The 144,179-nt window shown below is 38.2% G+C and overlaps 1 protein-coding gene across 5 annotated transcripts; it reads left to right on the forward strand.

Moving 5' to 3' along the window:
* Positions 1–21,133: 21,133 nt before the first annotated feature.
* Positions 21,134–116,839, forward strand: SMC5 (structural maintenance of chromosomes 5). Of its 5 annotated transcripts, XM_024252589.3 has the most exons (25): positions 21,134–21,486; positions 26,533–26,674; positions 30,141–30,193; positions 39,466–39,628; positions 40,635–40,769; positions 42,901–43,041; positions 44,716–44,877; positions 48,516–48,587; positions 60,255–60,510; positions 62,320–62,474; positions 67,509–67,622; positions 77,008–77,102; positions 77,718–77,850; positions 80,821–80,994; positions 81,099–81,268; positions 86,151–86,274; positions 86,689–86,811; positions 106,101–106,226; positions 108,540–108,584; positions 109,003–109,098; positions 109,550–109,654; positions 109,856–109,975; positions 112,055–112,234; positions 112,317–112,412; positions 114,133–116,839. In XM_024252589.3, the coding sequence occupies exons 1-25, from the start codon at positions 21,146–21,148 to the stop codon at positions 114,271–114,273; spliced, it is 3,462 nt and encodes a 1,153-aa protein (XP_024108357.2). In that variant the 5' UTR covers positions 21,134–21,145; the 3' UTR covers positions 114,274–116,839. The 5 variants fall into 5 exon arrangements, with proteins under 5 accessions (XP_024108357.2, XP_024108359.2, XP_024108358.2 ...); XM_024252591.3 differs by lacking the exon at positions 112,055–112,234; XM_024252590.3 differs by lacking the exon at positions 108,540–108,584.
* The last annotated feature ends 27,340 nt before the right edge of the window (positions 116,840–144,179 follow it).

Below are 144,179 nucleotides of genomic sequence, written 5' to 3' on the forward strand. Positions count from 1 at the left end.
GAGGCAATAATTAATAGCCTACCAATCAAAAAAAGTCTAGGACCAAACGGATTCACAGCCGAATTCTACCAGAGGTACAAAGAGGAGCTGGTACCATTCCTTCTGAAACTATTCCAATCAATAGAAAAAGAGGGAATCCTCCCTAACTCATTTTATGAGGCCAACATCATCTTGATACCAAAGCCTGGCAGAGACACAACAAAAAAAGAGAATTTTAGGCCAATATCCCTGATGAACATCAATGCAAAAATCCTCAATAAAATACTGGCTAACCGAATCCAGCAGCATGTCAAAAAGCTTATTCACCACGATCAAGTCGGCTTCATCACTGGGATGCAAGGCTGGGTCAACATATGCAAATCAATAAATGTAATCCATCACATAAACAGAAACAACAACAAAAACCACATGATTATCTCAACAGATGTAGAAAAGGCCTTCAATAAAATTCAACACCCCTTTATGCTAAAAACTCTCAATGAACTAGGTATTCATGTGACATACCTCAAAATAATAAGAGCTATTTACTACAAACCCACAGCCAGTATCATACTGAATGGACAAAAATTGGAAGCATTCCCTTTGAAATCCAGCACAAGCCAAGGATGCCTTCTCTCACCATTCCTATTCAACATAGTGTTGGAAGTTCTGGCCAGGGTAATCAGGCAAGAGAAAGAAATAAAGGGTATTCAATTAGGAAATGAGGGAGTCAAATTGTCCCTGTTTGCAGATAACATGATCATATATTTAGAAAACCCCATTGTCTCAGCCCAAAATCTCCTTAAGCTGATAAGCAACTTCAGCAAAGTCTCAGGATACAAAATCAATGTCCAAAAACCGCAAGCATTCCTATACACCATTTCACAAGCATTCCTATACACCATTAACAGACAGAGAGCCAAATCATGAGTGAACTCCCATTCACAATTGCTTCAAAGAGAATAAAATACCTAGGAATCCAACTTACAAGGGATGTGAAGGACCTCTTCCAGAACTACAAACCACTGCTCAACGAAATAAAAGAGGACACAAACAAATGGAAGAATATTCCATGCTCATGGATAGGAAGAATCAATATTGTGAAAATGGCCATACTGCCCAAAGTAATATATAGATTCAATGCCAACCCCATCAAGCTACCAATGACTTTCTTCACAGAATTGGAAAAAACTACTTTAAAGTTCATATGGAACCAAAAAAAGAGCCCGCATTGCCAAGACAATCCTAAGCCAAAAGAACGAAGCTGGAGGCATCACGCTACCTGACCTCAAACTATACTACAAGCTACAGTAACCGAAACAGCATGGTACTGGTACCAAAACAGAGATATAGACCAATGGAACAGAACAGAGGCCTCAGAAATAACAGCACACATCTACAACCATCCGAACTTTGACAAACCTGACAAAAACAAGAAATGGGGAAAGGATTCCCTATTCAATAAATGGTGTTGGGAAAACTGGCTAGCCATATGTAGAAAGCTGAAACTGGATCCCTTCCTTACACCTTGTACAAAAATTAATTCAAGAGGGATTAAAGACTTACATGTTAGACCTAAAACCATAAAAACCCTACAAGAAAATCTAGGCAGTACCATTCAGGACATAGGCATGGGCAAGGATTCCATGTCTAAAACACCAAAAGCAACGGCAACAAAAGCCAAAACTGACAAATGGGTTCTAATTAAACTAAAGAGCTTCTGCACAGCAAAAGAAACTACCATCAGAGTGAACAGGCAACCTGCAGAACGGGAGAAAATTTTTGCAATCTACCCATCTGACAAAGGGCTAATATCTAGAATCTACAAAGAACTTAAACGAATTTAGAAGAAAAAAACAACCCCATCAAAAAGTGGGCAAAGGATATAAACACACACTTCTCAAAAGAAGACATCTGTGCAGCCAGCAGCCACATGAAAAAATGCTCATCATCACTGGTCATCAGAGAAATGCAAATCAAAACCACAATGAGATACCATCTCAAGCCAGTTAGAATGGCAATCATTAAAAAGTCAGGAAACAACAGATGCTGGAGAGGATGTGGAGAAATAGGAACGCTTTTGCACTGTTGGTGGGAGTGTAAATTAGTTCAACCATTGTGGAAGGCAGTGTGGTGATTCCTCAAGGAGCTAGAACTAGAATTACCATTTGACCCAGCAATCCTATTATTAGGTATATACCTAAAGGATTATAAATCATGCTACTATAAAGACACATGCATACATGTGTTTATTGTGGCACTGTTCACAATAGCAAAGACTTGGAACCAACCCAAATGTCTTTCAATGACAGACTGGATAAAGAAAATGTGGCACATATACACCATAGAATACTATGCAGCCATAAAAAAGGATGAGTTCATGTCCTTTGCAGGGACATGGATGATGCTGGAAACTATCATTCTCAGCAAGTACACAAGAACAGAAAACCAAACACCATATGTTCTCACTCATAGGTGGGAACTGAACAATGACATCACTTGGACACAGGGCGGGGAACATCACATACCGGGGCCTGCCAGGGGGTGGGGGGCTGGGGAGGGATAGCATTAGGAGAAATACCTAATGTAAATGATGAGTTGATGGGTGCAGCAAACCAATATGGCACATGTATACCTATGTATCAAACCTGCACGTTGTGCACATGTACCCAGGACTTAAAGTATAATAAAAAAAATTAACTTAAAACAGAAAAAAGAAAATTATTCAGACAAGCATCCAACTCAAAACATTAGAAAAAGAACACAAAATCTAAAGAAAATAAAAAGGAAGGAAAATATAAAGAACATTAATTAAATTAAAAAAATCTAAAAGGGAAAGAATTAATAATTTGTGCAAGCATCTCAGGCATTAGATAGTATGCAAAGGAGACCCCTACCCTAAAAGCCTATTATTGGGGCTTCAAACATTCCATGAGCGTTCTCAGTTTCTGACATGAGTTGAGAATACCAGGCTATTCTCATGTCTTGTTTTTTATTTGCATTTTATGTGGCAGTTAGAAGGTAGCCCTGAAGAGTCAAGGAAGTTGTTACCAAGTCCAGGAAGAGTTGTAGCCATGGAAAAAGTGTTGTGTAATGGGGACTGTGGCCATAGGAGGTGGAACTCAGCCACTACCAAAATGCAACCACCCTCTAAGTCTCCTGCTAGTCTCCCACCGGCCAGTCAGAGGGGCAAGCAAGCCTAGATGTGACTGGCCAGAGAAATCAGGCTCCCAGGGCATAGAGCAGGTTGAGGGACGAACAAGAGATATATAAGTGTGAGCAGGGAAAAACCAGCAAAGAATCTTTAAATCTCTTAATGATTTTTCTCATGTTAGAGCATTATCTAGGATCTTCAGTACTGAGGATTGTGATACCTTTCTTTTGATCTTAATTAGAATGAATGCAAAGTAACTTCATTAATTATAATGCATGCTCTAGGTTTTTGATATATAGCAGTTATCAAGTTAAGAAACTTCAGTCTCATTCCTAGTTTTCTAAGAGTTTATTACAAATAGACATTCAACTTTATCAGATGTTTATTTGCATATATTGAGATAATTATTTCTTCCCTTTGATCCATTAATATGGTAAATTACACAGATACATTAAAGATTTTCTCTTTTTTTCCCCATTGAAAATGTTTTACCTTTTACGTGAAACGTAACTGTAAAAGTGTGTAGGTAAAATGTATATATATTTTAAGGAATAGTAATCAAATGAGCACTCATGTAACATTGATACAGCATGAGAAACAGAACATTACCAACAATTTAGAAGCTGTGTACTACTCCCCAATCACATATCCTTTCCTCTGCCAGAGAGGTAAGCACGTTCTTAAAATTCATGTTAATCTTTTTTTTTAAACTTCTTCTTATGTAGTCCTAATTCTTATATATGCACCCTAACATTACATTGTTTAGTTTTGGTTTTTAAAAAATGTTCAGATAAAATCATTGTATATGTATTCATCTATAACTCATCTTTTTTGCTTAAGATTATGTTTTTGAGATTCAGTTATGTTAAATTTCTAGCTGTAGTTAATTAATTTTCACTATGATATGGCATTTTATCAAATGATTATACCACAGTTTATGAATCCTTTCTACTGTTGATAAATATTTGAGTTGTTTCTAGATTTTTCCTACTGTGAATCATTGTGCTAAAATACTCTTTTATAGGTACCCAGGTACCCATGTGAAAGAATTTCTTTAGGTTATGTATCTAGTATATACATTGCTGATTTGTAGGATATGTACACCTTACCAAATGATAAAAAACTGTTTCCCACTGGCTGTACTAATCCACGCTACCCTTACCAATATACTTAAGTGCCAAAACTTGCTATTGTCCAACTTTGTAATTTTTGCCTATCTCATAATTGTGAAAATGTATTTCATGGAGGTTTTAATTTGCATTTATCTAAGTATTAATGAAATTGAGTATATTTCCATATATTCCATGACCATTCACATTTCACCTTGGGTAAAAATGCTTATTTTGTCTATTTGCCTACTATGTTGAGTTTTTTTGTTTTTTGTTTTGTGTGTGTGTGCGTGTTTTTTTTTTACAGATTCATAGGAATTATCTAATATTCCATATACTACGCTTCTGTTTGTTTTAAATGATGCAGATCAATCTGAAAATTCTTAAGTTTAGAGGATTAGGATGTGGACAACTTTGCGGGGAGCATTATTCTGCTTACCACAATTTTCTTTTGCTATTAGGTCAAACGTCTTAGCAAGACAAGTTTTGGGTTTTCCTTTTTTTTCTTTTTTTGAGACAGAGTCTCGCTCTGTCGTCCAGGCTGGAGTGCAGTGGCGAGATCTTAGCTTACTGCAACCTCCACCTCCCAGGTTCAAGCAGTTCTCCTGACTCAGCCTCCCAAGTAGCTGAGATTACAGGCGCATGTCACTGCACCCGGCTAATTAATGTATTTTTAGTAGAGACAGGGGTCTGCCATGTTGGCCAGGCTGGTCTCAAACTCCTAACCTCAGGTGATCCGCCCACCTTGGCCTCCCAAAGTGTAAGGTTACAGGTGTGAGCCACCGCGCCAGGCCTGGGTTTTCCTTTCAACTCTTCTATCCTATGTTCTTCATTTATTTGGCAGGCTAAGATATTCAATGCAGTGCTCAACAGAAGTAGTGATAGTATCATCCTTAATGTTCTTAAACTAAAGAGAATATTTCTAAAAAATTCATCACTGAATATGAATTTACTGAATGTTTTTGAAGTTGCCTTTTATTGGTTAAAGGAAGTTTTCTTCTATGCATAGTTTCCAAGAAATATTAACCATGAATGTGTGTTGAAAATGATTGAATGTTCACAATTGCAAAGATATGAAACCAACCTAAGTGTCCATCAATCAATGAGTGGAAAAATAAAATGTGGTATATATACACCACGGAATACTATTCAGCAAAAGAACAAAATAATGTCTTTTGCAGCAACTTGGATGAAGCTGGAGGCCATTATTCTAAGTGAAGTAACTCAGGAATGGAAAATCAAATACAAAGCGTTCTCACTTATAAGTGGGAACTAAGCTATGGGTATGCAAAAGCATGCAAAGTGGTAAAATGAACTTTGGAGATTCAGAAAGAGGAGAGTGGGAGGGGGTGAGGGATAAAAAGCTGCCTGTAGGCTGGGCACAGTGGCTCATGCCTGTAATCCTAGCATTTTGGGAGGCTGAGGCAGGCAGATTGCTTGAGCTTAGGAACTGGAGACCAGCCTGGGCAACATGGCAAAACCCCGTCTCTACAAAAAACACAAAAAAATTAGCTGGGTGTGGTGGCGCAAGCCTGTAGTCCCAGCTACTTGGGGGGCTGAGGTGGAGGATTGCTTAAACCCAGAAGGTTGAGGCTACAGTGAGCTGAGATCTTGCCACTGCACTACAGCCTGCTGACAAACTGCATATTGGATACAATGTACACTACTCAGGTGATGAGTGCACTAAAATCTCAGATGTCACCACTGTACAATACTTGCATGTAACAAAAAGCTACTTGTATCTCAAAGACTATTGAAATAATATATATTTATAGTATGTATAATGCGTGTTATTATATATTATATAATATACATAATATATATATTTTTGCCATGTTGCCCAGGCTGGACTCCAACTCCTTCTCTCATTCTGAATATACATATTATGTATATAATAGACTTGCCTTAAAAAAAAGAAAATTATTGAATGCTTTTTCTCCTTTAATCTTTCTCCTTTAATCTTTTCATATGAAGAATTACATTAATTGACTTACTTGTATTTAATCAACCTTGAATTCCTTCAGTGAACTCAAGTCATGTTATATTTACTTTTTTTGGACATTGCTGGATATTTTCACATATGTTCATAAAGTAAGATTAACAGAACATTTTCATGTATTTTAATTTCCTTATCTGATTTTAGACAAAGTTAGACTCATAAGAGGAACTGGAGAGTGTTCTTTTTCTATACGCCAAAAGAATGGGTAGAATTAGAGCAATGGTTCTCAACTGAGGGCAATTTTGCCCCTTAAGGGACATTTGGAAATATCTGGGACATTTTGGGTTGTCAAAATAAGGGAGGTGCTACTGACATCTAGTGAGTAGAGGTCAGGGATGCTGTTGAACATCCTCCAATGCACAGGACAGTGCCTCACCTCCCCCAACAAAGAACTCTAGCTAACCCCAAATGTCAACAGTGCTGAGACTGTGAGCTTTTCTCCCATTCTGAATAATCAGAATTTGTACTTGTAATTTTGTATTTTTTCAGAGGATACTTCAAAAATTATATAAGCTTCAGTCCCCATAGAATGAAAATATGGTGGAGGAAAGAGATGACACTGTGTGAAGGAGATATGTGTGTCTGTAGGTGTATGTGCAGGTGCATGGGAGGGAAAGAGAGACAGAGGCACACACATACACGCAGAGAGAGAGAGAGACCAACTAAATACAATGGTAGAGAGAGGAAGCGAGAGAGATGGGGAGAGAGAGAGATGAACTAAAGACAATGGTAGAGAGAGGAAATGAGAGAGATTTTGTTCTAATTTTTTTTTTGTTTGAAACCAGGTATTGCTGTGTCACCCAGGCTGGAGCGTAGTGGTGCCATCACGGCCCACTGCAGCCTCAACCTCCCCAGGCTCAGGTGATCCTCCCCCCTCAGTTTTTGGTTTTTTCCTTTTTGTGGAGAATGGGTCTTGTTGTATTGCCCAGGCAGGTCTCAAACTCCTGGGCTTAGGCTATCCTCCTGCCTCTGCCTCCCTAAGAGCTGGGATTACAGGTGTGAGCCACCGTGCCCAGCCACAGTTTTTGCATTTTTAGCAGAGACGAGGTTTTGCCATGTTGCCCAGGCTGGACTCCAAATCCTGGGCTCAAGCGATTCACCCTCCTTGAATTCCCAAAGTGCTAAGATTACAGGCATGGGCCACTGAGTCAAGCCTGTACTGATATAATTCTCAAATTATCAGTTACCAAGAAATTTGCCACAAGCAATAATATCCACAATACCAAGAAACTGAAGGAGAGTAATAAGTATGGTACACAGTCTAGCAATTCTAAACTTTTGGTATCTATCCTAGAGAAATGCTTGCACATGTACATAAAGACATATCCCTGAAACACTGTAAAAATGAAAAACTGGAAGCAATCTATATGTCAAATCAGTAGAGTAATGGATAAAGTGTCATATACGCATATAAAAACTCTACAGCAATAAAAGGGAACTAGATTTATATGTATCAACATGGACACATTTCAAAATATATACTTTTTAATATAAAATCAAATTGCATAACTATTCTTAGCTTATTTTTATATTAATACATTTATGTATTTAATATATTGTATTTATGTAATACATTTGCACTCAAAATATTATTACATATTCTCTATAGAAAAAAATGCATGTAAAATACAAAAATGGCCTGAAAGGGCATTATACACTGCACAAGCACATATGAGTAGTTAACTCTGGAGGATAAAGGATAAAGCAACAAGACTGAGAGAGATAAACGTCAAATGCACACTAATTTTATCTATTATTCTCGCTTTTAAAAAGGGAATGTAATCATATGTTTCACAAGTAATTTATTTTTTATTTTGAAGCAGAGTCTCGCTCTGTTGCCCAGGATGGAGTGCAGCGGCACCGTCTCGGCTCACTGCAACCTCCACCTCCGGGGTTCAAGCAATTCTCATGCCTCGGCCTCCTGAGTAGCTGGGACCACAGGCACACACCACCACACCCAGCTAATCTTTTTGTAATTTTAGTAGAGACAGGGTTTCGCCATGTTGGCCAGGCTGGTCTTGAACTCCTGGCCTCAAGTGATCCGCCTGCCTCCCAAAGTGCTGGGATTACAAGCATGAGCCACTGTGCCCAGCCCCACATGTAATTTTTTAAAAAGTAGATAACAGGAAAAATAAGAGGGGGAGGAGCCAAGATGGCCGAATAGGAACAGCTCTGGTCTAGAGCTCCCAGCGCGAGCGACACAGAAGACGGGTGATTTCTGCATTTCCATCTGAGGTACCGTGTTCATCTCACTAGGGAGTGCCAGACAGTGGGCGCAGGTCAGTCAGTGAGCGCACCGTGCGCCAGCCGAAGCAGGGGCGAGGCATTGCCTCACTCGGGAAGCGCAAGGGGTCAGGGAGTTCCCCTTCCAGGGGTGACAGACGGCACCTGGAAAATCGGGCCACTCCCACCCGAATACTGTGCTTTTCCGACGGGCTTAGGAAACGGTGCCCCAGGAGAGTATAGCCCGCACCTGGCTCAGAGGGTCCTACGCCCACGGAGTCTCGCTGATTGCTAGCACAGCAGTCTGAGATCAAACAGCAAGTCGGCAGCGAGGCTGGGGGAGGGGCGCCCGCCATTGCCCGGGCTCACTTAGGTAAACAAAGCAGCCTGGAAGCTTGAACTGGGTGGAGCCCACCACAGCTCAAGGAGGCCTGCCTGCCTCTGTAGGCTCCACCTCTGGGGGCAGGACACAGACAAACAAAAAGACAGCAGTAACCTCTGCAGACTTAAATGTCCCTGTCTGACAGCTGTGAGGAGAGCAGTGGTTCTCCCAGCACGCAGCTGGAGATCTGAGAACGGGCTGACTGCCTCCTCAAGTGGGTCCCTGACCCCTGACCCCCGAGCAGCCTAACTGGGAGGCACCCCCCAGCAGGGGCAGACTGACACCTCACACGGCCGGCCAGGTACTCCAACAGACCTGCAGCTGAGGGTTCTGTCTGTTAGAAGGAAAACTAACAGAAAGGACATCCACACCAAAAACCCATCTGTACATCACCATCATCAAAGACCAAAAGTAGATAAAACCACAAAGATGGGGAAAAAAACAGAGCAGAAACACTGGAAACTCTAAAAACCAGAGTACCTCTCCTCCTCCAAAGGAACGCAGTTCCTCACCAGCAACGGAACAAAGCTGGACGGAGAATGACTTTGACGAGCTGAGAGAAGAAGGCTTCAGACGATCAAATTACTCCGAGCTACGGGAGGATATTCAAACCAAAGGCAAAGAAGTTGAAAACTTTGAAAAAAATTTAGAAGAATGTATAACTAGAATAACCAATACAGAGAAGTGCTTAAAGGAGCTGATGGAGCTGAAAACCAAGGCTGGAGAACTACGTGAAGAATGCAGAAGCCTCAGGAGCCGATGCGATCAAATGGAAGAAAGGGTATCAGCCCTGGAAGATGAAATGAATGAAATGAAGCGAGAAGGGAAGTTTAGAGAAAAAAGAATAAAAAGAAACGAGCAAAGCCTCCAAGAAATGTGGGACTATGTGAAAAGACCAAATCTACGTCTGATTGGTGTACCTGAAAGTGACGGGGAGAATGGAAACAAGTTGGAAAACACTCTGCAGGATATTATCCAGGAGAACTTCCCCAATCTAGCAAGGCAGGCCAACATTCAGATTCAGGAAATACAGAGAACGCCACAAAGATACTCCTCGAGAAGAGCAACTCCAAGACACATAATTGTCAGATTCACCAAAGTTGAAATGAAGGAAAAAATGTTAAGGGCAGCCAGAGAGAAAGGTCGGGTTACCATCAAAGGGAAGCCCATCAGACTAACAGCGGATCTCTCGGCAGAAACCCTACAAGCCAGAAGAGAGTGGGGGCCAATATTCAACATTCTTAAAGAAAAGAATTTTCAACCCAGAATTTCATATCCTGCCAAACTAAGCTTCATAAGTGAAGGAGAAATAAAATACTTTACAGACAAGCAAATGCTGAGAGATTTTGTCACCACCAGGCCTGCCCTAAAAGAGCTCCTGAAGGAAGCGCTAAACATGGAAAGGCACAACCGGTACCAGCCACTGCAAAATCATACCGAAATGTAAAGAACATCGAGACTAGGAAGAGACTGCATCAACTAACGAGCAAAATATCCAGCTAACATCATAATGACAGGATCAAATTCACACATAACAATATTAACTTTAAATGTAAATGGACTAAATGCTCCAATTAAAAGACACAGACTGGCAAACTGGATAAAGACTCAAGACCCATCAGTGTGCTGTATTCAGGAAACCCATCTCACGTGCAGAGACACACATAGGCTCAAAATAAAAGGATGGAGGAAGATCTACCAAGCAAATGGAAAACAAAAAAAGGCAGGGGTTGCAATCCTAGTCTCTGATAAAACAGACTTTAAACCAACAAAGATCAAAAGAGACAAAGAAGGCCATTACATAATGGTAAAGGGATTAATTCAACAAGAAGAGCTAACTATCCTAAATATATATGCACCCAATACAGGAGCACCCAGATTCATAAAGCAAGTCCTGAGTGACCTACAAAGAGACTTAGACTCCCACACATTAATAATGGGAGACTTTAACACCCCACTATCAACATTAGACAGATCAACGAGACAGAAAGTCAACAAGGATACCCAGGAATTGAACTCAGCTCTGCAACAAGCAGACCTAATAGACATCTACAGAACTCTCCACCCCAAATCAACAGACTATACATTTTTTTCAGCACCACACCACACCTATTCCAAAATTGACCATATACTTGGAAGTAAAGCTCTCCTCAATAAATGTAAAAGAACAGAAATTGTAACAAACTGTCTCTCAGATCACAGTGCAATCAAGCTAGAACTCAGGATTAAGAATCTCACTCAAAACCGCTCAACTACGTGGAAACTGAACAACCTGCTCCTGAATGACTACTGGGTACATAACGAAATGAAGGCAGAAATAAAGATGTTCTTTGAAACCAACGAGAACCAAGACACAACATACCAGAATCTCTGGGATGCATTCAAAGCAGTGTGTAGAGGGAAATTTATAGCACTAAATGCCCACAAGAGAAAGCAGGAAAGATCCAAAATTGACACCCTAACATCACAATTAAAAGAACTAGAAAAGCAAGAGCAAACACATTCAAAAGCTAGCAGAAGGCAAGAAATAACTAAAATCAGAGCAGAACTGAAGGAAATAGAGACACAAAAAACCCTTCAAAAAATTAATGAATCCAGGAGCTGGTTTTTTTAAAGGATCAACAAAATTGATAGACCGCTAGCAAGATTAATAAAGAAAAAAAGAGAGAAGAATCAAATAGATGCAATAAAAAATGATAAAGGGGATATCACCACCGATCCCACAGAAATACAAACTACCATCAGAGAATATTACAAACACCTCTATGCAAATAAACTAGAAAATCTAGAAGAAATGGATAAATTCCTCAACACATACACCCTCCCAAGACTAAACCAGGAAGAAGTTGAATCTCTGAATAGACCAATAACAGGAGCTGAAATTGTGGCAATAATCAATAGCTTACCAACCAAAAAAAGTCCAGGTCCAGATGGATTCACAGCCGAATTCTACCAGAGGTACAAGGAGGAGCTGGTACCATTCCTTCTGAAACTATTCCAATCAATAGAAAAAGAGGGAATCCTCCCTAACTCATTTTATGAGGCCAGCATCATCCTGATACCAAAGCCTGGCAGAGACACAACAAAAAAAGAGAATTTTAGACCAATATCCTTGATGAACATTGATGCAAAAATCCTCAATAAAATACTGGCAAACAGAATCCAGCAGCACATCAAAAAGCTTATCCACCATGATCAAGTGGGCTTCATCCCTGGGATGCAAGGCTGCTTCAATATACGCAAATCAATAAATGTAATCCAGCATATAAACAGAACGAAAGACAAAAACCACATGATTATCTCAATAGATGCAGAAAAGGCCTTTGACAAAATTCAACAACCCTTCATGCTAAAAACTCTCAATAAATTAGGAATTGATGGGACGTATCTCAAAATAATAAGAGCTATTTATGACAAACCCACAGCCAATATCATACTGAATGGGCAAAAACTGGAAGCATTCCCTTTGAAAACTGGCACAAGACAGGGATGCCCTCTCTCACCACTTCTATTCAACATAGTGTTGGAAGTTCTGGCCAGGGCAATTAGGCAGGAGAAGGAAATCAAGGGTATTCAATTAGGAAAAGAGGAAATCAAATTGTCCCTGTTTGCAGATGACATGATAGTATATCTAGAAAACCCCATTGTCTCAGCCCAAAATCTCCTTAAGCTGATAAGCAACTTCAGCAAAGTCTCAGGATACAAAATCAACGTGCAAAAATCACAAGCATTCTTATACATCAATAACAGACAAACAGAGAGCCAAATCATGAGTGAACTCCCATTCACAATTGCTTCAAAGAGAATAAAATACCTAGGAATCCAACTTACAAGGGATGTGAAAGACCTCTTCAAGAACTACAAACCACTGCTCAAGGAAATAAAAGAGGATACAAACAAATGGAAGAACATTCCATGCTCATGGGTAGGAAGAATCAATATCATGAAAATGCCCATCCTTCCCAAGGTAATTTACAGATTCAATGCCATCCCCATCAAGCTACCAATGACTTTCTTCTCAGAATTGGAAAAAACTACTTTAAAGTTCATATGGAACCAAAAAAGAGCCCGCATCGCCAAGTCAATCCTAAGCCAAAAGAACAAAGCTGGAGGCATCACACTACCTGACTTCAAACTATACTACAAGGCTACAGTAACCAAAACAGCATGGTACTGGTACCAAAACAGAGATATAGATCAATGGAACAGAACAGAGCCGTCAGAAATAATGCCACATATCTACAAGTATCTGATCTTTGACAAACCTGACAAAAACAAGAAATGGGGAAAGGATTCCCTATTTAATAAATGGTGCTGGGAAAACTGGCTAGCCATATGTAGAAAGCTGAAACTGGATCCCTTCCTTACACCTTATACAAAAATCAATTCAAGATGGATTAAAGACTTAAATGTTAGACCTAAAACCATAAAAACCCTAGAAGAAAACCTAGGCATTACCATTCAGGACATAGGCATGGGCAAGGACTTCATGTCTAAAACACCAAAAGCAATGGCAACAAAAGCCAAAATTGACAAATGGGATCTAATTAAACTCAAGAGCTTCTGCACAGCAAAAGAAACCACCATCAGAGTGAACAGGCAACCTACAAAATGGGAGAAAATTTTCGCAACCTACTCATCTGACAAAGGGCTAATATCCAGAATCTACAATGAACTCCAACAAATTTACAAGAAAAAAACAAACAACCCCATCAAAAAGTGGGCGAAGGACATGAACAGACACTTCTCAAAAGAAGACATTTATGCAGCCAAAAAACACATGAAAAAATGCTCACCATCACTGGCCATCAGAGAAATGCAAATCAAAACCACAATGAGATACCATCTCACACCAGTTAGAATGGCAATCATTAAAAAGTCAGGAAACAACAGGTGCTGGAGAGGATGTGGAGAAATAGGAACACTTTTACACTGTTGGTGGGACTGTAAACTAGTTCAACCCTTGTGGAAGTCAGTGTGGCGATTCCTCAGGGATCTAGAACTAGAAATTCCATTCGACCCAGCCATCCCATTACTGGGTATATACCCAAAGGACTATAAATCATGCTGCTATAAAGACACATGCACACGTATGTTTATTGCGGCATTATTCACAATAGCAAAGACTTGGAACCAACCCAAATGTCCAACAATGATAGACTGGATTAAGAAAATGTGGCACATATACACCATGGAATACTATGCAGCCATAAAAAATGATGAGTTCACGTCCTTTGTAGGGACATGGATGAAATTGGAAATCATCATTCTCAGTAAACTATCACAAGAACAAAAAACCAAACACCGCATATTCTCACTCATAGGTGGGAATTGAACAATGAGAACACATGGACACAGGAAGGGGAACATCACACTCTGGGGACTGTTGTGGGGTGGGGGGGGGGAGGGATAGCATTGGGAGATATACCTAATGCTAGATGACGAGTTGATGGGTGCAGCGCACCAGCATGGCACATGTATACATATGTAACTTACCTGCACATTGCGCACATGTACCATAAAACCTAAAGTATAATAATAATAATAATAATAATAATAAAAGAAAAAAAAAAGTAGATAATAGGAAAGAAAAAAAACTAGAAGATATGTCAAATTGCCATGTGTTAATTTTTTTTGATTGTAGGAATGTGGATGAATGGTGACTGGTTTCTGCTCTGTGCTTTTTGGATATTCAAATTTCCTAAAATAATAACAAAAATACAAAAATAATTTTAATTCTAAAAAAAAAAAGTATATCTACTAATGAAAGCAGTGGAAATGAGAACTTAAAACCAGCCCATTTCTGGGGGAGCTCGGCAGCATCCCAGCTTGTTAGAACAATGCTAGGATGAAAGTGCCACTCTAGCAGACTGATACCAAAAGACTCGTTTTATAATTTAGGTAGCTGGTTTCTGAAGTTTTACCACAGTTCTGACAACTACCAATTTTCTTTCCTTTGGGAAGTAATGGGGTAGGAGAAGAAACACTCGCCCACTCCCGAAGTCCTCCCAGGGCTCTGCTTATGTTCCTGGCCTTCCCTGGGCAAGAAGGACTGCGAGTTCAATAAGCACAGACTTCCAGGAAAGGAGATTACAGTGCTTTAGCAACTCATTCATGATCTTTCTGAAACTGAAGGTCAGTTCTTCTGGAACAATTTAATACTGTTTTCTCATTTTACATCCTTGAAAGAGATGAAGGCCCATTCATCTTTAGGCTCTCTATTGTAACACATCACAAAGAACACTTGAAATGTTACATTAATTCTGACTTTTTTTTTGAATCTTTCCGTCAGTTTTTGCACCCAATAAATAGAAATTTTAGAAAGAGGCCAGTCTGTCGAGACACTGATCCAGCATATAGAAATGAAATAATTAAAGGTGCTTAGAACTATAGCTGGTGTGTGCTAAATGCTGTTGTATTAGCTATTACTACCAATTCTACAGCTACTACCATGCAGTTCCAACGTTAATACTACTACAGTAAGAAGCAGCAGACATTTTGATCATTTTAAACTTTTGTATGATGTTTGAAACAAATGTTTAAAAATGAAAAACTTTAGAAGGTATTCATTATCTCCAGCAGAAGGCTGCTGTATGGGGTTTTAGTTCCTCCGTGGGAGGGGCACTGGTTTTCCTCAGACCCCTAATCCCTGCCTAGATCTGTTCCACCAATTCTTTAACAAGATTGATTATAAAGTGTGTGGTTTTGCTCAGCGTTTGGGGGGATGGAATGGGACTTGGTCTTGGGTACCAAGGACTTGAGTTTTAGCATCTGCCTTCTTCCCTCCCTTTCAGGCCATGAAGGTTCACTTATTTACTTTATAAATTTGCCAAAAGCAAAAGTAATATGCCCTCAGTTAGAGACGGTCTCACAGGGTTCTATTCCATGCACCTTGTTGCAATTTCTTGTGGCACTATTATCAAAAGCTTGGAGTGAAGCCAAAAAAGAGAACATAGAAGATAGTTGTTATGGTCTAAATGTTTGCATCCCTTCAAAATTTATATGTTGAAACTTAACCCCCATTATGATGGTATTAGGAGGTGGGGGCTTTGGGAAGTGATTAGCTCATGAGGGCAGAGCCCACATAAATAGATTCAGTGCCCTTACAAGAGGCTACAGAGACGAGAGTTCTTCCTCTCCACCATGGGAGGTCACAGTGAGAAGGCACTGTCTATGAGGATGTAAGCCCTCACCAGACACCAGATCTGCTGGTTCCTTGATCTCCGACATCTCAAGCTCTAGAACTGCTAGAAATAAATTTCTATTTTTATAAGCTACACAGTCTATGGTATTTTCTTAGAGCAGCCCAACCCAAATGTATTAAAACAGTGTATTGTGATAGTGAGGTGAAATACATGTATAATCCTTGACCCTGCCCATTTCTGTCAACTTTTTATCTGTGTCAGTTTTTAAAGTTCCTGCAGAATTGGAAGGCTGTCACTCAAAATGGGCCTGGTTACTTACTCCTTGGTCAGTAGAAAGTTAAATACAATTGCTTTGCCATGTCTATTAGCTGATGTCTGACTTTAAGCCCTGATAAGTAGCATTGGCTCTGTTGTGGCTCACTCGTTAATTAGCATCAAATTCAGGTTGATATCCTATTTCCAAAAATCTCTCTCTGCCTTTTTAAAATCACCTCTTTCAAGATGGTTTGCAAAAGTGGAATTAAATAATCGAGATGTGGCAAGATAATGTGTATACTCTGACAGGTGCATGAAATTTTCAAAGTGTTAAAAAGCACTGAGCTAGTATAGTTTGCCAGAGTATCTTTGGTTATGCTAACTTCTAGTCATACAGAATCCAACAAATGAGAACTGTTTAAATCAAGAATGGTACATTTGTTTAATGGAATACTAAGTGATTACTTAAAACTATATCACAGAAAAATAGTTAATGGCATGGGAAGTTATTCATAATATATTAAGTGGGGGAGAGGGGTAAATATGGTATATATAGTACAATTTGTGCAGAATCATCCTTTTTTAAAACAAAAGGCACAGACCATATGTACAAGTATACAAGAAAAAAAGATGCCAAAACATACACCAAAATTTTAACAATGATTAGTCTGGGTGGAGGAATTATAAGTTTTTCCTTTGCATGTGTTTGTTTTTCTGTGTGTTTTCCCAAATTTTCTGCATTTAACATGTGTTGCTATGGTAATCACAGCTAAAACCAATAACATTTCCTTTTTAAAAGGATGGTGTTACAGCATGACTGAGTAGCTGTTTAAAACTTGTAGAGTGCCTACATTTGTGAAGTCATCACAAGTTCAGGGACTCATTCTAAAATTTCAAGTTTAGAAACACAATTTAATTAGTTCACTAAAGACTAATCACATAGAAGGAATACATTCTAATGTTTGATAGCACAGTAGAGTGACTATAGTTAACAATTATCTATCGTATTTTTCAAAATAGCTGGAAGACTTGAAAGGGACCCATCACATAGACATTATAAATACCCTGACTTTATCATTACATATCATACGCATGTAACAAAATTGCACTTGTACCCCATTAATATGTACAAATATATATATTCAAAAAATAATTTTTAAAAAGCTGAGGGGGAAAGAACAAATTTTAAAAAGCTGGAAGGGAAAGAACAAATTAAACTTTAACAGAGAGTTAATTACAAAGATAAGTAGAAATTATGAAATCAAAAGCCAACAATAGCAAAAATCAACAAGTTGTTCCTTTAAAAAGATTAATAATACATAACCTCTACTAGATTAATAAAGAAATGAGAGGAAGAAATGAACAATTTACCAGTATCAGGTGTGAAAGAGGAAGCATCACTACAGATGCTGCAAACGTTAATGGATATTAACACGTAACTTCATGTAATAAGTTTGACAACTTAGATGAAAAGGACAAATTACTTGAAAAGCACAACCTATTAAAACTGACTCAAGAAGACACAGAAAATCTGAAATTATTTAATCATGCTATTCACATAGCTACTTCAGAGGCTGCAAGTCTTATAAAGCGGGGTTTCTTGGCTCCTCGCCCCTCTCCGGGGGATCTAGGAAATAAATGTTGCTATTGATTGCCAAAAAAGGGAAGAAAAAAAAAGGACTGATCATTGTACAAAAATGATGACTAGCTCCCTGCCCTCAGCTCCCATTACTAATGTCTATAATTCTTATTTGTTCATCAGGGTAGATTCCCCTAAATGTAGTAACTTCATCAAACAATCTGACTTTTCTACAGCTCTTGAAGCAGAGCCTTTACTTTTCAAAAAATTCATGCTAGCAACTCAGGGAAGGACAGTATTGTGCCCTCCTTAGCACTGAGTTTTTTCGTTACTGACTGCCATTTGAACAGTTTAAAAATTATTCTTTATTTTTGTTGCAGTCTCACCAATGCACCTTAACGTAGCAGTTTCTCATTGTCTGAACTAGTACCCTGGGTTCTTTGTCCTTACGTCCAAGAAAATTAAGGAACGTGGACACAAAGGTGGGGTTGGAGCAAAAGTTTAATAAGTGAAAGAAAGAAAAGAAGCTCTCTGCATTAGAGAGGGGAGTCTGAGTGGACTGCCAAGTTGTAGTAAAAACGTCAGGGTTTTTATAAATGGACTAGTGAGGACGGGGTGTCTTATCTTCCCAGGGCCTGAAGATTTAGTTGGGACCAGGTGTGCTATCGGCATAGAGCAGAGTTCCTAACAGCCTTTACCCAATTCCTTGATCACATAAGCAGGCTTTTAGTTTGTGCTGCTCTGTGCTGCTTTGTGTCGCTTAAGTTTCTGTGTCTGTTCCCAGACATTTTCTTGCAGCTGCAGGCATCCCCTCACCCTCCCTGCATAAGCTTCTAGCTTCCCTATCTTAGTGTGCCTAAACGGAAAGGAATGTACTCATTAAGTCTCAGCTTTTACTGGGGCCCATTGTATGAGTATGAAGTCGAGACTCTCCCACTCCTGTGCTTAAAGCTGTCTATGTGTCCAGGTGCAACCTGCGGTTTTCCCAAGTTTGTTTTATTTTTTGCCTGTTGCTGTGACTTTTCAGGTAGGCTGCTTCTGCAGTCTGAAATTTTTCAATGATTTTTCCTTCCCGTCTTTCTCATTTTCATTTGCATTTAAGAAAATTTCCAGTAACTACGACAAGTTCACATGCTTTTTACTTACTCTATTTTCTCTGGAGCGGAGTCCTTGTGTGAGAGGAAGCAGCAGAGACCTGGGAAAGGAGCTTTGGTCTAGGAGTCAGGAATCAGGGATCTACTGTAATAGCTTTCTAAGTGGCCTTCCACTCCACATTTGGTCCCCTCTAATCCATTTTCCACACAGCAACCAGAATGATTATTTAAAAACTTTAAGGCCAGGCACAGTGGCTCATGCCTGTAGTGCCAGCACTTCGGGACGCCAAGGTGGGCGGATCACTTGAGGTCAGGAGTTACAGACCAGCCTGGCCAAAATGGTGAAACCTCGTCTCTACTAAAAATACAAAAATTAGCCAGGTGTGGTGGCGTGCACCTGTAATCCCAGCTACTCTGGAGGCTGAGGCAGAAGAACCGCTTGAACCAGGGAGGCAGAGGTTGCAGTGAGCTGAGGTGGCACTACTGCACTTCAGCCTGGGCGACTGGGTGAGACTCTGTCTCAAAAAAATCAAATAAAAAAATTTTTAAAATTAAAAGCTTTAGTCAGAACATGGCCCTCTCCTGCTTAAAACTTTGCAATGGCTTCCCATTGCTTTAAAAATAAAATTCAGGCTTTTTCACGATGGACAAGGTTCTGCTCTGCAACCTTATTCACTGCTCTGCAGCCACACTGGCCTTCCCACCTCAGAGCTTTTGTCGTTACTGGTAAGTTCCAGCAAAATTCTTTTGCCTGGGGTGCTCTTTTCTCAGATCGTCACACAGTTTCTTCTTGTCCTTCAGAGTTTATCTTAAACAACACCACCTCTAAGAGGCCTTCCGTACCTCCCACCCATCAGGTTCATTTTGTTTTCTTCCTAACACCTGTCACAGTCTGAAATTATCCTAATCATTTGTTGTGTCAGCCTTAAGTAGTGAAATTCAGAAAATATCATTAAGTATAGAGTTTATTCTAACGCAAAGCTTGAGGACAGCCACCTGGAAACACCAACTCCAAACAAATAGGGTCAATGTTCCAAAGTGAAGTTAAGGTTTCATTTACACAGGCAGAAACAGAGAAGGTTCAGCAGGAGTACATTTTCAATACAAGAGCAGTGCATAAATTACAGCGATTAGATTAGTTATAGATAGCTACATTCCAAGGAAGATAACTATATTAATTTATGAAGAGGGGTAGTGATCTGAGGGGGGTCTTACCTCTGTCTCTGTTTGGTCTTCCTGATGATAGGAAAAAACAAGGCAGACATTGCAGCTGTATGCCATGGGACTCAGGCCCCATAGCCACATTCTTCGCAAGGCTCAGAATAATTTAAAGTTCTAACAGCTTTAAGTTTGAATTATTTAATTTCACAGTTGATTCACTTGTTCTTTTCCTGTCTCCCACAAAAGAAAATAAGCTCCCAGGGATGCAACCTTGGCAGGCTCCTAAACTGCCACGGCTCCAGTTTCTTGTAGATTAGACATTCACTATTGGTTGAATGAAAGATCTAGACAGGCCTCGGTGCGCTGCCTCCTCTTTAACGAGAGGGCTTACTAGATGAATGTGAGCAGACGGAAGCAGAACACCCTCTTAATGAAGGCAGCGCATTCTAGCTCAAGGATTTCTAGAAACCTCGGGGGCGGAAGTTTAACCAGAGAATTAGGAGGCAAGGGGAAGAGAAGCAATGAGGTTAACCTGTGCAGTGTAGTCGTTTCACGAGTTTGAGAACACCTAGCACGATGCCTTAACGGAGCGTCGGGCACAGAGTCATTTGGGAGGATTTCTTTTTCGGATTTTTGAGACAGGAACCTGATTTGAAGCAACAGGGAAGAAAACCAAGAGGACGAAGAGCCAAGGACGGGCGTGCCCGGGAGCTCTCAAACAGGCACCTGGAAGGGGTGGGACCAAGCAGGGCCTGACGTACCCCCGCCTTGGCGGCCGTGGACGCCCCAGGTGCCACCCGCAGCAGCCTCCCACCACACATGACTGAGGCTCGGGAAGCAATAAAGTGGCTTTCAAAATACTAAACGCAATTGACATTTTTTCCTGAGTTAAAAAAAAAAAAAAGGAACTGAATGCCGAAATATACGGAGAAGAAACTCCAGTTGCCACATCCCCGAACGTCTCCACCCAGTCCTGCCTGCTGTTTCGCCCTCAGTCTGGGGCCTCGCACGGCGCGGCGGAGCGCGGGAGGGGCGGGGCGAGCCTGCTGACGCGGCCGGACCTGAATGCGCAGGCGCGGCGCGAGATCGCGGGAGCGAGCGCGCGGTAGCAGTTCGCGGCAGTTCGCGCCGGAGCGGGGCGCGTGGGCTCTTGGGCGCTTGGGAGTCTGGGCTGCAGGACGGTGGGAACGGAAGTCGTTGTGGGTCGCTGAGGAAGCCAGGATGGCGACTCCGAGCAAGAAGACGTCAACTCCAAGTCCCCAGGCTTCCAAGAGAGCTCTCCCGAGAGACCCTTCGTCGGAGGTCCCGAGCAAGAGGAAGAATTCGGCCCCGCAGCTGCCGCTATTGCAGTCGTCCGGGCCTTTCGTGGAAGGCTCTATCGTCCGCATCTCGATGGAGAACTTCCTGTAAGTGGCCCGGAGGCCGCGCCGCGGGTGTGGAGGTGTGCTGGCCAGCAGGCCCCGGGGCGCCGGCAGCGCGCGGGCGTGGGCCTGTGGGTGTGTACCTGGCTTGTGGGTCTGGCCTTGAATTCGTGCCGGCGTTCCCTTGAGGATTTTTCTACGTAGGCTGTGGAGATTGACGTGTATGATGTAGGAGATGTGTGCCTTGTGTGATGTGGTTTTTAAATTTAGTTAGCCAAGGTTTTCCAAAGGTGTCATGTGCAGGTAGTTGTACGAGGGAGTAGCTCTCTGCCCGCTGGGAGTCGCGATCCATAGCGGCCCTGGTCTGGAATTCACAGAAGTATTGTCCCCGGGAACTTAGGAGGCAACAGTTAATTCGGCGTGGTAGTGATGCTGTGGCGGATTCTTAGGGTAGGCATTTGCCAGAGAGGAGTAGATAAGACGGTGAAGGTTGTTCGGGATGGGAGGTTACAGGTACAAAAAAATTAAACCCTTACTGGCAATTTTTGGACCTCCCTACAAACCCTTGACCCCTCTAAACCCAGCTTTCTTCCCTGGTTCCTCCCTCTCCTCTTCAGACAACTAGTTATCGCTTTAGAATTTAGTAAGTTTTAAATACATCATGTATTTGCCTAGCACCTCCCAGTTCGTTTGTTCCAGGTCGTTTTTTTTTCTTTCTTTCTTTTTTTTTTTTTTTTTTTGAGACGGAGTTTCCCTCTTGTAGCCCACGCTGGATGGAGTGCTGTGGCGCGATGTCGGCCCACTGCAGCTTCCTACTCTCGGTTTCAAGCGATTCTTCTGGGTCAGCCTCCCGAGTAGCTGGGACTACAGGCGCGCGCCACCACGCCCGGCCAATTTTTGTTTTTGAGACGGAGTGTCATACTGTCGTCCGGGCTGGAGGGTAGTGGTGCAATCTCGGCTCACTGCAACCTCCGCCTCCCAGTTTCAATCGACTCTCCTGCCTCAGCCTCCCGAGTAGCTGGGATTACAGGCACCCGCCACCACGCCCAGCTTTTTTTTTGTATTTTTAGTAGACACGCGGTTTCGCCGTGTTGACCAGGCTGATCTGGAACTTTTGACCTCAGGTGATCTGCCCGCCTCGGCCTCCCGTAGTGCTGGGATTACAGGAGTGAGCCACCGTGTCCGGCCGGAAGTCTTTTTTAAGCTTGCACATAGTGGCATAAGGATAACAGAATTGTAATAACAATACTACCTTTTTTTTTTCAAGCACCTATTGTGTGCCGGGTACACAGTGCACTCATTCTTTCTTCATAACAACTCTATCTTGGTAATTTCCATTGCTGAAAGAAGCTCAGTAGGTTATTTTGCCGAGTTTTACGCAGCTGTTACGTAGTTGCATTGCTATTTGAATCCAGATCAGGAAAGATAAATGTAATCAAATGAGTTAGATACCATAACAACATATATATCAGGATCCTTCACAAAGGATGAAGTGGTTAGTTTTGTCTACGAGTATGAGAAAGGGCTTTGTAAAGAAGATATGAAAGTCTTTGGTCTTGCTCTCTTGCCCACGCTGGAGCTCAGTGGCATGATCAGGGCTCAGTGAAGCCTGGACCTCCCCTTCTCAAGTGATCCTCCTACCTCAGCCTGTCAAGTAGCTCGGACTATAGGCGCGTACCATACCTGGCTAATGTTTTAAAATTTTTTTGTAGAGATGGGGTTTCACCATGTTGCCCAGGCTAGTCTCGAGCTTCTGGGCTCAAGAAACTCACGTCGGCCTCCCAAAGTGCTGGGATTACAGGCATGAGCCACTGCACCCGCCTAAGAAGATAGGAGAGTCTTAAAAGAAATGAAAAGCATTGAAGACAGAAGGAACTGTCTGAAATAGTTTGGTATATTTAGAAAGCGTCAAGTATTTTAGTAAGGCAAGAATATAGGATGTGAGTGAGTATTTGGACAAAGGGTAAGCAACCATTGAGGGGCCTGTATGTTTACTATGCTAAGAAGTTCCGGCATCATCCTTTAGGCAGCTACGGTGTGTTTTCAACAGGGAATGACATGTGTTCTATGTTATTCTGGAAGCACTGTGGAGGATGATTTAGAAAAGGTGCAAGATTGGAAGCAAAAAGACAATACGAAGGCAAGAGATGATCAGAGTGTGAAGGAATGAGATTTGACAGGATCCAGCTACAGAATAATTGTGAGGCATGGGGGAAAAGGAGGAATGCAGCATTTTTCCCAAGTGTAAGAGCCTTAGCTAATTGATCAGGTGCTATTCAGAAGAGGGAGCAGTTTGAGGAGAATAATAAATGCCTCTTAGATCCTGTGACTTAAAATTTCCTTTGGGGCATCTAAGAGAGATGTTCTATAGGCAGAATGTAAGAGTCTGGAACTTAGAGGAAAATATGAACAGATGAGAGTTTTGGGAATCATGCATACAGGTGATTAATGAAGTTGCAGAACTGGTTATGATTGCCCAATAGGAATTATGAATTGAAGGACTAGAAGACCATGTACAGAGTCTTGGGAGAATGCCTACATTTAAGGGTGAACTGAAGAAGGACTCAAAGTCAGAAGGAACTATTCAGGGAGGTAAGATGAAAACAGTGGGAGACAATTATCAAAGAAGCCAAGGAAAAAGAATGTTTCAAAAATATCACCTGCTACATTGAAGTCAGATAGCAGGACTGAAAAGAGTCCACTGCATGTACCAATTGGGAAATCTTTGACCTTTTAATGAAGCAGTGGAAGCAGAAAAATTTTGCAGGCCGGATGCAAAGAGAAGAAAGAGGAGGTAGCTGGAAGTGCAGAGGTTGGTGAAATAACTATTTATTTTAATGAGGGGACTTTGAGTTTTAGGCATGAGGTAGAGAAAGATGGGCTTAGAGAATTAGCAAGGAAATAAGATGGGTAGTCAGAGAATGTAAATGGCCTGGAAGAGAGTAGGAGTGAACCAAGTCAAATGGAGTTGGGAGTGGAGGAAGACACTTGGAGGCTGAAGGAATAACATGTGCAAATACTTCAGAGAAATAAGGAATTATTGTCACAAAACTGAAAGAAGTACATTATAGGTAGAATTTAGAGGTCTGAGGAGAGAATAGGGAAAGGAGATAAAAAGTAGAAAAAGATGAAACTCGGCTGTGATGGGTTTTTCCTTAATTTTTCTTGTTTAACAAGTGACATCAGATTTACAATTCTACCGGCATTACTTGGTGATTGATTGGATGATGGAGTGGTGGTTTGGGTGGAGTCAAAAGAGATGAAAGAACCAAAGATGATGCAAAACTAATGCCTAGGTTTCTGATTTGGGCAATGGCATGAATGATAATACCATTCACTAAGAGACCACAAGAGTGGTTTTGGATGGGAAAGATGGTGGATTTCGTTTTAAATGTGTTGTTTAAGTTGACTGTTGTGGGACATTCAAATAGCATAATTGAGGTGACCATTGCATATAGAGGTCATCTGGACTGCTTTCAGCATGTAGATAGTATGCAAAGACTTGGAGAAAAAAAGGAATCATTGAGGCCATAGAGAATATAGATGAGATACCTCATGAAGTATATGGAATGATAAGAGGGTGGGTCTTTACCAATAGCTCTTTCAGAGGGAGCTCAGAGGAAAGGAAACTCATGATAAGGGAATTCCCAATAAATACATCGTAGAGTCAGAAGATTGATTTTAAACAGTGCAGAGACTTTATCTGGGTAGCTGAAGGCAAGAAAAATCCCCCCCCAACCCCCGCCAAAAAAAAAAAAATGCAGAGGCTTTGTTTTTGGCAACTGTCCCTATTTGTAATATCGATGCATATTTTATAGGCCGGAAAGTCTCATGCTTTTCCCTGTTCTGTTTTCTTAAATACCAGTTTCATCGTTGTTTTAGTATAACATTTACACAGAGATTTCACAACAGGAAATCCAAGTGGGGCTTCATGTGTTGAGAGTAAAAGTTCCATGTCAGGTAATTTCCTACATGTCTGAAGTTCCCAAACTAGTTTTATTGTAACCATCATAAAGGGCTCTTTTGAGACCCAGCTGCTAGCAGAACAAAACAGCTAAAAAGATAAAGTAGTAGATGCTGTGTAGAGGTGTGGGATTAGCAAACCTGCCAGAAAATGTGTCTTTGCCACCTGTATTTTTATTACCACCTGACATTCCAAAATCATTAATTTCTTAAAACATTAATGTGTGTGCTTGGTTATTTGTATACTTAGCAGATGAATAGCAGGCTAAGCATTTATTTATGGGGAATTAGTTGGCAGCTACCTGAGAGCTAACTGAAATGCTGTGGACAAAGGACACTTTTTATGGGTTCAAATTCAGAGTATTCAAAAGCGAGTTAAAAGAATGTCTGAGTCAGAGTTCGCTTCACATTTTGTCATAACTGTCCCTAGCAACTAATAAAGATTAGATGCTAACTGTAATTAGAGTGCTAGACAGCTTTCAACTTTTGTTTTGTAGGGCAGTGTCTCTCTATGATGCCTAGGCTAGCCTTGACCTCCTAGGCTCAAGTGGTCCTCTGGCCTCAGCCTCCCTCATAGCTGGGACTATAGGCACATACCGTGGTGCCTGGCTTGGAAAATAATTTTTAGAAGTTAATAAATGAAACCTTTGGGTTGAGATATATCTTCAGTTTAGTAGTTAAAAATCTGCTTAGATTGTTTGAAATATTAAAATATGAATAACCATTAAGCATTAAAATTTAAAAGAAATATGAATGTAAAATTGACAGATTCAAGGTAAGCCATGGCCTCTCCTATAAAATTTGTTTTAAAGTTATTTTGTGTAGTATCTTTGATATAGTGTCCAGTGTTTTGTAATTATTAAAAAAGAACAAGGTATCAAACTTCACTTTCTTCAGTTTTGAAAAAAGTATACGAAATTATATTCTTTAGTTATGCATTACTGCCTTTTCATTTCTTCTATTGGTAGATTTTCTTTCTAAAGTTGTTTATTAAAAACCTATTAAAAAACATTAAATTTGTAAGGTTAGCTAGTTTTTAAAGGAATTTGAGGAAGCTCATAGATAATGTAAAGCAAGGAAAAGTGGTTTTGTATCTCTCCTTAATAATTTCATCTATTTATAATTCAGAACATATGATATTTGTGAAGTATCTCCTGGACCCCACTTGAATATGATCGTTGGAGCCAATGGAACAGGGAAGTCAAGCATTGTATGTGCCATTTGCCTTGGTTTAGCTGGGAAACCTGCTTTCATGGGACGAGCGGATAAGGTGAGTTAATATAATTACTTTTTAAGAAAATTCAAACCTATTAATTGCTTTTAGTAACATCAGTTTCTACACCTCAGTTCCTTGGGTATAGCAAACTTAATAGTGCATGAATATAAGGAATAAATTTGGCAGGTAGAGAAGCTGGAAGGAGATTTTCATTTCTAGAAGTATTTTGGACCATAATACTAGAGGATTCTCCAAGTCTTTACACCTAAAATGCTAGAAATAATGTAATATGTCTTTTTTTTTAAATGCATCACTTGGCTTGTGGAACAGTGAAGTAAACTTAAAAAGGGCAGAAACAAAATCCAGTCATATGTTGCTTAATGATGGGGATATATTCTGAGAAAATGCATCATTAGACAATTTTGTCATTGTGTGAACATAATAGAGAGTACTTACACCTAGATGGTATAGCCTACTATCCACTTAGGCTATATGGTGTAGCCTGTTGCTCCTAGACTACACTCCTGTAGAGCATGTTACTGTACTGAATACTGTGGACAGTTGTAATGCAATGGCTTACATTGTACTTATGTAAACATCTCTAAATATAGAAAAGGTTCAGTAAAAATACAGTATAAAAGATTAAAATGGTACACCTGCGTTAAGGCACTTAACCATATTCATGAGAGTAGGGGGCGGAAAAATACTGCCCGAACAATCCAGAGGGGGTCTTGAGAAAGGAGGAGGAGATAAGAAACAGATACAAAAAATGAGATCATTAAAAGTGACAAAATATTGGCTGGGTGCGTTAGCTCATGCCTGTAATCCCAGCACTTTGGGAGGCCATGGTCAGGAGTTCCAGACCAGCTTGGCCAACATGGTGAAACCTCGTCTCTACTAAAACTGCAAAAATTAGCCAGGCATGGTGGTGGGTGCCTGTAATCCCAGCTACTCGGGAGGCTGAAGCAGGAGAATTGCTTGAACCCAGGAGGCGGAGGTTATAGTGAGCCAAGATCGTGCCATTGCACTCCAGCCTGGGCAGCAAGAGTGAGACTGTGTCTCAAGAAAAATAAATAAAAATCACAAAATAAGGTGGTAGAAATATGTGCAGATATAATCACAATGATTATAAATGATCTAAACTCTAAACTCATTAAATTATAAAGTCTGTTAGAATGGAGAAATGAAACAATGTTTAGTTCTCTTTTGTTTTTAATAAGCATATCTAAAAGTGCCACAGAAAAGTTGAGAGTGAAAGGATGAAAAAAAATACATGCCAGGCAATTATACAAAAGAAAGTAGATGTAGCTGGATTAATACTAGGAAAAACAGACTTTAGAGCAAAAAGTATTTTTAGAGATAATAGTGGTCATTAAACACTGACAAAAGTTTTAATTCACTAGAAGATAATTCAATTCCCAACTCGAATTCACATTATAATCTAGCTCCAAAATATATAGGCAAAATCTGCAGAATGCTAACAAGCAGTTAACATATCCATAATCATACTGGGATAGCTATCAATAATAGTAGATCAGTCAGATAAAAAAATTAGACTACAAAAGATTTGAACGATGAAGTTAAGCTTGAACTAATGGACATATTATAAAAAGTGCACTCAACAATTGGAAAGTATGCATTCTTTTCAAGCACAAGTTAACATTTCTAAAAGTTAATTGTATATTGAGTCATAAAGCAAGTATCAAAAAATTTCAAAAAATGGACACCACGTAGACCATATCCTGACCACAATGCTATTAAGATAGAAATAATAAAAAAAATTAAAGTTTGATGGACGGTTACAAAATGGAAGCAAATTCCCCTTAAGATTATAAATTATTTAAAATGTGTGTGTGTATGTTTAGTGCTATGTGGAAGACATTTATCAGGTAGAATATACTTTTCGCTGTTAATAACTAGCCTTGTGACCTTGAGCAATTATTTGGACTTCAGTTTTTCTTCATTTCAAAGATGAGAGAATTGGAACAGATAGCATCCAAGGACCAACTCAGATATTTATGAATATTGATATATAGTTTTTTAATTGTCAGATCATTTAATCCCTATCTCTTTGTAATCGTCTGTTGGATTGTACTCCAGGGGCTGTACAGTAGGAATGAATTGGCTATAACAATTTTTACTAACTTTCTCATGTTGATTTTTGTCGTGAAAACATGTCTCTTCTCATCCTTGAGTGATAGGATTTTTAAGGGAGGCTGTGGAGTGCAGTGTTTCCTAGATGACAGATTGCAGCCCTTTGGGTACACAGATGTATTTATGGGATGCCCAAGTTCTCAGCAAGAATATTTAATGTATTTTTGTTTAAGTGCTAATATAAAAATTTAACAAAAACATACTCTATACCATCTGTATGGATACTTTATAATAAGAACTGCCTCCTGATTTTTTTTTCCTCCTCATTGGTACCAAGTATTTTAATTCTTGCAAGCTAATGAGCAGATATCATTCCTACATGGATGTCCTTGGTTTTCCTGTGAGGAAACAGAGAGGTTAAGTAACTGTCCAATGTCTAACAACTTCTATGTGGTAGCGTTGAGATTTTAACCTAGATAGTAGATGTTAAAACCTGTACTTTTAAGCATTAGGCTGTACTTGGTGGTTACAAGATAAGGCTTTTTTTTTTTTTTTTTTTTCCATCTTTCTGGGACTCAACTTTATTGTCTATAAAATGAATGTATACTTCAAGGTTGCTTATGAGTATTAAATGAGAAAATACATGTTTAGTGCTTAGCGCAACAGTATATAGTAAATGCTTGATAAATGTTAGCTGTTATCACTGTCATTATCACTATTAAAAAGATTACTATTTGTGAGATATATTTTCTACATTTCTTAATATTTATCACTTACTTATAGCCTGATTTAAGATCCAGTCTGATTTTTTTAGGCTCAGACTTTGTTTTCGGGCTTAGACTCATAAGCATATAGAAACTAGCACAGATATGTCTGCTTTATCATGTAAATTTCAATTATATTGCTCCTTTTAAAACGATGCTTGGTGGCAATTATATCATTAACAGGATAGGTAATATTAGCGTGGTTGTTAATATTTAACCTGCACTACTGTAGGAAGTCTTCAATGGTAATAAGAAGGTTTGAGTGCTTAGTGGTTATACTATAGGACCTGTTTTCCCACAGGCATTTTCTCTTCTCTCTGGGTGTTTAATATAGTGGACAGGTACACAGGCTCTGGAGCCAGATTTCCTGGGTTCAGATCCTTTTTCTGGCACTTACTGGCTTTGTCACGAGGTTGGTAAGAGGCTATGGAGTGCATAGGAGTTCAATAAATTTTACCTAATATTATTATTGTTGTTATTTGCTGGAGGGAACAAGGAAGAACCCAGATCTGGGAGGGATACCTTAGAAAGTGACAAGAGCGAACATACAAGTGGTACCTGAAAAAAATCTTGATTTGACAAATAATAATGACTGCTAAATCTCTGATTGTTAACCTGGGAATGTCATTACACAGCTCACTTTTTTTTTTTTTATGTCTTAGGTTGGGTTTTTTGTGAAGAGAGGATGTTCTAGAGGCATGGTTGAAATTGAATTGTAAGTGTTAAAAGTGCTAAAACTCCTGTTTCCTATAAAATTCTTAGTTTATATTCATGTTTTCCTGATGATTAGAAGAGTATTAATAATAGTATTATGGCATAAATATTGGAAATAATATTTAAAGAATACTTAATCCAGATAAGTAAGGGGTTTAAAAAATATATTTTAAAAATTTAAATTGAAGGCCAGCCATGGTGGCTCATGCCTGTAATCCGAGCACTTTGGGGAGGCCGAGGCGGGCAGATCACCTGAGATCAGGAGTTGGAGACCAGCCCGGCCAACATGAGGAAGTCCCGTCTCTACTAAAAATAGAAAAATTATCCAGGCATGGTGGCACATGCCTGTAATCCCAGCTACTGGGGAGTCTGAGGCAGGAGAATTGCTGGAACCTGGGAGGCAAAGGTTGCAGTGAGCCGAGATGGCACCACTGCACTCTAGCCTGGGAGACAGAGCTAGACTCCGCCCCCCGCCAAAAAAAAAAAAAAAAAAAAAATTTGTGAGAATTTTATTTTAAAAAATTATCAAGGAAATGATAAGTTTATAGCAGGTAATGAAATAGAACTATACTACTATTAAGTAGTCATGATGAAGTTGCAATATTTTTCACAAATTTAAAGTATCTGGGTTTTTTTTTTTTTGCTAATCTTGAAAGTAATACTTGCTTGTCTTTAAAAAACACAAACAATGTAGAAGTGTATAATGTTGAAAATAAAAGCCTTCTTGCTATCATTCCTAATTCTATAAATAACTACTGCTAATAGTTTGGTGAATCTCATGTATGATAAGGACTTGGTACTTCTGTCACCATTTTTTATTTTCTCCTTTATGACACCAATAATTCATCATGGTATTCTTTTCCCTTGAGCTTGGATATTCTCAATTGGCCATTCTTGGCAGCTATTTTTGATAGACTAGAGTTGATGTTTATGATGAAACCAGTTGACCATCCTTAGTATATATAATTTTAATCCTTTACACATAAATATGCACATTATTTAGGTGATTTTTAGAGACTGTTGCTTTTGGAATATGAGTGGAAAGTTGTGGCATTTTTGAGCTGAAAAGCCTTTAAAGATTATCTGATAGCCCTACTATTTGATATGAGATGAGGAAACGATCTTTTATAAAAAATTACTCAAAGTTTTTGTTTATATAGAGATGAGAAAGATACACATGGAAGTAAAAAGAAAATAAATTTTGAAATACCCAACTTATTAAAATATGATAGAATTTTATTGAAGAATATAAAATCAAGACCTGAAGAAATGGAGACACGTGATATGTTCCTAGAAACATAAAGTTAATGTCATTATTAACATGTCAGACCAGGTGCAGTGGCTCATGCATGTAATCCCAGCACTATGGGAGGCCAAGGCAAGTGATTGCTTGAGTCCAGCAGTTGGAGACCAGCCTAAGCAACATGGCAAAACCCCATCTCTACAAAAAATACAAAAATTAGCCAGGCCTGGCTGCGCACCTGTAGTCCTAGCTACTCAGGAAACTGAGGTGAGAGGATCACCTGAGCCTGGGGAGGTAGAGGATGTAGTGAGCCATGATTGTGCCACCGCACTCCAGCCTGGGTGACAGAGTGAGACTCTGTCTGCAAAAAAAACAAAAACAAAAAAAGTCAATCCTTTGTAAATTAATACATACATTTGATACAATTACAATGAGAGTCCCAACAGGTAAGTTTACAAGTTGATTCTAAACTTCATCTTGAAGAATAAATGTGCCAGAAAACCCAAGGAGATTTTGAAAAAGCAAAGTTGTAAATAAGATTTTTGTCTACCACATGTTGAAGTATACTGTAAAGTTGTTGATTTAAAAATAAGTGTGATACTGGTATAGAAGATGAGCAGAATGCAGAAACCAGGAACAGATCGAAATGTACATGAGAGCTTATTGTAAAAGTGGCAGTTTAATTAAGAGTGGGATATTTTAAGAGTTAGGAAAAACCAAACTTGTTTTTGCTATTCTCAAACTCAACACAGCACAGAACACTTCTACACCAGATGTGTGGGGTTTTTTCCCCACACCCTGCAATTCAGTTCAATTCTGACACTAACCAAAAATTAGTGCAGGACCCATAGTTTAGGGGCTCAGTCACACAGGACTGCCCTCCACTTTATATGCCATTTGTAAGTCTTAGGTTGTGCCCTGTACTTCTGACCAACCAGCTGTAAATTGAGGTTCTCAAGACCCCTTTCTTGGTTCAGTTATTTGCTAGGGTGGGAAACACTTAGGTTTACCCATGTATTATAAAGGATACTACAGAAGGTGCAGATGATTAGCAAAATACAGGGCGAGGTCTGGAAGGGTCCGGAGTGCAGGAGCTTCTTTCCCCACTTTCCCAGCATATGGATGTGTTCCTCTATCTGGGAGCTCTCTGAAACCCATGGTTCAGGGAATTTTATGGAGCCTTCATCACATGGGTATAAGAAACTCAATCTCTAGCCCTGCTTCCCTTCCCAGAGGATGGGGGATAGGTTGGTGGGGCTGAAGGTTCTAAGTTTCTGTTCATGGCTTTATCTTTCTGGTGACCAGCCCACATCCAGGAGCCCACCAAGAGTTGCCTCATTAGAAAAAGACACACTTGTCACCTAGGAAATTCCAAGGGATTAGGAGTTCTGTGTCAGGAATTGAGGACAGAGACTAAATAAAATTTTTTTTTTTTTTTTGAGATGGAGTGTCACTGTCGCCCAAGCTGGAATGCAGTGGCGCCATCTCGGCTCACTGCAACCTCTGTCTCCCGAGCTCAAGTGATTCTTCCACCTCAGCCTTCCAAGTAGCTGGGATTACAAGCACCCACCACCACACCTGGCTAATTTTTGTACTTTTAGTAGAGACGGGGTTTCGCCATGTTGGCCAGGCTGGTCTTGAACTCCTGACCTCAAGTGATCCGCCCGCCTTGGCCTCCCACAGTGCTGGGATTACAGGCGTGAGCCACCATATCCAGCCTACATATTTCTTAATACAGGTTGAGTATCCCTTATCTGCAATGCTTGGGACCAGAAGTGTTTTGGATTTTGGATTTGTTTTGAGTTTAGAATATTTGCATTATACTTATCGGTTCAACATCCCCAATCTGAAAATCTGAAATATGAAACACCCCAATGACAATTACCGTTGAATGTCATGTTGGCACACAAGAAGTTTTGGATTTTGGAGCATTTCAGATTTTTGGACTAGGGATACTCAACCTGTATATCACAGTATCATAGTGTAAATTATTCAAATTGAGCTGTGATAATTATCTTATCTTATATAACTTTAAAAAAGTTAATTTTTTAAAGATAAATTTAGAGCTTTACCTAACACCCTACACATAAATAAAATTTAAGTATATAAACGTCAAGCACATTTTCCACGAAGATTCACATGGCCTTGAGAGTACCAAATGTAAAACAGCTCATCATTAGTTGTTGAAATTATTGCCATTAAACAAGTGTACTAACTGGCCATGTATTCCTTGAGTAGAATGGTGGGTAGAATAATCTCTGGCATGTATGTATATAGTCATTTTCCAAATATTAATTGAGTACCTACATATTGGGGATACTCTTCCCTCATGGAATTTATAGTTAGGGGCATAAGGAGGGACAGTTAGATAAGTAAAATATATATTATGTTAGGTGGTGATAAGTGCTACATAGAAAAATAAAGCAGAAAAGGAGGATAGGAGTGACAGAGTGGAGTTCTACAGTTTTAAATAGCCTGATCAGGAAAGATCTCACTGAGAAGATAGGATTTAAGCAAAGACCTGAAGGAGGGAAGGTAATGAGCATGGAGATAATTGGGGAAATAATATTTCAGGTATAGAGATTTGCGAATGCTAAGGCTCTAAGGTGGTACCCACAGTGACTGGATCACATTGAGTGAGGAGAATAGTAAAAGATAAGCTGTGAAAATATCAGGAAGTCAAGCCTGTATTCATTGTAAGGACTTGGCATTTATTTTGTATAAGCTGTGAAGCTGCCTGGTTTTTAGCAGAGGAATGATGTGATGTAACTTAAAAAGTTTAACCAGATTGGGTTGCTGTGTGGAAAGTAAACTTTAAGAGAGCAAAGGCAAAAGCAAGAGTATCAGTTAAGTGACTAATAGAACAACCCTATGAGAGATGATAGTAGCTTATGATTTGCTTATGAATTATATACAGAGTATGGGAGAAGGAGCAAGATATCAGGGAGGACTCCAAGATGTCTGGCATGATTAAGGGTAGAGTTTCCATTAACTGAGGTAGACAGACCTACTGCGGAAGGTTTTGGGAGTAGATCATACATCATTGAACTAAGATGCCACCACGTGTAGCTTCCAATTAAAATTAAACTAGCACAGATAGTTTGAAATGTGCATCCCAGTTTCCGAGATGTTAAAATGTTTTTTTAAAAAAGGAACTTTTCAGAATCAAACATGGTAAAGTTTGAGATGCCTAGTAGATAGGCAGAGCTGGGCACGGTGGCTCATACCTGTAATCCCAGCACTTAGGGAGGCAGAGGCGGGAGGATTGCTTGAACTCAGGAATTCGACCAACCTGGGCGACATAGCAAGACTCCATCTGCACACACACACAAAAAGGTCTGAGATACAGGTAGAAATGTTTTTAGTGGGCAGTTAGATATATAAACCTGTCATTCCTGGAGAAGTCTGGGCTGAAGATAAAACACATTTGGAAAATCATTAGTATTATGATGGATTAAATCACCAATGAAGCAGGGATAGATAAAGGAAAGAAGAGTTCTAAGAACGTATCTGCTACAGTGCACCGTTTAGAGATTGAACATAGGGAAAACTAGGAAGGGAAACTGAGAGTTGGCTAGTGAGTCAGAAGAATACAGTACTTGGAAACCAGCACTTGGAACAACTTCAAGAGGAGTCAGTTGTCTATCACCTGTGTCTGATACTGCTGATAGGTCAAGTAAATTGAGAACAAAGAGTTTATTATCAGCATTTATTGAGTTGGTCATATCATTTAAGTTGAAGAATTAATTAATTCCCTGATGTTTGCTCAATTTTGCGTTCTTAGAATAACCCAGTTTGGTCATAGTTTTTTTGATGCGTTGCTAGATTGGTTTTCTAGTATTTTATTTAGAATTTTTACATCGGTATTTTGTGAAAGATATTTGTAGTTTGAATGTTTGGTTAAGCTTACTGTTAAAAATAATCTGATGTGTATTATAGGGTGTCTTGGAAAAAAAATCATCTGGCTTTTTTTTTTCTAACTATACTGATTTAATTTTTTTCTAACTACTTATTTCATTTATTTATAGTAATCGGTTGCTTAGATTTTTCTGTTTATTCTTGGATTACTGTGGTTATTTATACTTCGTAAAGGATTTTCCCATTTTTCTTAGTTTTAAATTTTATTGACATGAATAACATCCTCTTATATGGGTTTACTATATAGTGTTATTTTATATAAAACAGTATGTCTTCTAAAAATTGACTTGTCAATTTTAGTAGTTTTTTTCAATGAACTAACTTTTGCATTTGTCATATATCATGGTTTTCTATTTCATTAATTTCTATTCTTTACTGATTCTCATTTTTTGAAATGGATATTTATTGCACTAATTTTTAGTCTTGTTTACCCTAATATGAACAGTTAACGTTAAAAATGTCCCACTTACTACTTTAGCTCCATCTCTCAAATTTTAGTATATAGTATTTACTGTTTTTCAGTTCTGAATATTTTCTTTATGAGTTCATAATTAGAAGTTGTTTCTAATTCTAATGTAGTGATTTTCTTATTTTTTAGTATTGGTTTCTACTTTGCTTGTAGTGCAGTTAAATATATAGAGATACTGGTTTTATTTTACTCATCCTTTGAAATGTCTTTCTTTTTGTAGTGAACTTTTGTAATTGTTCTTTGGCTAAAAGAATAAGTTTTCTTTTGTAGATACCTGCAGTGTTCTGTATTTGTGCATTAGTGCAAGTTTATTAGTTATATTGTCAAATCTTCTATATTTTTGCTGATTTCTGTTGTCAGATTGATACCTTAATTACTGACAAAGGTGTATTACACTATTCCTCTATGCAGATTTGTGAATTTTCCTTGTCCTGTCAATTTTCGCCTTATGTATTTCTAGGACATTATTAGTTGCATCTAAGATTAAAATTGTTTATCTTCTCGCTTAGTCGCCCAGGCTGGAGTGCAGTGGCGCGATCTCGGCTCACTGCAGGCTCCACCTCCTGGGTTCACGCCATTTTCCTGCCTCAGCCTCCCGAGTAGCTGGGATTACAGGCGCCCGACACTACACCTGGCTGATTTTTTGTATTTTTAGTAGAGACGGGGTTTCACTGTGTTAGCCAGGACGATCTCGATCTCCTGACCTCATGATCCACCCACCTCGGCCTCCCAAAGTGCTGGGATTACAGGCGTGAGCCACTGCGCCCGGCCGTGAATTCAACTTTGTATTGTTAGGTACTGACCTCTATCTTTCTTTTGCCTTGAAGTCCATGTAGTTTGCCATTAATGTAGTTAGCAGCTTTTTTTTTTCCCAGTATTTTTCTAGTTGTCTTTTTTCATTCATTTCATGTTTTTAATATCTTTTGTTATCTCATTTAAACTAGTATAGCTGTGTTATTTTTTCTGGAGTCTTTTAAGTAAAGCATATAATCAATTTACAAATATATGTTTGAACTTACTTTTCCTTATTCTCTGCTTTTTATTTTTCACACTCTTCAGCATTTCTTTTCTTTCTCGTTTTTGTTGGATATTTGTTTCATTTTTCCTTCTCTTTTGTCTTGGAAATTATGCACTCTTTTGTTTTAGTGGTTACTGGAATTTTAGCAGGAATACTTGTTGGAGTCCAGACTTAGTATCTGTCTTCCTGCTAAACAAAGATTTTACAGTACTTTGTTCTTAATAACTTCTCTGAACTTACATGCTTTTAAATTTCTATCTTTTTAAAACTCCTCAAAACATTATTATTAATATAATATAGTTATATTAATTATGCTGTCAATGTTTGTTTAGAATTACCTAAGATATTTCTGTTTTGCTTTTCATTCCTTCTTCCATTTCTGATTTTCTCTCTGGGATCACTTTCTGCCAAAAGGATATTCTTTAAAGTTTTCTTTTATGAGAGTTTTCTGTTGGAACACTCAGTTTTTAATCTGAAAATCATATTATTTAGCTCTAAATCTTGAAAGATGTGTTTCATGGTTATAACATTCTATATTGACAGGTCTCTTTTCTCATATTCAGAGTATGGTATAATATCATTGTTGTATTCCTTTTTTTTGTTTTGTTTTTGTTTTTGTTTCGGTGGCAGGGTCTCACCCTGTCATGATCAAGACTCACTGCATCCTTGACCTCCTTGGTTCAAGTGATCCTCCTGCCTCAGCCTACAGGCACTCACCACCATGCCCAGCTTTTTAAATTTTTTTTATTTTTTGTAGAGAATGGGGTCTCACTATGTTGCTCAGACAGGTCTTGAACTCCTAGGCTCAAGTGATCCTCCCACCTTTGCCTTCCAAAATACTGAGATTACAGGCGTGAGCCACCACATCTGGCCTGATTGTTGTCTTCTAATGTGAATCTGATCTTAGTTTATTTGATAGTAATCATTCTGTTTTTCTCATTGTTGTCTTCTGATGTGAATCTGATCTTAGTTTATTTGATAGTAATCATTCTGTTTTTCTGAAGGTGCTTATAAACTCATTTCTTTTCTTAAGTATGTTAGTTTCATATATATTTAGGTGTGGATTTATTTTTTATTCAGTTTTCTTGGTTTTAATGACACTCTTAAACCTATGGTTTGTCTTTCATCAGTTTTGGAAAGTTCTTTTTTATTATCTCTTTAAATATTGCCATTGACCCATTCTCTGTCTCCTATCCTAGAATTCTTATTAGACATATGAGGCTTTCTTAGTCATCCAAATGTCTTTCATATTTTTCATTTATGATTCTGCATTATGTTATTTCCGCTAGTGTTCTTGATGCTTTGTCTTGTGTGTGTGTTTGTAGTGAACTACTCTTCTTAGAACTTTATCTGTGTTAATTCTTTTAAGATAACATAGATTCTGGCAGAGGAAATTATTAACTTGTGCCAGAGACCATTGAATACTTTCAATTCAGAATCACAATGTACAGAATTCTCAGCTTGTGGTGGTAGCAGTGAAGTATTTCTAGTTTACCCTTACAGTGAGGGTATATCGCTTAGATATGGCTTTCTATTGGACTCTCCACCTTGGATAGCTGTGGGCTTTGTCTGTTTTTGTCCTATACCAGCAGATCATCAAAATGAATCCTCAAGATCACTTGATGGGGGCGAATGCCTTCAAGATGAAAGCCAATTTTGTTTTTCCACTCTGGGTTTTCACCTATACTAGGATGTTAGCCAGAATTCCTTACTTTCATGCTAACTGATAAATTCATTTATGAAGATGCTTTAATATTTTATTATTTTTAGTTGTTTACAGCAGGAGGATCAGTAAGGGTACTTTATTAGTCATTCTACTGGAAATGAAAGTTTAAAACTACTTCCTTTAAAGTCGTAAAATCTTACTGTTTCAAGTGGTCTGATTACAATATAATCTATATATACAACATTCATAAGTTATTGTTGTCATTTAGCGATTGGATACCAATAATTTATCTTTCTGCCACATGCTGCTGAATCCCAGTGAAGAAGATGGATGAATAGATGGGAGGTGTGGAGCAGTAGTACTTCTAAAAGCGAGAAATAAGTAAATACCCTTCTTTCAGATTCTGGATTGCTAAATGTTCCTTTATATCCATGTGATGTAATCCTCTCTGAATTTAGAGTGGAGTACATGGTGAGGAATCCATGGGCTACCTGTATGGGTAGTTTTGATTTCTGGAAATGCCAAGAGTCAGTTTTCATTCATATGTTTTCTGAGCAGGGGGAGTTTCAAGGTTTAACTGCTCTACCCTTTAATATACGAATACATTTTGAATTGCAGTCAATGCATGTGATTGAAGAATAGCATAATAATTAAAGGATAAACAACTCCAGTTATGTGACTCCTCTAGTAGTGTTTATAAATTAGTATTCACATTTGCTTTAATTTTAACAGTTTAAAAAATTTTGAATGTTGAGTAAGTAACTGATGTGGTCAATTATGGCATTATGACTAATAAAATGCCAAAGTTTTCTTCTTGAGGGGCCAAAATATCAAAAGGAGTAAAAATCATAATAATAATTCTATCTGGCACCTTTTGTGCAAGAGAATTTTGGGAATTTTATCTCTAAACTAATGTATATATTTTGAATATAAAGATTCTTAAATTATTTTTTAATTAGGTTCAGGGCTTCTGGAAATCTTGTAATCACCCGTGAGATTGATGTGGCAAAAAATCAGTCGTTTTGGTTCATCAACAAAAAAGCTACAAGCCAGAAAATAGTGGAAGAGAAAGTTGCAGCCTTAAATATTCAAGTGGGGAATCTTTGCCAGTTTCTCCCTCAGGTATGAGAGAAATAAATGTGAAGATGGGAAAATTTTGTATATAGTGTTTCTTTTTATGCCGTAGAAGGGATATCATAATGACTGCTATTTAAATTGAACATAGCACTCTTACAGTTCTTTGTAAAGGTAGCATTTCATCACTTAGAGTATAATGTTATTAATTTGTAGTAATTTGGAAAATTTCAATTAGTTAAAAAGTCTAAATTAGAGTATTTTGAAATAAAGTATTATTTTTGAAGTTCAGAGAGTAGCCCAGATAGCTATGTGCTTCTATTTGTAGACCCTTAAAATGTTAATGAACAACTTTTTAGTCAGTTTTTGTTTGTATACATTATACATATATTTGAGTCTACAAAATATTTGATATAAAACTCCTATATTTATAAGTATACCTTCTAAAATCTTGTTATAGTTTATTAAACGTAAAAAATGCTAATAACGTATGTTAAATGTTAAAGTCATATTACCTCTTAAATTTGACTTTGAATGCTGTCTAGTGACAGCATTAACTAATATTAATTTCTTTTTTGTTCAGAAACACAATGATGATTTCATAATGTGCAAATTAAATAAAACTTAAACATTTTTAAAAGCTTTTTATTTAACACTTATCAGCTGATGTCAGATTATCTCCAGAAGTAGATGTTTGAAATTGCGTTTTTTTTTTGTTTTTAAACCCTCTAACATTTCAACTGATATGTAATAGACAGTGATCATTTTCATCTTGGGACTATGTGTTCTTTTATTCCCAAACTTTTATTATACATATATAAACATTTCAGCCTTGAAATATTGGCACAGAAAATTTTTAAAGATGATCAAAAGGATAACAGTTTATACCCTAAGTTTATCTTCATTATTCTAAAGAATAATGCGCAAAAGGTTTATATCCCAAAGGTTTTTTTTGATGAGTTTCACCTTGACAAGTGTAAGCATTGAGTGGAATACATTTTGAAGATATATGTAAATGAATGATAGTTCATGATATTTAATTTTTGTGCTCTAGGACAAAGTTGGAGAATTTGCTAAACTCAGCAAAATTGAACTCCTCGAAGCCACTGAAAAGTCAGTTGGTCCCCCAGAAATGCACAGATATCACTGTGAACTCAAAAACTTCAGGGAGAATGAAAAACAGCTCGAGGTACTTTAAAATAGACAACTCATTTGTATTGTTTCTTATTGATTTCTGTATCTCAAAACATGGGAGAGAGAGTAGTAGTATTGATTCATTGAGTGAATTCGTATTTGTGATTTTTTTTCACGTAGGATTGTACTGCTAATATCAGTTAAAGTGACAGAGTGAGAATGGATCTAATAATGTGAAGTTTAAAAAGGTTGACTATTTCAGCAAATACGTATTACTAATTGAATTTTTAAGGAACCAATAACAGTATTATAAAAAAAAATTATCTCAGGAAGTTATTCTTTCATTCAGTATCTATTAAACACCTACTATGTGCCAGGCACTGTGTAAGGCTTTGAGTAATAGAAGAGATACCACGTGCCATTTAATATAGCACTTGTTGAACTAGTTCTCTCATGTATTTTTTTCAGTCATGTGAGGGTAGACTTTGGAAGAGAATTACACATTTAGTTGGAATGTTGGTTATTTTCACCATTAATAAACATAAAAATGTACTTTTATAGCATATCCTTTGTAAAGGTGTTTTATTTAATGGATCTTTTTTCTACATCCCAGCAACTAAAATAAATACAGTAAATTTTCATAATAAGAAATCTTTTAGCCTGGGTGTGGTAGCTCAGACCTGCAATCCCAATACTTTGGGAGACTGATTCGGGAGAATCACTTGAGTTCAGGAGTTTGAGACCAGCCTGGGCAACAGGGAGACCCTGTCTCTACATGAAAAGAAATGAGAAAAGTTAGCCAGGCATGGTGGCGCACACCTGTACTTCCAGTACTTGGGAGGCTAAGGTGGGAGGATTGCTTGAGCCAAGGAGGTCAAGGTTGCAGTGAGCTGTGATTGCACCACTGCATTCCAGCCTGGGTGACAGAGCGAGACCCTCTCTCAAAAAAAAGGAAATCTGGCTGGGTGTGGTGGCTCACGCCTGTAATCCCAGCACTTTAGGAGGCCAAGGCGGGTGGATCACCTGAGGTCAGGAGTTTGAGACCAACCTGGCCAACATGGTGAAACCCTGTCTCTACTAAAAATACAAAAATTAGCCGGGTGTGATGGTGGGCGCCTGTAATCCCAGCTACTTGGGAGGCTGAGGCAGGAGAATTGTTTGAACCTAGGAGGCGGAGGTTGGAGTGAGCTGAGAACATACCATTGCACTCCAGCCTGGGCAACAAGAGCGAAACTCCATCTCAAAAAAAAAAAAAAAAAAGGAAATCTGTTTTTAATTTTAGGTTCAGGGGTACATGTGCAGGTTTGTTATATAGGCACATTGTGTCACAGGGGTTTGGTGTGTCACCCAGGAAATAAGCATAGAAATCTTGTAACCAATTGCTTTCTCTTAAAGTGTAACTTTATGTACTTAATAATATGTATTTTACTGTAATTAAATGTTATTTTTTACCTTTGTCCACCAGACAGGGAAAAAAATGTTTTTATTATACTTATTCAAAGTGAATAATCAAAGGAGTTGTTCTGAGCTTTTTATAGTTATTTTAGCTTCAGATATTCTGTTCTTTTACCTTTCTGTATGTCAAACAATCAAATACTTTCACTTGAAACACTCACCTACACTCTCGACCATCCACTGAAAGAAAACAAGCATACAAGCATATATTCTACTAGTTTCTGAGTTCATCTTTGTATTTATTAATTGACAACATAAAGGCTAATTCTTAGCTTTCTTTCATCTTGTTTCTAAGACCTTTCAGTCATGAGTGTTCATTTAACATCCTAATCCTAGTATTACTGTTTTTCATTTGTATATCACTTTTACAGCTTTTGTTTAGCTTTCATTTATATTAAGTGAATTGCTTCTACCCTTCAAGTGGATGCAGCAGATATTTGGGCAAGAAGAGCCTGGGCTCAGATGTGACAGGGCTTCTTTACAGTTAGGACTAATAAATTGTAGACCCTAGACCAGAACTTGGGTATGAATGTTGCTTTTACACAGGTTTTAGGTGTTTTGTTGAGACAGGGTCTCACTGTTGCCCAGGCTGGAGTCTACATAGTTCTTAAGAACTCCTGTGAATTCTTTATTGTGAAATTTTGCTATCATTGTTTATTTTTCATTGTTAAAAGATGTGACCGGTTGTCATTTTTCTGTCAAACTGATTGTTCAACATATATTTATTGTAGACCTCATGCAAAGAGAAAACTGAGTATCTACAGAAAATGGTTCAGAGGAATGAAAGATATAAACAAGATGTGGAGAGGTTCTACGAACGGAAGCGACATTTAGATTTAATTGAGATGCTTGAAGCAAAAAGGCCATGGGTGGTAAGTCATAATTTTTAGAGGCAAAGTAGGTGTTTCTTAAAGTAGCAGAGTAATTATGATGAAAGTATTAGTTACTGTGTATTCAAGTTAGGTGCTTCTTTTTCATTTTTGGCATTATATGTTATACATAATAAAATTCATGTCCTTTTTTTTTGAGACGGAGTCTTGCTGTGTCTCCCATGCTGGAGTTCAGTGGTACGATCTCGGCTCACTGCAACCTCTGCCTCCTGGGTTCAAGCGATTCTCCTGCCTCAGCCTCCCAGTACTTGGGATTATAGGCGTGTGCCACCACACCTGGCTAACTTTTTTTTTGTATTTTTAGTAGAGACAGGGTTTCACCATGTTGGCCAGGCTGGTCTTGAACTCCTGACCTCAGGTGATCCGCCCCCCTCGGCCTCCCAAAATACTGATTACGGGCGTGAGCCACCACACCAGGCTTTCTTTTACTAGTTTATTACCTTAGCTGTGTGCTAGTTATTACTGTTTAATAAATAATAATTAACAGTGCTCTTAATTCTTCCACATTTTAGTCCTCAACAGATAGTTTTTGATTGTTTTTTTAAAGATGTTAATGATCAGAAAATTAAATCTTTGGGTGTCCTCAGTCAGGTCACTGAGAATTTACTTGGGGTTTGCCACTGATATCAGCCTCAGCTACAGATGTAGCTGATGTGTCTTAACTGTAATCTTCTACTCGTATGTTTTATAATTTTCCTGAAGCTAATCTGTTTTTTCTAATAACTGTGTGATGTGTATTTTGTTATTTAAGACTACAGTTTGGGTTAAAGATTCAATTCCCTCATTGCATTACTTTATAATTGGTAGAACAAAATAGGTAAGAAAGTTTTGTAGCGTTTGTTCCAAGGTTAGAATGGAAATAATTGTTACTTGCTTGAAAAAGAGTATTTGTGGCATTCTTGTTCTGTCTTCCCCCTTCTCCCTACCCTATTCCATCATTTCATGATTCTTAAATTTTCCCTTCTTTGGCTTTTCTAAATTTTATTTTTCCTGTGTCCATTATTACTGCTTCACTCACTTTGTCTTTTGATTTTCCTTATTTTTTCTAAGATTGATTTGCCTTTTTTCATTTTTCTTCTTTTTTGATTTACTCATGTTTATTTTTCCTTTTCTTACCATCATCCCATTCATTCTTATATAATGTTGTCTTAGTGTGCCACTTAATTTTTTTTTAGCAAATACTCCTATGACATGACAGGCATCACTTTCACCTACATGCTGCTTTTTATTTTTCTTTTGACCCATTTTCATTTTGTTCTGTTTTTTATTTTTTTATTTTTTTTTTCATTTTTACCCTTTATACTTGAGTTTCTTTTGCTCCTTTATACATCCCTGTATCTCTTCTTTCTTGACAGATTAGAGGTAAGTCACATTTTCGTAGCCATTAGGATGTGTTTCAGAGAACAGGGTGGAAGTCTGAGAATCTGAACTGGTGATAGAAATAAACGCTCAGTGATTATCAGGACTGTTATTAAATCATTACACTGGTATTTACTATTTCTGAAGTTGTCCCAGAGGAGAAATTTACATTAATAAACCTGTTTTGATATCAAAACAATCTTTTCTTAGATTTGGTTTCTGCCTGTATCTTGATTTTTAGTATATGTGTTAGTTTAAGGTAGGGCATTAACTTCTGTTTGTTGAATTATTTGCAAGGAATATGAAAATGTTCGTCAGGAATATGAAGAAGTAAAACTAGTTCGTGACCGAGTGAAGGAAGAGGTCAGAAAACTTAAAGAAGGGCAGGTTCCTATAACACGTCGAATTGAAGAAATGGAAAACGAGCGTCGCAATTTGGAGGCTCGAATCAAAGAAAAGGTACTTTTTGGGTTCAATTTTGGATTATCTGAATTTTATTTTAGCAAATATAAAAAATATTTTGCAGTTGTTTGAAAATATTTTCAAGGGTTTTCTTCTATCTTTCATTTCTTAAGTTTTTTAACCAGGAATTCTGCCACCATAGGATTTTCAAGGACATACTTATTACTGTTGAAGTGTTGCTACTTTATAGGACTTACAAAATATAAAGAGAGAAAAGTGAAATATGATTTTTTTTAGGTACAAGAGGATTCACAGTGGTATTCCTGGAAACACTGAGCTCTTTTTGTGAATATATTATATATCTGCTTTGTAATTATACACCCTTTTGAAGGAGGGCAATATAGGAAATCTGATGTTTTTGGAATAGATAATAGAATAATATTCCCTGTATTTTAAAAGTATAACTAGATATTTTTTATGACTATGGCTTCTAACCTTTGGTGGATTTTGAAGTTAGAGATTATTTGAGAATTGTTTAAATTTCTGCTTCTAAAATAACGCAGTATAGGCAGATCCAAAATTGTGCATGAGATTTTGGAGATTCATGGATGCACTGAAGTCAAGGTATTGACCCCTACTTAAGAACCTCTGATATGGCTGGGCACAGTGGCTCATGCCTGTAATCCCAGCACTTTGGGAGGCTGAGGCGGGCGGATCAATTGAGCTCAGGAGTTCAAGACCAGCTTGGCCAACATGGTGAAACCCTGTCTCTATGAAAAATACAAAAAAGTTAGCCAGGCATGGTGGTGCGTGCCTATAGGTAGGTCCCTGCCACTCATGAGGCTGAGGCAGGAGGATCACTTGTGCCTACGAGGCAGAGGTTGCAGTGAGCTGAGATCGTGCCACTGCTCTCCAGCGTGGGTGACAGAGCGAGGCCCTATCTCAAAAAAATGTATATAATAATAAAAATTTAAAAATCAAAAAAATAAAGAATTTCTGATATAAATTGTCAGTTGGCTCAAATATGTAGAATTATTTATAATTAGACCAGTGGAATTTATGCTATATATAGGTTAATTTTATGAAACCAGAGAACCATTCACAATCTTTGTGTACTGTATACCCCTGATGTTGGCCACTGTGCTTGAAGATGGGTGTCAGTGATCGTAAAGGGTGGATCTTAGCCTGGCACTGCTGTTGGGAAAAAATTGTGTGAAACATGATTTCTGCTATTGAAAGATCATTTAGGAGATAGTGTGTTATGAACTTAGCAGTATTTTTTTTTTATAGGCATCTTCTCTCTTTTTAAAGATTTTAAAGATTGTGTTTTATTCTCATGTGAATATGCTACTCCAGGTTTTTTGTTACTGAATTTAAGATTGCCATTTATACAGGTTTGACTAATATAAGTTTCATCTTTTGTTTGTAACAAAGAAGTTATGTGGAGCTCTTTGATTTCCAGATGTGATTGTACTTTCTCTTTTTAGGCACCTGAAAGTCAGAAAAATGACTTCTTGAGCTAGATTGTACCAGATACTATGTTGAGCAATGTCTACTGAGTGAGAAAGGCCATATCTAGGAATATAAAGTAAACTTTGTAACAGAGGAAATGAATCAACAGTTTTGACTTTGCTACTATCATGTGGGAAAAGCTCCACTATATCTTAATTCTAATACAGGTTAAAGTGAGTTAAAATTATTGCACTCAAGTCCAGAAAATAAAACAGTTACTAAGATCAGATAAAGGTTTTAGGACTTGATTAGATCTGATTCTGAAAAAGCATTGCCATTGGTCATTTTAAATGTTACGGGGAAAAGGAATTGCAGATATTATCTAGACAAGTCCCCTCATTTTATTGTTAAAGATACTGAATACCAGTGATAATACAACTTCCTCAAGGATATGAAACTAATAGTTGGCAGTCATTGTTATGTTAATGATGGTTGGTTGTAGTTAAGTTGTGGATTTGTAATTGCTTTTTTTTGGTTCTTGAATTTTCTGTTATTGTAAAACTACTTTGGTAGTGGAAAATATGTACATAATAAATTTCAGATCTCTTAATTAAGGAAACATATTTAACCCTTTGTTTTGTCTATTTATAACAGAAGCCCAGCTATTGTTATATTAGGCTCATTGTCAAACATCCATGAGCCTAATTTATTTATGTGAAAATCTGCATGGCCTAAGATGTTTTAGAATTATTTTCCTAAAGAAGTGATCCTGGATTCTGAAGTGGTACCTTATGTCATTCTATAGTAAAAGTAGTTTTTAGCACCCATAGCCTTGCAACAGTAACACAATGGTTAATTTTGTTTAATATTCATGCTGTTCTTCTTCCTGCTCGTTCTGTTCCAGCAGAAAACTTTTTCCAACACTTGTAATTTTTTTTTTTTTTTAATTCCAGGCAGGTGATAAAGTGTTAGGGACAGGGCATAGCTTTTGAGTCACACAGACCTGTATTTTAAATCCTCACTCAGCTGTCTGACCTTCAGCAAATCGTTTAGTCTCTCTGAGTTTTGTTCTCCTCTGTCAGGTGAAGACAGTAATAGTAATCTTAATCTTACATGATTAGTATGTATGATTTAAGCATACATACATCAGTGTTACTAGCATCAGAAAATTCGTTTTCCTCTATCAGAAGAAACTATTGTCTCTTGGCATCAGAGATCCACCAGATATGTGATTTCCTAGGAGGGCTCGCAGCTAAGATTTATTACAGTAAAAGGATGCAAAACAGTCAGGAAAGGGAAAATGCCCTGAGGACAAAGTCTAGAAGAAACCAGGCACAAGCTTCCAAGGGTCCTCCCCCAGAGAAGTCACACAGAATGTGCTTAATTCTTCCATCATCAAATTATGACAACATTTTTAAAGTCCTGTCTACAGGGGAAGTGCATTACAGACTCAGCACCCAAGGTTTTTATGGGCTTTGGGCAACTAGGCCTTCTAGCAGCATGTTCTCAACTTCCAGAATGCAAGAAGAAAAGCAGATGTTCTGTATCAGCCACATTGTTTATACAAAGATGCACAGTGAGCCACTCTTATCAGTTAGGAAATGGTAGAAACACTCCCAAAATCCAAATTTCCAGACAACAACCAAGGACCGACCTTGCAAACAATCCTTTCCAAGAATAGTAGTCTTAGTCTATAATGTTAATTGTTTTCTGTATAGCCCTGTTTTCTACAATGTTTGAATTACATATTGTAGGTGTTAATGATGTGTAATATGTGTCTATAATATGTCATGTATGTATTTTATGTGTTAATGAAAAATATCAAGGAGGTAACATACTTGGTATGATAGAACTCTGCATTTGAAATCAGACCTGATTTTTTATAATTAGTTTCCATTTTTTAGCTATGTATACAGGTTACTTGGCCTCTTTTGAGCCCTACCAGTCAGTAATATTTGTCCTGATTATCCTGTAGGGTTGTTTTTAGGATCAGATGAAATAAGACAGGAAGATAAATGTAAAGAGAAAAAACATGCATGTGTATTACTGCAACTGCTTATTAATATTATTAGGAATAACCTTTTATAGACTTGCAAATAACTGTTGGTATTTTGTTGATAATTATGGATTTTGCTTGAAATAAATTGTTGTGGGTTAACTCAATATTTGAATGGGCAGGGCCATATAATTTGCTTGCATGAGTTTTTAACTAGCTGTCCCCCCCCTCTGGTTTAATTTTACAGGCAACAGATATTAAGGAGGCAACTCAAAAATGCAAACAGAAGCAAGATGTTATAGAAAGGAAAGATAAACATGTAAGGTTTCATACTAAAATTTTTTATTACATTAAAGTTTGCTCTAACTTTTGTTTTCAAATACAGATTATGGGACAGATTCTTGTTGGGGAATGGCCAAGATCCTCTGCATTCTCTATTTCTTAATCCGAGGGAAAATAAGACTTGGAAGTATAGTAGTTGCTCAAAGGACAATTGTGAAAAATTTCTCAAAACTACTAGCAGCTGTGCCTTGCGATCTTTGTAGCTGAGTGGCTGTAGTTTTTTAATAGGATAATGGTGGATTTGGTTACCTTAACAGCAAAAACTAAGCTCTAAGGGATTTATTCTGTTGTTTTTTAAAACACAGAAATAGACCTTTTATTTTGAAAAATCAGTGATGACACTTATGTAGAAAATGCATATGTACCTTTATGCATGATTGAAATTAATGAGACAAAGTATATTTAAACTATGGAACTTTTCGTCTTTTTTTTTTTTTTTTTTTGAGACAGGGTCTCTGTTACCCAGGTTGGAGTATAGTGGTGTGATCTTGGCTCACTGCAGCCTCCGCCTCCCAGGCTCAAATAATCCTCCCACCTCAGCCTCTTGAGTAGCTGGGACCACAGGTGCATGCCACCACACCCAGGTACTTTTTTGAATTTTTGTAGAAATGGGTTTTTGCCGTGTTGCCCAGGCTGGCCTCGAACGCCTGAGCTCAAGCTATCCACCTGCCTCGGCTTCCCAAAGTGCTGGGATTACAGGCATGAGCCACTGCCCCTGGCTGGAACTTTTTATCTTTATTATATTTTTATTGTTGAGTTTTACGCTGTTTCTAGAAATGAAGACACTTACATTTTGAAACTTTAGCCTACTGCAGGTAATTTATTGCCAAGGAAAAATCTTGTTTCAATTTGTAGTATCCTGTTGTTTTTGATATGTGCAGCTTCTTCTCAGTCTGAGACTATAAAAGTTTTTAAAGTTTTTTTTCCTTTATAATATTGTTTTTCCTTAGTAGATTTTGTTTCTTTTCTTACTTTGGTTTCTTGCTTTCTTCCTGGAGTCTTTCCTTGTTTATCTGGGAATCTTTGGTTCTCTTTATGGTTAAAAGTAAGGCATTAAAAGGCTGATGACAAATTTTTTGTGCGTGGGTGGGCCTGATGACAAAATTATGTTAAGATGATTAGGTAAGAAAGTGGGCTCTTTTGCTAACAGATGCCCAAATATATGTGTGTTTCTATTCTTCAGGACCATTCTGAGACTAAGTTTTGAAATTAGCTGCCTTGGGGGTAGACATGTAACTTCAAGCATTTCTGGTGGTTGAAGCATTATGTTAATCTCCTAGTTCTCAGCCTCACCCCTTTTTCTATCCCTTTATTTTAAGTCCCAGGCAGCTCATTTAATTTCTCCAAAGAATTAACCACAAATGTTCACAGAAGCAGCTTGGTTGTCAGTGTTACGTGCTTAGGGTTGTGTATGTTGGGGGAAGGGGATTGGGATAAAAAGGAGGATATGAATAATTGCATTTTATGTGATGTTGTTTGTACTTGGCATTTCCTAGTCCTAAGAATTTCTGGAGTTTTTATTTGTTTTTATTTTTTAGAAGGAATAATCAGTTCTTCACATCCCTTTCTTTTTCACTCACCCTTTACGCTATGGTTCCTATAATATACTGCTAAATTTGTTATTTGTTTTTCCATCTTCTAAGTATTTATTAAACTTTCCATTTAGTCATCTCTCTTCCCTTTCTTTTGTCCTCATGGGATGGATCCCTTTTTACTCTATTCCTATTATTTTATTAGGGTTAGGCAGAAAAAGACATAAAACTCATCGTGTATCCCCAGACACAAATACAAAGTTGGTAGATTGCCTCATGTTGAACTTCCCTTGTATTCCTGTCATAAATTTTAATTGATGTTTTAATATATTGCTGTATTCAACTATAAAATTTTGTATTTAGGATTTTTTGAACTGTGTGAGATTGGCCCATAATTTTATTTTTTGTTCTGTTCTTAACTGGTTTTGTTTTCAGGCTTATGCAGACCTGGTAAATAATTTAATACTCTTGGATCAGTTTCAATCATTTATATTTCTTCTCTTCCTATCACTGATATTTGTGTATCCATTTTTTCCCCCTTATATTTGCCAGGGCTTGTCACTTCGTAAGTCTTTTCAACTAATTTTTTTAAAAAATCAACTTTATTTTTTGTTGACTATTTAATAATTTCCTCTTTCTTAATTCATTTTTCTGCTTTGAGTATTTTTTAATGTTCTTGAATTGTAGAAAGTGTGTTTCTTTTATTTTTCGTCTTTCCTAATTTTTAATAAATGCATTGTAGGATATAAATTTTTGTCTGGGCATCATTTGGCTACATCTCACGTGTGTTGATTAGTAGGCTCTTTGTTTCAGTTTAAGATATTATAATGTTTATTTAAATGTTTTCATTCATTTGAGGTTACCTAGCAGTTCTTATTGTTTTAATTTCTATGGATATGGAATTTTTTAGGCTTTTAAAAAATGTCGAGTTCTACTTACACTGCTTTATGGTCAATAAATGTGGCCTTATGACTTTTTTAAAGAATTTTTTGAGACTTTTTTTTGGCTTTTATTGTATGTTTGATTTTTGTACCTATTCTTCATGTATTTGAAAAGAATGTGCATTCTGTCTTCAGGTGTGGACATATGTGTACACACACACACATACATACATACGTTAGAATGGGCTTACTATAATTATGTATACTCATATGTTGTACTTTTTTGTTAACCTACTTGATTTAGTTTTTTTTGTTATTGTTGTTATTGTTATGAGACAGAGTCTTGCTCTGTCTCCGAGGCTGGAGTGCGGTGGAGCAGTCTTGGCTCACTGCAGCTTCTGCCTCCCGGGTTCAAGTGATTCTCCTGCCTGAGTCTCCCAAGTAGCTGGGACTACAGGCATGCACCACCACGCCTGGCTAATTTTTGTATTTTTTAATAGCGACAGAGTTTCACCACGTTGGCCAGGCTGGTCTCAAACACCTGACCTCAAGTGATCCACCTGCCTTGGCCTCCCAAAGTGCTAGAATTACAAGTGTGAGCCACCGCACCTGGCTTGATTTAGTTATTTTTAAGGTGTCAGTATCTCATTCTATGAATATAGGTTTGTCTATTTTTCCTTGTAATTATATCAGTTTTTGCTTCCTAGATTTTAAAGCTCTCTTATTTTGTTTTTATTTCTGTACCATGTTTCAGTTTATGTGCTGTATATAATACTGGGTTTTGTTTTGAAATTTTTTTCAATTTGATGGGAAATAAAGGAGTTTAAACAAATGAAGAAGTTTAAACAGTTCATATTTACTGTTGTTTTCTACTCATTATACTTTTTACTTGATTCCTCCTCTCTTTCTATTTTCTGTTGCTGTTAACCAAGGTTTTCTCATTCTATTTTTATTCTATAGGTTGAAAGTTATATTTAGTCCTATTCTAGTGATTATCTTACAATTTTAAGTGATACATATCTAACAAGAGTTCATCAGTATCTTTATTCTCCCATCTAACTAAGAAAAAAAAAATTAGGAAGCTTATACTTTCTCTTCCTGTACTCCCATGTCAGTATCATCAGAAATTTGACTTGTGGTTATTTAAAATATTATTATTATTATTATTTTATTGCCAGTATTGACATGTTGGGTATCTCTAATATGAAATCTAAAACTGCTCCAGAACCCAAAACTGTTTTGAGTGTGTTGACCTGATGCTCAAAGGAAATGCACTTTAGAGCATTTTGGATTTCTGGATTAGGGAAGCTGAACCTGTAAGTATAATGCAGATATTCAAAGGTCTTAAAAAATTTGAAATCCAAAACACTTCTGGTCCCAAGCATTTTGGATAAAGGATAATCAGCCTGTGTTTAGATTTAATGATATGTTTTGTTGGTTTATTTGATTGTGTTGCTTTTGTATTATACTTCCTCTGGCTTGCTAGGAAAGGAGAAATAAAGAGTTCTCTTTTGACTAAAGCTCCATCCTTTTACTTTAAGCCTATTTGTGTCTTTGAATCTAAAATGTGCCTCTTGTAAACAGTAGATAGTTGGACCATGATTTTTTTTGTCCTCATTAGCATAAAACCAGATATTGCAGAAAGGGGCTTGTTATGAATAATAAAAGACACTCCTGTCACTCAGAAAATTCCAAGGGTTTTAAGAACTCTGTGCCAAGAACCTAGGACAAAGACTAAATATATATGTTTATACCACAATAGTTCTTTTATATTGGATAGGAAGAAAAAAGTTATAAACAACAAAATACATTTATGTTATATTTTACATTTAACTATTTAATTACCTTTATGGGTTCTCTTGATTTATTTGTGTAGATTCAGAGTGTATTGTCTAGGGTCCTTTCATTTCAGCCTTAAAGATGCCTTTTAGTATGTCTCGTAGGGGAGGTTTCTTTTAGTTCATTGAACATATTTAAAATAGCTGTTTTAATCTTTTCCTATTTAGAAAAAAAGTACGTGCAGCTCACTGCCAGCACTCATTTAATTTTACATAAACACACTCTGAGGCTTAACCAAATCTGACTGATTTTCAATGTGAAAGTAAGCACTGCCGGCAAGTATTCTCAGGGCAAACAGAAAAAGAGTTAAAGCCCCTTTGTCTTATAAGTCCATTTCTGTACTTCCTCAGGGACTTTTTCTGTTGACTGCTTTTTTCCTGAGTATGGGCCATACTTTTTCCTTTATTTGAAAGTGTTACAAGTTTTTGTTGAAACTGAACAGTTTAAGTAACATACTCTAGCAACTCTGGAAGTCAGTCCCATTCCCCTCCCCAGGGCTTGATGTTGTTGCTGTTTCATTGAATATGTTGTTGGTGTTTGTTTGTTTAGTGACTTCCCTAGTTCTGTAAAGTTCTTATTCTTGGTCATATGTGGCTACTGAAGTCACTACTAGGTTAGTTTGGTGGTTAGCTAATGACTGAATCTGTATTTCGTAAAATGCCTGGAACCCATATGTTTCCCAGTCTTTGTTGAGGATCTCTGTGTGTATATTGGGTCATGCCTCCATCATTCAGCCAGGCAGTATTCACACTTTACTGAGATTCAGTCATTTTTCTTCAATAAATGCTCCTAAGATTGTTGAAAACTTTGGTTAACTCTGTCTCAGCCTTCGCTTCCTATTTGCACACAACCTCAAAGTGAAACAGAGATGAGAACTTAGGGTCTTCTCAGGTCTTTATGGATCATGTACATAGCCCTGGGCATGCACACAGTCCTGCTAATGCACATGACCTTCTAGAATCCCAGGAATTTCCAAAACCTCATACGAGAAGCTCATTCCCCAGCCTTTTCTTTTAAGATTTTTGGTTAGCTTATTGTTTGCTGTAACTGTTACCTGCTTCAGGCAGTTGTGATGCTAAACAATTGCTTCTGATTGTTTTTGACAAATGCATCCAAGGAAAAGGCTGTTTTGCAGTGGTGAGCTGTGAGTCAGGTCAAATACAAACAAGCCTTATACAAGTAAGTTTTCCCGGGAAACTGCCGGGTAGATCAGATAATGACATTTCTCTGAGAATGAGGATTTATTAGGTTGGTGCAAAAGTAATTGCATTTTTTTTTTGCCATTATAAAAGAGCTCCAAACCTGTTCATATCTCTCCAGTGGCTGCTAGACTGCAGGTTTTCGCTATGATTGTGGGCTGTTGCTTTTCAAGGATACCACATGAATGGAACAAGGGGTTTAGGAATGAAGCAAGTTCAAAATTCTACAGAGCTTGCTGTTTTTATGGAGATTCAGCCATTTTTCTTGAATAAGAGTTTCCCAGATTGTTACAAGCGTTTGGTTAAATTCCAGAGTCCTGAAAGTGTTAATTTTGACAATTTTTGTCAGTGTTCTCATCACTTTTATGGAGGAGAAGATTTCTGGAGTTCCTTACTTCACCATTCCTGATGACATCCAAATCTTTTCTATATCTACAGAAAAATGTTGCTGGGATTTTAATAGGAATTTCATTAAACATTTGGGGAGAATTGAAATCTTTACTATGTTGAATCTTCTGATCTATGAACATGGTCTGTCTCTATTTATTTAGATTTTTTATTTCTTTCGTTAGCGTTATGTAGTTTTAGCAACAAGTCCTCTTTGTGTTTTGTTAGATTCATACCTCTAACTTAATTTCTTTTTTTTCTTCTTTGGTAGATATTTTGGGAGTTTCTACCTAGGCAGTCATGTCAACTACAAATGGGGACAGCTATCTTTCTTTCTGATTTGTATGCACTTACCTTATTGCATTGGCTACAACTTCAGCACTTTGTTGAATAAGAGCGGTGAACACTGAAATCTTCACCTTATTCTTGATCTTAGGAGGAAAGCATTCAGTTTTTCATTATTCAGTATGTAATGATAGCAGGTTTTTTAAAAAATATATATGCGCTGTCAGATTCAGGAAATTCTTATATGTATTCCTATGTTTCTAGGAATTTTTATATTGAGTACATACTCAATTTTGTCAAATGCTTTTCTGCATCTATTGATATTATTGTGTAAGTTTTTAGGTGGTTAATAAGTGATGGATTATATTGATTGATTTTTGACTACCAAATCAATTTTGCATCCCTCAAATAAACCCCACTCAGTTGTGGTGTATAAGTGTATAATTCTTTTTGCATATTGCTGAATTCTGTGTTAAAGGATTTTTGCGTCTGTATTCATGAGTGATACTGTTTTGTAGCTTTTTGTATTCTCTGCCTAGTTTTGGTATTAGGATAATAACTAGTTTCATAAAATGAATTGGGAAGTGATCCCTCCTCTTCTACTTTCTGAAAGAGATTGTATAGAATTGATGTTTATATACTTTAAACATTTTGTGTAATTCTCAAGTGAAACTCTCTGGGTGTAGAGATTTCTTCTTGGAGGGAGTTTTAAAATTATGTTTTCAACTTCCTTAATAGCTATTAGACTAGTCAAATAATCTATTTCATATTAGGTGAATTGGTCCTTTTGTCCAAGTTGTCAAATTTTTTGTATGCATAAATTCTCTTATCCTTTGATATGTATAGAATCTGTAGTGATAACCCTATTTCATTCCTGATACTGGCAATTCCCCCTCTCCTCCACCCCCCTACTCTTTTTTTAGTTAATCTTGCCAAAGGTTTGCTAATTTTATTGATTTTTTTCAAGGAGGCAGCTGTTTGTTTTATTGATTTTTCTCTCTGTTTTCCGTTTCATTGATGTCTGTTCTTATCTTTATGATTCCCCTTCTGCCTGATGTAGATGGGCTCATTTTTTATAGGTTCTTGAGGTGGAAGCATAGATTATTGATTTGATGCTTTTCCTCTTATGTATACACTTAGTGTTATACATTTTCCTGTTATCACTGCATTAGCTGTGCCCCACAAATTTTGATATGTGCTATTTTTATTTTCATTCAGTTTATTGTATTTTTCTTTTCATTTTTCTTGAGATCACACAATTTGTTTATTCACTAACCTGGTATTAGACATTTAGACTATTTCTAGTTTTGGGCTACTGCCAGTAGATCTGCCATAGATATTTTTCTACCATTTTTTGTATGGAAGTATGCTTTTATTTCTCTGGGATAATTTCCTAGGAGTAGAATATCATAGGTGTGCGTTCAGTTTTTTAAGGAATTGCCAAACTTTTCCAGAATTTTGGTAAATTAATTGTAATTAATAAAAGTTGACTTGTGATGGCTTGGAATTTTTGTTTTTAAGGGTCCTTCGTGAAAAATTACACCTTCTTAAGGTGTAATTTGAGAAACATTTCTCTGGAGTAGCCTTGGAGGGGTTAGATTTAGGTAGCTAGAGGGAGTCTCCTTACATTGTACAAAGTAAAGCAGAATGAGTAAGGATGTAGGTAAAGTGATAGATTTAAAAGCAAGAGAAGGAGGGACTACTCTAATTATAACTTCTCTTAATGGAATGAATATGAGGCAAGGTCATTAGCTGAGTGAGTAGAAGGAAGGCAGCAATAAAGGATTGAATGAACAAAAGGTATGAACTCATCTCAGAAAGAGAGCACAAGTTTATTAAAGAAGTGTAATGGGTTTATCTGGTAGTTTTGAGTGCCTGTTTTTTTGTGGCCATAGATTTAAAGTGAGACCAGTTTTTGAGGATTTCTTTCATTAGCTCGGTTGCTTAGATATAGATAGTTAGAAGGTATATAGATAGGTTTAGTTAGAACTGGGCTTTTTCCTGGCCAGTGTGACATAAGAAGAAAGTCAAGGGATCTTTCCAAGGGAGTGGTTATAGCGCTGCATTGTGGAGCCTCAGCTGATTAAGGAAAGAAATGTAAAAAGGTAGTGGGGTCAATGGATTGCACAACCTTGTGGGGGTCAAAAGATAAAGTAGGAATACCAGAGTAAGTAAAATGGAAGAAAAGAAAATAGTGACCAAAGAATAGAATTATGGAAATATGTTTTTCAGAAGTGGTATGATTTGGGGGGCTTTATGATCTAGAACATAACCCTCCTCGGCTACCTTCCTCTGTTCAGTAGACAGGTGGCTGAGGAAAGGTTAAGGAAAAGATGATTGAAGTTGAAGAAGTAGGGGAACACAGAGGCCAAAGAGTTAGATTGATTTTCTGTAGATATGTTTAAGTCACATGATGACAGATATAATGATGGAGAGAGGAAGACAGTGAATCAGATGCCAAAGTCATCCCTGAATGGATAAGGTTGGGGAGGATTTTCAGGGAGGTAGTTAACATAGCAACAAGGGTAATGGGTGACAAAGTCTGACCCCATAATCTTCAGAGGAACCAAAGTGGGGCCAATTAAAGGAGGAAGGAGTACAGTGGGGATTAATGAGAACACCCTCCCCACCTCTGTGTCCTGAAATAATGGTTTATGGCAGGAAAAGGTCACCACTTGAGAGGGCTCTGGGGAGAACAGGTGTCTTCCAGAAATAGCCAAGTTTCCATTAGAACAAGAAGAGGGAACATTCAGGCAGGGCATGGTGGCTCACGCCTGTAATCCCAGCACTTTGGGAGGCCGAGGCGGGCGGATCACGAGGTCAGGAGATCGAGACCATCCTGGCCAACACGGTGAAACCCTGTCTCTACTAAAAAAAAAAATACAAAAAATTAGCTGGGCGTGGTGGCGGGCGCCTGTAGTCCCAGCTACTCAGGAGGCTGAGGCAGGAGAATGGCTTGAACCCAAGAGGCGGAGCTTGCAGTGAGCTGAGATTGTGCCACTGCACTCGAGCCTGGGTGACAGAGCAAGACTCTGTCTCAAAAAAAAAAAAAAAAGAAGAAGAGGGAACATTCAGAGAAATTGCAGATATAGAGCAGTATGGAGACAGTATCCTAGTGAAGGTAGGTGATTTAGGAGGTTTAGACTTACTATACCTGAGCTAAACATGGATATTAGTCAGAGTAGGACTAATGTGATTAGTCATGGTAGTTTCTTGGATGAAGGTGACAAATGAGTTAGTGTTCAGAAAACTTAATTGAAAGGTAAGGGATCATTGGGCTGCTTTTCAGTTTTTCAGGTCAATATCAGACAAAGACCTTCTCTTGGTACAACTTTATATGGTAGGCCAGTGATTTTCAGTAGTTTGGTGGTCCCTATTTTGCTGGGATTGCAGAGGTTCTGTTAGTGAATCTTAATTCTGTATCGTCTTTAGTGTTTAGTGATTCTTAATTATATATTGTCATCTGTGACATGCTCATTTATTTTCCTGAATCTCTTGAATTTCCTATTATCTGCTTTTAGGCCCATTGAACATTGTTAATGTTCAGTGACATGTATGTATCTTAATTTTTTCAGATATATTTTCTCTTGCTTCTGTATGTTTGGTTATAGGAGAGAGGATTTGGGGATATGTGCATTTTGTTACTGCCAAAGCTAAATTTTTAGAAAGGAAAAATCAATACCCACATTTCAACAGGAGATGGGATAAAATGTGGTATATCCATATCAGAGAACATTATGCACAAGATGTTAAAATTTTATTTTGCAAGGACATGAGGGATAATGAGAAACTGCTCTCAATGCATTTTTAGTGATGCCATTTAGTAAAAAGAATATATATTCTACAGGCAGATATAAGTAGACATTAAAATGTAAAAGTTTACCGAGGCAGGCAGATCACTTGAGGCCGGGAATTTGAGACCAGCCTGGCCAACATGGTGAAAACCCAGTTCTACTAAATATACAAAAATTAACCGGGCATGGTGGCACACGCCTGTGGTCCCAGCTACTCGGAAGGCTGAGGCACAAGAATCACTTGAACCCAGGTTGCAGTGAACCAAGATCGCACCACTGCACTCCAGCCTGGGCGATAAAATGAGACTCTGTCTCAAAAAAAAAAAAGTAAAAGTTTAAGGACCTTAAGATTATAAGTTATTTTTATTTGTTATAAGTCTCTGTATTTTCAGTAATGAATGCGTTATAACTTTTATAATGAGGAAGGAGAGGGAGTAAATCTGACTTGGAAATAAAGCTGGCTAAAACAGATATGTGATGTGTTAAATTTATCTATTTTAATGCAAAAGTCTAGTTGTAAAATGTAAATTGGGCATATAAGTGTATATTTGTTTATATGTGTGTGTCCTAAAGAAAATCTTTACTCTGTCTTAGGTAGACCATAGTTTTGATAAAAATTTCACTGACATCAAGTGGCAACTTACATAGCTGGTTATAAAAATGTAATTTACCCTGAATATAAGTGAAGGAATCTAAGCATATAAACTGATGATTAAAATCTCACAATATTAGTCTGAAGTATTGGTAGAAAATATTTCCATTGGAAGAAAATAGTTTATTTCTTTTTCAAATTACAGGTTGAGTATCTCTTATCCAAAATACTTGGGACCAGAAGTGTTTGGATTTCAGAGTTTTTCAGATTTTTGGAATGTTTGCATATACATAATGAGGTATCTTGAGAATACAACCCAAGTCCAAACACAAAATTCATTTATATTTCACATACACCTTATACACATAGCCTGAATGTAATTTTAAATGATGTTTTTAATAATTTTGTGTATGAACCAAAGTTCGTGTATGTTGAACCATCAGGAAATAAAGGTGTCGCTGTCTCAGCCACCCATGTGGATGATCCGTGTTTGATGGCATCACCATCATTCCTGACTCTCTATTATATGCTACTCCTAAACAATCATTTTTAAATACTTATTCACACATAAATACCTAACAGTAAAAACTGACATACAACTAATATAGTGAAAAAATAATGTGTTCTGGGTAATTTGTGGTGTCATGTCAGCACTAAAAAAATTTCGGATTTTGGAGAATTTTGGATTTGGGATTTTTGGATTGGGGATATTCAGCCTGTAATAGAGTGACTTGTGATCTTTATTATCATATTTATTATTTATGGAAACTGTATCACATATGCCACATGACTTTTAATTTTGGTCTTACGGCATATAGTATGTACTTCCTGTAAATATTTAGAAATCCGTTGGGCTTTTAAAATATTTTGTTTATTCAGGAAATATTTAATGAGTGCTAATTATATACTGAGCACCACTTGAAGTATTTTTGAGATATATTAGTGAATGTGTAAAATAAAGTTACAGGTAGTCTGGTAGAACTGGTAATGTGCTAGTCTAATTCTCACAGGACACCTTTTAGTGAGGAAAACACCTATGTTAGATTGTTTGCATGTTAAAAATTATATTACTACAGAAGTCTTATAAACCAAGAGGAAAACAATCTCAAGTACTAACCTACTTTTGTTTTATTAGATTGAGGAACTTCAGCAGGCTTTAATAGTAAAGCAAAATGAAGAGCTTGACCGACAGAAGAGAATAGGTAATACCCGCAAAATGATAGAGGATTTGCAAAATGAACTAAAGACCACAGAAAACTGCGAGAATCTTCAGCCCCAGATTGATGCCATTACAAATGATCTGAAACGGATTCAGGATGAAAAGGCATTATGTGAAGGCGAGATAATTGATAAGCGAAGAGAGAGGGAAACTCTAGAGAAGGAGAAAAAGAGTAAGTTTCATAAAGTTAGAATGAAATGTTTATAAAATGTAGATATATCTCTGTTGATGGACTTTCTTCTGCTTCTGGTAATTATTTCTATAAAATGTTCAAGTTGCCTTCTTGAGGAAGCTCAACTCAGTTCTTCCAACTTCATACCTTAATTATCTATATCTGTCGTGTACTGTAATTTGCCATGATAGCTGACCACTGTCTTCTATCAGATTATGGCACTTGATTTAATTCTCTATAAATGCCTAGCTTTATTTTCTTTACAAAGTCATTCACTATTACTCATATCAAATTTAAGCTCTTTATTCTAGCCTTCGTAACCTTCTGTTAGCTTAGTTCCTTGAAACCTGTCCAATTTCATCTTTGGTTTTCTTTTTTTGTAGACCATGTGAATAGATCTGTGGTATTATTTGGATAGGGATTTTATATTCTGTCTTCTCAATATGTATGACTAAGATCAGTTTAAAAAAATTTTATATGTTTATCAAAGTATTAGATGTGTATGGCTAACAAAAAAAAAAAAGAAGAACTAGAAGGATAGAAGGGTGGCACAACTCCTTTTTTACCTCCAAAGCCAATCAAGAGTAAGCACTTTTAACTCTTTAAGAAGATTTTTTCTAGTAATCCTTCCATATATATCATATTCTTATTTCACTATTGCTTGATTAATCAACTTTAGACATTATCTTTTTGTATTTACTCTAGATGTAGATTTTACCTTATAAAACGTCTCTATTATAAATTCTTCAAATGGGATTATTAATAATGATTTTTATTATTATAAATAATATACATATCCTTTTTTGGTCATTTAACAATTGTCAGTATTGCTTCAATCCACACTTCATAAGCTACAAATAGTACTCCCTCCCACCCTTGCTTTTTACTTTCCTCCCTTCTCACATTCTAAATTCTCTCATTTATACTCCAGTTTTTATATTTTCAAGGCCGAAAACATTTAGTGTTTTATGTGCTTTATTTATGGGTTAATTCTAGAAGTTTAGAAATACTAAGTATTGTTTATTAAACTTACTCATAGCTGAACCAAGTTGTGCATTATAATTAAATTTCCCTTCATTGATAGCTTTTAAAAAGCTTTTAATTTTTTTTTTTTAATTTGCTTAAGCATTTTCTTAAATTGAAGAGGAAAAAAAAAAAAGCTGTCTTATCAGGTATTCTCTTGAGTCCCATAGCCTTCTGTCCTTCTCCTTCCATCTAAACTGGTTGTTCTTGAGGCCTGCATGGTTATCATTTGTAATTTCTCTCGTGCCTTTTCTGTGTTAAAAACCTATTTCTGTATTCCATGTCTCATTTTCTTGCATCATGCCCTTATTTTGTTGGAGTACATTTTCAGGTAACCTTCTAAGAAGAGATATTTGGGAATTAACTTCAGAGTCTTTGCACCCTTTAAAATATTCTTATTTCATCATCCCCCCCCCCTTTTTAGTTTTGTTGTATATACAATTCTAGAATGAAAATATTAATTTTTCTTCCAGAATTTTGAGGGCCTATTGCTGTTTGTCTTTTGATAGGAAATCTAGTGTTTTCCTTGTGGGTTTTTTTGTTTGTTTGTTTGTTTTTGTAGGTTACCTGTTTTTTATATTTGATAGTGTCAGGATCTTATGTTTTCCCAGGTTTTTGGACATTTTAGAAAGATTTGTTCAGGTCACATATTTTCCACTATGGGAGTACTTGCTGAGTGGTGTTTGTAACCTTTAGAACTAGGGTATTCTTTTGTATTATTATTAGATTATTTCACTAATTAAAATTTTCAGAGAAACAAGACTTTGTTTTGTTTTACAATTTTAGGTGTGGATGATCATATTGTACGTTTTGACAATCTTATGAATCAGAAGGAAGATAAGCTAAGACAGAGATTCCGTGACACGTATGATGCTGTTTTATGGCTAAGAAATAACAGAGACAAATTTAAACAAAGAGTCTGTGAGCCCATAATGCTCACGGTAAGAAACTTTGTTCATCTTGGTAGTATTGGTTTTATTATTGTAATCATAGATTTTTGTTTTAAGACATTTTAGTCCCAATATTACCCTGGTTTTACATTATCAGACTTGTGGCATCTGGCATGCTGCTGAATCTATACATGAGCTTTTTAAAGGTCCTTGATCAATGAGAGTAATAACTGTCATAAAACCTGTGCTTTTTTCTAGAAAGAGGTATAAAACTGGCAACTTATTGACCTAGAATCATGTAGAAAATTAGTTTGGTTAGCTGGTTCCTTTTGGCGCTTGTTACTAGATTGTAGCGGGGATTAGATTAAAACCTGATGAAGAGGTAGAATGCTGCTGTAAATATGTTGATTAAAGGAAAAAAACTAAGAGGATAGGCAAGAAAATCACCTGTTACAAAGAACGGGCATTCTTAGGATTTTGAAAATGAAACCAACACTTTATTGACATCATAAAATTTTGATAGCTTTTGTTGATGATTGTGGGTCATCAAGATTAGGTGAAGATATATTTAATAAATCATCTAGTGAAGTATGGCCATGGATTTACTAAGATGTTTGCCATCCAGACTGTTTAAAATAGTACGTTTTGGGCACATGAACGGATGAAAGAGTAAAAAACTAACATTCTTTGGTCATGATATGTTAGAGCAAACTTAAAGTTATCCTAAGATTACATAAGGATTATTTTTGCTAGATAATTTTTTTCTTTAGAAAAGAAGACATCCTTTCAGGATTCGTGAAAAATTCTATTCTCTGTAACTCATGTTTGTGTTATACTTTATTAAAAATCATTTTATATAGTTTTCAATTTTTTACCATATCTTAAATTAGCAAAGTTAATATTCATAACATTCTCTTATTCACATATGTGTTATTAGAATATTTTTGCTAGATCAAGAAGAGAATTTCTATTTTAGATGCATTGTTTTGATTAGTCTGATGAGGATTGAAAGAAAGTATAAGAAAAAATATTGTGACCCTTATAAAAGTTATAATGCAGGTATAATTGTTAACATTTTTACTAAAATGCCAGTGTCAAAATAATACTTCAGAACTGTATTAGATTTGTCTCCTCTTGTTATTTGGTTTTCTAATAGTAGCATATATCACCAAGTCAGATTAATAGCTGGCATATATTTCCATTTTAAATTGCATTCGAATCTTTGAGATAAAGAGAGATATTCTGCTTTTTTACCCTTTTCAGACTAACCTTTCACCTTTCCTGCCACCTTCCTACATTCACATCTTCCACGCAGTTTACTCACCTTTCTAGGTCTAGTTGAAATGCCACTACCGTCATACACAAGTGAGCAATATGCAAACTTAAAATTTTAGTGATATAAATGGTCATTTAGTAGTCTGTTTCTATGATTTATTTTTAACAATTCCAATCTAGAATTGGAGAAGTGTACAAAGATTTACATATGAACTCCTCACAGTAGTGTTTATGATAGCAAAATGATGGAGCAAAGAAAGAAAATTTATGAAGATGCTGATTGGTTAAATAAGTTACTTTATATCCTTATAATGGAATATTATGCAGCCCTTAAAATGTTGCTGTAGGTCTCTATTTACTAATATAAAAGTAAATTTATGACATGTTAGTAAATCATAAAATAGGTTGTGGAATAGGATGTATGGAAAAATTTTGTTTAAAAAATCATAAAGCAGAAAGCTGCCATCAACCACCAGATCATCACAGAGTGCTGCGTCTCCTGTATCTACCTATCTCTGTCTTGCTGCTTTGATTGTGATGATATGACTGTGAAGTTCTTGGAGGACTTTGACAAATACTTTATTCACTGAACTCACGAACAGAGGGAACATCCCAAGAAACTGGAACCTGCATAGCCAACAAGGTGTCTAAATCTTCCTTAAGGGCTGAGCACGATGGCTCACGCCTGTAATCCAGCACTTGGGAGGCCAAGGTGGGCGGATCACCTAACATCAAGAGTTCAAGACCAGCCTGGCTAACATGGTGAAACCTCGTCTCTACTGAAAATATAAAAATAGGTCGGGCACGGTGGCTCATGCCTGTAATTAGCACTTTGAGAGACTGAGCGGGGCGGATCACGAGGTCAGAAGATCGAGACCATCCTGGCCAACATGGTGAAACCCCATCTCTACTAAAAATACAAAAATTAGCTAGGCATGGTGGCACGTGCCTGTAGTCCCAGCTACTCGGAGGCTGAGGCAGGAGAATTGCTTGAGCCAAGGAGTTGCAGGTTGCAGTGAGCTGAGATCACACCGCTACAATCCAGCCTGGCGACTCCGTCTCAAGAAAAAAAAAAAGAAAATATAAAAGTTAGCTGAGCATGGTGGCATGTGCCTCTAGTCCCAGCTACTGGGAGGCTGAGGCTGGAGAATTGCTTGAACCGGGAGGCAGAGGTTGCAGTTACCCAAGATTGTGCCACTGCACACCAGCCTGGGTGACAGGATGAGACTCCATCTTATAAAGATAAATAAACAAACAAACAAATAAATAAATCTTCCTTAAGGACATCAGGGAAACCTCCAAACTGTGAATGTGTGTTACACTTGGGAAAAAAGTGTAAATAAGTCACTACTGGAACCACACAAACTGGCCAGTGACCCTACTTGTGTGACTTCCTTGTCTTCCTGAGCAGGTGAAATCTGTCAAAGAATTGAATTGCCATGTAAACCAGTTTATATACGCTGGGGGCCTTGGAATCTGACGTGGCAGAATATTTCTAACAAATACGCTTTGGGGCCAGGCATGTTGGCTCATGCCTATAATTCCAGCATTTTGGGAGGCTGATGCGGGAGGACCACTTGAGTCCAAGAGTTTGATACCAGCCTAGGCAACATAGTGAGATCCTGTCGCTACAAAAATAAAAATTAGCTGGGCATGGTGGCATGCACCTGTAGTCCTGGCAACTCACGAGGCTGAGGTGAGAGGATTACTTGAGCCTGGGAGGTCAAGGCTGCAGTGAGCCGTGATCACACCACTGCACTCAGCCTGGGCAATACAGAGTGAGACCCTGTCTCAAAAAATAGAAAAAAAAAACAATACAGTCTGGGAGAATGTGATCATGAGAGCTAAGTCCTAGACTGGCTTATCTCTAACTATATTTTTTTTTAAAAGATGACTTTCTGTGGTCATTTTGGGGTTACTTTTACCCTTTCTATAAGTTATCGTAAACATCCACCTATGTTTTCTTTTATTTGTATCATTTCTTCCAGTAAAGTAATTTAGTACCTCCCCCCTCAAATTGCGAAACAATAGTGTCATTGTTCATAGCGTTTATGCCCGGATGATGATTTTCATGTGGTTTTAATTTTTGTGTGTGACTGTTTTCTCATTTTTCTATACTGAATGGTATTCTGTAATTTAAAGTAGCACTATTGGCCAACATTTATGTGACAAGCACTGTACTATTATTTTAATTATATTATCTCTTAATCCACATTTAGTTCTATGAGGTATAAACTGTTTTACTATGTCCATCTTACAGATGAAAGTAATGAAAGCTTTTGAGATTTAGGTAGTACTTGAGCAAGATCAAGCATATGATTTGAAAGGATGTCTGTCTGACCTCAGAGCCCAAGCTCTAAGCTAGTTTGCTTTGTAATAGATTATAGTACATAAATACCTCCCCTTTTATTATTTTTTCAAGAAAGCTGATTTCCATGTTTTGGAAATAATCAATCTCTAAAATTCCCTAGATAGTACTTTTTATATTTATACGCTTCTCTTAATGGGAGTTTTATCATGCTCTACTTTCAACATAGTTATTCATCTGCAATAAATAACAGATTATGTACTTCCAGAAGTAGCTTTTTCCTAACCTGTCTTAGTATCTTCCATAGCATTGAGCCTCACTTGCAGAATTGTCTAATTCATATTTTTACTTTATTTTACTTTTTAGAGACAGTTTCACTCTGTCACCCAGGATGGAGTGCAGTGTCACCATCATACCTCACTGTAACCTCAAACTCCTGGGCTTCAGCGATATTCCCACCTCAGCATCCCAGGTAGAGCCATCACACCTGGCTAATTTTTTATTATTATTATTATTTTAGAGACAGGGGCTCACTTTGTTTCCTGGGCTGGTCTCAAACTTCTGGCTTCCAGTGTTATCCTCCCATCTTGGCCTCCCAAAGTGTTGGGGTTATCAGTGCTACCACGCCTGGCACAGTGTTTTTAAAATAGATCAATAGGTTGGGCGCGGTGGCTCATGCTTGTAATCCTAGCACTTTGGGAGGCCAAGGCAAGCCGATCACTTGAGGTCAGGAGTTCAAGACCAGCCTGGCTAACATGATTAAACCCTGTCTCTACTAAAAATACAAAAATTAGCTGGGCATGGTGACAGATGCCTGTAGTCCCAGCTACTCAGGAGGCTGAGGCGCGGGAATTGCTTGAACCCGGGAGGCAGAGGTTGCAGTGAGCTGAGATAGTGCCATTTGCACTCCAGCCTCAGTAACAGAGAGAGACTCTGTCTCAAAAAAAGAAAAAAGAAAAAAGTAAAATAGATCAATAAGATTATGTTCTGATGTTGTAAACTTCAAGTTTCTCTTGAGGGCTGTAATAGTTACAAATAAGCCATAGCAAGGTTTTTTTTTTTTCCCCATTAGTTTTACAAAGTTTAAAGTTCTTTGTGTTTTTGTGCCTATTAGTTATTCCATCTATGAAGTTCTCTTGAAGATTAAGAAAATATGAAAAGTGTGGGGAAAGATAAGAAATGTTTACACTCAAGTCACAATCTAAGACTGTTTGAAATATTTTCAATGAGTTGACTAGAAAGGAACTAAAGTTATTTCTTAGATAGTATCAAAATCAATATGCATTGTTCAAATCTTGGCCTTTGTTTAACCATGTACTGTATTGATTGTTTCTGGGTAATGTATTAGATGTTTTACATAACTCTTTGATACCAAGTTCTTTTTTTTTAATCTTCTCTTTTCTCAAGTATTACAATCTAATTAAATCCAATTTTAATATAAACATGTTTTAATAATCAGTTGGGTTTCATGAAATTCGACCTTTTTTTGTTTGTTTGTTTAGATCAATATGAAAGATAATAAAAATGCCAAATATATTGAAAATCATATTCCATCAAATGACTTAAGAGCCTTTGTATTTGAAAGTCAAGAAGATATGGAGGTTTTCCTCAAAGAGGCAAGTACTAACCAACACAACACTTTGATTCACTTGACACTTACCTTTCAGCACTTGAAGTTTTAACTTCACTAGAGCAAAATGTGATAGCTAATTTTACCACCAGTTCACTCTCATGCAAAATCACTCTGTTTTGCTAATTTGTTTCCTATTTATGGCATTGTGGGTCAGTTGATTTGTTTTATAAAAGGAAACCAGCCCATAATATTCCATCTGTAACATTCTGAAATTATCATTTGAAATTAATGTGAAGAGTAAGTAATTCTATCATGTTTTAAGAAAACAAAACATAATGATGGACCTTTGGTCTTGGACATCCTTTTTTTGAAAATATATTGGAATGAACTCAGTTTTACTTTGAAAGGAAAATCAGTACAATGTTGCTTATTAATATAAATAAACCTTCTTTAAAAAGAATGAGAACCCTATATCTGGCTAGAGAAAGGCCACTGACCAAGAATCTAAGCCACTGAAAGACAGTAAAGCTTAGTAGTTAAGAATGTATACTTTGTAGCTGGGCTGCCAGGATGTGAATTCTGGCATTGCTTCTAACTTGGGCAAGTTGCCTAAATTTAGTTTTATGCTTCAGTTTTCTTGTCTATAAAATGAAGGATAACATTATCTACTTCAAAAGATGGTTGTAAGGATTAAGTCAGTTAATAAATGTAAAGGTACTTATAGCAGTACTTATTAACTCATCATTATTGTAATACATTGTTATATAACCTACATAATATGTGGTATAATGTGTTAGCTATATATGACATTCTTATATATATACAGTTAGCTATATGTTGTATTGTTTGTAAGACTTCTTATTCCTTTTGCTTATAAAGAAAGGTTAGGTTTAGATTTTTTTTGTATGCCTTGTTTAAAGAATTTTATTAATTGGTCTAAGTGAGGAGAGATTCTGAATCAGCTCAAGTGGTCCTCTGTTTCTCTGGTACACAAGTGCTTGGAAAGAATCTTGACCTTGCTTTGGCTTTTATTATATTGCCCTACTTCTGGTTTGGGAGTTGGCAAGGTATGTGAACGTAAAGGTGACTGGATGAAAAGGTTGGATGTATAAAATTATACAATGGACTCCAAAAAGTTAAAAATTTGTGTTTGTTAGAGCTGTTTAAGCCTAATCAGTGATTTATTGATCTGATGAAAGAGCTCAGTGGAGAAGTCAAGTTGCTTGGGTTGCACGTCTTTTAAGACATGATACATTGTAAAGGGCATGCAGTCAGGTGTAATTAAATCATTTCTATTTTGCAAATGGCCAGCTTAGCCTGTTACTTTTCCTGGTGTCAAAAACTCATTCTGCCTCTGCACTAAGGATTTAAACCATATGTTGATGATACAATATAGATTCCTGATCATTTGACCTGTATTCTTTTTTCTTGTGTTGTAACAATTAATTTTTCATAGCTGCTCATCAGATAGAACCAGAACTTTCTCCTATATCTATGACTTTTTGTGTGTATACTTTAAATTGTGAAATTTATTCTATATAACCTTCTCCTGTAATTGTATCTACTAGAGTACCATTTCTCATCCTTCAGTAAATTACAAATCATCTTCACAATTTTTGCCATTTCTACATACTATTATGTGCAACATCATAATTTTTGCCAAACCTGAGTACTACCTATAGTAGTATTTCTTGTTTTTCTTTCAATCACCTCACTTTTTGTTACTCAAACAAAATCTTCTAAAAGGAAATACATCATTACAAAGTTAAAAACAAATAATAGGCCAGGCATGGTGGTTCATGCCTCTAATCCCAGCACTTTAGGAGGCCAAGGCAGACGGATCACTTGAGATCAGAAGTTCGAGACCAGCCTGGCCAATGTGGTGAAACCCTGTCTCTGCTACAAATACAAAAATTAACCAGGTGGGGTGGTGTGCACTACTTTTTCTCTTTGTAATTGTTTGTGTGGAGATACTTTGAGATTGCAGATATTCCGTTCCTCATGAAACCCAATCTAATAGGTTTAAGAGCCATTAATGATTCTAGCTCTGTCATTCCTTCTGTGTTTATTAGTTAGCATTCTACCTATAAGAAAGAGCTTTTTCTTCTCCTCCATTTATTTGTTTGTTGTATCAGTATAGATTCATAGAATTGTTTTATGTATTTTAATTCATTACTTTTTTTTTTTTTTGAGACAGAGTTTTGCTCTTGTTGCCCAGGCTGGAGTGCAATGGCACACTCTTGGCTCACTGCAGCCTCCGCTTCCCGGGTTCAAGCAATTCCCCTGCCTCAGCTTCTCGAGTAGCTGGGATTACAGGCGTCCACCACCATGCCCGGCTAATTTTTTGTATTTTTAGTAGAGATGGGGTTTCACCATATTGACCACGCTGGTCTCGAACTCCTGACCTCAAGTGATCCACCCGCCTTGGCCTCCCAAAGTGCTGGGATTACAGACGTGAACCACCACGCCTGGCCAATTCATTACTATTTTAATGCTCAGATTGCCTCATATTTGGCCAGTGAGACCATTTTCAGGTTGACTCCTGTGTCATTTTGATATGTTGCCATTGTATTTTGAGCACTTCTTTCTTTTTGCCATAGTAAGATGTTACAGGCACATCTTGAGTGTATCTTTTTGGGCCTTACAATCAGTCCTTTAACCAAAAATCCTATTTTCTTTTAGACACTGAGCTCTGGATACTAGGTGTGTTCATTGCTGCTGGTATCTCATTGCTTCTAAGTCCTAACATGCAAACCCTTATGTCTATATTTATTTCCATATTTATCTAGAGACCAGATAATATGTGCACCATGAATTCACAGTACTACATACAATTGCAGTCCAACTTTGGAGTACCTTCTAGTCTTTCTCCTTTGCATATTTGTAATTCTCTTCTGTATTAGTGAAACACATAGCTCCCCTTACCATCAGTATATTTAGTAATTTGTTCAAGCCTAGAATCCTCTGAAAATAGTTTAAGAATTACTAATCTGTGGCCGGGCAAGGTGGCTCACGCTTGTAATCCCAGCACTTTGGGAGGCCGAGGCGGGCAGATCACGAGGTCAGGAGATTGAGACCACAGTGAAACCCTGTGTCTACTAAAAATACAAAAAATTAGTTGGGCGTGGTGGCGGGCACCTGTAGTTCCAGCTGCACGGAGAGGCTGAGGCAGGAGAATGGCGTGAACCCGGGAGGCGGAGCTTGCAGTGAGCTGAGATCACGCCACTGCACTCCAGCCTGGGCGACAGAGACTCTGTCTCAAAAAAAAAAAGAATTTGTGCTACCGTGAAATTTCTCCATCCCACCATGCCTCTATTAATGTCTCTCAACATTTTTTCTTTTTCATTGTATTAAGTTTTACACATCTCTTGTTAAATGTGTATTTCACTGTCTAATTTTAAAATATATTTTTTACACTATCATAAATGGATTTCTAAAACGCATTGTCTAATTGTACATTGCTAGTACGTAGACATATCGATTTTTTTAAACATTGACCTTATATCCTGTGACACTATTGAATTTACATTGAATTCTAGTACAGACATACAAGAAATGTAACAGATTTATAAAGCAAATATTGCCGTAAAGCAAGTCATACAAACTTTTTGGCTTCCCAGTATATATAAAAGTTAGGTTTATACTATTTATGTCTATTAAGTGTGAATAGCATTATGTCTAAAAAATGTACATACTTTAAAAACACTTTCTTGCTAAAAAATACTAACAATCATGTGAGCCTTCAGTGAGTTCAATCTTGTTGGTAGTGGAGGATTTTGCTTCCATATTGATAGCTGCTGACTGATCAAGGTGGTGGTTGCTGAAGGTTGGGGTGGCAGTGGCAATTTCTTAAAGAAGACAACAATAAAGTTTACCACATTGATCAACTCTTCCTTTCACAAAAGATTTCTCTGTAGCATATGATAGCGTTTTACCCATAGCAGAATTTCTTTTTCTTTTCTTTTTTTTTTTTTTTTTTTTGAGACAGGGTCTTCCTCTGTCTCGCAGACTAGAGTGGAATGGCCTCCCAAAAGTGCTGGAATTATAGGCATGAGCCACCGCGCCCAGCCTAGAATTTCTTTCAGAATTGGAGTTGGTCCTTTCCAACCCTGCCTCTACTTTATCACCTAAATTTATGTCATATTCTAAATCATTTATTGTAATTTCAACAGTGTTCCCAGCATCTTCACCAGGTGTAGGGTCCATCTCAAGAAACCATTTTCTTTGCTCATCCATAAGAAGCTACTCCTCCACCATTCAAGTTTTATCATGAGATTGCAGCAATTCAGCTACATCTTTGGGCTCCACTTCTAATTCTAGTTCTCTTGCTGTTTCCACCACATCTGCCATTACTTCTTCCGCAGAAATCGAACCTCTCAGAGTCTTCCCTGAAGGCTGGAATTCTTTCAAACTTCTGTTAATGTTGATATCTTGAGACCTCCTCCCATGAATCAAAAATGTTCTTAATGACATGTAGAATGATGAATCTTTTTTTTGGGGAGACAGGGTCTTGCTCTGTCGCCCAGGCTGGAGTGCAGTGGCACAATCTTGGCTCACTGCAACCTCCACCTCCTGGGTGTAAGCAATTCTCCTGCCTCAGCCTCCTGAGTAGCTGGGATTACAGGTATGCGCCACCACGCCCAGCTGATTTTTGCATTTTTTGTTAGAGATGAGGTTTCACCATGTTGGCCAGGCTGGTCTCAAACTCCTGACCTCAGGTGATCTGCCCACCTCAGCCTCCCAAAGTGCTGGGATTACAGGTGTGAGCCACCACACCTGGCCGATGAATCTTTTTTAGAAGGCTTTTTGTTTACTTTGCCCAGATCCATCAGAGGAGTCATTATCTGTGGCAGCCATACCTAGCCTTATGAAATGTGTTTCTTAATAAGACTTGAAAGTCAAAATTACTCCTTGATCCATGGGGTGCAGATTGGATGTTGTGTTTGCAGGCATGAAAACAACACTAATCTGCATGTACATCTCCATCAGAGCTCTTGGGTGACTAGGTACATTGTCAGTAAGCAGTAATATTTGGACAGGCGTCTTTTTTTTTCTGAGGAGTGGGTCTCAACAGTGGGCTTAAAATACTCAGTAAACCATGCTGTAAATAGATGTGCTGTCATCCAGGCTTTGTTGTTCAACTTATAGAGCACAGGCAGAGTAGATTTAGCATAATTCTAAAGAGCCCTAGGATTTTTTGGAATGGTTAAATAAACATTGGCTTCAACTTAAAAGTCAGTAGGTACATTCATCCCTAATAAGAGTCAGCTTTCCTTTGAAGTTTTGAATCCAGTCATTGATTTCTTTTCTCTAGTTATAAAAGTCCTAGATGGCATTCCTTTCCAATAGAAGGCTGTTGGTTCTGCATTGAAAATCTGTCATTTAGCGTAGCCACCTTCATCAGTGATCTTAGCTAGATCTTCTGGATAACTTGCTGCAGCTTCTACATCAGCATTTGCTGTTTCACCTTGCACTTTTATGTTATGGGAATGGCTTCTTCCCTTAAACGTCATGAACCAACCTCTGCTAGCTTCAAGCTTTTCTTCTCTCACCTCTTTCGGCCATCAAATAATTGAAAAGAGTTAGGGCTTGCTCTAGATTAGGATTTGGCTTAAAGGGATGTTGTGGCTGCTTTCATCATCTATTCAGACCACTAAAACTTTCTTCAGATCAGCAATAAGGCAATTTTGCTTTCTTATTTGTGTGTACACTGGAGTAGCACTTCTAATTTCCTTCAAGAACTCTTCCTTTGCATTCACATCTTGGCTAGCTTTCAGCCTAGCTCAACTTTTGTCATGCCTTCCTCACTAAGCTTTATTGTTAGCTTTTGATTTAAAGTGAGAAACCTGTGACTCTTCTTTTCACCTGAACACTTAGAGGCCATTGTAGGGTTATTAATTGTTCTGATTTCAATATTGTCGTGTGTCAGGGAATAGGGACACCCAAGGAGAGGGAGAGTGACTGGAGGACAGATGGTCAGTGGAGCAGTCAGAACATATACAGCATTTATCGATTAAGTTCACTGTCTTACCTAGGTGTGGTATGTGGCACTCCAATGACAATGGTAGTATCAAAGATCATAGATCACTAACATATACAACAATAATAAAAAAGTTGGGAGAATTACCAAAATATGACACAGAGACACAACGAGATGAGCACGTGCTGTTGGAAAAATGGCATTTTAGACTTTTTTTGACATAGGGTTGCTGCAAACCTTGAATGTGTTAAAAAAAATTGTTTTTAAACCAGTCAAATTTAGCAGTGGGGGGTTGTATACCAACTTTAATGACACTATGTTAGTAACTTCTGATTACCCACTACCATTGGACCAGCCAAAAAATATATATTTTTTTTTAACGCAGTATCTTTGAAGGTCAGTAAAGCAAAGCACAATAAAATGAGGTATGCCTATAGTTGCTTTATAGAGTCCATAGGACTTTCTGTGTAGAAAGTCCTGTCTACATAGAAAGTCCTTTCTACATAGAAAGTCCTATCTTTTGCAGATAGGTTGTTTTACTTTCTTTTTTTTTCCCAACCTTTTCTTTCTTTCTTGTGCATTATTACATTTACTCATACCTCCAGGACAGTGTTGAAGAGAAATGATGTGTTAGTCCATTTTCACACTGCTATAAAGAACTGCCTGTATTAGCCGAGCATGGTGGCGGACACCTGTAATCCCAGCTATGCAAGAGGCTGAGACAGGAGAATCACTTGAACCTGGGAGGCGGAGGTTGCAACGAGCTGAGATCGCACCACTGCACTCCAGCCTGGGTGACAGAGTGAGACACTGTCTCAAAAAAAAAAAAAAAAAAAGAACTTCCTGAGACTGGGTAATTTATAAACAAAAGAGATTTAATTGATTCACAGTTCTGCATGGCTGAGGCCTCAGGAAGCTTACAATCATGGCAGAAGGCGAAGAAGAAGTAAGGCACATCTTACATGGCAGCAGGAGAGAGAGTAGGCAGGAAACTGCAACAGACTTTTAAACCATCAGATTGTGTGAGAACGCACTATCACGAAACAGCATGGGGGAAACTGCCCCCATGATCCAGTCACCTCCCACCAGGTCCCTCCCTCAGCATGTGGGGATTGTACTTTGGAATGAGATTTGGGTGGGAACACAGAGCCAAACTATATCAAATGACAAGATTGGACACCCTTACTTGTTTCTAGCCTTAGGAGGAAAGCACTTAATGTTTCATCATTAGGTATGAGGTTTGCTGTGGATTTTCCACAAATGCTCTTTATTAGGTTGAGGAAGTTCCCTCGTCTACCTATTTTACTGAGAATTTTTATCGTAAATGGATGTCAAGTTTTCTCAGATGGTTTCCTGCATCTACTAAGATGATAATATGGCTTTTGCACTTTATTCTGTTAATATGATAAGTTAGATCAGTTGATTTTTGACTGTTACATTAGTCTGGCATTCCTGGCACAAACTCCGCTTGGTCATGTATACTGTTCATACATTGCTGGATTCTGTTTACCAATGTTTTACAAAGGATTTTTGCTTTTGTATTCCTGAGGGATATTGGTTTATAGACTTCTTTGTAATGTTTTTGTCAAGAGTTTGGCATAAGAGTTATGTTGGTATCATAAAAGGACTTGGGAAGTGTTTCATCCTTCTGTTTATTGCTTCCTTAACTGTTTTATCAAATTTATCAGTGAAAACATCTTAGTATAGACTTTTCTTCATTAGAATTTTTATAGCAAATTGAGTTTCTCTACTACATGTAAAGGCTATTTCAGCTTCTTTTTCATCTTGTTTTAAATTTGGCAAATTGTGTTTTTTAAGGAATTTTTCCAATTCATCTAAGTTACTCATGTTTTTGGCATGAAGTTTTTCGTGATATTATCTTTTTAATGTTTTGGGATCTTTCATCAGTAAGCCCATCAGTGAATTTTTCATTTCAGATAAATGCATATTTTAGTTCTAGAATTTTCATTTAATTCTCTTTATTCTGTCTGCTGAGATTCTCCACCTGTTGATAGTAATAAACCCTAGTTTTCTTGAATGTGTGTATATATATAATAGCTACGTTAAACTTCTTTGCTAATTCTAACATCTAGGTCTTTGTGGAATCAGTTCCTCTTAGTTGCTTTTTCTCTTGACTATGGTGGCATTTTATTCTTATGCTTAGTAGTTGTTTTTTTGTTTTGTTTTGTTTTTTTGTTTTGAGACAGAGTTTCGCTCTTGTCACCCAGGCTGGAGTGCAATGGCATGATCTTGGCTAACTGCAACCGCTGCCTCCTGGGTTCAAGCAATTCTCCTGCCTCAACCTCCCAAGTAGCTGAGATTACAGGTGCCCCACACCATACCCAGCTAATTTTTTTGTATTTTTAGTAGAGACGGGCTTTCACCATGTTGGTCGGGCTGGTCTTGAACTCCTGACCTCAGTTGATCCGCCCGTCTTGGCCTCCCAAAGTGCTGCGATAACAGGTGTAAGCCACAGTGCCCGGCCAGTAATTTTTTATTATATTCTGGAATCGTGGGTAATAACATTGTAGAGACTGGATTCAATTATCAATTATTTTCTTCCAAAGAGACTAGAAGGCAGTTAACTTAGCTGGATTTAAACTCCAAACTCTGTCTCTCAAGCAATGGACAGCAACTGAAATCTCCATTCAGTGGGGATTGTTGTTGTTGTTGTTGTTGTTGTTGTTGTTGTTGTTTTAGTTTTAGCCTTCCACTTGTTGCTTTCCTCCAGTCCCTTGGAATTTTCCTGTGCACTCATAGTTCATGGGGCAGCCAAGGATTTAGATGGCGTTTATATGCAGATTTTGAGGCTTCTCACTTCGCAGCTCCCTTCTTCCAAGAATTTACCCTCTCAGTTTACAGTCATTCTAGTCACCCCAAACTCCATCCTTCCATCCTATGATTCCTCCAGCCAGAAAGACTGCAGCTTTCTATCAGAATTCTTTCCCCACTCCTGATGCTCCAGATTGGGGAATGCCCCCAAGCCACAAGACACATAAACACAAGTCTCACCTAGTGCTGTTCTTTCAGATGTCGGCTCCCTTCCAACTTCTTTCTTTTGTCCATCTCCAGTGCCTTAAGATAATTGTTTTTAAAATTTTGGTCAGAGTTTCAATCATTGTTTGTAGAAAAGTTAGTCCAATACAAGATAATCTGCCAATAATGTAAGCATAACTATCTCCCTTCTATATCATTTTGAAGTAATTCCCAGACATTCTATTTCACCTGAAAATATTTTGGTATGTATCTCTAAAAGAAGTGGACTCTTTTTATAAAAACTCGTAACTACAGTATTATCACAGTAAAAAAATTTATACTAAGTAACATCTAATATGCCGTGTTCGAGTTTCTTATCCATCCCACGAATGCCAGTAGGAGTATGGTAACTATAAATCATTTCAGTAGAGAATATATGGTAATTAAAATAATTTTTTTCCCCTATATTCAGGTTCGTGACAATAAAAAATTAAGAGTAAATGCTGTTATTGCTCCCAAGAGTTCATATGCAGACAAAGCACCTTCAAGATCTTTGAATGAACTTAAGTAAGTCTTGAAAATATTATTAAGATTTATTTAAATATTGAATTATTCAACATTTATTGTTACATAAATAAGCTATTACAAGCTGTATTATTTCCTTTTAAGATCTCTTAAGTCGAATATAAGGAAAAATTTAGGCACAGGACCATGATATATTAGCACACAGTGAGTGTGATGCGATGTGATGTTTCAAGTCTGCAGAATAATACTGAACTATTTAATAAAAGATGCTAAAGTAGTTGGTTAGTTATTGGGAAAATGAAATGATAAATTATCCCTTCATAATGCAGAAACAATTTCCAAAAGGACTAAATGTAAAAAATTTTAATTATAAAATAATTACAAGTAAATAGCTTAACTTGGAATATAAGTAAGCATTCTAAACATAATAGAAGAAATTTAAAAAGAGTAGTTTGTAATCATAAAAAGCTTAAGCTTTTCTGGTAAGTGAATAAGTCATACGTGATTTTAAAATATAAAAAAAAGAAAAAAGACTTGTCCTGTGTCATTGTTGAAATAATGTGTGTTTTACTTATTGTTTATTGGTGGCTTATCAACTCCCAGATTTTTTTAACGATATTTTAAGAAGAAAAATCTAATCAATACTTTTCCTTTCAGACAATACGGATTTTTCTCTTATTTGAGAGAATTATTTGATGCACCTGATCCTGTAATGAGTTACCTTTGCTGTCAGTATCATATTCATGAAGTTCCTGTAGGAACTGAAAAGACCAGAGAAAGAATTGAACGGGTAGGAAAGTAGTGAATCATGTACTGAATCATGTACCAAAAACGTAGTTTTGTTAAAACTACTTAGCTAAAGGCAAGCAAAATTTGTCAGAATTTAAGTAAGTCTGTTGTTTTTAACCGTGCAGAAATTATATTTGTATTAATTATTTTCCATATGACATGAAACATTGATTGTTAACTAATACATTATGAGAGGAGTGATGTGGAATTAACTAGAATAAATTCTTAATACATTTAGGGTAATTCCGTAAAGTTAAAACCTGAAAAGAGATACCTAGTACACTAACCTGATTCTGCCTTGCTTGGTAAACCTATGTTCAAACATTGTATTAATAGTTTAGTCTTTTAAATTATTATATTTGAGATTATTTTTAAGACAAATTATACTTTAGAATGGTAGGCTGGGGTATGAAACTGTTTTTGGTCAGCCCTTTTCTTAAAACTTGTACTTAAGACTATCTCAGATATGAATGACCACTCCTCATAGGATTTGTTTGGCTAGTACATACAGTCACAGAAACTCCTAGTTTCTGTATTCTGCTAGTGCTGTTTGGAATTTTATTCTTTGAAGCAGTCTCCGTGACTCCAAACCATATGCACTTTTATCACAGGCAGAAACAGAGAGGAAATCTCTCCTGGAACAGGTTTTTCCAGTATTAATACCAAGTTGCTGTATTACTGCTTATAAGCATCTGGTAACCAATTATAGACCTACCTGCTACTTAGAATATTTATTAAAAAATATGTTTTACATTTCTAACCAGTATATAAATATTCCTAAGATGATTCATTTGGGGGCCCACTATACTTCATTAACAGAAGATAGAAAAATGAGAGCTCATTACCAACTCATTTTGCAAAAACAAGTTACTTACAGTAAGTTGCCTGCCTTTGATTAGAATTATATCATATTATGGTAATCATTTGGGAAAACCAAAAGTAGAAGTCTCTATGTGGGTATACTACTCTTTTTTCTTAATTCACTGAGGTTTAGAAAAGAGGACAAGACCATATGCATAGACCAAACCAATTTTTGTCAAAGCTTTAGGGGTAGGTAAGGTTCTCTCTGAGAGTAAGATTAGTGGGACTTCTTTACTAATGCAGAAAGACAATAGAAAGGTTGATAAGGACTTTTTAAACTTCACTTTGGGGCAGAAAGCAGCAATTACTTCATTTGGAAATTTCTTTTATTTTTTGAACATTGCTTCAAGTTGAGTTATTTTCATGTACTTTTACTTTTAACATTTTGTTTAAGTCACCTAGGGAGCTTTGACACTGCTGTTTGTACTAGAGAAATAGCTTTGGAATTCATATAATTTATATTAAAAGTGAAATTCTTTTCTTCCCATTTCTTTTTCAGGTGTTTTCATTAATTTTAATCTCTTTGGTTTTATATACTGTATTTTTTAAATTCTCAAACATATCAAATACCTTATTGTCCCAATGCCTAACTCAGTTCTATGTTGTATATAAATAATTTATGAAGATATACTTTTCAGACATCTGTATGTGCAAGAAAACCAAGTTAGAAAGTATTTCAGGTACCTAGTAAAGATTATCTTAGCTATCTTTCAGAAGATATAAACCTTTATTGAGGAAATTTACTGCCTTTATATCCTCAATCCTTCTGTTTGAGACAATAATGGCTAGATAATGGCAATAATGGCTGTATCTCTTCCTCAGAATAAAAATATATTCTTTATGTTTTCCTTTATTATTAACTCTTAAGATTTTAGGTTCTCTAACAGTATACCCTATTTATGGAATTGTTCTCTCATTAATTTCTAAGATTCTCCCTTTGGTTAAATTGTCTGCTGACTTCTTTAGCTTGAGATGTCACTTTTATGGGAAGTGCTCTTCCTTCACTCTGTCAGTTCAAATCCAGTTTAAAACTCATTTTTAGGAAACTTGGATAGACTAAAGTCATCCAGTCTATCCCTTTTTTTCAGATTAGTTGAGATTTAGGATTTATGCCCTGTTGACCTAGTGTGCTTAAATATGTCTTACTTCTTCACTTAGACTATAAACTTCTGGAAGGAAACAAGCCACAGTAGTATTACAATAGTATCTGAAGGTTTTTAGAGATTGGAAACAACCTCTAAAAATGCTCTGCATTGCAGCAGCCTACTCTATAAATATACAGAAATAGATCAAATAATGGTATGGTTATGGTATTTATAATATATTTTAGTTTATGAAATCCATGTATAAATTCTTGAGAGAAAAGTTCTAAAAAACTTTAAAAATAAGAAAAGGCTTTGAAATCTATGAAAAATGTTTCATTTGATTATTCTTCCCAAATATACAGGAACTAAATATAAGATTATGTATCTTTGAACAGTATAACTGAGAGGAGGGGAGAGTAAATGACTTACCCAAGATAACATAGTTCAGTGTACTGAGCACCCTTCTCTCCTGGTATCTCTTCTTTAGATGTAACAAAGCTCCAAAACTACTTGGGAGAGTTGTATAGTAGCGTAGAAGTATAGCTGACTTTGCTAGTTGTATGGGCCACCTTTTTTGAAATTTTGTTGGATAGGTTAAAAAAAAAATTGCTAGACACAGTGGCTCACACCTGTAATCCCAGCACTTTGGAAGACCCAGGCTGGAGAATCTCAGAGGCAGGAATTCGAGACCAGCGCCCCCATAGGAAGCATGGAAAAACTCCATCTCTACAAAAATTTTTTTAATTATCCAGGCATGGTGGCACATGCCTGTAGTCCCAGCTACTCAGGAGGCTGAAGTGGAAGGATCACTTGAGCCTGGGAGGTTGAGGCTGGAGTAAGCTGAGTTTGTGCCACTGCATTCCAGCCTGGGTGACAGAGCAAGACCCTGTCTAAAAAAAAAAAAAAATGTATATCTAGTATATTTTGATCTTCCAAAATTCACTTGGTCTGTATTTCTAATTATTTAGTACTTTAAAACATATAATTTATATTAGATGTGCACTAATAGTTGTTTTACATTATAGGTAATACAAGAAACCCGATTAAAACAGATTTATACAGCAGAAGAAAAGTATGTGGTGAAAACTTCTTTTTATTCAAACAAAGTTATTTCTAGTAACACATCTCTAAAAGGAGCGCAGTTTCTCACTGTCACTGTGGACCTAGAGCAGAGAAGACACTTAGAAGAACAGCTAAAGGTTGGTTAATTTGATCTGAATGTTAGAAAAGAATATTAACTGTATTTCTAATACTTTCACGAACAGTTTTTTAAATATGTTAACAATTTTTAAATATTTTATAGGAAATTTATAGAAAATTGCAAGCAGTGGATTCAGTGTTGATTGCCTTACGTGAAACAAGCAAACATCTGGAGCACAAAGACAATGAACTTAGACAAAAGAAGAAGGAGCTTCTTGAGAGAAAAACCAAGAAAAGACAACTGGAACAAAAAATCAGTTCCAAACTAGGAAGGTATCTTTTAGCCTGTTCAGGGGGGAGAGCACAAATTACTGTGTGGGAGAATATTAATTATATACTGTAATAACACCACCATTTCCACAAGCGCGCTTTGTAGTAATTTCTCTTTAATCTTTAATCTTACTACATAAAACACAATTTTATTCCACAGGGCAAAAGGAGATAAATCTTGAGTGTTGAGAAGACTGTTGAGAACAGTCTTCTGTTCTTCCAGCCTCTGGACTCCTTTATATGCTTAAAAATTAATGAGGACCTTGAAGAGGTTTTGTTTACGTGGATTGTATTTATTGATATTTACCATATTAGAAATTAAAACTGAAAATGTTTAAAATATTCATTAATTTATTTTATATTTTTTAGGTAGAGATGGGGCAGTAATTTATTTTAAAAATAAACCCATTATATGTTAACATAAAAATGTATTAAAAATAGCTATTTTCCAGACAAAATACATTTAGTGAGAAGAGTGGCATTGTTTTACATTTTTGCAGATTTCTTTAGTTGAAGTCAGTAGGTTTTTCCCTACTTAATTCTGTATATTGAGTTTGTAGTGAGATGTTTGAGTTGAAGTATATGAAGGAAATCCAGCTTCTCATAAATATGCAGTTGGAAAAGGAGGAATATTTTAGACTTTTCAGATAATTGTGGATATTATTCTTTAATACTACATCAAAACTTGCCAAAGTGTAGTTTATTAAAGTTTAATTGCAGTGTGGAATCTGATACCATATCAGTGAACTTGTGTACTCTGTTACATTAAAATCCATTGCACTTTAGATGGTACTTTTACTTATAAATGATTTAGTTACAGCATGCATTGGTCATTGGGAAAATACTGGTTCATCAAGTCACATAGATATTTCAAACGTTGACATATTTTATTATGTAATATTTTTAAAAGATCACATTGATCACTGATTCCATTCAGAAAAGCTGTTAAGAATTGGGAAGCTGTCAAGCTTACCAGTGGATACAGATTTTCTAAAATTCGAATTTTCATTTGAAAGTTTAAACTTTATCATTGGCAACAAATATTGTCAGTTATTTTCCTTGAAATGACAAGCTCACTTTATTCCTGTTTGGAAAAAGAAAAATGACCAAATAGCCAAGTCCAGATAATTATAGTTTGTCATTTTTAAAATAAAAATGGTATTCCATGAAAAAAATGTCTAGTATAACTCCAAACTTAAACAGTCACACAAGTGCTTTTCCTTGAAACAACATTTATACTTTTGAATATACTACAAACGTTTAATAAGCACAGCCTGCCCTCCATATTCGTGGGTTCCACATCCATGGATTCAACCAACCACAGATCAAAAATATTCAAGAGGCCAGGTGCAGTGTCTCATACTTGTAACCCCAACACTTTGTGAGGCCAAGGCAGAAGGATCGCTTGAGTCCAGGGGTTTGAGACCAGCCTGGGCAACATGGCAAGACCTCATCTCTTTAGGCAGGGCAGGGAGGAGGGAAGAAAGAAAAATATTCGGGGGAACAAAAATGGATGGTTATGTCTGCATGGAACACATACAGACTTTTTTCTTGTCATTATTCCTTAAGCAATACAATATAACAACTATTTACATAGCATTTATGTTGTATTAGGTATTATAACTAATCTAGAGACAATATAAAATATATGGGAGGATGTGCATAGGCCATATGCAAATACTACATCATTTTATATAAGGGACTTAAGCATCCGTGGATTTTGGAATCCTTAGGGAGTCCTGAAACCAATCTCTGATGGATACTGGGGGACAACTATATTATGTACTTCCTATGTCATGACATTGAATATTAAAAATATATATACTTAAGATTTTGAGGTTTAATAAAATTTATGAATTTTACTGCTTCATCAAGGATATTCTTAAGGGAATTTGGCGTTTTTAAAAATTTCAATTGCATGGCAGTGAAGAATCTAAGGACTAGTATACTTTGGTGCACTAGTTTTGGTACACTACCTTGATTTATTCTAAAGCACTAGCATTTTTACTTTCCATTGCTTTTACACCATCAGTGCAAATGACAGCATGGTGAGAAAGGCAAATGATGTCCTGTTACTACCATGAAAATAGTTTTTAACTCACGGACCCCTGAAATAGTTTCGGGTATCCCCAGGAGTCTGTGGACCAGACTTTGAGAACCACTGCCCTACATGATTATCCAAAACAATATGTCCCTTGAGTTCTGAATGATAGGAGAGGGGAGGGGAAGGCAGAAAAATTGTCAAACTGGGCTGTTTTCTCTCTACTTCTGAAAGAGAGTAATAGGGAAGGAGGAGGTTATATTGAGTTTTACAGAATAGATTGGGCACCTGAGGGTTTATCTCACTCATTTAGTTGCAGTCTTCCTTGTGACAGTTGAATTATGTCTGCTTGGCCTTAATGGGTCGTATATTCCACAGAATTCTGTACAAAATGTAAATATAATATTGTCAAATGTCTTTTTTTTTTTTTTTTTTTTTCGAGACAGGGTCTTGCTCTTTTACCCAGGCTGGAGTGCAGTGGCATGATCACAGCTCACTGCAGCTTTGAACTCTTGGGCTCAAGTGATCCTCACACCTCAGCCTCCTGAGTGGCTGGGACCACAGGTGTGCACCACTATGCCCAGCTTTTTTGTAGAGATGGGGTCTTGCTATGTTGCTGGGGCTGGTCTCGAACACCAGACCTCAATCTGTCCTCCCGCCTCAGCCTCCCAAAGTGCTAGGATTACAGGCAGGAGCCACCACACCCAGCCAAAAGTCTTTTCTAAACAGAAAACTACTGACTTATTATGAAAACCCAGTCACCCATTCTCAGAACGATTGTAACTTTTATTTTGAATTTAGATCTTTTGTAGAAACCAGAATATGTAAGGTAGGATAAAAGCTATTAGGGTATCAAGTCTGGGGAAAAGGCACACGGTTTCCAGTTTCAAGGTTTTTTCCATATTCTACCATAACACAGCCCACAGCTTTTTGTTGTTGTTGTTCTGACTTCTCGTCTATCGACTAAAGATAGATATTAGTGACATAATCTTTAATAATAACTAACAGCTCATTGTCTTGAATAAGGTATATCTACCTTGACTTAATATAGTTTGTATTCCTAAACACATTTATAAATTGAATCATATTTGAAATGTATTAGGAAGATTTGTTCTTTGTTGTTTATGTTTTTTTAAAGCAAACAATTGCATTAACTTCTATTTTTAAAATTGGTAATGTGCCTTGGTTGTTTAAAGCAAGATATATCTATTTAGTCTAGCTTCCTAGAATTTGTTTCAACTTTAAACCTTTTTTTAAACTTTTAACCCTTTCCTTCATTCCTAGTCAGTCTTCTGCAAAACGCTCAACCTTTATTGCACAATTGCTGTATTGAACCCATTGTCTAAAACTAAACTTTCTCCTCATAAAGTAATGTTGATTTTTCACAGTGAGATGACTTTTCATACGTGTTACTAGCCCACTATCTCCTACTTCTATTCACTTTGGACTACTGCAGTGGTGACCTAGTTAGTGGTCTCTGCCTGACTAGTCACGTCTGTATTTAATTCATCCAAAAGACTGTTGCAAAATTTATTTTCTTTGCATATTCCTACCCCATTCAAGAATATTCATTATGAGGCCGGGTGCGGTGGCTCACGCCTGTAATCCCAGCACTTTGGGAGGCCGAGGCGGGTGGATCACTTGAGGTCAGGAGTTTGAGACCAGCCTGGCCAACATGGTGAAACCCTGTCTCTACTAAAACTACAAAAATTATCCGGGCATGGTGATGGGCGCCTGTAATCCCAGCTACTCGGGAGGCTGAGGCAGGAGAATTGCTTGAGCTGGGAAGCAGAAGTTGCAGTGAGCTGAGATTGTGCTGCTGCACTCCAGCCTAGGCAAAAGAATAAGGCTCCTATCTCAAAAAAAAAAAAAAATTATGGCTTTCTACAGTTACTACATGAAATTTAATTAAACACTACTCTCCTTTAGGCAAGCTTTTATGAATATTCAAAATGTTGTTTCGCTCTACCCATTCCAACTTATCTCCCTCCCCTCCCCAACATACCCTTCCTTGTACCATTCTGGCCACTCTCTACAGCACCCGCTGAATTTGTTTATTGTTGCTTCCATCCTTTCTTCTTTTCTCTTGGAGACAACATGGTGTAGTGGAAAGAACATGGACTTTGGTACCAAACACATCTTAACACTCAATATCTGTGATTTTAGGCAATTTACTTCACTTACCTGAGCCTTAGTTTCTTCATCTTTAAAATTGAGAACATACTATTAACTTTTAGGATTATTGTATTGTGTTTTTTGTTTGTTTGTTTCTGTTTTTTGCTATTAACTCTCCCCACTTAAGCTCCTTAAGGGAAGCGACTGTTTTATAAACAATAGCAACAGAAACAACTTATATTGATTGATCGGTTATGGGCCAGGCACTATATTTAGCATGTTAACATGTGTTACCCCTGCTCCATACATAAGGAAACAATGTATTACCTTTTTTAAGCTTCACCACAGCCCTATGGAGGAAGTATTGTTATTATCTATAATTTATATATGAGGAAACCGAGGCTCAGAAGAGTAACTTGGCCAGAGTTAAACTGCTCATTAGTGAATGGCAAAGAGGAAACAAAGCCATTTTTCTGATTCGAGATCCTAAACTATTAACACAGGCATTACCTGGACTATGCTGGAGCACATAATATATATCAACAAATATTTTTCAATCCTGACTGATCACACAAAATGATTGTTTAATCTAGGAGCTAGCAGTTTATATATAGCAATATATATAGTATTGCTAAATATATCCCAGAAAACTGGGCGGGGAAACCTAAGAATTTGGGCTCAATTCTTGTGTTTAACCCTGATTTCTTCATTATTATATGTGTCATACAGTTTAAAGCTGATGGAACAAGATACTTGCAACCTTGAAGAGGAAGAGCGAAAAGCAAGTACCAAAATCAAAGAAATAAATGTTCAAAAAGCAAAACTTGTTACCGAATTAACAAACCTAATAAAGGTAAGGTATTGTTTTAATTTTAGTCATTTTTTAAAGAAAATAGCGGGTAGATAAGATAGTAAAATCTTTAGAGGGAGGGAAGGTTTTGATTAAGGTTTTTGACATTTTAGTTATATAAGCAAGAGATCTTTATCATCAGTTTCAGCTTGCTTAGTTGCTTGACATTTTCTTTATAGAGGTAATAAAGAGGATAAAAGCACTCATTAAGCTAAATGTGTTTATTCCAGATAACTCTCTTAAAAACAAAGGAAAACACTTTCTAAAAAATTGTTACAAGAACTGTTTGAGAGAGATGTCAGGCACAATAGGAAAATTATTTTTTCATGGTTTATACTTCTGTTTTAAAAAACTATACATTTTTTAGTTCTAAAACAGGTAACATAAAAATTAACTCTTAGGGGTTTTTGTTCCTAGATTTGTACTTCTTTGCATATACAAAAAGTAGATTTAATTCTCCAAAATACTACAGTGATCTCTGAGAAGAACAAATTAGAATCAGATTATATGGCCGCATCTTCACAACTCCGTCTTACAGAGGTAAAATTTTTGCCTTTACTTTTTATTTTGAGGTTCTAACCTCAGACTGGTTTGAAAATATATATCATTTGTCATCACTAGCAATATATAGTTTGTTGTTTTATGCTATTTAACTTACAAATTTAATGCATCATGTTGATGAGGAAGCAATACTTAAAATACTTAAGACTGGTTGAGTAACTTCAGCAATTTAATCTTTTGTTAATATCTGACTGTGAAATGATAAACACAGAAATACTGGGTGGAGGGGAGAACATGTGATATACCATATTAACTTAAAACCTGAAGGAGAGCTGGCAATAAGATGGTAGTGGCAGTGGCATAGTTTTTGAATCTCCAAAATCTCTTCCCAAAAATAGAAGAGCAGCTAGAATAATATAACAACAAACCTATAGACAACACGTATAACAAAACTAAGTTTCAAGGTATCCATGTGGGCGTACTGCAGTACTATTCTGACGCTAACCATCCTGAGTCACTGTCAAACTGTATACCATAGGGGCTCGGTTCCCAAAAAGACCACCCTTACTTCAGACACCGTTTTCAAGTTTAGGGATCTCCAGGTCACTTGTATTTCTGACCAACTAGCTACAAATTCAAGAGTTCCTATGACCCCCACTCAGGTTCAATAATTTGATAAAACAACTCAGAATTCGAGAAAGCACTATTCTTAGCGATTATAATTTTATTATAAAAGATACAATCAGGACTAGCAAAATTAAGAGACACAGGACAACCGACATCTTGGAGGGTCCTAAACTCAAAAGTTTCTTTACTCTTTTCTTGTGCAATTAGGGTACATCACCCTCCTCACACATCTCCTGGTTCACCAACCAGTAGGCCCTACCAAGCTTCAGTACTCAGGTTTCTTATTGGGGTTTCATTATATAGACATGGTTGATTGAATCATTGGCCATGTGGTTGAGCTTGATCATCACCCCTCTTCCCTGGAGTTTGGGAAGTTGGGCTGAAATCATGTGGCTCAAAGACATGTGTATTGCTCAAATCATACAGTTGATCTTTGTGGCATTTTCTATCCCCATCCTGAGTCATATTCTTAGCATTAACTCAGGAGTGATCTAAGGGGCTCATGAGTAATACAGACTTTCCTATTGCTCAATTCCAAGAACTTTGGAGGAACCAGCAACAAAGCCCAGTCAAATTCTTTATTATACAACACCTGTGAACTCCAGAATACAAGTGGGTAAAATAAATCAGCAGCAGCATCAAGACTAGCATGGTATCAGCAAGGGAGGGCTCAGAGAATCCAAATATCAGACTGCCAGCATCCTGATCATTTCTAAAGGTCTCATGAGTTGTAGAACGCTTAGAGATCAATTTGAGAGCAGCTAAAACTGGGAGGCAACTTTATAGACTTCAGAAAGGTTGGATAGTGCTGGGGTTATCTAGCCCTGTGAACTCTCAAACTAACTGAAACTCCTTTGCAGAACAAAACTTCTTACTGAAGAGAACTAGAGCTACATGATAAAGGAGATCATAAAATATATATTCTATGGTTATAAGTCTGACAATGTAACTAAAGCACATTTCTCTGAAAATGCAAGAAGGGAGATAATGCAAGTAAAATAGAATATATTAACTGATTGTCCTATAGGTATTTTCAGGAAATAAAAAGTTATTACTTCATATTAGATGTTTTGGGAGAGGAAAATAAGGGAGATATTCAAAATTATTTATATATAGTAGGGAGCCAATAGATAGTATCCCCCAAAACTATTAAGGACATAAGGATATTATATATTTGCATAATAATAAGCTTCAGAATAAAAATAAAAGCCTTCCTAAATACCAAAAAGATACACAAAGACAAGAGACTGGCAGGGCAAGAAAATCACATAACTAAAGACTAGATATTTTATTTACAGATATAAGAGACATAAAAACAAATATGACATAAAACAGGGGCAGAGCTAAGGTCAAACATCAGTCATATTATTAAATGCAAATCGATATAATTCACCTATTAAAATATTTTTTGGAAGTAAATTCCAACACTGTGCAGAATGTGAGAGGTACATCTAAAAGAAAGAGATTGAGAAAGCTTTAAAATAAAAGGATGGATGGCTGCAAGGGATCTTTTTGGGTGATGGAAATGTAAAATTGGACTGTGGTGATGTTTACATAGCTGTGTAAATTTACTAACAGTCATTGAATTGTATACTTCAAATGAGCGAATTTTATGGTATGTAAATTATACCTCATGAAAACTTACGTAAATGGATGAGCAAAGGTGTACCAGGCAAATGGAAATACAAATTTTTAAAAGCTTAAATATCTCAATATGTTTCTATGCAGTGATATATATATTCTTAGGTCAAAAAAGAAAGGAGAGGAAACTTTATAGTATGTTATTATCAAAGAAAGGATCAGGGAAAGTGATTACTATGCCCTTATGTTGGCTTATTTAAAAATTACAATGATAAACCAGAATCTTTTTTTTTTTTTTTTTCCAGCCGGGGGTAGGAAAAGACAAGGTTAAAAGCTACATTCATCTAAATAGATCTTATATTTTTTCCACTTTGGAACCATCTGCCAGCAAAACTAAATGAAATTTTCCAAAAATACAAGCTTAGTAAAAGCACAATGAAACAAATGCATCTAACTTTGTTTTGAGTTAGCAACATAGCCTAACAGAGAAAAATTATTCCAAATGACTATAAAACACTGTAATGATTCTAAGGGCAAAAAAAAATTGCAAAAAAAATCATGTACTGTTTTCAGTAATCATAATGTTAATATTTGTAATGTTATTCTGAAAATATTATAGAGTAAAGCAAACAAGTAGTTACGTTAATGTAATTACAGTTTTTCAGCATAAGAGAAAAGGGATTTAGATATAAAAGAAGATAAGTAATAAAGCCTTAAAGCATTTAATTTGAATGTAAATATCAGAATGAACTCACAATGTATTTTCTCAAAAAAACAAACATTTCCTAGCTTTGTCTACTAAAAAGACCTAGATTATGACTTCTAAATACTATTTTCCACTAAAGTGGCCCATTGGAGAAATGGCTGATTTCAGGTCCAGGAAAGGAAATGTTTATATAAGATTAGCCATGATCATCTTGTCGTAACAAAAGTCAAAGAAATTATCAGAGATGACTTGGTTATCAACAGGACCCAGGAGCCTACATGAAGAATCATTTACCCGCCATACATGAAGAGATAATAGATGAAAACTTATCAAAAATGTCTAAATGCACAAGTTTATAATGATGTTAAAATAAAATAATATTGGTCACTTTGGAGGATACTGGGGAACTGGCTTGTGACTTTGAAAAATGGTTAGAAAATTTTGCATTTATCCTAAAAATATGTCTAAATGCACGAGTTTATAATGATGCTAAAATAAAATAATATTGGTCACTTTGGAGGATACTGGGGAAATGGCTTGTGACTTTGAAAAATGGTTAAATAGAGAATTTTGCATTTATCCTGAAAATAACAAATACATGATGAAGAGAAGTTTATCTTTAAAGAAGTAATTTATAAACAATAAAGGAATTAGGCTGTTACTACTTTGCAGCTGCTAATGAATCGGATTACATTGGTTTCCAGCATCACAAAAAGATAGCCAGATATTTACATGTATCCTAATGAAAGGACACACCACCACTGTGGAATAGGGTATCTCTTCTCACACTGCTAAAAAGAACTACCTGAGACTGGGTAGTTTATGAAGAGGTTTAGTTGACTCTGTTCCACAGGCTGTATAGGAAGCGTGGCTGGAAGACCTTAGGAAAGTTAACAATTACGGTGTAAGGTGAAGGGGAAGCAAGCACGTCTTACCATGGCAGAGTAGGAGAGAGGATGAGGGGGAAATGCTACACACTTTTAAACAACCGGATCTTGTGAGAACTCACTATCACAAGAACTACAAGGGGAATCCGCCCCCATTATCCAGTCACCTCCCACCAAGATCCTCCCTCCACATTGGGAATTACAATTCAGCATTTGATTTGGCCGGGGACACAGAGCTAACCATATCATTCTGCCCCTGGCCCTTCCGAAATCTTGTGTCCTTTTCATATTTCAGAACACAATCATGCCCTCCCAGCAGTCCCCCAAAGTCTTAACTCATTCTAGCATTAACTCAAGTCTAAGTACAAGTTGAACCTGAGACAAGGCAAGCCCTTTCCACCTACGAACTTGTAAAATCAAAAACAAGCTAGTTACTTCCAAGATATAATGGGGGCGCAGGCATTGGGTAAATACCCCCTTTCAAAAAGGGAGAAATAAGCCAAAACGAAGGAACTACAGGCCCCACACATGTCTGAAACCCTGCAGGGCAAACATTTAAGTCTTAATGCCCCAAAGAAGTCTTTGACTCCATGTCTCACATCAAGGCCACACTGATACAAGGAGTGGGCTCCCAAGGCTTTGGGCAGCTGCACCCCTGTGGCTGTGCAGGGTACAGCCCCCACAGCTGCTTTCATGGGCTGACATTGAATGCCTGCAGCTTTTCTTGGCATACGGTGCAAGCTGTCAGTGGATCTACCATTCTGGAGTCTGGAGGACAGTGGCCCTCTTCTCACAGCTCCACTAGGCAGTGCCCCAGTGGGGACTCTGTGTGGGGGCTGCAACCCCACATTTCCCTTCCATACTGCCCTAGTAGAGGTTCTCCATGAGGGCTTAGCCCCTGCAGCAGACTTCTGCCTAGACATCCAGGCATTTCCATACATCCTTTGAAACCTAAGCAGAGTCTCCCCCAAACCTCAACTCTTGCCTTCTGCACACCCACAGGACCAGTACCTTGTGGAAACTACCAAGGCTTGGGACTTGCACCCCCTGAAGTAATGGCCTGAGCCATATCTTGGCCCCTTTTAGCCACACCTGGAGTGACTAGGATGTAGGGCACCATGCCCTAAGGCTGCACAGAGCAGCAGGGCCCTGGACCTGGCCCAAGAAACAAGTTTTCCCTCCTAGACCGCCAGGCCTGTGATGGGAGGGGCTGCTTCTGACATGCCCTGGAGGCATTTTCCCCATTGTCTTGGCTGTTAACATTTGGCTCTTCTTTACTTCTGCAAGTTTCTGCAGCCTTGAATTCCTTCTCCGGGAAATGGGTTTTTCTTTTCTACTGCATGGTTGGGCTGCAAGTTTTCCAGACTTTCATGCTCTGCTTTCCTTTGAAAGTTATAGTTTCAGGTCATTTTTGTTTATGCAAATGAGCATAGGCTGTTAGAAGCAGCCAGGCCCCATCTTGAATGCTTTGCTGCTTAGAAATTTCTTCCACTGGATGCCCTAAATCGTCTCTCTCAAGTTCAGAGTTCCACAGATCTCTTGAGCAGAGGCACAGTGCTGCCAGTCTCTGCTAAAACATAGCAAGAGTGACCTTTACTTGAGTTTCCAATAAGTTCCTCATCTCCATCTGAGACCACCTCAACCTGGACTTCACTGTCCATATCCTTGTCAGCATTTTGGTCACAACCGCTCAACAAGTCTTGAAGTTCCAAACTTTCCCTCATCTTCCTGTCTTCTTCTGAGCCCTCCAAACTGTTCCAACCTCTGCTTATTACCCAGTTCCAAAGTTGTTTCCACATTTTCAGGTATCTTTATAGCAATGCCCCCACTTCTCTTGTATCAATTTTCTGTATTAGTACATTCTCACACTTCTATAAAGAACTACCTGAGACTGGGTAATTTATAAAGAAAGGGTTTAATTGAATCACAGTTCTTCAGGCTGTACAAGGTGCATGGCTGGGAGGCCTCAGGAAACTTAAAATCATAGGCAAGGTAAGAGGAATCAGGCATGTCTTACCATGGCGGCGAGAGAGAGAGAAGGGGGGAAGTGCTGCACACTTTTAAACGACCAGATCTTGTGAGAACTCAATATCATGAGATCAGCAAGGAGGAAATCCACCCTCATGAGCCAATCACCTCCCACTAGATTCTTTCCCCAACGTTGGGGATTACGGTTCAACATGAGATTTGGGTTGAGACAAAGAGCCAAACCATATCAAATGGTCTTATTTAAAAAATCAAATTGCAATCTAAGTCGCTAAAACAGGGTTTCTCACCTCAGCATTATTGACATTTTAGAGTGGATAAATTTTTTTGTGCTTTTTAGAATGTTTAGCAGTATTCCTAGCCTCTGCCTGTTAGATGTCAATAGTGCACACACACATACTTCACCCCAGTTGTTACAATCAAAAATGTCTCCAGACATTTGCCCCCTGGGGAGCAAAAGTACCCCCAGTTGAGAACCAGTGGTCTAAAACTACCAGGTTACAATGAATTCAGGACAGGAAGAAATATATTAAATGGCACTGAGGAATACAGTCAGCAAAACCTAGAATATAAGGAACTCTGTAGGATAAATAATTTACTCCAGCACTGTCCAGTAGAAATACAGTGTAAGCTCTACATGTAACTTTCTTTTTTTTTTTTTTTTTTCCGAGACAGAGTCTTCCACTCTGTCACCCTGGCTGGAGTGCAGTCTCAGCTCACTGCAACCTCCGCCTTCTGGGTTCAGGCGATTTTCCTGCCTCAGTCTCCCAAGTAGCTGGGACTACAGGCATAGCACCATGCCCTGCTAATTTTTTTGTATTTTTGGTAGAGATGGGGTTTCACTTTGTTGGCCAGGCTGGTCTCAAACTCCTGACCTCAGGTTATCCACCCACCTCAGCCTCCCAAAGGCTGGGTTTATAGGTGTGAGCCACTACACCCAGCCTACATGTAACTTTGTAGTAGCCAGATTTTAAAAAGCAAAAAGAAATGGGTTAAATGAATTACAATAATATATTTTACCCAGTATATCCAAAATATTATCATTTCAACTTATAAGCAATATTGAAAATTTACTAATAAGCTATTTTGTATCTCATAGTCTTCAAAATACTTTATACTTAAAACACATCTCAGGTCAGATAGTAAATTTTCATCAGAAATACTTGATCTGTATTTTGATTTTCTAAAACTGATAGTTGAAAAAGTTAGGTTCACATACCCAAGCTGTTCCATTTTCCAATAGCTAGGAACAAGTATCAGTTTTTAATTTTAAATTTAAATTCAAATTTAAAATTCAGTTTCTTAGTCACTTTAGCCACATTTTAGTGCTTTATAGCCACACGTGACTGGTTTCTATTTTATTAGACAGTACAGTTTCTAAAATACTTTCAAGGAAGAGTGGAAGGGGAAACCTAAAAGTTTAAAAGGACTTAAGAAATGTATTAACCACATATAATGTGTACACCTTATTTTGATTCTGATTTAAGCAAATCAACTACTTTTAAAAGGTAGAAAAAAACAGGGAGATTTGAATACTGACTCAGTACTTGATAATAGAATTTATTGATAATATTTTTAGGTTTGATAGTGGTATTATGGTTATGGGTTTTTTTTTTTAAGTCTTTGTCTTTTAAAGATACATTGCCACAATATTTATGAAGGAAATGATAGGCTGTCTGGGACTGCTTCAAAATATTCCAGAGAGAGGGCCATTTAGGAAGGGAGTATACATGAAACAATATTGGTTATAAGTTGATAATTGTTGAAGCTGGATAATAGGTATGTGAAAGTTTATACCATTCTCTCTATTTTTGTATATGTTTGAAATTTTTCATTATAAAAAGTAAAGCTTCCATTCTTGGCGATGATGAAGTAACAGGAACCGTATTTACTGTCTCACTGGAAACCACTAAAAGATGTGAGTATGTCAAATAGAGGTTTTCAGACATTGGACAACACGCAGCACGGGACAGTGATCCTTGAGAGAAGGGGTAGAAAACAAAGTGAGCCCTATGATTGCCTCATCTTACTGCTTGGGAAGAGTTTTCACATCACAATGCAGGTAGCATGACAGAATAACACTACAGATCCTATAGACATTAAAGGACATTAAGAGAATATGATTAAAAACCTCCTGCCAATAAATTTGACAACTTTGATGAAATGGACACATTTCTTAAAAAACACAAAACTACCAAAGGTCACTCGAGAAGATAATAGGTAACTAGACTAACCTTATATTTATTTTAAAAATTGAATTTCTCATTAAAAACTTTACCACTAAGAGAACTTCAGTCCCAAAATCTTCACTGGTTAATTCTACCAAGCATTTATAAAATAATTAATCCCGGCTGAGTGTAGTGGCTCACACTGTAATCCCAGCACTTTGGGAGGCAGAGGCAGGTGGAGCCCTTGAGTCAGGAGTTCAAGACCAGTCTGGGCAACGTGGCAAAACCCTGTCTCTACAAAAAATATAAAAATTATCCAGGCATGAAGGAATGCACCTGTAATCTCAGCTAGCTACTCAGGAGGCTGAGGTGGAAGGCTCACTTGAGCCTGGGAGGTCCAGGCCACACTAAGGTGTGATTGGACTACTGTACTTCAGCCTGGGTGACAGAGTGAGACCCTGTCTCAAAAAAAAAAAAAAGAATTAATACCAGTTCTATTTAAGATTTTCCAGAAGGTGAAGAGGAGGGAATACTTCTTGAAGCATTATATGAGGCCAGCATTACCTGATACTAAAGAGAACTACAGACTAATACCTATCATGAACATAGACCCAAAAATTCTTCATATAATGTTAGCAGGTCAAATCCAAAAATATATAAAAAGTAATACATTGTAACCAATTAAGTTTTATCTCAGATATATAAGGTTGGTTTAATATTTGGATATTCATCAATATAATTTACCATATTAACAGACTGAAACTGAAAAACTAGATGATCTTTTCAATATATACAGAAAAAATGTCAAAATTCAGCATCCCTTCATTATAAAAACTTTTTGCAACTGGGAATCGAAGGAGACTTCATCATTCTGATAAAGGATATCTGAAAACCAACAGCTTATATCAATCTTGGTGGAAAACTGTAAACTGTCCCCTTACGATTGGGGACGAGGAAAATGCCCACCCTCACCACTTCTAGTCCACATTGTACTGGAAGTGTTCTAGTCAGTGCAGTAAGGCTAGAAAAATTAAATGTATTAAATGTAAAAAAAAACCTCCAAACACGATCATCTCTCTGGAAAGTCTTAAGGAATCTACCAAAATGCTACTAGAACCATCAGTGAAAATTTAGCAAGGTTGTAGGAGATAAGTTCAATATATAGAAATTCATTGCGGCCCCACCTACAAACAATGAACAATTGGCAATTGCCATTTTAAAACAGTACTATTTACAATAGCATCAAAAATGAAATACCTGGCTGGGCATGGTGGCTCATACCTATAATCCTAGCACTTTGGGAGGCCAAGGCTGGAGGATGGCTTGAGCTCGGAAGGTCAAGGCTGCCACGAGCTGTGATTTCACCCCTGCGCTTCAGCCTCCTGGATGAGGGGATAAAACCCTGTCATTAAAAAGAAAGGCTTTGGGAGGCCGAGGTGGCCAGATAATCAGAGGTCAGGAGTTTGAGATCAGCCTGGCCAACATGGCAAAACCCTGTCTCTACTAAAAATACAAAAATTAGCTGGGCATGGTGGCACGTGCCTGTAATCCCAGCTACTCAGGCTGAGACAAGAGGATCACTTGAACCCAGAAGGCAGAGGTTGCAGTGAGCCGAGATCATGTCACTGCACTCCAGCCTGGGTGACAGAGTAAGACTGTCCCAAAAAAAGAAAGGAAAAAAATATTAGGGATATATTTAAAAGACTTGTATCCTGAAAACTACAAAACTTTGATGAGAGAAAACTTTGCTGAGAGAAATTAAATACTTTGTGTTCATGGATCAAAAATTCAGGATTTCTTAAAATGTCATTTCTCTTCCAAATCTATAAATTCAATAAAATTCCCAGCCAGATTATAGACATTGACTTATTCTAAAATGCAATGGACTTAGAAGGGCAAAAACAACTTTGAAAAATGAGTTGCAGGACTCCCACTAATTTTAAAATGTATTATGACGTTGCAACAATCAAGACATTGTATCTGTATAAAAGTAGATATATATGGATCAATGGAACAGAATACTCTAGAAATACATCCACATATTTATGGTCAGTTGGTTTTTTTTTTTTTTTTTTTTGACAAAGATGCCCAGGGATTTCAATGGGGAAAGAGTAATCTTTGTAACAAATAGTGCTGGAACAATTGCATAGTCATATGTAAAAAATGAACTATACCCTTACCTCGTATCATATACAAATAAGTCACAGACTTTAAGAGCTAAAATTATAAAACTTCTTGAAGAAAATGTAAGAGAAAATCTTAGTTACCTTGGTTTTGGCAAGGATTTCTTAGATAAAATAGAAAAAGCACAAATTATAAGAGAAAAAGAATCATTGCATTCATCAAAATGAACAACTTTTGTTTTCGGTAGATGTCGTTACAAAAAGGCGAGCTACAAACTGGGAGAATATATTTGCAGTACACCTCAGAGAGGACTTGTATCTAGACCAAGAGGATTATGCCTGTGGGCCAAATCTAGCCCAAGCTCTTGTTTTTGTAAAGTCCCTGTGAGCTAAGAATAGTTTTCATATTTTTTAAAGAGAGAAGAGTGTGTGTGTGTATGTGTGTGTGTGTATAATGTGACAGACTTTATATGACCCTCAAAGCTTAATTTCCTTATTGGCCTTTAAAGTTTGCTGACCCCTGATGGATGCTGTAAAAATAATTTCAACTATCAATACAAAGAAGACCAACCCAGTGAAAAAATGGGCAAAGAACTTCACCATACTAAAGGAAGTATATGAATAGTAAATAAGCACGTGAAAAGATGCCAAACCTGACTTTACTGGTCTTGGGTAGAAAAGAAAAAGTACATATATAAAAAAGAAAGATGTCCAACCTTATTAGTCAGTAGGGAAGTTTATATTAAAGGCATGAGTTAAACCATAGACTCACTAGAATTGCTAAAATTTTAAAAGACTGATCATACTAAATTGCTGAGAATTTGGAGCAACTGGAACTGTCATACGCCGCTGGGGGGAATTTAAAATGTATGTAATCACTGTGGAAAATCATTTGGGAGTTTAAGAGCTAAACATATACCTGACATATGAAATGAAAGGATATGTCTATGAAAGACTAGTACACAAATGTGTAACAGCTGTCTTTGTAATAGCTAAAAACTGGAAATAAGGCCGAGAGCAGTGGCTCATGCCTATAATCCCAGCACTTTAGGAGGCCAAGGCAGGAGAATCATGCCCAGGAGTTTGAGACCAGCCTAGGCAACATAGCAAGACTCTGTTTCTACAAAAAATTAAAAATTTGCCAGGCATGATGGTGAATGCCTGTAGTCCCAGCTACTCGAGAGGCTGAGGTTGGAGAATCACTGGAGCCTGGGAGGTTGAGGCTTCGGTGAACAGTGATCATGTCACTGCACTCTAGCCTAGGCAGTAGAGCAAGACCCTGTCTTAAAAAAAAAAGACAGCAACAACAAAAATGGAGGTTAATGCCCAGCAACACCTGAATGATTAAACAAATTATGGTATGTGGAATATTACTCTGCCACAATAAGAAATGAATTACTGATGCACACATAAATGAATCTCAGTGAAGCTGAGTGGAAGAAACCAGACCAAAAGAGAGCATACACTATATAATTTCAGAGCTTTTGAAGGTGATAGATATGTTTATTTTCTTGATGGTACTAGCGTTACAGGTGTGTATATTTGTCAGAATTCATCAAGTTTGTCTCCTTTAAATATTGCAGTTTATGATTCCTTGGTTACTCCCCAAAAGTTAGGGAAGAAAACTGAAATGAGTTACAAAAAAAAAATTAAGTTAGAGTTTTATCATTTATTTCACTTGTCTTTTTACTAGTATTTTTATTACGTCATTTTAAACATATACAAGAATATGAAGAGTAACAACATCCATGTGTCCAGTACCCCTCTTTGACAAATGTTAATTAACCCTTGCCGTATTTGTTGTAGATTTTTAAACCTGTTCATGTATTCAGAGTCTCTTTTTACCCTTCCTCATCTATTCTTCTACTTCACCAGAGTCTGTCACTCTCCGGCAGGGTTATGTACATGATTCACTGTAACTTAACTGCATAAATGTATTTGTTACATAAATGTGAGCTATATAGGGGTGCCTTTTTGTGGAAAGCATCCACAGAGGGTAGATTTTAGGAAATGTAGACATAAGACTGCACAGGTGAATGGAAAGATTAAATCAGAGTAAAGTAGCAGCTTTATTATTCTGAAGCCAACCTCTTCAAACCCTTTGACTTAAGAAAAGAAAAACAGTTTTGCTAGCAGATAAGCAACTAGGAGCATGCAGGCACAAACACACATAGCCAAACGAAGCTGAAGATTAGGTTTGATATGCCAGGGCTGGGCAAAATCCAGAGATGTGGAAGACAGGAAAGTCCTCTCCCCCACTCCCCACCTTCACCAAGAACAAAGGAAGGAAAGGAGGGCAGAATGAATAGCAATAGTATTCTAAATAGGTAGTCGGTGTCCAGCAAAAAGCAATCAAAGGTAAGTTCCAAATGGGAGTGGGGAGTGAAGAAACTGAACTAGCTACCAGAGGAGAGCCTCATCAGGGCTTATTTCCTGGGCATGTGGGGAATGTCATCTGCTACTTTTTCATCTGTTCTATTGGTAAGTAATTGTAGAGTCCATGCTGAAGTTACTTCATTGATTGAGCTTATGAATGTGGTTGTTCCATATAGGAAATGTTGTTATAAAAGAGGTTTCATGAAGCAGTTGACCCATCAGGCAGATACTATTAATATGTGTAGCTTTAAATCCAATAACACAATTGTATCAGTCCATTTTCATGCTGCTGATAAAGACATACCCGAGACTGGGCAGTTTACAAAAGAAAGAGGTTTAATGGACTTACAGTTCCATATGGCTGGGGAGGTCTCACAATCATGGCGGAAGACAAGGAGGAGCAAGTCACATCTTACATGAATGGTGGCAGGCAAAGAGAGAGCTTGTACGGGGACCCTTATAGAACCATCAGGTCTCGTGAGACTTACTATGGTGAGAACAGCACAGGAAGGACCTGCCCCCATGATTCAGTTGCCTCCCACCAGGTCCCTGCCACAACAGGTGGGAATTCAAGATGAGATTTGGGTGGGGACACAGCCAAACTATATCAACAATACAATATTTGATTCTGGTGCCTGAAGTTTTACTTTTACATCAGTATTAATGAGAAGAAAACGATTTGTTTGTGTCATGTTTACAGAAGTATGAAATCAATGGCTTTGGAGTAAGTATACTCTTAAACTGTAACCCACACTTGACACAGTGAGAGAGACTCTTCCAATAGCCCTTATAGATGGACTGAGATTAGTACAGATTGGCAGGGTGTTCTCTTCTGATCCATTTTATTAGTAAATAGGATAAATACTGTGTTTTGGGTTTTTTTTTTTTTTTTTTTTTGGAGACAGTCTTGCTCTGTCACCCAGGCTGGAGTGCGGTGGCACGATCTCAGCTCACTGCAACCTCGGTCTCCTGGGTTCAAGCGATTCTCCTGCCTCAGCCTCCCAAGTAGCTGGGACGACAGGCGAGTGCCACCACACCCTGCTAATCGGCTAATTTTTGCATTTTTAGTAGAGATGGTGTTTCACCATGCCTGGCCTCAAACTCCTGACATAAAATGATCCACCCGCCTCAGCCTCCCAAAGTGCTAGGATTACAGGTGTGAGCCACTACACCTGGCCAAGAAATACTGTTTTGAGTAGAGCTGACTGCTGTGTTTCTGGAAAGTAGGAAAGTTTTTGGGGAGGGGGTTTTTTTTTTAATCAGTGAATTGCTAATTTTTTTTTTTTACCAAGGCAGCCACTTTCAAATTTAAAGTTAAAATTCCTGTAGTTGAATGCATTTTGGTTATTCAGAAAGCACAAATAGCCAACATAACTCATTATGTATTATTTTGATTATATTTTAATAGTGCATAATTTCTCAACACATTTGCTGTTTTGTTTTGTTTTGTTTCCTTGAGAACGGGATCTTACTCTCTCACCCAGGCTGAAGTGTGGTGGCATGGTCAACAGCTTGCTGCAGCCTGGAAATCCTGGGCTCAAGCAATCCACCTGCCTCAGCCTTTCCAGGTATCTAGGACTACAGGTGCATGCCACACACCTGGCTAATTTTTTATTTGTAGGGATAGTTCTCACTAGGTTGCCCTGGCTGGTCTCAAACTCCTAACCTCAAGCAATCTTCCCACCTTGGCCTCCCAAAGTACTGGGATTATAGGTATGTGCCACCATGCCCAGCCATTTGCATAATTTCAAAGTTAACTGGAGAAACTTTACTTAGCACATTTTGATTCTCTTTTTGTTCTTGTTCCTTTTCCTTGCCCTTTGCCCAATTTAGCCATTACCACATTATTAGTTCACCTCTTTCTAACTATCACGGCTACCACCCTGTCTAGTCATTAAGTCCTAATAGCTGTGGCCTCACTTTTTACGAATTTTGCACTCATTTAGCTGCTAGAAAAAAAAATTGTGCTAATTTTTATGTTCTGCTGCAGAAATCTACAGCTTTATAATATTATACATCATCCAAAGCTTTACAGTAGTCTTCTAATGTCTATTTCCAACTTCTAGCCTTTTTTTACCTTGGTTGGCTGTTCCAGTGTTCCTACCATTGTTCATAACCTCTGTATCTTTCCCATATCGTTCTTTCACCTTTTTCATTCTGAGTCCATTGCTGCTTTTAAGACTAGAACTCTTCCTTGACACACATAAGTAACCTTACTTAATACTACCTCTGACTTTATTTTGCATTTCCTCAGCAATATTTTACATCACTCTGTTTTTCTTATTCATATGTTGATTTGAAAGTTCTTAAATGATCTGAGTGTACCTATAGTCCCAATTACTTTGGAGGCTGAGATAGGAGGATCACTTGGGTCCAGGAGTTCAAGTCCATCCTGGGCAACACTGTAAGACCTTATCTCTTAAAAAATAAAATAAAATTTTTAAATGCTTTTCATTTATAAATGCTTTACCAGCCCTTTTGTAAGGTTCTTTCATTTCTTGTTGTGCATACTTAATAAATGTTTGTTGCTGTCTGATCGTAGTCATTAGCTACACATTTGAAAGAGTCAAGAATGGTCCGGGCACAGTGGCTCACGCCTGTAATCCCAGCACTTTGGGAGGCCGAGGTGGGCGGATCACGAGGGCAGGAGATCAAGACCATCCTGGCTAACGTGGTGAAACTCCATCTCTACTAAAAATACAAAAAATTAGCGGGGCGTGGTGGTGGGCGCCTGTAGTCCCAGCTACGCGGGAGGCTGAGGCAGGAGAATGACGTGAACCTGGGAGGCGGAGCTTACAGTGAGCCGAGATCACGCCACTGCACTCCAGCCTGGGCGACAGAGCGAGACTCCATCTCAAAAAAAAAAAAAAAGAGTCAAGAATGATGACTAAAAGTATGTAGTAGGTGTATGGTAGTTCACTTTCTCTTTTACCTACTCTTGTTTTCTTCTCATGTTTGCTGCCATTTACCTGCACATGATTTTATCTATCTCATCTGTTCCTGCTATGCAGCTTCATTTGAACCAAAGAGAAATTTTTTTTTTCCTACTTGTCCCTTTGAGCACATGGCAGGTTGCTCTGAGGAACTATTGCTACCACTTGGTTTTGTCCTTTTTTCTTTCGTGAAAATAAATTCACAAAAGATTGACACAAAATTTCATGGAGATTGTATTTATGAGGGGACTTAGAGGTAACTAACCACCATGGAGTTTGATACTTTCTCAGATTTTTGGAAGGTAAATAGGGCAACAGACCTATAAAACATCCCCTGAGAAAGGTAGATGGTGGGAAGCCTCTCTTTGGTAATGTCACTAACTTATGGACTATTTTTAGGACAAGTTAGTAAGCTGTGTGTGAATCCAAATACAGAGGTCGATAAAAATTTCTGTTATTTTGTTTTTGACCATGGGCAGGTTTCCTAACCACTCCAAGCTTAATCATTCTCTGCAGCCATAAGTATGATACCTACCTAATTTGGAGGGATATTATGATATTCAGTTTAATAATATATATCAAGATGCCTAGTGTGCTGCTTAGCATGAAGCCAGTGTTTCCTTTAAAAGTATAGATTTACATCAGAATTAATATTAGTTATAAAAATGGAAAGTTGTTACATTTATTTGCTTATTCTAATACCAAATTTAGGAGTTCTGTGCTTTTCATCTGACCTCTCTTCTGCCCACCTGCTTGCCACTCCCTCAAGAAAGAACTGTTTCAGAGGAGGCTTTTTTTTACTTAGATGAGATGAAATTTTGAAGAAAACATTTTACAAGGAAATAGTATTATTCCCATTATTTTATTGTTTATGATTAAATTAGTTTAAGTAGAATTTATGGTCTTGTGTATTAAAAGTTAAGATTATTGTTCTAAATTTCTAGTATTACATTAAGATTTAAAGTTGACTTTCTAAAAAAATGAATGATTTTTATATTTTTAAGTGTGTATTCTGTCTGGTAACTAAAACAAATGTTTAACATTTGAATTTGAAATCAACTAAATTGGAATGACATTTTATTAAAGGAAAATTGAGGGAGAAATGTGTTAATTTACAGCTAATGTTTTAGTAAAAGTTGATGATACCTAAGACTTAATTTTATTCATATAGAAAATGGTTTTCATTTTATTTGATTCTTATTTTAATGAACTGTTACTAAAATAAGTTTTAATATATACAGTTTTCATAAGAAATTCTGTGAATAATTCTTACTTCTTCCACAAGAGGGCTGCCTTAGAAAACCTTTTTCTTGTTTAATGTCGAGGTATTTCTGTACAATTTCCGTAACAAGTGAACTTTCCACAAAAAGAATTTTAGAAAAAAAGATAATACTTACAAATTTTTTCTAGGGTATATAACTACAAAGTAATCTTTTTTGAGATGTTAGTGGGGGATATTTTGTACATTTCACTCATTGCTTATCTTATATCTTAAACAGATGGAGTATTTTCTATTCTCTATTAACTATTAAAGGCTGGACTCTAAGCAGAAATGTAGATAAAGCCTTTTCACTAGTCTGACTTTACAGCATTATCTGATATAATTATATATGCCTTCCCACTTCCACCCTTAAAAAGCTCAGCAAGAATTGTGGTTTTAAAAACAAAAAGCAAAACAAGTGCTATGTGAAGATCTGTATCACAAACACATATGTATAGAATATTTTCTCAGATAAATGTTTTATTACACATATGCCACCAAACAAACTATTAAATGAGATTTTGTCTTTCTAAGTCCAGAGCTTCAAATTATCAACTCATTGATACTTCTTTTCCATAATGTTCTAGTACTTTATTTTAGCAAAGTCCAGAGGAACAAGAATCAGGAATAGAAGAAATTAGGAGTATTTAGTTTCTATCCAGCTGTTCCTTGTTTTGCATTTGCCTGAGTACAATGGTCCTTAGCAGAGTAGGGGTGATTGGGAGTCTTTGACATTTTCTTTTATTTCTCTCAAGCTATAGGGACTGAGGAATTTATTCAAGGAAACCATAGTACTAAGTGGTTAGTATAAAGGATTGCTTGTATTTTCAGTTTGGTCCAGTATATATCCTTTCACTTTTCGTAACTATTGTCTTGGTTTAGTTTATTTGCTATCAAACCCGTGTGCATAAAAGTCACCTGAGGGCCCCCTTAATAATACAGGTGTCCAGACCTCAGCCCCAGAGATATTAATCAAATAGATCTGGAATGTGCTTAGGCCATTCCAGATCCCCCACCCCCAGCTGTTTTTTGTGCCAACCAGAGTTTGAGAGTTAGTGAAAAGAGCAAACCAGACCTGTTTTATTTCTCAGAAATCTGCTAGTTCCATAACCTTGGGCAAGTTTCTTCATGTGTCTGAGCCACATCTACAAATAGAGATAACCCTTTTCTTTAAGATCATAATTGGGATTAGAACAATTAACAGGATAGTGGTTGTAACAGTGCTTGACCTACAGAAGACATTTAGTAGATGAGATACCTTGCCTGTTACGTGTGAAATTTTTGCAGTCTGGCCCTTGTCCATTTTACCAACTCTGATCTTTTACATCCTTACAAATTCCTCTCCTCCAACCACATTAGATTACTTGTTTCTTAAATAAGCAGGTCTTTGAGGCTCATATGCCTTAAAATTCATAATCACCTGTCCTTGGAATGTCATCTGCTGTATATGTTCCTTATTTCTTGTCATTTAAGGCTGTTAAGTTGTCATAGCTTCTGTGACCACTCTGACCTTCCCTACATACATACTCTGTCCAATCTGCTCCTGCTGAGAGGTGCCATGGTGTAATGAAAAGAGCATGTGTCCTGTAAGCAGACAGGGATGTGAATCATAACAGTCTCTAACTAAATGTGTGGGCTTGGGCAAGTTACTTAATTCCTTTCAGTCTCTTTTTTTTTTTTTTTTAAATGCACTAAATGAGGATAATATTACTGTGCAGTGTTTGTGAGAAATAAAGGGAATAATGTATGTGAAGCACCTAGCCAAGGGCCTAGCACATAAGCATTTAGTAAAGAGTACCTGTTTCTGTTATGATAATGATCCTGTGTCTCTTTGTCCTTATTCGCCTTTCTGTGACCAATGCAGATTATAATACTGGCATTTAATAGGTTCTCAGTGATTGTTTGGTGAAGGAATGAATAGGTCCATGAATAAATAACTACATGGAAGGTACTTGGAAAACTATCAAGCATGATTTAAAGGTTCTAACTACATTTGAGTGCTGAGTTTTCTGATATGAAGCCTGTGTACTGTGTATCTCAAATCTGATTATAATATAATTACATGACCGGGCCTGGTGGCTCACGCCTGTAATCCCAGCACTTTTGAGAGCCCAAGGCGGATGGATCACTTGAGGCCAGGAGTTGGAGACCAGCCTGGCCGACATGGTGAAACCTTGTCTCTACTAAAAACACAAAAATTAGCCAGGCTTGGTGGTACACATCTGTAATCTCAGCTACTCGGGAGGCTGAGGCGTGATAATCCCTTGAATCTGGGAGGCGGAGGTTGCAGTGAGCTGAGATCACGTCACGTCACTGCACTCCAGCCTGGGTGACAGGGCAAGACTGTCTCAAAAAAATAAATAAATAAGTAAGTAAGTAAATAAATAAATATAATTACATGGAGCTAAGCTAGACTTTCAGAAAAAGGCAGTAAAATTTAAATTTTACACCTCTTATGGATTAGAGAAATGCCAGGTTATTGATGTGCTGATGTATTTTAAAGTTTAAGTTCAAGTTTAACCTTTATAATAAAAAGAGTCATTATTTAAGGTACAGTTTCAGATAATTTGATTATCATTATAATCAGAATTCAACAATGTATTTAATATGTGGTAGTTTAATAAAACATCCCTCTGCATTAATATTAACATTCAAATTTTCAAAATAAATTTTTTAATAGCAACATTTCATTGAATTGGATGAAAATAGACAGAGATTATTGCAGAAATGCAAGGAACTTATGAAGAGAGCTAGGCAAGTATGTAACCTGGGTGCAGAGCAGACTCTTCCTCAAGAATACCAGACAGTAAGTATAAAAAGTATATAATGCTACAGTTGCCATATTTAACATATTTTTAAGATTATGGGATCTTAGGCATTGTAACAGGCCGTGAAAAACATGATGTGTCGTAAAAAATAGGGAGTTTTTCCACATTTTTAAACTGAATATATATATAAAATGTTGCTTAACAGATCAATGGTATTGGTACTATAACATTTATTCTTCCAATACAAATGCCTTTTAATGGGTACAGTTGGAACATACATAGTTTTTCATGGAAACATTGTACCAGTAATTGGTATATCAGAAATAATAAATAGGATATTTTAAAAATAAAGGGAAAATGAAAATGTTTCCCTGGAAATTGGGGTGTTTAATTAGGGTTCAATGAGAGCTGAATATTTAGGGCTAACATCTGCCAATAAGCAAAGGAAAAAAGAGGTCTTGTTTCCATTATATTTTTTATCCTGACATACCACTCGGTAAAATTAGGAGATGCTGCCCTTCAGTCACATTCCACCGTTAATTATATACCTCTGACAAGTATACTTTGCCTGGATACCTATTCAGAATAATGTCAAAATGAAATTAGAAAATAAGTTTTAAAATATCTAGTATTGGTGTGTCTTTAAAATTCTTAATTTCAAATGTTATCTATTTCAATAGATAATGAAATGGCTACTAAAGATATAAACAACTGGAAAAAAATTAATGGATTATAATTTTCAAATCCTCGATTTATTTTATGATATCAGACACAAATCACAGAGAATGGATTCGACTATTTGGATACATACTAGGAACTCAGTAGATATCTTTAAAACAAATTGAGAAGCTTGTTTCTAAAAACAGTAGAATGTCTTCAGAATACATTGTGTTGTTATAAAATAAATATAAGTACAATCTACTAATTTTTTCTTTCAGAAAAAGCATGATTCTATTCTTGATAAGTCATACTGTTTTTGAATCAAAATTAGGAGATGATTATATTCATTAAAATGTGTTAAGTACCTCTTATATGTCAAGCATTGTACAAGACAGGCATACTTCCTTTTCAGCTGAAACTTGTATTCTAGTCTGGAAGATTGGGTAGATGAAAACACAAATCAAAAATCAGATAATGTCAGATAACAAGAGATGCTAAGAAAAATAAAACGGTGAGGAGATGGAGTGACATGGATGGGAACTTGGTCAGGGAAGCCTCCTTTGAAAAGATACCATTTTATAGCAGTCCTGAATGAAGAGAACAGATCAGTCAAGTGAAGATGTCAGGCAAAAGTATTCCAGACAGAGAAAACAGCTCAGACAACGCCCAAGACAGAAGTATATTTGGGATGTTTCAGAATAAAAGGAATCTCACTGGGGTTAAAAATTATCCAAGCAGAGAAGAAGGCAGAAGCCAAGATTATGTAGGGCTTGTAGACTATACAAGGAATTAAGGTTGTATTCTTTTGGGATGGACTCCAGTGGAGGATCTTAAATGGAAAAGTGACATTACTACTTGTATGAATGAGCACTCTAACTTCTCTTCTTCTAGATGGAGGATAAAGTAGGGATACCGGAATGGAAGCAGTGAAACCATTTAGAAGGTCATTTCTTTGGACCACGCAAGAGATACATAATGGCATGAATTAGGGTGATAGCACTGAAGAGAGAGAGGGAGAAGTTGACAGATTTTAGATATCTTTTAGTGACAGAGCCAGCAAGACTTGCTGATGGATTTGACATGAAGAATGAGAGAGAGAACCCCTAAATTTTTCACCTGAACAAATTACGATGCCATTTACTGGAATGGAGAAGATTGAAGGAGAAACAGGGTTGCTTAAAGTGATAGGGAAGGTGGGTGAAATCCAGATTCTGTTTCACCATTTAAATTTAAGATGCCTATTAGAGTCAAGTGAGGATATCGAGTAAATAAATGTTGGACACATGAGCTTAAATCTCAGTAAGTCAGAGATTCAACAAAGGAATATTTGAAGGTCTATAGAGATTGAACTGCTTTCTAAGAGGTTAAAATAATAAGTGTAAGATATTAGATTAATATGTCAAGATCTTTTTCAGGGTTTCAGGATTCATTTTGTACCGTGTAGTATATAGCCTTTGCAGGTTGTGCTAGGCCAAACAATGTACTGATTGCCTCCCCTCAAAAACAAAAGTATCTGTTCTAATTTGTCCCCATGGCATGGACTCAGAAGATAGTACTGTGGTGAAATTCAACTGTCAAAGTAATTAGATTCTCAGGATGCTTTTTTAGTTCTTCATAAGTGCAGTATAAAGTTCTAACTTCTTGCTCTCTTTCAATGCCCCACATATTCTGGACCCATTCTACCAATTCAGCAAGTACCCACCATTCCAAATGGACACAACTCCTCACTCCCCATGGTATGCAGTACTCATTCTCTTTTCCCAAGCTCCTATCTTCCCTCTGCCTTGCTCCTCCCTAGCCATTTGCTTTACGGCCTGGAGATGAATTCTAGGCCTTTGAATTCTCTTAACTCTCCTGTAGCATGAACTGATACTTCTTTTCTCTAAATTTCCTAGCCTATATGATATGTACTGCTTGCTTTAATACTCAACATCAATACATTGCCTTAAAGTGTTATCCAGTACATACATTTTGTTTTCTTTAAAGTACAAGCTTTCGAAGGCAAATGACCCTGTTTATTATTCCTTTGTATCCTTGTGTGCCAGCATGCTGTTGAACAGATAGATAACTTATTCAACAGATTATTTTTCTTTTAACTATTTGAATGGAACTGTTTTCATTGTGTCTATAATGACGGGCAATTTTTTTCTTTAGGTTTTCCAAGACCTTCCAAACACATTGGATGAAATTGATGCTTTATTAACTGAAGAAAGATCAAGAGCTTCCTGCTTCACGGGACTGAATCCTACAGTATGCCTATTTCTCTATTCCCATTCTGCATCCAACCACCACCACCATCCTCCCCATACACACACATACACACACAGAGTTCCCTCCAGTACTTGCCTCCCACTCTGTACTAGAGCTCTTGGTAATAATAAGCTAGACAGCAGGAACAATGTGCTTTAAATGCCAGATTCTGAATCTATTAGAATTTTAAATAGATTCTTCCTAAGGAACACAATGTTCTGTGCCTTTTCTTTATAAAAAGAATAGTTGGGCTAACCTGAAATACTGCAGTGTCTATTTTTTCAAGGATAAAAAATGTCACTTTCAGTATGTAATAAGAACATATATTATTTGCCTACAAACAATGTAGCACAATTGGCATTTTCAGTTAATGTTTTAATTAATGCAAAATTGTATATAGTTTTATCCTTTGGTAGATTTATCTTAAAGAAGTTTTTTTTTCCCCTGCCAGATTGTTCAGGAATATACAAAAAGAGAAGAAGAAATAGAACAGTTAACTGAGGAACTAAAGGGAAAGAAAGTTGAACTAGATCAATACAGAGAAAACATTTCACAGGTAATTTTTCAGTTTTTAATCTTTTTATCATGTGATTATTAATGAAATGGGAATGTAGAATAATGGAAAATGAGATGACATGCTTCTAAGAGAAGTGTGTTATGCCCAGACTGATACTGATATAAAATTTACATAAAATTGTGTGTCAGAATGTAGTAATACTGCTTTTAAGTTGTGTTTTTATATTGCCTTTATTTGTAGGTAAAAGAAAGGTGGCTTAATCCTTTAAAAGAGCTGGTAGAAAAAATTAATGAAAAATTCAGCAATTTTTTTAGTTCCATGCAGTGTGCTGGTGAAGTTGATCTCCATACAGAAAATGAGGTAAAATTGCATTTGAAATAAATAATATGTCTGGCAAGTAATTTTAATTATATGCTTAAAGTACATATAAATTATTTATTTACTTTCAAGTTATATATGTGAAAAGTTTTGTTTACCAAAATGTTGAAAGAAAGAAAACCACCTATGGGATTCCATTAGGGTCACTTTTTTTGGCGGGGGGGTTATGTTTGGAATTACTGACTAATAATACCTTGTAACTCTTTTTATACATCTGAGTAATGGTTATTCAGTTGTATTGAATAAATACATTATAAAGCTACCACAGCTGGAGTTAGAAGACTCGTAAACAGATTAGTTTGAAATATCAGTGTCTTTTTTTTTGTTTTATAAAGAATTTAAGAATTCATGGTCAGATGTGGTGGCTCACGCCTGTAATCTCAGCACTTTGTGAGGCTGAGGCAGGCAGATAGCTTGAGCTCACAGGTTTGAGACCAGCCTGGGCAACATGGCAAAACCGCATCTCTGTAAAAATACAAAAATTAGCTGAGTGTGATGGTATGCACCTGTGGTCCCAGCTACTCTGGAGGCTGAGGTGCAAGGATGACTTGAGCCTGGAAGGTGGAGGTTCCAGTGAGCCACAGTGGTGCCACTGCACTCCAGCCTGGGCAAGAAAACCAGACCTTGTCTCAAAAAAAAAAAAAGAATTTAAGAATTTATGAGAATGAAAATAGTGGGAAATTTGCTACTAATTTCTTGTGCTATAAGTTTATGCATTGCAATTTGGGCTAAAATTAATTTTTCTTTAAGACAGGCAAAGGCCAGGTGCTGTGGCTTATGCCTAATCCCACTTTGGGAGGCCAAGGCAGGAGGATCACTTGAATTCAGGAGTTTGAGACCAGCCGGGGCAACAGAGTGAGACAGAGACTCTGTCTCAAAAAAAAAAGTAACTACTAGAAAATTGAAAATTACGTATGTGGGTTGTATTATATCTTTCTCTTGGTCAGTACTATCTTAGACCTTAAAGCTCTATTCAATTAATAGATAACCTTTAATTAGTAAGTTTCATGTTTTTTGTTTTGGTTTTTTGAGACAAAGTCTCGCTCTCACCCAGGCTGGAGTGCAGTGGCGGATCTTGGCTCACTGCAACCTCCACCTCCTGAGTTCAGGCTATTCTTCTGCCTCAGACTCCCAAGTAGCTGGGATTACAGATGCCTGCCACCATGCCCGGCTAATTTTTGTATTTTTAGTAGAGATGGGATTTCCCCATGTTGGCCAGGCTGGTCTCAAACTCCTGACCTGAGGTGATCCACCCACTTCGGCCTCCCAAATTGCTGGGATTACAGGCATGAGCCACCACACCCGGCCTAATTAGTAAGTTATGTATCTCATTTTTAAGGTAAATCTGAACCTGACATAGAAATGCCATCAATAAGAATAGTAGTAAATAAACCTTAGAGCATCCTCAGTTTTGGCAACATTTATAAAACACTAATGTACTCATTACAACAAATATTTATTGAGCACCTGTTACGTGCCAGGCTTGCTTTTTGCTGAGTATTGTGTGTATGTATGACTTAAGTTTTCAAAGTATATGTGTAATTCCTACCTTGTTTTTTCCTTCTTAACCAACTGAAGAAGTTAGGGAGATTCTTGGCCCTCTGCAGTTACCATACACAGCCACTTCTCTAGCACAAGAGAGCATGACACTCCATTATGTTCTAATTGCTTTCACCTACAGTTTAAGAACCTAGCATTTTGGAACTAGAATAGATAGTGCCTTTCCAGGAGAGAGTTCCTCGCTCAGTAATTTCTAAAAACTCTTGGGGAAGCCTACTAAACTTGAATAAAATGGTATAGAGGAGGAAAATGTTAATTTAATCTGAATAGTTTCCTTATCTAAGTAGTTCTTTGAAAATCCTTAAAGCTTTTAGATGGTAACTGTTTGTTTAATATTTATTATTTTTAAAAATACATATATATTTATTGTTACATATTTAAACTAGTGTCACTAAATTTTGAGTTCTTTACTCTTACTCAGTTAATTCAATCCATTTTCAAATAATAGAATGATATTACCAGAGGAAACTCATTTTTCATCACTTTTTAAATGTTTTATAGGAAGATTATGATAAATATGGAATTCGAATTAGAGTCAAATTTCGCAGTAGTACTCAACTGCATGAATTAACTCCTTATCATCAAAGTGGAGGTGAAAGAAGTGTTTCTACCATGTTATACTTGATGGCACTTCAGGAGCTAAATAGATGTCCATTTAGAGTAGTTGATGAAATCAATCAGGTATGGTGATTGTTCTGTTACTTGGATCTTCTTATATCCTGTAATAGGAATAAATGTAATCATTATCATTGCCATTGTTTAGGGAATGGACCCAGTCAATGAACGGAGAGTGTTTGAAATGGTTGTAAATACTGCCTGTAAAGAAAATACATCTCAATACTTTTTCATAACACCAAAGGTAGGTAAAAAGTAACCTAAAAGTGGTCATATACTCAGAAATACCCTGTGGCTTAATCATACAGTTTTTGTCCCAACATGTACATAATAGCAGGAACACTCCCAAAAAAGGAATTTAAAAGGTTAACAGTAATATTTACATTATTAAAGGGACAAGTTCCAGTGTCATGCTTAATCAGAGGAAGAAAGGTAGGAGGCATATTATTATGTTCTAAAATTGAGATTTTCTCATTCCTCTTCTAGAAAAGGTACTCTTTCAGCACTAAAAGATGAGTGGGGAATACAACCCTTAAGACTCTGGCTCTTCATTTTCCCAAAAAAGCCTCTCTTGTCATATACTGCCCTTCCTCTTTATTTGCCACTAGCACTATGCTGGCCCAGGGGAAATTTAAGTATCCCAACATCTTCTACTCACAGGTTAATTCTGATAAAAACAGAATTATCTTTGTAGATAATTTTTCATAATCTAGAACCATTGCAATGGGAAATTTTCTTTTGCTAAATCTAGTGCTGTGAGTAAATTACAAAGCATATATATTCAAAGATATGTTTTTAATGTAACCAGATTTTTTCCGTTTTAAGTATTCATGAAAAATTTTGGCCAGGTGCACTGGCTCACACCTGTAATCCCACTACTTTTTGAGGCCAAGGCAGGTGGATCACTTCAGCCCAGGAGTTCAAGACCAGCCTGGGCAACATGGCAAAACCCCATGTCTACAAAAAAAACGCAAAAATTAGCTGGATGTGGCAGCATGCGCCTATAGTCCCAGCTACTTGGGAAGCTGAGGCATGAGGATCGCTTGAGCCTGGGAGGCGGAGGTTTCAGTGAGCCCAGATCACACCACTGCACTGCAGCCTGGGTGACAGAATGAGACCTTGTTCCAAAAAAAAAAAAATTGTTTTTGCCCATCCTACATTCAAATTTTTATTAAATAGTGTCATCTGTCTTCTTTTTTTCAGCAGATAGTCTTGTGGAATAGTCATATCTGTTAATACCCTACTGCTTGCCAAATACCGTAGTCTACAAATGTCCCTGTTACACACTTTTCAGGATACCAGGCCATCAAAGAAGTTGCTTGAGAAGTGTTTATAAATAAAAAGTGAAAGTATCTACCCTAGGAAAATTGTGGAGGATATACTCTCTTCCAAGGTCTGCCAAGGAAGTTGAATAATAATCCCAGTTATCCTGTGAATCTAGAGGGCTCGATTATTCCTTATTTTGATTGTTCCTTAGGCCAGGCTACAGGTATGCTAATTTAGGTAAGGATTACAGTCTGGCAAGGTTTATATTGAGGTGTTTAAGAGCTTCTTAAGAGTCTTATTGGCTGGGCGTAGTGGCTCACACCTGTAATCTCAGCACTTTGGGAGGCCGAGGCGGGCGGATCACCTGAGGTCAGGAGTTCGAGACCAGCCTGGCCAACATGGTGAAACCCCGTCTCTACTAAAAATACAAAAAGTTAGCTGGGCCTGGTGGTGCATGCCTGTAATCCCAGCTACTCTGGAGGCTGGCTGAGGCATGAGAATCTCTTGAATCTGGGTGGTGGAGGTTGCACCGAGCTGAGATCGCACCTCTGTACTCCGCCCTGGGCAACAGAGTGGGAAAAAAAAGAGTTTTATTAATATTACAAATAAAATAATACATTTGACTGTACACATGTAAGGTTGGAAAACTATACTTCTCAGTATATAGCTTATATGACAATTTGTTTTAATACTTACAGCTCCTGCAAAATCTTCCTTATTCTGAAAAGATGACAGTTTTGTTTGTCTACAATGGCCCTTATATGCTGGAACCAAACAGATGGAATTTAAAGGCTTTCCAAAGGCGGCGGCGCCGTATTACATTCACTCAGCCTTCTTAAGAAAAGTAAAGAGAGGGAACTTGGGAATTTTTTTTGTTAAATTCTGTTTATAAGTATGGCTCAACTGAATAAAAGGAGATTCACTAAAACGAAAAGCAGTTATTTTTGGAAACCTGCTTTTAAATACAAATAGGTTGATAATGGAAACCATAATGACCTTTCCAAAATATCATCTGGTAGTAAAAGTTAAGTCTTCTTCAGTCTTGGTTGAACTTGAGTCCTTGGCAGTCTGACCATGAGTCATTGAGTTCTTATGTTAAAAGGTACTTAATATTACAAATCAAAGGTACAATGGAAGAGGGGTTAATCACAAGAAGTTACTTATATGGTAGCCCTGAGCTTTAATTGCAGAGTAACTTTAATTACTTTTAGAGCCTAAAGATGACTCTAGAGCCTAAGTCCTAGTTTCTCCCAATGTTATATTTAATTTTTAAAAATTGATATGAAAATGTCTAATGTATAGTAATAATTTATGACAGATCTATTCATTTCTTCCTATTAAAAAAGATTACCTTATCTCCAGTAGGAAATGGAATTTTATGGGCCTTTAAAAGAAAGTTTTATGAAACTTGATGCTATAATTTTATTGGTATTTCAAGGGGAAAAAAGCACTGGGGTTCAAAAATGGTAGCAGAACTGCTTTGAAATGCTACAAGGTGGCCACCAGATGATGCAAAATACATCCAAAAGATTGACTGAGAATAAAATTAGGTGACAAGGGTTTTTAAAGAATAACCTTGTAAAGTGTGGGGGCAGGGGTTGCTGTTTTTTATTTTATTTAAAGTCAATTGTATTTTACATCTTATATTTCTAAAAGCATTTTTATAATTATTTTTAGTAAGATTTTTCTTAAAATTTCATATACTGGTTTCTACAATTTATATTTGAAATTTCTCAGTGTTATGTAAAGAGTGATGGAAAAGCATTGATTTCTTTAAAACCATAATGTTTTTAGAACTTAAGCCTATAAGGCCTTTCTTACAATGTTGATGTACCCATTATCTTAGAAAATCTAGTTTAAACTGTTTTCTTTCACCGCAAAAGAATTAAATGGGAAAATCATTTGTTTATCTCTAAGTTATACTAATTAGTAGAACCAACAAATTCTCTTCTTTTAAAAAATAAATCTTATAGGAAAATAGACAGTCCAAAGTCATGTCTTTGAACAGTGGATTGGATCTGTGCCAGTAATAACAAAATTATTTTTTTGACTTGCTTGCCTGAATAAATTAAAGAATTGCTTTCAGTTTGGGTTTTGTATATTCTTAAGTAGCCATTGAAATTTATATTCTTATTAAGTCAAAAAATAATGAACCATACATTTATGTCCTCTCACTTAGACATTTTCTTTTTAAAAAGGTGTTTTCTTCTTTATAAACATTTTAAAAGAGACTTCCGTTCTTAAACTAACTCCAATGCATGAAGTATGAAAATATTTTAAAATGACATTTTTACTAATATGAGCAAGTCATGTAAACATTGAAGAAGTTGGTAACATATTAGTAAATGGATATTACCAAATATTTTCATTGTTAATTACTTTGCTTTCCACCAAAATATCTTTACTAAAATGTGCTTGGTGTAGTTTGTTCATTGTCTAAATTAGTACCAGTCATCTTATTTCTGCAAAATGAGTATCAATGTGAAAAAGAAACGTGAAGATTAAGCATGTTTGAAAATAAAATGGTCAATTACATTTCAATTTACATAGGCCAACAACTGTTCCATACTTTGTTTGTAAACATTTAATTTCTCTACTGGACAAAATTAATATTTGGCTTTACATTGAATTTTGAGCTGTGAAGAATAAATTATCATTTATTAAAGTATCATTTTGGCATATTAAACAGTAGTAAGTCTAGCACATAGTCTCAGCCACTTAAAACTTTATTTTCTGCAAAGTTTTTTTGTTTGTTTATTTGTTTGTTTTTTTGAGATGGAGTCTCACTCTGTTGCCCAGGCTGGAGTGCAGTGGCGTGATCTCGGCTCACTGCAACCTCCGCCTCTCGGGTTCAAGCGATTCTCCTGCCTCAGCCTCCCGAGTAACTGGGACAACAGGCGCGTGCCACCACACCCGGCTAATTTTTTATACGTTTAGTAGAGACGAGGTTTCAGCATATTGGCCAGGCTGGTCTCAAACTCCTGACCTCATGATCCACCCGCCTCGGCCTCCCAAAGTGCTGGGATTATAGGCGTGAGCCACTGCGCCAGGCCAAAAGTTGATTTTTAATTACATAAAAATCATAAAAACTTCTAGTAAAAACTTGATTTGGTGAATACAGTTATATTTAAAAACCTTAAGGTGACAAGCATTTTCTATGCCTAAATCTTCATTGGTTTGCCTGGGAAGAGTCTCTGTTAAAAGATTTTCCATATTCAAAGTAAAAGGAAAGATTTCTTGCTTTCTAATTGTCTTTTGGACACATGCCTGTTTTCTTTGAGGTATAAACCTTTAGATGTGAAAAATGTAATTTCATTCTGCTATTGTGTGTGCTTGTGTGTGTGTAATTGAAAAAAACTTTGGGAAATCCTACTTTGTTGGTAATAAATCAGTATTTTCATATTCTTTTGGTGTATGTTATTTTAAGTGAGAACTATTTTTTATACTCTGAACCTTATTAAGTGTCATTTTGGTTTTCACATTTACTAAAAAAAGTCTGTTGAGTACCCACATTTACAAAATAGTGTTCAGCAGTCTATTAGTGTTCAAAAGGGTAGAAAATTCAGTCCTTTGTCTGCCTGCAGTGAAATCACAGTCTAATAGAAGCAATAAACACTCATGAAAAAAAGGTTTATACCATTTAAAGAAGCCAAGTTACAAGGCCGAGTATTCATCAGAGAGGCTGCAACATAGGTTAACTGTTTTTAGGTTTAAACACTAAGTTTGCTAACATGCCCAATAGCCAATTTTCACTTATTACTCCTTACATTAAGCTACTATATAAAGTAATTTTTAAAAAATATATTTTTGAGTCAGGCAGACTTTCACTTACAAGTTACTTGATAGTCTCATCATTGGTGAAATGAGAATCATACCTAATTCACAGAGTTGTTGAGAGGAGCAAATGAGATCAGGGCCTATTGGGACACATAGCATTATAGTGAGTACATTATTAATGTTTATGTATCTTCTCATATTGTAAATCTTGAAAAATGTACTGTGAATTTTATACACCCAGGTCTGAGAATTCTAAATAATGTGAAAGTAGAGATAACTATTCTGTAGTCTATTGATAAATAGTTCAAAGGGTGCCAATACCTACAGACTGAGCATTGGGGAGTGCTGATAGTTATTTTTATAGATCTTGTTACCTTGTTAAATTCAAATATAAGTTAGTCAGATGAGTTTCTTTAAAGATATTCCATCTCATTATCTTATATTGATATATAATTTGGAAATTTTATAATTAATAGAATTTGCACATTTAGGAGATACGACTATGTTGACAATTTGGGCTTTTTATTTCCACCCAAAAGGTTAGGTATGGGGGATTTTATTTATTTTTTAATGTTGAATTATAACTGTTTATTGCTGCAAAATAAATGACTGGTGATTGGCTGGAAGATTTAGATATTTTCAAAAAAGCCAGCTTTGTATAATCCCAAAGAGAGAGCAGGGCTCCTCTGGTTAACTTCATTCTAAGCTGTGCTAAGAGGACTTGGTGAAGCTGAGGGCAGCCTAAAAACAGCTCTGGCCCTGGCCCTGCCTTTATCAGAGAGGCTGCAACATAGGTTAGTTATTTTTAGGTAGGTCAGAAACACCTGAAAGATGTTCTCCTTCCACAAATAGTACCTTACCTGTCTGACCATGCTTTTGTTAGTAAACTTTAATTTCCTTTTGCCTGAGGAGAATGTTACACGCTCTTGACATTCAGGGTCATGCGTTTAGAGTGAAGGTTGAGGGGAAAGGGTGCCAAGAGGATCACTTGACCATTTCTGCCAAATTTAAGGAGTGGGTTAATGAATTCCAGTGCAGGAAAGATTTGGGACAAGCTGCCCAATGAATGTTATGATAGAATGGTAAATTTTACATTCCTTTCATATTATTTAGAATTTATTCTAAAAAAGAGATGAGGTCTTGGTATATTGCCTAGGCTTGTCTCAAACCAGCCTCAAACAATCCTCTCTTGGCCTCCCAAAGTGCTGGGATTACAGGTGTGAGGCACTGCACCCAGCCTAGAATTTTAGTCCCAGTGATCTCTGACAGTGAAATTCTATACCATCAGAGATTAGTTGTTAGATTTAGGAGGGACCTTTTGAGTGATTTAGGCCATCCCCTTCTTTTCAGTCAGAAATCATGGAAAGAAGTTATTTGATAAGTTTTTTGTTTGAGACAGAGTCTTGCTGTCATTGCCCAGGCTGGAGTGCAATGGTGCAATCTCAGTTCACTGCAACCTCCTCCTGGGTTCAAGCGATTCTCCTACCTCAGTCTCCCGAGTAGCTGGGATTACAGGTGCGCACCACCAGGACCAGCTAATTTTTTGTATTTTTAGTAGAGACGGGGTTTCACTATGTTGCCAGGCTGGTCTCGAACTCCTGACCTCAGGTGATCCGCCCGCCTCGGCCTCCCAAAGTGCTGGGATTACAGGCGTGAGCCACTGCACCCGGCCCCTGGCCCCTAAAGGAGGTTTTTTTTTTTTTTTTTTTTGCTTTATAAGTATTTAAATCTACATTGTCATATATAACAACTTTGTACTGTTGATGGAGAAACAGGGACTTAAAAATGTTGAGTCAAGTTCTTTTTTTATTCTTTTTCTTTAAGACTGTTTATTGCTTTGGTTATCCAGGCTAGCCTCAAACTCCTGGCCTCAAGCTATCCTCCTGCCTCAGCCTCCCAAAGTGCTGAGATTACAGGCCTGAGTCACCACGCCCGGGCTCAAGTTCTTACTGTTGGTAAATGGCAGAAGTGAGACTGAATAACCAGGTCCAATGGATTGTTTTTTTTCTTAGAAAATACCATCATGCCTTGCTATCAAATATCAAACTACCTTGGCTTTTTGAGTCGTTGGAGTTATTACATAAGCACTCCCTACTTCTGTAATTAACTTCCTTGTGGGTAAGATACTGCTTCTCAATATGCCCCCAAATTAGGGTACAGATTTCTTCTACTGTAACAAAGACCAAAATATAATGTATACAAGATAGTTTATTATTAACAGAACATAAGCATGCTGGGGCTGATAGGCCGACTCCTCTCTCAACTTCTGTTGGTTGGTCTGCTCTCCTCAGGAACCTGTGTGTTCCCTCTCATAGTCCAAGATGGCTGCTTTAGTTCTTGCCAGCATATCTGTATCCAAACCATCTAAAGGAATAAAGAGCTGGCACTGTAGCTTGTGCCTGTAATCCCAGCTATTCCGGAGGCTGAGGTAGGAGGATCACGAGGCCAGGAGTTCAAGACCAGCCTGAGTGAGATGGCAAGACCCTATCTCTTTAAAAAAAAAAAAAAAAAAAAAAGAGAGAGGGACAAAGGGAGACCATGACCACTTCTTTTAAGAGCATGATCTGCAAGAGGCACACATTACTTTTGCTTATGTCCAGAACTAAGCTACATAGCCTGAGCTAGCTGCAAGAGAGAACTGAATATGTCATCTATAGCTGTATGGCTATGTGTATACATAAACTCCAGCCACCCTGATACACAATAAGGGGAGGGTGAATGTTGGAGGACAGTCAGGAGTCTGCCACAAGACCCAAGAAATAAGTAGTTACCCTATGGCCTACTGACAGTGTCTTCAAAGCAAGGACCTGGTAGCTTTTCCATCACACATAAAAATCCAGAGTCATCACAGACTTTAAGGTTCCTACTTATTAACCCTGTCTGCCCCATCTGAAGTAGCACCCCTGCCCCACTCTGCTGTCTTACTATGCATTCTTTTTCTTCATAACCTTTGTCACTACTTAACCATGATATATTTTGTCTTCTCCATTAAAATATAAGTTCTCTGAAGACAGAGACTTGGTTGTGTTAATTGCTTCCAGCCCAGAGCCTAGAAAAATGCTGAGTACATAGTAAGGACTCGGTAACTGTGGCATGAAAAAATGAATGCTCTTTCCCCCAACACCGACAGTGATTTGAGCATATTACATTATTCATTTAATCCTTATTTACCTGTACTGTAAGCAAAGCACTATACTACAGAGTTTGAGGAATGAAAAATATGGCCTGCATGTTATTCCACTCTGAAGAAAATCTACCAAGTGCTATAAAGTGGATCACAAAGACACAAGACAAATTTCAAAGTGCTGTAAATGACAGATTGAACACTACTGGAATTGAGAGGGATTGGGATCTACCTGGCATCTGGAAGGCTTCCTGAAGTTATAGAATGTGGGTATTTACAGTGAAAGAGGGAAAAGCATGCAGGCAGGCTGTCATAGGGTGCTTTATAGGAAGCAGAAAGGTTAAAAAATAAACAGCCAACTGATCAAAGACAGTCTGATCATGGGCAACTCAGGGTTTTGTTGGTAAAAGACTAACCAAGTTTAATGTGGATGAGAGTTAGCTATTTCTCCACAACCATGTTAGCAGGTTACAATAAAAGTAAGTTTAGGTCAAATTCTGCCACGCATACAGACATTTGTTAAACATCTATCACAAGCAAGCACAAAACTGTTCATTATAACTTGTTTCGTAAGCATGGTAGAATTCTAGCTCTTTATCATTTGGTTAATCTGATCACACATGAAAGGTTCACTTATACCAAATGTGATGACATTCCTTAGGCTGGTTATCCTTTATTTTTTTATTTTTATTTTATTATTATTATTATTATTATTATTATTATTATTATTTTGAGATGGAGTTTCCCTCTTGTTGCCCAGGCTGGAGTGCAATGGCACGATCTCGGCTCACTGCAACCTCTGCCTCCCAAGTTCAAGCGATTCTCCTGCCTCAGCCTCTTGAGTTGCTGAGATTACAGGCATGTGCCACTATGCCCGGCTAATTTTTTGTAATTTTTTAATAGAGATGGGGTCTCACCGTGTTCACCAGGATGGTCTCGCTCTCCTGACCTCATGATCCACCCACCTCGGCCTCCTTTAAATGAGCATGAAACAACTAGAAATCCTTAGACCTATTGTCTGATCATAGGACTCTTAAGTGTTCAGGCTTTAGAAATCACCCCTAAGGATGTGGGGGATATTGGCCTTCCTGGATTCTTAAACCCAGATCATGAAATAATGGGGACTGTCTGAACATTTTAACCACTCTATTAATACATATCTTGAAAACATCTAATTTCTCAGAACCCATTTTTAACATTCTTCATGCTTATTACAACCATCAATTTAATAAAAAACCAATTTCTGATATTCATGGTGCTAATTAACAAAGCTGCTGTGTGCTATTAATCAATATTAGCAGCACTTATGATAGCTACCACTCTAGTATGGGCTTTACGTGAGCTACTAATTAGGGCAACTGACTGCACTAGTAATTTAACCTAGCATGTAATATCGTGCTTCTTATGCTGGAATATTTTAATGGTTTTATAACAATGGCTAAAGGCAGTAGTAAAAAAATAATACTTAGGAAGGTAAGTAGCCCCTAGGGTGGGGCTAGGTAATGGAGGACAAGGTACAGAATTTCCTTTTAGCTTTAGAGTTTTGTTTTGTTTTTTGTTTTTGAGAGGAATTGCTCTGTTGCCCAGGCTGGAGTGTAGTGATGAAATCTCGGCTCACTGCAACCTGCACCTCACGGGTTTAAGTGATTCTCCTGCCTCAGCCTCTTAAGTAGCTGGGATTATAGGCACCTGCCACCACGTCTGGCTAATTTCTTTTTCTTTTTTTTTTTTTTTTTTTTTGAGACCAAGTCTCGCTCTGTCACCCAGGCTGGAGTGCAATGGTGCGATCTCAGCTCAATGCAACCTCTGCCTCCCAGGTTCAAACAATTCTCCTGCCTCAGCCTCCTGAGTAGCTGGGGTTACAGGTGCATACCACTACACCTGGCTAATTTTTGTATTTTTGGTAGAGATGGGGTTTCACCGTGTTGACCAGGCTGATCTCGAACTTCTGACCTCAGGTGATCTGCCTTCCTCGGCTTCCCAAAGTGCTGGGATTACAGGTGTGAGCCACCGCACCTGGCCCACCCAGCTAATTTCTGTATTTTTAGTAGAGACAGTGTTTTGCCATGTTGGCTAGGCTGGTCTTGAACTCCTGACTTCAAGTGATCTGGCTCGCCCTCCCAAAGTGCTGGAATTACAGGTGTGAGCCACCACACCTGGCAGAGTTTTGTTTTTATCTTGTTTTTTAAGTGGCAGATTAGCACAAGTCGAACTTCAGTAAGATTCATTTATTTGATCGTCGGATTTGGGGGAGGAGGGATGGAGTGTGTGAGAAAGAAACAAAAAGCAAGTAGATGAATAATAGTCAGAACTGTTGCCCTGCTAAGAACGGAAGTGGAGGAAAAGTACAAGAGCTATTATGTTGGTGCAAAAGCAATTGCGGTTTTTAGTAATGGCAAAAACCGTAATCACTTTCACACCTAACATTTATATGTAGATTATATAAAAATATTGATTCTGCCTCTCATTTGTGTAATGGTTGGCCTTTAGCATATCTCCTTTAATTTTTATAGGAGCTTTAGAAAATGGATATTCTGGCTGGGCGCAGTGACTCACGCCTGTAATCCCAGCACGTTGGGAGGCTGAGGCAGGCAGATCACCTGATGTCGGGGGTTCAAGACCAGCCTGACCAACATGTAGAAACCCCGTCTCTACTAAAAATACAAAATTAGCAGGGCTTGGTGGCGCATGCCTGTAATCCCAGCTACTCAGGAGGCTGAGGCAGGAGAATCACTTGAACCCGGGAGGTGGAGTTTGTGGTGAGCCAAGAACACACCACTGCACTCCAGCAGGCGGGGCAATAAGAGTGAAACTCCGTCTCAAAAAAAAAAAAAAGAAAGAAAGGAAAAAGAAAAGAAAATGGATATTCCTTTCCATTGCGGAAGATGGTTCAGAGAGATTAACTTGACTTGTCCAAAGTCACAAACCTAGTATATGATACTGGAACTGAGACTCAGAGGCAGGCGGTGTTCTACACTGAAAAGAGCATAGGGAATGGCAAGATTCCACAAGCTGGCAAGCTTGTAGTGAGAGATGCACATGCACTGTTGGTGTAAAATTGCTACATCTCTAGTGAGCAGTTTTGCAATGTATTTTACGTGACTATCGCCTTTGATCTAGCAAATCCACTTACATATTACCTATTTTAACTCGCAGATATTTCCAGGCCTATGTGTCAGAATATTAAGTTCAATATTATTGAAATAACAATAGATTGAGAGCTAGTTAATAAATTATATTGCATATACTCATTTAATAAAATAGTATACAATTATTAAAGAGTCTGCTCTTTATGGACTGATAGGATCAGATCCAAACCATATTAATAAAATTAGCAAAGTACAGAACTGTGTGTGTATGTATTTTTTTAATCATTTGCCTTTAAAAAGAAAATTTATACACACACACACAAACACACACAGAGGTAGATTTTCCATCTCTTGAAAGATTCAAAGAAACTAACAGTGATTACCTCTGGGGAAAGGAACTAGGTGACTGAAGAACAGGATAAGAGGAAGATTTATTTTTCACCATATATGCCTTTTTGTATCTTTTGAAAGATGTACCTTATATTACCTTTTTTTAAATAAAAGAGCATAGGAATTGCATTGAAAGAGAATTTATTATTATTATTATTATTGTTGAGACGGTATTTTGCTCTTTTTGCCCAGACTGGAGTGCAATGGCGTGATCTCAGCTCACTGCAACCTCTGCCTCCCGAGTTCAAGGGATTCTCCTGCCACAGCCTCCCAAGTAGCTGGGATTATAGGCACTCACCACTACGCCCGCCTAATTGACCATGGCCAACTTATTTTCTAATTTAATGTGACCATGTTATAGAACATATGAAAAGAAACAAAGTCTCATATGAAACCAACACTCAGACACAATTTAACTTGGGTATAATTCTTCCTGGTCTTAAAAAAAAAATCCTCATTTTTTTATTACAAAGTAAACAATTTAATTTTAAAATATAGTACAGCATTCATTAGCCCCTGTAAAGTAGAGTGATTTATTGATGAAGCTTTAGAATAATGAGTGGAGAAGTACTTATATATTTGCCTATCGTTCAATAAGTGCACCATATTTTCCTGCTCAGGTCCATGAATTCTCAATGCATTCTTTCTGGCTAATATCATATCCCACCCTGAGAAAAAAGAAGCAACACTGTTACTACTTTAAATGCCATAGCTCTTGGGAATTTGTTTGTATTGAAACAAATTTATATAGGTTATCTTGGCTATGCACTTCCCTAGTGCTATTTATTTAATGCTAGTTACATTATTACTCCTGACTGTGCATCATACAGTGACTTCCAATCACGCTGTCAAAGATTGTTACCGTGCTTCATTGATGATGAAGACAAATGCAAGTCTTAACCAGAGTATGCAGGAAGATATGAACCTTAATTCATTTTCTAGTCATGTTAAATTTGCCATTTGGAATTTTATCACATAAAGGTGGAACAACACATTTTCCAACAGCGCCTTCTCTTGAGCTCTTTAAGCCATAAGCACTGTTGACCACCCCGCTACCTTCCGCATACTGCCAGGAGAAAGGAGGATAAACCAGGGCCCCATGGGCAAAGTCAGAGTGGCAGCCCCGTTCACACAAGAAATGTCTGTCCCTTGTTGGCACGACTTAAGGCCAGCCTCAGAGGACACGATGTGGCCACACAATCAGAGGCAAGATAGAGCCATCAATTGATAGAGCCCGTTGGCATTGTGCAGCAAAAGTCCCCAAAGCCCTAGAAGGAGGCGGCCAGGTCAGCCCTGGAGGACTGCCTGATACAGAGCACAAAGCCTGTAAAGGAGGGGGCACTGAGTCATGGGGCCCAGGGCAAGTTACCCACTTGCGAAACAGTCCAAATTGATCTGGACTACTCACACTGGCAGTATTAAAAAGAAGAGAAATGTGCATTGTAGTTAAGCCACTTTCTTATTTGTTCTCTGTTACAGTAGTGCAGAAATATTGTAATTAATATGCTCCCATATATCAGATATTACCAACCTTTTTCATTTTCATACTCTGATAAAAATGGTACTTTATTTTTGCTTAATTTGAACTTTTTGTTAGTAAGGTTGAGCCTGTATTTATGTTTCATGATCATTTGTGTTTCTTCTCTGAATTGCCTATTAATGTTCTGTGCCCACTGTTTTCTACTAGGGACTTTTTCAGGTTAAGTTTTAAGAGATATATATGATATCCCCTATAAGGTGACATTGTACGACACGCAATGTAGGAGGTAGCTGTGTTTTGGTTCCTGCCGGTGGGTTCATGGTCTCGCTGACTTCAAGAATGAAGCCGTGGACCTTCGCGATGAGTCTTACAACTATTAAAGGTGAGTGTTACAGCTCTTAAAGATGGCGTGGACCCAACGCGCGAGCGGTAGCAAGGTTTATTGTGAAGAGCAAAAAAATAAAGCTTCCACAGCGTGGAAGGAGACCCGACCGGGTTGCAGCTGCTGGCTGAAGTGGCCAGCTTTTATTCCCTTATTTGTCCCCTCCCATGTTCTGTTTCTGTCTTAACAGAATGCCCTTTTTTCAATCCTCCCCACCATTGGCTACTTCTAGAATCCTGCTGACTGGTGCATTTTACAGACCGCTGATGGATGCGTTTTACAGAGTGCTGATTGGTGCATTTTGTAGAGCGCTGATTGGTACGTTTTACAAACCTCTTGTAAGACTGGAAAATTCCTGATTGGTGTGTTTTACAATCCTCTTGTAAGACAGGAAAGTTCCCCAAGTCCCCACTCAAACCAGGAAGTCCAGCTGGCCTCACCTCTCAGCTGTCTGCCCTCCATATCTTTGATGAGGGAGATCCAGTTGGCCCTCTGTATCTACGGGTTCTGCAACTGGGGATTCAACCAACCACAGATTAAACTAACCACAGATTATTAGTTGTTCACTGATTTATTTTACTGAATTGATAGTGTATACTGGAGCATACCATAAAAAAACTAAAACTAATATGAGCTCATTTCCAGTAGTCCATTCATGAAATCCTATAAGTACCATCATACTTAATGGTGAAAATTTGAAAATTTTTTTCTTAAAATCAGGAACAAGACAAAGATGCTCACTCTCTATTTTTTTTTCTTTTCTTTTCTTTTTTTTTTTTTTTGAGATGGAGTCTTGCTCTATCGCCCAGGCTGGAGTGCAGTGGCGTGATCTTGGCTCACTGCAAACTCCGCCTCCCAGGTTCATGCCATTCTCCTGCCTCAGCCTCCTGAGTAGCTGGGACTATAGGCGCCCACCACTGCACCCAGCTGATTTTCTGTATTTTTAGTAGAGACGGGGTTTCACCATGTTAGCCAGGATGGTCTTGATCTCCTGACCTCGTGATCCACTTGCCTCAGCCTCCCAAAGTGCTAGGATTACAGGCGTGAGCCACCACGCCCGGCCAAGATGCTCACTTTCAGTGATGAACATTCTAGGCAGTGTGACAGGCAAGGGGAAAAAAAAATCCATTTCAGGAAAAGAAGGAATAAAGCCATCTTTTTTTTTAAATGACATAAGAGAAATTTAAAAAGACCTAAGTAAATATGAGTTAGTTTTAGGGTTTTTTTTTTTAATGGTATGCTCTAGTATACATTATCAACTCAATAAAAGAAGGTAGTAAAAAACTAATAACAACTCTTGTAGAAAAACTGATGAAACCTATAAAAACCCTACTAGAACCAATAAGTGAGTTGACTGAGTTTGTGGGATACAAGGTCAATATACAAGAATTAACTGTATGTCTATAGACTAGCAATAAACAATCAGAAATTGAAAATAAAAAACATTATTATTTGCAGTGGCCTAAAAAACATGAAATTATTAGGAACAAACCTAACAAAAGATAGGAAAAACTTATACACCGAAACCTACAAAACATTGAGAGAAATTAAAGACCTAAGTAAATGGAGAGAGACACCTTGCTCATAAATCAGAAACTCAATACTGTTAAGATATCAATTCTCTCAAAATGATCTCTAGATTCAACGCAATCCAATCAAAATCCTAGCATGCATTGTTATAGAAATCAACAAGTTGATTCCAAAATTGATACGGAAATTCAAAAGTCCTAGAGTATTCAAAACAACTTTGAAAAAGAAAACAACGTTGGAGGACTAACACTATCAGATTCCAAGAATTATTAGTAAAAACTCAAGTAATCAATATACCGAGGGTATTGGAATAAAAATAGATAAATTAATAGAACAAAACCAACAGTCCAGGCCAGATACGGTGGCTCATGCCTGTAATACCAGTACCATGGGAGGTCAAGGCAGGTGAATCACTTGAGCCCAGCAGTTCGAGATCAGCCTGGGCAATATGGCAAAACCCTGTCTCTACCAAAAACTATAAGAATTAGCCAGGCATGGTGGCACATGCCTGTGGTCCCAGCTACTCATGAGACTGAGGAAGTAGGATTGCTTGAGCCTGGGAGGAGGAGGCAGTGAGCAGAGGTTGCAGTGAGCCAAGATCATGCCACTGCACTCCAGCCTGGACAACCGATCGAGACACTGTCTTAAAAAGAAAAAGAGTCCAGAAACAGATACACACACCTCTGAAGAACTAATTTTCAAAAAAACTGCCAAAACAATTTAGTGGAGAAATGACAGTCTTTTCATCTGGAACAACTGGACATCCATATGTCAAAAAAAATGAGCTTCAATCCAAATTTTGCAACATGTGTAAACTAACTCAAGCCAGGCATGGTGACAGGTGCCTATATTCCCAGCTACTTGGGAGTCTGAGGTAGGAGAATGGCTTGAGCTCAGGAGTTTGAAGCTGTCTTGTGTTATGATCATGCCTGTGAATAGCCACTGCACTCCAGCCTGGGCAACATAGCAAGATCCCATCTCTAAGCAATAATAATAATTCAGATCATAGACCTAAATGTAGAAACCAAACTATAAAACTCCTAGAAGGAAACAGGGGAAAGTTTTTGTGACCTTGGCTTTGCAAAGATTTCTTAGATATGATGTCAAAAGCACAATTCATAAAATAGATTGTTCAATTGTATTTCATCAAAATTAAGTAAACTTCTGCTCATTGAAATACACTATTAAGAATTAAAAAAAAAAAAAAAGCTACCGACTGGTAGAAAATAGTTTCAGAGCATATATCTGTATCCAGAATATATAAAGTACTCTCAAAACTCAATAATTTAGAAAATAACGCAATTTTTAAGTGAGCAAAAATTTTCAACAGAAAATTCACCAAAAAAGATACGCAGATGACAAATAAGCACAATAAGAAATACTCAATATCATTAATCATTAGAAAAATGCAAATTTAAACCATAATGCAATATTACTACACACTCCCTAAAATGTCTAAAATGTAAAAGATTAATAGTACCAAGTGTTGACAAGGATGTGAAGGAACTGGAACTCACACAAGGTTGGTGGGAATGTAAAATGATACATACAATCATTCTGGAAAACAATTTGCCAGTTCCTTAAAAAGTTAAATATACACCCATCACAGGATACAGCTTTTCTATTCCTAGGTATTTACTCAAGAGAATTGAATGCATAATTCTGTGCAAAGATTTTTACATGGATGTTCATAGAAGTTTTATTTGTTAATCCCTAAATGAAAACAACCCAAATATCTGTTAATAGATGAAGAGATAAGCAAGCTATCGTAAATTCATGCAATGGAATATTGCATGGATAATCTCAAATAATTATGCTCAGTAGTAGAAGTCAGACCCTTCCACCCCCCAAAACAGAATATGCTGTTTCATTTCATGTATCTACAATTCTAGGAAATGCATACTAATTTATAGTGACAAAAACTAGATCAGTGATCACTTTGGTTTGTGGCAGATGGAATGAGAAAAAATGTGGAGGAGCAGAGCAATTTTATTTTATTATATTTATTTATTTTTATTATTCATTTATTTTTGAGATAGAGTCTTGCTCTGTCACCCAGGCTGGAGTGCAGTGACACCATCTCAGCTCACTGCAACCTCTGCCTCCCGGGCTCAAGCAATTCTCCTGCCTCAGCCTCCCGAGTAACTAGGATTACAGGCACCTGCCACCACCCCCAGCTAATTTTGTGTTTTTAGTAGAGACAAGGTTTCATGTTCAGAAAGGCCTGTGCTGGGCCCTGTGTGACTGCATGGTTGCATACCCACGATGACAGTCATAAATCTTCATTATGGTTCTTGGAACTAAAGAGGAAAGTTTGGAGTAACGTATTATACGGAATATCTTTTGTTGATACTACTTCCTGGGAGTCACCATAAGGCTCTTTTAATATAGAGTAAGCAAAAACCCAGACCCAAAAATCCTCTAGAAAATATCCTTGCCTTTAAAATTCTAAATGACTTGTCATCATTGTAGAGGGAGGAGAACAATTTCTCAGCTGATCATAACCCATAGTTGTTGTGAGGTTAGAGCCAAAGTCTAGTCTTACAAATCATTCCTCTCTGACTATATAAACCAGGGAAGAAGAATGCCGAGATTAATAAATTAATTACCATGTATCTCCTGATGGAGATCAGAAAGTTAGTTCTGTTTCTTTTTGTCTTTCTTATCAGAATGTGGAAATATAAATCTACTCTGTATAAGATTGGATTCAGTTTACAAAAATAAGCCTGAAGCCTTTGAACTCAGGGGGTCCAGGTGGAGAGATTCTGTTCATTATCTGTCCTCCTGCCTCCAGCCTGTGCCATAGACTCCAAATGGATAAAAGCTCTGTATAGAAAGGTTGTATTACCATGGAGTACAATATCTGTCAGATTTGAGTAGAGGTGAACACAGTGGAGGAGAATAAAGAGAGAGCTGAGTTCTGTCTCAGTGAGCACGACAAAAGGCCAATGAACCTGTCAGAGGGCAGAAGTGGACCCCAAAGGCTTGTTCCCGCGGACTTTGCTGGTTGACTGTTCTTTGCATTAATCTGGAATGATGGCGCACCATTACTCTTTTCATGTTGTGATATTCTCTTCACATTCTCTTCCTTGCTCCTCAATGCCAAATGTGTGACTTTTCAGAAACAAAATATTGAGGAATTTAAAGTGAGCATGCTGTAGCAACCTGTGAGATGCATGGAAAATCATAAGCTGTTGGAAAACTGGGATTGGGATTTGTTGCTGGGGGCATAAATTTTGTGTGTATATCCAAAGAATATGCCATGCTCTGAGACTTAGAACATAGTCATGTTGTGTGAATTTATGAATTACATTGAGTAGAAAATATATATATATAGTCATTTGACTTAAGAGACAATGAATATATAAGTGTTTGACCGGACTGGCCGACATAGTGAAACCCATCTCTACTAAAGATGCAAGAATTGGCCAGGCGTGGTGGTGGGTGCCTGTAAGCCCAGCTACTCGGGAGGCTGAGGTGGGAGAATCGCTTGAACCCAGAAGCGGAGTTTGCAGTGAGCCGAGATCACGCACTGCACTCTAGTCTGGGCGACAGAGCAAGACTCCATCTCAAACAAACAAGCAAAAAACACATAAATAAATAGTTACAAAAGCACCAAAAATGACAATAAAATGACACTGTTAACTGGAGCTATTTGGATATGTGTTGTTGTTTTTATTTTTTCCATTTATTGTACTTCTCTCTCTCCTCTAAAAAAAAAAAAAAAAGTTGAAAGATTATGGCTCTGCCAGACATGGTGGCTCACACCTATAATCCCAGCAATTTTGGAGACAGAGATGGTAGAATCACTTGAGCGCAGGAGTTCAAGATCAACCTGAGCAACATAGCAAAACCTCGTCTCAGGCCATGCACAGTGGCTCACGCCTGTAATCCCAGCACTTTGGGAGGCCGAGGTGGGTGGATCACTTGAGGTCAGGAATTTGAGACCACCCTGCTCAACATGACAAAACCCCATCTCTACTAAAAATACAAAAATTAGCCTGGCATAGTGGCAGGCGCCTGTAATCCCAGCTACTTGGAGGCTGAGGCAGGAGGATCCCTTGAACCTGAGAGACGGAAGTTTCAATGAGTCGAGATCCCACCACTGCACTCCAACTTGGGTGACAGAGCGACATTCCATCTCCAAAAACAAAAAACAAAAGCACGACAACAGTAAGCTTTTGGTCTTGTCAAGAATAAGCCATAAAAATTGATCATTCTACTGAAAGTTTTGGGTTTTTCTTTTTGAAGAAAATCTATTAAAGCTGTCTAAACATGAGAAAAATGCTCAATAGAAAATGTAGGAAGTGGCAGGGCACAGTGGCTCACACCTGTAATTCCAGCACTTTGTGAGGCCGAGGCCAGCAGATCACTTGACCCCAGGAATTCAACACCAGCCTGGCCAACATGGTGAAACCCCGTCTCTACTGAAAATACAAATAATTAGCCAGGCATGGTGGCACATGCCTGTAATCCCAGCTACTCAGGAGGCTGAGGCAGGAAAATCATTTGAACCCTGAAGGCAGGGGTTGCAGTGAGCCGAGATGGCACCATTGCACTCCAGCCTGGGCGACAGAGTGAGACTCCCGTCTCAAAAAAAAAAAAAAAAAAAAAGAAGGAAGGAAGGGAAAAACAAAGGAAGAAAGAGAGAGAGAGAGAAAATGGAAGTGTTGATAAATAGACAAAGTAGCATCTGTAACTGAAAAAAAATTAAATAACTTAGAGAACAAAGTGGCTGCTTTAAAAAAAAAATTTTTTTTAACTTGTAGGTTGGGTGCGGTGGCTCATGCCTGTAATCCCAGAGCTTTGGGAGGCTGAGGCAGGAGAATCACTTGAGTGCAGGAGTTCAAGACCAGCCTGGGCAACATAGTGAGATCTTGTGTCTACAAAAAATAAAATTTAGCCAGGCATGGTGGCACACGCCTGTAGTCCCAGCTATCAGGATGCTGAGGTGGGAAGATCTTGAACCCAGGAGGTTGAGGCTGCAGTGAGCTGTGATTGTGCCACTGCACTCCAGCCTGGGTGGCAGAGCAAGAAAAGAAAAAATGGACATCTGTAAAAGTGAACAGATGTTATCAATATGTGAATTAATTGTAGGAAATGTTGACTGTTTTTTCTTACCAGTTGGCTCTTAGGCAATCTACTTGAAAACAGATTAAAATTTTAAACAATGAAAATGTTGTGGTTGGGCACAGGGGCTCACGCTTGTAATCCCAGCACTTTGGGAGGCTGAGGCGGGCAGCTCACTTGAGGTCAGGAGTTTGAGACCAGCCTGGCCAACATGGTGAAACCCCATCTCTACTAAAAATACAAAAAATAAAAAAAAAATTTAGCCGGGCGTGGTGGCAGGCACTTGTAGTCCCAGCTCAGGAGGCTGAGGCAGGAGAATTGCTTGAGCCTGGGAGGCAGAGGTTGCAGTGAGCTGAGATCGTGACACTGCACTCCAGCCTGGGTGACAGAGCGAGACTTTGTCAGAGGGGAGGGGAGGGAGAGGGGGAGGGGGAGGAGGAGGGAAGAGAAGGGAATTTTGCTTAATTAGCAGAATAGGTATAAATAATTTAAAACAATTCTGTTCTATTAAAATGAACAAAATAGTCTGGGGGGAGAAATACAAGATTCATTAAAATTACTAAGTCCCCCACCCCACATTATATTCTAGAAAAATGGTCAAAAACGACTATTGGTCAATGAAACTACAATTTTTATATAACTTACCATAGATAAATTAGATACCGCAGCCTAAAAAAATGTGATATCTGGCAGGGCACGGTGGCTCATGCCTATAATCCCAGCACTTTGGAATGCCCAGATGGGAGGATTGATTGAGGCCAGGAATTTGAGACCAGTCTGGGCAACATAGCAAGACCCCTTTTCTACAGCAAGAATACAAAATCAGTTGTGCATGGTGGCTCATACCTGTAGTCCTAGTTACTAGAGAGGCTGAAGCAGGAGAATCGCTTGAGCCTAGGCATTTGAGGCTGCAATGAGATATGATTGCACTACTTCACTCTAGCCTAGCCTACAGAGCCAAACCTTGTCTCCAAAAATAAATAACTAAAAAGAAAAAAGTTAATTTTTTTAAAATGTGAATCAGAGATTTGAAATAATCCTTTGTTTTGCTATTTTGACAAACACTTTTCCACCAACTTTGTGGTAGAAATTTATACCAAATTTGTGACAGGATTTGTGCTCGAAAGTTACTGAAGTCTAACAAACTAGCTTAAGCAGAAAAAGGAAATGTACTTAAAAACATAACTGGGCTCCACTGCACTCCAGCCTGGGCGACAGAGCGAGACTCCGTCTCAAAAAAGAAAAAAAAAAAATAACGGGGCTGGGCGCGGTGGCTCACGCCTGTAATCCCAGCACTTTAGGAGGCTAAAGCAGACAGATCACCTGAAGTCAGGTGTTCCAACCCAGTATGGCCAACCTGGTGAAACCCCGTCTCTACTAAAAATATAAAAATTAGCCGGGTGTGGTGGTATGCACCTGTAATACCAGCTATTTGGGAAGCTGAGGCAGGAGAATTGCTTGAACCTGGGAGGCGGAGGTTGCAGTGAGCTGAGATTGAACCACTGCACTCCAGCCTGGGTGACAGAGTGAGACTGCATCTCAAAAAATAATAGTAATAATAAATAAAACAAAAACATAACCGGGATGTCCAGGGATGACAGTGGGCTCTGGGAACAGCTGTATTCAAGGCTTCAAATACTGCCTTCCAGGCTCACGCTGGTTCCATGTGTCAGTTCTCCTCCTCACTGTATGTTGCCCTTTTTTTCTCCTGTGCACACAGTTTTCTGTGCCAAAAGATGGCCATTTGCAGTTCCAGACTTACACAGTACAACTCAGCAAATGTAGCAGACAGAAACACTTCTCTTTCCCAACATTGGTGGGCCGGTCGGAGTATCTGGAGGGGGACAGCATAGGGAGTCCTTAGAGAAAGAGGAGTAGCACAGTATACTGAGATCAGCAACACAGTCAAGAAACTGGGCTGGGTGCAGTGGCTCACACCTGGAATCCCAGAACTTTGGGAGGCTGAAGTGGGAGGATCACTTGAGCCCAGGAGTTTGAGACCAGCCTGGACAATAGAGTGAGACCTTGTCTCTACAAAAATTTAAAAAATAACCATATCTGGTGGCGCACACTTGTAGTCCCACTTGAGAGGCTGGGGTAGGAGGATTGCTTGAGCCCAAGAGGTCAAAGCTACAGTAAGCCATGCTCAGTGTCACTGCTTTCCTTTATTTTCCTTGTTTTCTTCTTTCTCTCTCTCTGCAATTCTTTATTTTCCTTGACATTTTGGACACACTTGGGAGGCCTGCCCTGCTGTCCCCAGAAAACTCATTATATAAGGAGGAAACATTGCTCTCTCCTCAGTGTATGTGTGTGGCATCATCTTGACATCTGAACCAAATTTTGGGTGGAGGCTCTATCCTGCTCCTGCAGAGTGTCTGCAACCCCTAGCATGGAAGGAGGTCTTGGTCTCTCTCCTTCATGGGCTGCCATATGAGTGCTGCCTCCAACTCCAACACATGGCGTCCAGCCTGGGTGACAGTGAAAGTCCCTATCTCAAAAGATAAAAAGAAACTAAGAGCCTAGAGGAAAAGACAAGAGTAAACAAATGGCCATAATTTTATAACGTTGTGTGCTACGGGAGCCCAAAAGAATAAGTGGCTGAATTTTTGTTCTAAAATATTTTTTTTTTTTTTTGAGACGGAGTTTCACTCTTGTTGCCCAGGCTGGAGTGCAATGACACGGTCTTGGCTTACCACAACATCTGCTTCACAGGTTCAAGCGAGTCTTCTGCCTCAGCCTCCCGAGTAGCTGGGATTACAGGCATGCACCACCACGCCCAGCTAATTTTGTATTTTTAGTAGAGACAAGGTTTCTCCATGTTGATCAGGCTGGTCTTGAACCCCTGACCTCAGGTGATCTGCCCGCCTCGGCCTCCCAAAGTGCTGGGATTACAGGCGTGAGCCATCGCGCCTGGCCTTTTTTTTTTTTTTGAGATGGAGTTTCACTCTTGTCACCCAGGCGGGAGTGCAATGGTGAAATCTCAGGTCACTGCAACCTCTACTTCCTGGGTTCAAGCTATTTTCCAGCCTCAGCCTCCCAAGTAACTGGGATTATAGGCTCCTGTCACCATGCCTGGCTAATTTTTGTTTACATTTTTAGTAGAGACAGTGTTTCACCGTGTTGGCCAGGCCGGTCTTGAACTCCTGACCTCAGGTGATCCACCCGCCTCAGCCTCCCAAAGTGCTAGTATTACAGGGGTAAGCCACCGAACCCGGCCCTTTGTTCTAAAAATTAGCAGATTTAGTCATTCCACAGTGTATCCATATTTCAAAACATCATGTTGTATACACCATTAATATGTACATTTTATTTGCCAAAGATAAATAATAATTAGCCAAAAAAAAAAAAAACCGTTTCAATCTGCCATGGTTAATATCAATGATTCATCATCTGAGTAAATGCATATAATCCTTTGAACTTAATACATCATTTCTCTTAAGTATAACAGTTTCTCTTGAAAAGCTCTACAACTTACTGTCTCGTACTTCCGCCTTACTCTGTCTATCTCATTATCCTTAGAAGACGAAAGGCTCATCCTAACTTTTTACAATGAGCAACATTGTCTACTTAGTATGGTTTCCCAAAAATGCAGTGGTTTTGTTTTTTCCTTGTGTTCATGTGTACATTATCATCATGAAGACTGCAAATTGTTTTTGCTCTCTATGCAGGATCTAAAAAAAAATTTTTTTGCAAATTGCATTGGAGTGGGGTCAGAGTGAAGGAAAGCAAAAGCACTAGGAAAGTTAAATAAATGCCAATTTCAAAAGAAAACTTTAGGCAGTCTCATTCAAAAATGGCTTTTGGAGTATATATAAAAATCTCAGATGTTCAAATTGGAGAACACTTAAAAAGCAAGTATTTAAATGTTGAGACATTCCATCATAGGATTCTGAAGTGAAGCAAATACAAACGATATATTCTGATAATAAAAATAAACACAAATGAAACATGCATAAAAGTTGGTTTGTTCAGGTAAATTCCTTGGAGACCAATTGGCATTTCAATGGGTGGTGATAACAGAAAATGATTTTTTAGTATGCCCAAAGCTGATGACCTTAACATCAACATAGAAACACAGGAGGTGATTGCAAGCTTTTAAAAAGTTACTTTGATTTCTATAGAAAAAGAAAACATCTCTCCCCTGTCCCCTCTCCCCTCTCCCCTCTCCCCTCTCCCCTCTCCCCTCTCCCCTCTCCCCTCTCCCGTCTCCCCTTTCTTCGGTCTCCCTCTCCTTCTTTTTTCGGTCTCCCGCTGTTATCGAAGCTGGACTGTACTGCCATGATCTCGGCTCGATGCAACCTCCCTGCCTCGGGCTCCTGTGACTCTCCTGCCTCGGCCTGCCGAGTGCCTGGGATTGCAGCCGCGCGCCGCCACGCCTGAATGGTTTTTGTATTTTTGGTGGAGACGGGGTTTCGCCGTGTTGACCGGGCTGGTCTCCAGCTCCTGCCCTCGAGTGATCTGCTTGCCTCGGCCTCCCGAGGTGCTGGGATTGCAGACGGAGTCTCGCTAACTCAATGCTCAATGGTGCTCAGGCTGGAGTGCAGTGGTGTGATCTCGGCTCGCTGCAACCTCCACCTAGCAGCCTCCTGCCTTGGCCTCTTAAAGTGCTAAGATTACAGCCTCTGCCCCGCCGCCACCCCGTCTAGGAAGTGAGGAGCATCTCTGCCTGGCCGCCCATCGTCTGGGATGTGAGGAGCCCCCGGCCGCCCTATCTGGGAAGTGAGGAGCTCCTCTGCCCGGCCGCCCATCGTCTGGGATGTGAGGAGCGCCTCTGCCCGGCTGCCACCCCGTCTCGGAAGTGAGGAGCGCCTCTGCCCGGCTGCCACCCCATATGGGAAGTGAGGAGTGCCTCTGCCCAGCCGCCCCGTCTGGGAGGTGAGGAGCGCCTCTGCCTGGCCGCCACCCCGTCTGGGAGGAAGTGAGGAGCGCCTCTGCCCAGCTGCCCCATCTGGGAAGTGAGGAGCGCCTCTGCCCGGCTGCCACCCCCTATGGGAAGTGAGGAGCGCCTCTGCCCGGCCGCCCCATCTGGGAAGTGAGGAGCGCCTCTGCCCGGCCGCCCCATCTGGGAAGTGAGGAGCGCCTCTGCCTGGCCGCCACCCCGTCTGGGAGGAAGTGAGGAACACCTCTGCCCGGCCGCCCCGTCTGGGAAGTGAGGAGCGCCTCTGCCTGGCCGCCACCTCGTCTGGGAGGAAGTGAGGAGCGCCTCTGCCCGGCTGCCCCATCTGGGAAGTGAGAAGCGCCTCTGCCCGGCTGCCACCCCGTATGGGAAGTGAGGAGCGCCTCTGCCCGGCCGCCCCGTCTGGGAGGTGAGGAGTGCCTCTGCCTGGCCACCCCGTCTGGGAAGTGAGGAGCGCCTCTGCCCGGCCACCCCGTCTGGGAAGTGAGGAGCGCCTCTGTCTGGCCGCCACCCCGTCTGGGAGGAAGTGAGGAGCGCCTCTGCCCGGCCGCCACCCCGTCTGGGAGGAAGTGAGGAGCACCTATGCCCGGCTGCCCCGTCTGGGAGATGAGGAGCACCTCTGCCCGGCCGCCCCGTCTGGGAGGTGAGGAGTGCCTCTGCCTGGCCGCCACCCCGTCTGGGAGGAAGTGAGGAGCGCCTCTGCCCGGCTGCCCCATCTGGGAAGTGAGGAGCGCCTCTGCCCGGCCGCCACCCCCTATGGGAAGTGAGGAGCACCTATGCCCGGCTGCCCCGTCTGGGAGATGAGGAGCACCTCTGCCCGGCCGCCCCGTCTGGGAGGTGAGGAGCGCCTCTGCCTGGCCGCCACCCCGTCTGGGAGGAAGTGAGGAGCGCCTCTGCCCGGCTGCCCCATCTGGGAAGTGAGGAGCGCCTCTGCCCGGCCGCCACCCCCTATGGGAAGTGAGGAGCGCCTCTGCCGGCCGCCACCCCATATGGGAAGTGAGGAGCGCCTCTGCCTGGCCACCACCCCGTCTGGGAAGTGAGGAGTGCCTCTGCCCGGCCTCCCTGTCTGGGAGGTGAGGAGCGCCTCTGCCTGGCCGCCACCCCGTCTGGGAGGAAGTGAGGAGCGCCTCTGCCCGGCCGCCCGGTCTGGGAAGTGAGGAGCGCCTCTGCCTGGCTGCCACCCCCTATGGGAAGTGAGGAGCGCCTCTGCCCGGCCGCCCACTCTGGGAAGTGAGGAGCGCCTCTGCCCGGCCGCCCCGTCTGCTGGGAGGTGAGGAGCGCCTCTGCCCGGCTGCCACCTGGTCTGGGAGGAAGTGAGGAGCGCCTCTGCCCGGGCGGCCCCGTCTGGGAAGCGAGGAGCGCCTCTGCCCGGGCGGCCCCGTCTGGGAAGCGAGGAGCGCCTCTGCCCGGCCGCCCTGTCTGGGAGGTGAGGAGCGCCTCTGCCCGGCTGCCCTGTCTGGGAGGTGTACCCAACAGCTCCGAAGAGACAGCGACCATCGGGAGCGGGCCATGAGGACGATGGCGGTTTTGTTGAAGAGAAGAGGAGGAAGTGTGGGGAAAGGAAGGAGAGATCAGATTGTTGCTGTGTCTGTGTAGAAAGAGGTGGGCATAGGAGACTCCATTTTGTTCTGACTAGGAGAAATTCTTCTGCCTTGGGATGCTGTTGATCTATGGCCTTTCCCCCAGCCCCATGCTCTCTGAAACATATGCTGTGTCAACTCAGGGTTAAATGGATTAAGGGCGGTGCAAGATGTGCTTTGTTAAACAGATGCTTGAAGGCAGCATGCTCTTTAAGAGTCATCACCACTCCCTAATCTCAAGTACTCAGGGGCACAAACACTGCAGAAGGCCACAGGGACCTCTGCCTAGGAAAACCAGAGACCTTTGTTCATGTGTTTATCTCCTGACCTTCTCTCCACTATTATCCTATGACCCTGCCATATCCCCCTCTCCCAGAAACACCCAAGAATCATCAATAAATTCTTCATAAATTAAAAAAAAAAAAAAAAAAAGATTAAAGACAAACAAAAAATAATTTTAGAAGGCATTATGGGAAAGTGTATTTTAATTCTTGTGCAAGATACAAATAATGTAAACCATAAAGGAAAATGTCAATAAATTAAATCATACCAAAAAAAAAAAAAGAAAAAGAAAACATATTTTTAGCCATTATCTAAGGCACTTAGGAACAACAAATTGCACATCAATGTGGATCTCAACTCAGAAAGATGGAGAAACGAGTCATTTAACATGCACTTATCCGTGGCTCCCCTAAATGTGTGGAGGGTAGTTGGAATCTTGGACAGCATAAAACACGATATAATGAAATTACTAAATATATCCTAGGAAACAAAACAAAACAAAAAAGCTTGAAGAAACTGCAAACAATTTAGCACTTCCTCTATGGGAAGATCCCTATTTTAGAACGGTTCTGATTTGTCAAATTGATTTAAACAGTGAAGAGTGGCCTAGGCAGGGGTGTAAAATCCCTGGGAGCCGTTAAGGAAAAAGACTCCTCCAGAGAAGAGGCTCCAAAACTGGAGGGGCTGCAATGAGTTAGGAAGAGCTGGAATCCGGCTGCTTTAGGAAAACGGAAATTCTGCAACATTGGATAGATGACAGCTAGTAAAAATGCAAAGATACAAGACTGTAAGGCTTTTCCTAGGATGAACAGAAAGGAAGCTTGCTCTAACAGTGGGTAAATATGGCTGTTTAGAGCTGGCATCAGAAGAAAACCTGCATATCTGAGTCTCCAAGGAGTGTGGTTTTTCTGCCTAAGACAGCCTGAAAACGACATAAAGGTTTCGCTCAGAATAAGCCAATCAAGTTGGGTTTGGTGGTGATTATCAGCACTCAAAACACTGTAGAGAGGTACCACTTGTACTTCGGTGGCTCCGGCCCCTTATGTCCTCTTCTCATGTGTACTGCTTTGTTTAGAGTTAGTGGCGTTTAATAAAGACTTTTTTACTGGCTGGGAGCGGTGGCTCACTCCTGTAATCAGGCACTTTGGGAAGCCGAGGCCGGCAGATCACTTGAGGTCAGCAGTTGGAGACCAGCCTGGACAACATGGTGAAACCCTGTCTCTACTAAAAAATACCAAACAACAACAACAAAAAATTAGCTGGGCGTGGTGGCACATGTCTGTAATCCCAGATACTCTGGAGGCGGAGGCACGAGAATCACTTGACCCCGGGAGGCGGAGGTTGCTGTGGGGGAGATCGCACCACTGCACTCCAGCCTCGGCGACAGAGCGAGACTCTGTCCTTGGGGGGAAAAAAGAGATTTTTTTGCTTTTATAGAAAAAGCATAATGGAATAAATGGTGTGCTAGATTTGCCCTCCAATTATTTAAACACAGTGTAAGCCTGATTTATGCAGCCAAAGCTGGCAGCGATTGCAGTCTCTACCAAAATACTCATTACTGTAGGTGAAAGGAGAAAAAAGTAATCTTTCTACAGAGGCTCTACCTAAGGGACTCTACATCCCTGTTCCTGGGGATGCCTTTTGCAGTGTTAAACAGAATACCTGCCATTAGTATGGACCGTCTTACCTACCTACAGGTAAATGAGAAGGTGAAGACGACCATACTTCACCAGAATCCTTGCATTACAAAAGAATCACAGGGTCTTCTCAGGTGTTTGTCTATAAATCACTAAATAGGGGAGGCTAATGACAGAAAAAAAAAATCCTACAGTACTGCTGATTAAACATCATCCAGTACAGAAGCAAAATACAAAAACAAAAATCAATCAGAACTTAGAACAAAAGCAAATAAAAAATTATTTTTAAATGGAGATAACCAACCTAAAAGCTTAATAATAAAAACATTTTAACACTCGATGTGGTGGCTCCTAACTAACAGGCAGGCAGAGAATACAGAAGGAAACATGCAATCTTAGCTGTACCAAGGTTTGTGAACCCAAACCTATCATAGAATTCGTAGCAGTTGAAGAAATGTGATGGAAATGGAGATTTATTTTTATTAAGAGACAGGGTCTCGCTCTGTTGCCCAGGCTGGTTTTGAACTCCTGGGCTCAACTGATCCACCTCAGCCTCCCAAAGTGCTGGGATTACAGATGTGAGTCACCATGCCCGGCTGAGATTTCAAAAATTAAGCCTTCAAAAAACATTATTTTGTGTACTTAAAAAAAAAAAGCAATCCAATGAGCAACATCTTTCTTATCTTTGTTTTCACTTCTGGGAAGCAGAAACTTTCTTCTTTTTAATGCTAGCCTTCAAGAAACACTTATATAATAGATTGCCGAGAGTTGAGGTTAGTTTTTTTTTGTTTTGTTTTTTGTTGTTGTTTATTTTCTGCAAAGGACCAGACAGTAAATGTTTTAGACTTTGAGGGCTGAAAACTAGTGTGTGTGACTGCAGCCACAGGCAGTAAGTATATAAGAAGAGCTGCATTCCAATAAAACTTTGTGAACACTGAAATTTGAATTTCATGTAATCTTTATGTATTTGACAAATACATAAGATATCTTTTTATTAAAAAATATTTTTATTTCTTCAACCATTTAAAAATGTAAAAACATTCTTAGTTCACTAGCCCTACAAAACCAGACTGTAGGCCAGATTTCACTTCGGGCTGTAGTCTGCAGACACCAACACTCATTTGTATAAGCAAAGGCTTATGTAAGAAAACTGCACACATTCAGGAAAGAGAAAATGGGTTGAGACTGTTACTATTCATTGAGGGCCATATTCACTCAATGTGAGAAATGAAAAGAACAAATATTTGTTGGAAACCTAGTGTTTCAAAACTGTTAGCCTCGTGTAGGGGCGTTGAGCTAACAGTTTATGTATTTTATTGATTTACTCTTCACAACGATGCTATGGGGTATTACACACACATATCCACACAAACTGAGTCTCAGAGAAATTAAATAACTTGCTTGGACCTGGTACCCAGCTAGAATTTGAACATGGGTCATGATATGATTTGGATCTGTGTCCGCACCCAAATCTCATGTTGAATTATAATTCCCAGTGAGGGAGGTGGGGCCTGATGGGAAGTGATTGGATCACAGGAGTGGATCCTTCAAGAATGGTTTGGCACCATCCTCTCCATGGTGTTCTCATGATGGTGAGTGAGCTCTCATGAGATCTGGTTGTTTAAAAGTGTGTAGTTGGCCAGACGTGGTGGTTCATGCCTGTAATCTCAGGACTTTGGGAGGCCGAGGCAGAAAGATCACACCTGAGGTCAGGAGTTCGAGACTAGCCAGGCCAACATGGCAAAACCCCGTCTCTACTAAAAATACAAAAATTATCCGGGCATGGTGGTGGATGCCTGTAATGCCAGCTACTCAGGAGGCTGAGGCAGTCTGAGAATCACTTGAACCTGGGAGGTGGATGTTGCAGTGAGCCAAGACCATGCCATTGCACTCCAGCCTGGGTGTCAAGAGCAAAACTCCTTCTCAAAAAAAAAAAAAAAAAAAAAGTGTAGCACCTCTCCCCTCTCTCTGGTGCCTGCTCTGGCCATGTGACGTGGCTGCTCCCCCTTTGCCTTACACCATGATTGAAAGTTTTCTGGCCGGGCATGGTGGCTCACGTCTGTAATCCCAGCACTTTGGGAGGCCGAGGCAGGACTGTCACCTGAGGTCAGGAGTTTGAGACCAGTCTAGTCAACGTGGCGAAACCCTGTCTCTGCTAAAAAATACAAAAATTAGCTGGATGTAGTGGTGGGCGCCTGTAACCCAGTTGTTGGGAGGCTGAGACAGGAGAATTGCTTGCACCCATGAGGTGGAGGTGGCAGTGAGCTGAGATCGTGTCACTGCACTCCAGCCTGAGCGACAGATCAAGACTCATCTCAAAAAAAAAAAAAAAAAAGACAGTTTCTGAGCAGATGCCAGCACCATGCTTCCTGTACAGCCTGCAGACCATGAGCCAATTATACCTCTTCTTTATAAATTACCCAGTCTCAGGTATTTCTTTATAGCAATACAATGTGAGAATGGCCTAACACAGGTTGGTCTTTTGAGAAAACCCTAAATGATACCATTTGACTTAGGAAGAATTGAGTTTGTAGTGAAAACCAGGAGTAAAAACTGCATTCAACTCTTTACTTGAGTTGAAACTCAAGAAGCAACTGTTTCATTGCAAGGTGAATAGAGGCCACATGAACTAGAGAACAGATGAGAGATAGCAAGAATTCGCTGCTCTGCCAGGGCAGCAGCCACAGAGGCCACCCCAAATCAACCCAAACCGACTTCTGGGTGTGACCCCATAGTTGGGCAGGTTAACTCTCATACAAGAGCTAGTGGCTTCATATTGCTGTTCTAAAATATGGCATTTATGCATGACTGCTTTGGTATTGCAGAATAAATAAGTGAATAAAATATCACATTTACATTGACTTCTGGGCATTTCCTTTTTTCTCCCCTCTTTTTAGAAGTGTAATATATACTCCTTTTGTAGAAACCTTAGCATAATATAGATAAGGAGTATAAATTTAAAATTATCCCTACTCTTATGTGTCAAAATAATCACGGTTAACATTCTTGCGTAGTATCCTTTAAATCCTTCTAGCCTTTTTTTTTTTTCTGAGCACATACACATGTTTTAAAGTGAGACTATAGTGGGCAAGCTTCTTTTTATAGAAATATATTGTGAACGTATTTCTATGTCATTTCTCAAAGTCTGATTTTCATAATGTCTCTAAAAACAAACTAGGGCAAAATGACCATAGTCAAGTAAGTTTGTGCAATTCTGCACGCTACGTCAGCCCCTGGGATATGAATGATGCATACTGGATCACAACAAAGACTCTGCAAAGAAATTCAGTAGAGAAACTCGGTTCACCTCGCCTGTGTATCCCACACTTATCTAATCATAGGATCCTCCTATAAGGTAACATTTACAACATCAATGTACTACAGAATATCCGTGGTGAAAAGCTATTCTACACCATTTGTAATGGATGCATACTATTCTACTGGTGTTTATTTATTTATTTATTTATTTATTTATTTATTTATTTGAGACGGAGTCTCACTCTGTCG

This window comes from Pongo abelii, chromosome 13 (genome assembly GCF_028885655.2).
Source record: "Pongo abelii isolate AG06213 chromosome 13, NHGRI_mPonAbe1-v2.0_pri, whole genome shotgun sequence".
Classification (NCBI taxonomy): Eukaryota; Metazoa; Chordata; class Mammalia; order Primates; family Hominidae; genus Pongo; species Pongo abelii.

Excerpts from the sequence above, each read along its gene's own strand:
- SMC5 (XM_024252589.3), top strand. The coding sequence starts at position 21,146 with ATGCGCAGGCGCGGCGCGAGATCGCGGGAGCGAGCGCGCGGTAGCAGT. Across the intron at positions 77,103-77,717 it reads AGATCTTTGAATGAACTTAA|ACAATACGGATTTTTCTCTT; the intron begins GTAAGTCTTGAA and ends TTTTCCTTTCAG. Across the intron at positions 106,227-108,539 it reads TTCCTCAAGAATACCAGACA|CAAGTACCCACCATTCCAAA; the intron begins GTAAGTATAAAA and ends CTACCAATTCAG.